The sequence below is a fragment of the Pan troglodytes genome, chromosome 1 (genome assembly GCF_028858775.2).
Source record: "Pan troglodytes isolate AG18354 chromosome 1, NHGRI_mPanTro3-v2.0_pri, whole genome shotgun sequence".
Lineage (NCBI taxonomy): Eukaryota > Metazoa > Chordata > Mammalia > Primates > Hominidae > Pan > Pan troglodytes.
Window position 1 is genome coordinate 111,290,426 of NC_072398.2, and position 143,801 is coordinate 111,434,226.

The window sequence follows — 143,801 nt, forward strand, 5'->3', positions numbered from 1 at the left end:
TGGACTCAAGACAAGAACTTGGGACCTGCTGAATGGCAGGCTGAAAGGGCTATAACAAAAACAGGGCTGAAACATGCCCCTTGCTCACCACATTGCAGGTAAAGAGAAGGAGAGAAGAGCTGCAGCCCTATGGGTAGCCCAGACGTGGGAACTCCCCGAGCCAGAGCTGTGACTCACTCTTTGGGGCCTTGTGGTTCCTGGAATCTCCAAGCTTCTGGGTGCCGCTGTGTTCCCTGGTGGCAGTTGTGGAAGCTGCTTGCTGTGAACCTGATCCAGCTGCAGCCCTGCAGAGAGTCTGCACCCATACTATCACCTGGAGCTGCCTGTCCCCCTGTAGCAGCTGGCATGCCTGATTGTGTGCAGTGCCAGACCCCATGCTTGCTTGCTTACATACTCCTCACCGCTCCATGCCTGGCTCCCCCTTGGCAGGTGTGGGATCCAGGCTGGTATCATGAGCTGAGTGCAGTGTGCCAGGCTGAGTGGGTGGAATGAGTCCAGTGGGTCTGAGCAAAACTTGGGCAAAGGTAACACTGATCACAGAGGTTTCCAGCCAGAAGAGTGACACCCCAAGAACCCTGCAATGGTAGGAGTTGGGTTGGAGCTGGAAATGGAGATAGTTTAGAGATAGAGCCAATAGCGCTTGTAGATTGGATGTGAGGGATATAATAGTGGCCCAGGTAAGACTAAAATGAAAGTGACTTTGAGCACAATGTGAGGCCCATTTTTCCATACTAGGGCTTGCATTCTCAAATTAATCCCCACCAGATTAAAGGATGATGGGAAAATGGGGAACTAATACATATATATCTCTATCTATCTATCTATCTATCTATCTATCTATCTATCTATCTAATTTTGAGATAGAGTCTTGCTCTGTTGCCTAGGCTGGAATGCAGTGGTGCAATCTCAGCTCACTGCAACCTCCACTTCCGGGGTTCAGGTTTATCTTCCCACCTTAGACTCCAGAGTAGCTGGGACTACAGGTGCATGCCACCACACCCACCTAATTAATTTTTTGTAGAGCCAGGGTTTCGCCATGTTGCCCAGGTTGGTCTCAAACTTCTGAGCTCAAGCGATCTCTGCCTGCCTCTGCCTCCAAAGTGCTGGGATTTCAGGCATGCACCACTGCACCCAGCCATCTTCAAATTATGTATGTCTTAAATTAAATTTACATTCTTGGAATTGGGGCTGGGCTGAGCCCAATTTAGCAGGGCAAGGGCTAAGACGTTTGAAATAGCTGGAAATTCTGTAACTCTGCAAGGCAGACAGCTGGAAGAAATTACTTCCTGTTAAAAATTGTAGTTCTCAGTCATCGGGTAAAACCCTTGCCTTATCAGCTCCTGGGATTAATGATTTTTTTTCACACTAGGCCATACCACAGTGCATTTCAACAGTGGATCCCAGAAACACAGATCCCTAATTTACTTTTGGTTAGCTCAATTATGCAAACACGTGTTTAGCTGCTAGAATGACTTTGTCAGCATTTAGGGAGCTTTAATTCAACTACAAGTACTGGAACCAGCAAAGGAACTCCTGACTGTCTGAGATCTGCCCAGAGGCAAAGCTGTTTGTTGTAGCTATTTGTTTTTTGTGTCACTTTTTTCTTTTCCTTTCTGTATGACTGGTACTACAAATGGAGATGTGCATCTGTTACTGTGGATCTGTCAATGGCTTAGGTTTTCTGGACATAATCTTATTTAATGGAGCCAGGTCTTTTTTTCCTAAGTTTTTTCCCTACATGTGAAGCATTTTGTTGTTGTTGTTAAAGTGCTCTAATGTCTTAGTAATAAACTAATAATAAAAATGACAACAGTAACAAATAGTGCTCTTATTGATCATCAAGAGAGTAGGCTCTGAATGGTAATTGGAATACAGCTGGAACAGGGCCGTATGGGGTGGCAGAACTCATCCCTCATAGGCAGCAGCAGCTAAGCCCATTCTATATTCTACACCCTCCCTGACCCTTGATTTCTACTTGGCCTACCTTGCCATGTTGTTCTATGGAAAATCAGGTCACCCCGTACCTAACCTTTCCCTGGCCAATATTTAGCAGCTTACTGAGCCTGTTGTATTGTATCTAATCCTTGCTTAGCCCAGCCATATGCACTGCCATTAGGGAACATCATAAGTCATCATTTAAGGATCATAATATCCACTCTACTTGCCAGAGGACCAAGTCATCCATTCCCTTGTATCTAAGTGGCAGTTGCAAACTCCTGGAATAGATTCCTCATTGTCTTCCTATCAGCTTCAGCATCTCCTGCCTCAAATGTCACCACTCATAGCACATTTTTCTTTAGAACATGCTCATTCTTGTGATTTCTTTTCTGACAGAGATAGATACCCGCTCCCCAGCTGTGTTGCTTGTGGATTTCCCCAATAGGAGTCAGTACTAGACACTTGCCAACAGGCAAGTCACTTAATATATTTGAATTACATTTCCTTCTTAGGTAAATAAGAGTGACATTCCTCTCTCTTTCTTTCTTGGCATTGTGTCTGAGCTGGGAAGACTTTATGTCAGGTTTGCTGGGATGATCCAATGAGACACAACTTGTGAATATCCTTTACAAAATAGAAGACCCTGAATAAAAGCTAGCAATTATTGTAATAACAAAGAAGTGCTTACAGATAAATGTGTCTCTTTTATTCAACAAACCTGTATTGAATATGTGTCAAGTATGATGATCAAAAAGACGCAGTCCCTGCCTTTAAGAAATTTAACGTCTTGGGGTATATACAGATAAAGAAATAGGCACTTACAATACAGAGTGATAAGAACTATGATAATGCTAAATCCCTTATGAGAGTGCACAGAAAACACATATAATGTAGACTAAGAGAGGTCAGGGAAGGCTTCCTGAGAGGTGCAGAGCACGAACAAAGGTGAGCTGAAAGAAAAACTGGAAAATGTGGCTTCTGGGAACTGTAAATTGCTCAGCCTAGCTCTATCTCAGAGTGAAGTCAAGTGGAAAGACTGGAGAGGTAAGTGAAGGCTAAATTATGGAGGGTTTTGAACATGGGAACACTACTGAAAGGTTTTAAGCAGAGAGAGACATGATCAGATGTGACTGAATATCATATGGGGAATGTTTTGGAAGGAGAAAGGTGGAATGAGGGAGATTGGTTAGAAGGCTATTGGGATTAACTAGCAATGAGATTATAATAGCATAATCTAATTCTGGTGGTTTCAAGACAGGTAGATGAATTCAAGAGATATTTGGCAGTAAAAATCAGTAAACTTTGATGTTTAATTAGATGTGGGGAATAGAGTAGAAAACATAGTGGAGGGTAGCACCCTCATTTCTAGTTTGGAGAACCATATGGATGGTGATGCCATTCACTGAGATTGGGATCATGGAAGGAGAAGAGTTGGGGTACGGAAAGATTATAATCTCAGTTTGGATTGTGACTCTTTTTCAGGGACTATGGATTCCAAGTAGAGATATGAATAATATATGGATATTCTGCTATGTATGTTTCAGGATGCTTGGCTGCTCGTAACTCTAGGAAGGGACAGAATTACAGACTGCATGGTTCTTACATGTCCGCGGATGCTGACTGGACATGGAATCAATGTCAGACACAATGGCAGTGAATACACTGGCTAGCCAGTAATTTTTCATGTATGATATGGTGTATTAGTCAGGGTTCTCTAGAGAGACAGAATTAGTAGGATATATATAGGAGTTTATTAAGTATTGACTTACGTGATCACAAGGTCCCACAATAGACTGTAAGCTGAGGAGCAAGGAGAGCCAGTCCGAGTCCCAAAACCAAAGAACTTGGAATCTGACGTTCGAGGGCAGGAAGCATCCAGCATGGGAGAAAGATGTAGGCTGGGAGGCTAGGCCAGTCTCTCCTTTTTATGGTTTTCTGCTCACTTTATGTTTGCTGGCAGCTGATTAGATTGTGTCCACCAGATTAAGGGTGGGTCTGCCTTCCCCAGCCCACTGACTCAAATGTTAATCTCCTTTGCCAACACCCTCACAGATACACCCAGGACCAATATTTTGTATCCTTCAATCCATTCAAGTTAACACTCAGTATTAACGAGCACAAGTTCACCTCTTGTCAACTTGAGCCCATACACATCTCCTGACATCATTCATAATCTGCAAATAAAGACAATAATGTCATAATTGCATCTAACTTAATACAACTATCCTTTTTACAACCAGAAATGCACCAATCCCCAACCCAAATACTATTACATAAAGTTAACAATACTTAAATGCTGATATGAAGTCAATAAATCTTATGTCACACGAAAAAGGAAAAGGAAATAAAATAAAGATATTTTCTTAGCACAAGTGTATACATGCATAAACATGTTTTTAGCAAAAGAAGAAGGAAATACTCATGACAATCACAGTCCCTATTTCTGCAGCTGGTCACGTGGTCATAGCTGGTATTACTGACTACCTTCTACTACCCATTCTGTATTCCCTTTGCCTTCAGCAATCACCTCGGCAGGTCATGGTTTTTTTCCTGGTGGAGAGACCCAAATGTTCATTCCTGAGGGGTCTGGGCCATTTGTAGTCCTGCCTGGATTGAGCTGTTGTAGTTTCCCATTGACCTTAATCACAGGGCATGGTAATACTAACAGACGCCCTAATGGATCTGCTGTATTCCATTCATACTCTTCCTCACCTCTGTTGTGGAGTAGTAGACTGATTTCATCTTGATAGTCCAGGTCAATCACCCCAGCCAGCACCTTTCTTAGCCTCTTAACTAAAAGGTAGGAGGAGTCCAAAGTGTTCAGGTGGCAATCTTTTTTTTTTTTTTTTTTTGATGGAGTCTTGCTGTCACCCAGGCTGGAGTGCAGTGGCGTGATCTCGGCTCACTGCAAGTTCTGCCTCCCGGGTTCACACCATTCTCCTGCCTCAGCCTCCCGAGTAGCTGGGACTACAGGCACCCACCCCACGCCTGGCTAATTTTTTTGTGTTTTTAGTAGAGACAGGGTTTCACCATGTTAGCCGGGATGGTCTCGATCTCCTGACCTCATGATCCGCCCGCCTTAGCCTCCCAAAGTGCTAGGATTACAGGCATGAGCCACCGCACCTGGCCTCAGGTGGCAATCTTAACTTCCCGTTTAATGGAATTGTTGTGTCTCCTGGTGGCAGCGTTCCTCCCTCTGGAACTAAGAGCTCTAGGCCAGCAGAACTAAATGTTGTGGGAACAGGAAGCAAAAATTTTACTATTGGATCACTAGGGGTGATGGTGAGTGGTGCCACTTCCACTAGCAGCCCTTGATTCCTGGACCTGTGAATCCTGGCTATGGGAGAAGAAGTACCATATATTGGACGCTGATTCAGAGCAGACACGGCCTTCTAGAGAACTTTGGCCCAGCCCTGAAGAGTATTGTCACCTAGTTGGCATTGTAACTGTGACTTCAAAAGGCCATTCCACCATTCTATCAACCCAGCTGCTTCAGGATGATGGGGAACATGGTATGAACAGTGAATTCCATGAGCATGAGCCCACTGCTGCACTTCTTTAGCCATAAAGTGAGTGCCTTGGTCAGAGGCAATGCTGTGTGGAATACCATGATGGTGGATAAGGCATTCCATGAGTCCGCGAATGGTAGTCTTGGCAGAAGCATTGTGTGCAGGATAGGCAAACCCATATCCAGAGTAAGTGTCTCTTCCAGTGAGGACAAACCTCTGCCCTTTCCATGATGGAAGAGGTCCAATATAATCAACCTGCCACAAGGTAGCTGGCTGATCACCCCAAGAAATGGTGCCATATTGAGGGCTCAGCGTTGGTCTTTGCTGCTGGCAAATTGGGCACTCAGCAGCGGCCGTAGCCAGGTCAGCCTTGGTGAGTGGAAGTCCGTGCTGCTGAGCCCATGTGTAACCTCCATCCCTGTCACCATGGCCACTTTGTTCATGGGCCCATTGGGCAATGACAGGTGTGTCTGGGGAAAGAGGCTGAGTGGTGTCCACAGAATGGGTCATCCAATCTATTTGATTATTAAAATCCTCCTCTGCTGAGGTCACCCATTGGTGAGCACTCACATGGGATACAAATATCTTCACAGTTTTTGACCACTCAAAGAGGTCCATCCACATATCTGTCCTCCAAATTTCTTTGTCACTGATTTTCCAATTATGCTTCTTCCAAGTCCCTGACCATCCAGCCAAACCATTGGCTACAACCTGTGAATCTGCATATAATCGCACATCTGGCCATTTCTCCTTCCTTGCAATGTGCACAACCAGGTGCACTGATTGAAGTTCTGCCCACTGGGATATTCCCCTTCACCACTGTGCTTCAGGGATGTCCTAGAAAGAGGCCATACTGCTACAGCTGTCCACTTTCGGGTGGTGCCTGCATATCGTGAAGAACCATCTGTGAACCAGGCCCTAATGTTCTCTTCCTCTGTCCACTGATCATAGGGAACTCCCCATGAGGCCATTGGTGCAGGCTAGGGAAGAGAAGGCAGGGTGGCAGGAGTGGAGACCATGGGCATTTGAGCCACTTCCTCATGTAACCTACTTGTGCCTTCAGGACCTGCTTAAACCTGATCATGTATAAAGCACTTCCATTTGATGATGGAATGCTGCTGTGCATGAACCACTTTATGGCTAGATGGGTCAGAAAGCACCCAGTTCATGATAGGAAGTTCAGGTCGCATGGCGACTTGCCCTGTAGTCAAATGTTCAGTTTCCACCAAAGCCCAGTAACAGGCTAAGAGCTGTCTCTCAAAAGGAGAGTAGTTATCTGCAGAAGATGGCAGAGCCTTGCTCCAAAATCCTAGAGGTCTCCGCAGTGATTCACCTATGGGGGTCTGTCAAAGACTCCAAACAGCATCCCTATCTGCCACTGACACCTCAAGCACCATTGGGTCTGCTGGGTCATATGGCCCAAGTGGCAGAGCAGCTTGGACAGCAGCCTGGACCTGTTGCAGAGCCTTCTCCTGTTCTGGACCCCACTCAAAACAGGCAGCCTTTTGGGTCACTTGATAAATGGGCTAGAGTAACACACCCAAATGAGGAATGTGTTGCCTCCAAAATCTAAATAGGCCCACTAGGCGTGGTGCCTCTTTCTTGGTTGTAGGAGTGGCTGAATGCGGCAACTTATCTTTCACCTTAGAAGGAATATCTCTACAGGCCCCACACCACTGGACCCCTAGAAATTTTACTGAGGTAGAAGGTCCCTGAATATTAGTCAGATTTATCTCATCCTCTGGCATGCAAATGTCTCACAAATAAGTCCAGTGTGTTTGCTACTTCTTGCTCACTGGATCCAATCAGCATAATGTCATCAATGTAATGGACCAGTGTGATATCTTGCAGAAGCGAAAAGCAATCAAGGTGTCTCAGAATAAGATTATGACACAAAGCTGGAGAGTTGACATATTCCTGAGGTAGGCCAGTAAAGGTGTATTGCTGGCCTTGCCAGCTGAAGGCAAATTGCTTCTGGCAGGCCTTATGGGCAGGAATGGAGAAAAAGGCATTTGCCAAGTCAATGGCTGTATACCAGGTACCAGGAAATGTGTACACCTGGTACAGCAGCTGCAACTGGAGTCATCACTTGGTTAAGCTTACAATAATCTACTGTCATTCTCCAAGATCCATCTGTCTTCTGCACAAACTGAATGGGAGATCCCTGAATCTGAACAGGGATGTAGCGGGAATCACCACCTGTGTGTCTTTCAAGTCCTTGATGGTGGCACTGATCTCTGCAATCCCTCCAGGGATGCAATATTGTTTTTGATTTACATTTTTCTAGGTAGAGGCAGCTTTAATGGCTTCCATTTGATCTTTCTCACCATAATAGCCCTCACCGTACCAGTCAGGGAGCCAATGTGGGGGTTCTGCCAGCTGCTAAGTATGTCTATGCCAATTATGCATTGTGGCACTGGGGAAATGACCACAGGATGAATCTGGGGACCTACTGGACCCACTGTAAGTTGGACATGAGCTAAAACTCCATTAATTACCTGACCTCCATAAGCCCCTACTTTAACAGGAGGACCACAATGACATTTTTGGTCCCCTGGAATCAACACCAACTCAGAGCCAGTGTCCAGTAGTCCCCGAAATGTCTGATAATTTCTCTTTCCCCATTGCACAGTTATTCTGGTAAAAGGCTGGAGGTCTCCTTGGGGAAGGATGGGAGAGAGAGTTACTGTATAAATTGTCGGTAGTGGGGTCTTTTCTCAAGGGGACCTGGCCTCCCTTTCATTCAAGGGGTTCTGGGTCTGTAGACTGGCTGGAAAGTCTGGAAACTGATTGAGGGGCCATGATTCTCTGTTTTTATAATTCATGTTAGTTTTTTATCCATTTGACCTAGAAGTTTTCTGCTTGTATAAATTAAGTAGGAATGCAGTAGGCTTCCCATCAATTTCACCTATAGGAACACAGTTGTTAAGTATCCAATGCCAGAGCTCTGCATGAGTCAGACTATTCTAATTGCCACTTTGCCTCTGCTGTCCATTACAGTAGCTACACCCACCTTGCCTTTTATGGTTGAGTGCTGCCACTTGGCCCCTGCCACCTCAGGATTGTATTTACATTTTGTAGTTGGGTAACTGCAGTTCCCACCATTCAATCTGACATACAGAGAAGAGCAATTACAGGGCTCTTCAAAGATCCAGGTGCTGCCCTCACAAATCTATTTCACAAGGCATTGGTCAAGGTTGTATCTTCTGGACCCTCCCAGCTGGGATGAGTAGGTCTAAAGTGGCTAATCCACTCCACCATCCCAATGTTACTAAGCCTTGGGATCCCTCCCTGTACATTAAACCAAGAAAGATCAGGCATTTCCAGCTCACTCACGGTGGGCCATCATTTAATCCATATTTCAGCTAACCAAGCAAATAAACTATTAGAACCTTTTTTAACTCCCCGAGGTGCAACATTAAAAGCAGAGTCCCTACTTAGTGGGCCCAAATCAATAAATGCAGCCTGATCAAACTCTATGTTCCTTCCACCATTGTCCCACATCCTTAATATCCATTCTCATGCCTGTTCTCCAGATTTCTGTTTATAGAGATTAGAGAACTTAAGGAGTTCTTTTCAAGTGTAGTGAACCTCCTCATGGGTCACACTATCAACTTCACCTCTAGCGGCCCACTGAGATTTTAGTTATGGGTTTAGAAGGAAACAGGGGTGTTAAGGGTGGCTCCTGAGGAGAATCAACATTATCTTGCCTGGCAACTGCCTCAGGGGAGGCCATCACTGTTGCCTCAGGCAGCACAGGGTTTATCTCCTCAGACAGAGGTGGAAAGGCTGATGGCAGCATGGGTCAGGGAGGGGATGTTGCCACTACTGGGGATGGGGAAGCTGTTCCTTTTGGCAAAAAAGTTTCATCGGAGTTTACAAACTCAGTGTCCCCAGCTTCATCAGGGTCCTCCCACACATGCCCATTCCAAGTTGCAGGGTCCCATTCTTTTCCAATCAACGCCCTCACTTTAACAGTAGACACCTGGTGAGGTTGTGCATGCACCTTATGTTGCAGGTCAGGAACTCATATAATAAGAGCTTGTGTCTGTTTTTCCACAATTTCAGCTCTTTCTCTATAGGATATAAGACTCTCACTAAGGGCAATCTTAGCAGATTTAAGGTTCAGTATCTGCTTCTGAATCCAGGAGACAGAATCCCTGAGTTCATCATTTTCTTTCATCACTTTGCCCACTGAACTTAGAAGAAACCAACTAGCTTCATTATGTTCCTTGGTTCTCCACATATGGTCAAAGGTATTATGTATAGAGTTACTAAACTAGCCTCTCATGAGCAGTGAATCAGGAGTGTCAAATGCATTTATTTTGCATAACTGTCTAAATAGTTCATGCCAAGGACTATCAGTGTTTTCCATACTATTAGAAGTAGAGTCCTTAGCATTTTTGGGTCTAATCATATTAAGCAGCTGACTCCAGAAACCCCAAAATCAATGAAAGAACTCCATCCTTAATATTCTGTTCCTCTAGAACCACTCCCAATACCAAAATCTGTATTAGTCAGGGTTCTCTTACAGGGACAGAACGAATAGGATATATATAAAATTAGTTTATATATATAAATACAAACTAATAGGATATATATGATACATACGATATACACACATATATATGTGGGAGTTTATTAAGTATTAACTTACATGATCACAAGGTCCCACAATAGGCTGTCTGTAAGCTGAGGAGCAAGGAGAGCCAGTCTGAGTCCCAAAACCAAAGAACTTGGAGTCTGATATTTGAAGGCAGGAGGCATCCAGCATGGGAGAAAGACATAGGCTGGGAGCCTAGGCCAGTCTCTCCTTTTCACAGTTTTCTGCCTGCTTTATATTCACTGGCAGCTGATTAGGTTGTGCTCACCAGATTAAGGGTGAATCTGCCTTCCCCAGCCCAGTGACTCAAATGTTAATCTCTTTTGGCAACACCCTCACAGATACACCCAGGACCAATACTTTGTATTCTTCAATCCAATCAAGTTGACACTCAGTATTAACCATGACATGTGGCTCAAACAAATGAGTTATGTCAATCAGATTTTGTTTTTGGAGAGTTTCAACCAACCAAGCCACTGACTACTGCCAGTAACTGATGGACATTGGTATTGGAAGGTCTTACAAACTCAGGGGCTGTGATAGCCATTGGGCCCGTATGTAAGTTGCTGAAAGGGCCATTGTCTTCCTGAAAGACCTGAAAAGAGAAAAGAATGGAACAGACACAGATTGATGAAGAACTGAGAGAATATGTCACTGCCCATGAGAAAGAGACAGAGAAAGAAAAGATGCCTGGTTTATGTTCTCACTTTCAGTTCTAATTTCCTTGAGCCTGGCTGTTCTTGTTTCTTGTGAATTCTCTCTTTCTCTGTGCGTGTGTTTAAATGTTAAATATTTAAATTTTAAACTTTAATCCTTTTTAGTATATGACCAGAAAGCCTGCAATTAGAATAGAAATTGGTACCAGGAGTGGGGTTTCAAGTGACAGAGCCTTAAAATATGGGACAGTTATGGTATCATTGGGAGGAGATATAATCTAAAAATAAATTACAAGATGAGAATTTTGCAGGCTGTGATTTTTGGTGAAAAACTAGTTAAGTGTCACCTGCAATCCCTTGAGACCCAGGACATAACCATACAAAAGGTGGAGCTCTGGGAGGCTTGATGACTGAATGTAAGAATAATGAAGCAGATTATTTATTGCTTAGCATCTTAGATTAAGGCCAGCAGCAAAGAGACACGTTTCTATCCAGAATGCCTGTCTATCAGCAAATAAAAAAAGCAAGGTGATTATGTAATCCTGGGGCAGGAAGCCCATTTTGTCTGTAACTGGAGCTCTCTGATTACTTAGATTCAAATCCAGAAACTAATGGGCCTTGCCAAACTGTGGTCTAGTCCTAATTTTCTGTCTCATTGAGTTTCTGGTGCTAAAGCTGTGATTGACAAAGATGGATATTTAGGCCATTGGAAAAGGATTATCTAGAAGGAGTTGCTGGGGAACATGACACTCCCGCAAGCTTCTCCAAGGCATTTTTTACTCTGCCTTCCCTACAAAACAAGAAGATCCCTTCCCTACAAAACAAGAAGATCCCTTCCCACTGGGAGGCAAGTCTAACAGCCAGGATTGAAGTATGGATAAGGAAAGACAGATTAGGAAAGAAATAGCTAGCACTTTTTGCCTACATCCCTTTTGTACTAAGTGGCATCGGCCATTAAGAGAAGGATAGTCAGATTGAAGAACCTAATCCTGGGTTCTGAGCAACAGAAAATTGATGGGCCTGGTCCTCAGGACTTATTTCAACTATTAAGAATATGCAGGCTTCCAAGGACATTGGCCTTACAGTGTCAGTCAGGGTTCCCTGTAGCTTCAGGATTAAATATTTGCTTAGACAAGTAGCCACTGTAGGGCTCTTATCCTAGAGATCTCTTTCTTTCCTCTTCTAAGTAAATGATTGTTTTCTGCTATCTTCCCATTTTTGTTCCATTGTTGAATATTGGGGTATGGCAGAGGTTAAGTTTACCATTTAGTTCATAGATTGTAGGAAGATGAGATGTCACCTTTGGACAGGGTCTCACAGAACTAGGAGAGGAATGGATATAACCTGAATATTGTGGATTCTGAGGCAGGCAGGCAACCTTTGAGATGGCCTTGAGACACTCACTGCCTCTGAATGAGGAGCAGAATATGACTTCAAGTTATTTCCTAGGGGGAGAGGATGTGTGATTTATAGTTGTAAATGTGATCAATTAGACGAAAGCACCTTTGAAAATGTCCGAATAAGGAAAAGGTTATGTGTGCCAGGCAAGCAATAGAATGAAACTGATGGGCTTTCATTATTTGTCTTATTCAGTGATGCTGGAAGGGACAGCATTATATGCCACATGGACGTGGGATGGACACCTAATCCAGGGCAGCAAATCCTATGACTTACATTGTCAGGGTTGAATGGATAGGCTCATCAAAGCAGACTCTTTCTCCCGAATTTTGAACAAGGAGACATTGGGTCTATTATCACTTGGAGTGAGCTCTTCAGTTGGGTCCTATACACTGGGGGCATGATGAGTAGACAGGAATGAGGTGGGGTGCCAGGGGAGAATGGAGCAGACACCTGGAGACTGGTGACTCCTGAGAGGGAGAGATAGAGTTGTTGCTTCTGTTCTTAATGGGTTTCTCCTGATTTTAGAACCTCTCATATCTGGCAATATTTTACTTCTCTGTTCTTGGATTTCATTGGATTTCTGCTTTCTTACAATAAATCCCAATCTGTGGCAGAAATCTAGCATTCAGGAGACAGATCTAGGTGGAAAGATGTTTTTCAGATCCATCTACATTTTGGCGGAATCACGACCTGGGAGTGGAGGAAATCACCCAAGGAGGTATAGAGGGAAAGAGAAAATATTGTATTCTGATCATTACAAATACTTCATATAGCATAGTATGCCACAAGATATTAAATGTTGGCATATATTATTTACTCTTCTAAACAACTTTGTAAAGTAGCTGTTGTTATTGTCCTAATTTTACAAATGAACAAAGGTGATAAAAATGGGTTCAGTTATAATACTTTGCCTGGGTTGCACAGGTCTTCTGACTGAGTTCACTTTTCAGCTCCTATTAGGAGCAGAAGGGACTCAGAATTTGCAGGGCAGAGCTCTATGCACTGGACCAGAATCTGGACCAGAATTCTCTCCAGAGGTGGGCACCACTTTGTAATCATAAAGACCAGTATTACCTGATATATGTACAGAAGTTGGCAGGAGAGTAAATGAATTAAAGGAAGGATGCTTATCCCAGAGCTCCTTGTTTCCCTTTGTGGGTCTCCTTTTCCCCCACCCCATAACTAGCCCTGCTGCTCTTTAGCCCCTTTGAGGGAAACCACTGACCTGCCCCATCCACGGAGAAGCAAGAGGCCTGTGCTACAGTTATCCCTCCCTATGGACAATTCCTGGTCCTTTGGGGGAGTGTTTAATGCCCCCAAATTTTGCCACTTGGGGGTAGGTAGTGGGGAGGGATGGTAAATGGTACTTTGTGGGAAAAGGATTACATGGGCAAAGGATTCTGGAAATGCTGAGTTAAACAAACAAAAAGAGATTTCCTGATCACAGTTCTTAGACCATTAAATGTATGAACATGCATCTCCTAGAAGGGCATATTATGGGAAGAACTTCCCCAACTTACCTGACCACAGAACAGCTTCCTAATGTGCTAGCATTTTAAGCAGTAACGGGGAAGGGGAAAAAGATTGTGGAGGTGGGAGGCAGGAGGTGGGAGGCATGCAAGAACTTCACCTCAAGGGTTAGCAAACACCTACTCCCTATTCATGTGCAATGGCCTTGAGTGGAGCTCTCAATTGATAAGTGGGGGTTTGTTTGTGTGTGCGAGTGTGTGGTTTGTGTGTTTGTGTGTCCATGCACCCACACACGTAGGCACAAATCTTGGCTATCAACTCAAATGCAGGAACTGGATTGATTTTTATAACTTTGCTCTTAAGGTTTCTCACCCCCTAATATTTGCTCAGGCCTCTTTTGGGACTACATGTTAAATAAGGCATAGGCTGCCTCACAGTGGCTTTATTTGCTTGTTGTGGGTGGTGGTGGGGCCGGGGAGCTCATTAGGATTCTTAAAAGTTTAGGAAGGAGCAAAGGCCAAGTTAGAAGAGGATACCTACCTCCTGACTCCTTGGGGGGCTCTCTTTTTGGCCTGCCCTACCTACTGAGGACTCATTGGAGGAGCCCTCACAGGGAACTTCTCTTAAATTGACACCCTCTGTTTATTTTTGAACCCCTAATTACCCTTTAAACTTGCTGTGGTTTATTTTTAGAGGTTTCTCATCCATCTCATTAACAGCTCGTAAAAGCTCCTGTCTCATATTTCTACCATTTATGCCCTTAATTAAACACAGTGGCTTTTGTTATCTCAGAATACTGGTCTTGTTTAGAATTTAAATAAGATGACTCCAAGCTACCGCCTAACTGCTTTTTAAGCATTCCTTCCCTTTACTTCAATCCTTTTGTCTGCCATGGGTCTGTCTAGAGCCTTGTCCCCAGGGTTCTCTCTGTTCTTTTTTGGTTATTTTTTTTATAATCAAGGGCTGAGAATGCAGAAGAAGGAGGCGTGGGATGCTGACAGCTCTGTTTTGTGTTTCAGTTTTGTTTTGTTTTGCTGATTTTGGGGGTAGGGCACCGTTGGGCTCCTTCCTCCACCTCTACCGGGAGTTAGGAAGAAAGAGGTAGGTTAAGACTTTTTCAAGCTTTGCCATCCAACATGTGAACAGAACAGCAATACTTGATTAAATGCACACCAGGACTCTGATCCCTGATCTGACACCTGCTGATCCTCTTCCCTCATCAGGAAAGCACTGCCTAATTACCTTTTCCTGCTAGCCCAGTTTATATTCAAACCTTCTTAGTGGGACTGACCAAAATATTGAAAGCATCCATCATCAGAGGTGCTCGACACCAGGTACTGCCTCGCAGAGGGAGGAAGGCTGGTGTAGGGGAGAGGGAGCACTTGCGGTCTGGGGACTGTCAGTGGCACAGGCCCGGGTAGCACCTGCACTTTGGCCAGGGCAGGGCAAGCCCAGTCAGTGGTCTGTCCTTTGTGGCCTGGACCCAATCTGCCCTGTGGAACTCACAGTCTCCCTGGCAAGAGAGAAACCTGTCATCTGTGCTGTTGGCTTAGTCAGTGGGCACAGGCTGAGGTGGTGCCCATGCCCTTCACAGGCAAAATGAAGCAAATAACACCAGGTTCATCTAGGCTTGACTCTCAGTTCCTTCCCTTGGCCTTGGGCAAGTTACTTTACTTCTCTTCCTTGTGTTCTCTTCCATGTAATGAGGTGATATTAATATTACCTACCTCAAAAGGTTGATGTCAGAACTCAATTAGATAATGTATGTAAAGAATTTGGCATGGTGACTGGCACATCATAATCACGTAACAGATGACAGCTGCTGTGATTAGTATTAGTATTATTGGAATATAGTGACCATTCTGGTCCTATGTGGCCACTTGAGACCACAGGGGCAGTGGGAGCATTGTGGGTCATTGTGATGATATGGATTTTATCCTGCAAAAGAACCTGTCTACTCATTCACTCACATGTCTGTTTATCCAACAAACACTTATCAAGCACTTAATATGTGTCAGGGACTATGCAAAGTGTGGACAAAGTGGGGCCATCCATGGGCGTCAGCTCTCAGGCAGCCTCTACTCTGATGTGGGAGATCCTACTGTAACATACATTGGAATAAAATATGTGCTAGAAAGAAGATACAAACACTGGGCTTACAAGGACAAACAAGAAGGAGCTCATAGTTATGACCTGAGAGACGCAGAACTCAGGAAAGATAGAGGAGGGATGTTTGAGCAAGAAAGTAAAGGATAAGAAAGATTTCAAGGAGCAAAGGAGGGAGGGAAGAACATTCTAGGATGAGGGAGAGGCATTAGCAAAGTCATGGAAAAGTGAAAGTGCATGGGTATTTGGAAAATGTAGCCTGGGTAGAGAGAGAAAGTGACCATGTAGGGCCCAATGATGGCTGGACTCAAATGCCACAGCAGGGAATTTGAAGGAACTGAGGTCTTAAGAGAGGTGACATTAGACCTTTGTTTCAGAGAGATAGCTAACCGGGGCTGTGTGAAGTAGATTGGCAGTGGGTCCCAACCTTTCATTACCAGGAAATCCCTTTCATCAATTTACCCCCATAGATCTGGCAGTTTGATTTTGGACATTTAACACATTACATTTATCAATAGTCTGTGGTGCTTTATTGGGGTAAATGTATAGTTTCCAGTAGTTCTTTTAAATACTGAAGACCCCTAGATATTTAAGAGTGCCAGGCTGGGAACCAAAGGGCTAGGGAGGTAGAAGAGCAGATGTCTGAAGATCCCTTAGTAAATTCCTGGATGCCCGGGACAGAAGCGAAGTCCTGAACTAAGGCAGGTGTGGTTTCTGAAAGGTGGGGACAGGTATGAGATGTTCTGTGGGTGAAATGGACAGAATTCGGTGAGTGATTGGGGCTGAAGTGAGTGAGGAATAGAAAAATGAATCAAGGTTGGGCATGGTGGCTCATGCCTGTAATCCCAGCACTTTGGGAGGCCAAGGTGGGAGGATCGCTTGAGCAGGGGAGTTCAAGACCAGCCTGGGTAACATAGTGAGACCCCCATCTCAACAAAATTGTTTTAAAAAATTAGCTGGGCACGGTGGTGGACATATGTGGTCCCAACTACTCAGGAGGCTGAGGTGGGAGGATAGCTTGAGCCCAGGAGGTACAGGCTGCAGTGGGCCATGTCCTTTCTACTGCACTCCAGACTGGGCAACAGAGCCAGATCCTGTCTCAAAAAAATAAAAAGAGAAAGAGAAAGAGAAAGGAAAGGAAAGGAAGAAGGAAGGAAGAAAAGATGAGTCAGAGCGTCTGGACCTGGGGATAAGAATATTAACGAGAGGGGACCCGGAGCGGACTGGTGGCCAGAAGGAAGGAGTGTCAGTTGATAGCAGATGCACTGAGTGTGAGCCCACTGCGGTCTTCTACATGGAGTTTTTCAGCAGGAAGTTGGGAGCTTGGGAGAAAGGTCACTGCTGTGGGGCAACTCAAGACATTTTCTCATGGGCAGTGAAACTGAGGCTCACTTAATCTTCCATCCTCAGACCCAATGGCTAGGACTAGTGACCCCTGAGACACCCACCTTTACCCTTACCTTCTGCCCTGATGAGACCCCAATAATCTAGAGTCTATTTCCTAACATTCTCCTGTATCTGTCCTTCAGTGCTTAGGAAAGTGTTGCTGACTATAGGAAAGAAAAGATTGGGTTAGGGAGAGGGGTGTGAAGAGGCGCCCAGGCCAGGGCAGTGCTCCACCACTGCCTCCTGCCCTGCTTCTGCCCAACCTGCAGTTAGCCTGGTTTAAAACAGATGCTCTCAGTCATGATCAACCTGTCTGCTTCTGCTTTTGCTCTGTGGTCATGGGAAGCAGATGTTTCACCCTGCTGTAGTGGGGACTGAATTACAGTAGCATTGGTGTGGGGTGACCTTCAGGGCACCGGGCAAGGCTCGCAGAGGGGGTGCCTTTGCTAACACCCCCTCCTGAGCAAGTCTGGCAGTGTGTTGCTCATGGGGCTGCCAGCCAAATGCCAGAGAGGGAAATAGTCACACCCCCAAACTGTTCATGAACAGACCTAAGTAGACACACAAGTCCCATCACAGAGGAACACAATCCCCCTATGAGCTGTGTTTGGGTCAGGGTCTTCTCAACTTAGGAACAACCATCCCATGCTAGGTAAAGCCAAATCTCTAATTCTGGGCTTAATGTTCCTTGATGCATGTGCCTGGACTTTGTTATGCATCAGAAACACCAGCCAGCTTGTTGAAGTGCAGATTCCTAGGCTCCAATCTAGTGCATCAGAACTTCTGTGGGTAGCAATTTACATTTTTAACAAGCTTTCTAGGTGGCTCAAATGCACAGTAAAGTTTGAGACGCTGATGGAGAGCGTCCTGTTAAATCACACCAAGACTTCTTTCTTGCATTGTCCATCACAGACCACGTTTGTGGGGTTACTATGTTAACTGTTTTCTGAATCTCATGCTGGGTATTCTGAATCTGGGTACTTGACTCTGGTTTTGGCTCGTGTGTCCTCCCCTCTTGGCTGTAGGTGCCTCCTCTCTGACAGGCTCCCCATGATGGGGCACCTGGATGTGCAGGGCAGCGGGAGGGAGCCAGGCGAGAAAGGGCACGAAAGAAATAGGACACCAGCTTCTAATAAGGGAGTGTGCCCAGCACCGGCTCAAGGTATGGGAGGGAAAAGCACTATCCCCTGCAGGGCTCTTCTGGAAGGCTTTTCAGGAGAGGCTGTAGTTAGGCCCCAAGAATAAGTGGGATTAGGTTTCCTGAGACTAGGGAGGGTATCCTGAAGACACAGAGTATAAACAAAGCATGGTGAGAGGAGGGTGTTGCATTTGGCCATAGAAACGGGTGCTGAAGACCCAAGAAGTGTTTTGAACACCAGATTAATGCATTGTCAGTTTCATGTAAGGCAAAGTGCTTGGTAATTTTTAAAGCTCTATGCAAACATTAATCATTCCTTTCTCCTTCTGTGGGCAAAAGGGGAGTTAGTAAAAAATTATGAGTAATAGTGGGATGCCTGGCAAAGGTTTTAGGATGAATAAATTACTAGGGAAGTGGAGAACAGCTTTTTAGGGGTTCAGAAGCAGTTGTCCAGGGGCTGAATCTGATTAGTTTGGCCAACAGTGTTAGCTTTTCAAAAAAAATTTTTAAATTAAAAAATTTTTTTTTCAGACGGAGTTTTGCTCTTGTTGCCCAGGCTGTTGTGCAATGGCACGATCTCGGCTCATTGTAACCTCCACCTCCTGGGTTCAAGTGATTCTCCTGCCTCAGCCTCCCAAGTAGCTGGGACTACAGGCGCCTGCCACCACATCCGGCTATTTTTTTTTATTTTTATTTTTAGTAGAGACGTGATTTCACCATGTTGGTCAGGCTGATCTCGAACTCCTGACCTCAAGTGATCCACCCACCTTGGCCTCCCAAAGTACTGGGATTACAGGCATGAGCCACTGTGCCCAGCCTTTTTTTTTTTTTAATTTGCATTTGAATGTCTTTAAATAGAGCTTTCACCTTCCAGTTCCCACAACCTACAACTCTACGTTTGTTTTACAGCCTCACACATTTACACCTGCTTAGCCCCAGAAGGTATTAGAGTTTTTAATCTCTCAATTGGCATAGAGGAGGGTGAGAAGTTGAAATTCTAGTAGGAGAGATAACAGTAGTGGGAAGTAGTGAGGGCCCAGAGAGAGTGGGGCAGTGAGATAAGAAGAAGGAGACAACACAGAATAAGTAAATGGGACACGCTGGCGGATTGAGGGAGAGAGGGGAGTCAAGGGTTAAACTGATGGGACAATGCTGCTGAAGTCTGCAGAGGCTGAGGAGCAGCTCTGAAGGATATGTAGGGTTTAGGTTGTGGCAGGATATCTCAGGGCCTTGTCTAACGGCAGGTGACAATTTTGGCCTGGTGCTCAGAAGAATAATGGTAGCTGGGGACGCAGATCAGCCCTGGCGTGGAGGCAGTGGGTGAAGTGGAGGTGGAGGTGAGGGGGGGTAAGAGTGTGCTGGGAGAGGGTGGAGGGCTGGAGGAGCCTTCTCACTGTGAGGAGGTGTGCAGAATAGTCAGGATGGCAGCAAAGTTGGATCCCATGCAGGATCCCAGAGTCAGAAAAGGAGAGAACCTCCAGGAGGGAGGGGCTGATTGGCTGCCGGAGGCACTTTGGCAGCCGAGGAGAATATGGGTTGGCAACACGTCCTTTAATAAGCCATTGACTTTGAGCATCGGTGAGCAGGTCAGCAGGGGTGAACGTCGGCATGGTTGGGCTCTGCTCCTTCAGTAGGGGAGCACTGAGGCAGTGGAGCTCCACCTTTGTCTGAGGGGCTGGTATGGACTCCCGGCACAACCTGGCTCTAAACTGGGCAGTGGAAGGGTGGCCTCTGCTCTGACCTGTCACTGTGTCTTCCCTGAACGGCTGTGCTTGGCCAAAGCTGAGCTGTTCATAGTTGTCCCACACTAGCTCACTCTGCGCCTCTCCCCAGATGGCCTAGAAGACCACGGCCCTCTCTGCTCCTCAAGCCAGAAGCTGCTCTCGGGTCAATAAGCTCGGGTTGCTGGAACTTTTCGGACTGCCGAGGTCACTTCTGCTTCTGGGTTGTCTGACCACCGGCCAGTTTTTTGCTTGCTCTTTAGCGGCTCTTCCTCCTTGTAGCTCAGCACCCTGTGAGGTTGAAGAGGCGGCTGCTCAGCTGTGGCTGAAAGTGAGGAAGCTCCCTTTAGGGGGTAAGGGTTGGAGTTTGAGATGAAAAGTGTTTGGTGCCGCTTGGCTTGACATTTTCCCCCAAAGTGAAAATCCAGCTGGCTTGTTCCCCTGGTTTGTCTCTGAAGCAGTATCTGGTATTTATAGAAGACTGAGCCAAGGGCCAATCAGCTCAGAATGGAAATGCCTGAGCCTGGAGTTCTCTGGAGCAACCGTCTCCTGGCTTTCTCTCTCCCTGGAGTTCAGCTAAGGTTTTCTCTCGAAAACTTTCAAGCCCTGAAAAGTTTGAAGAGACACAAACAGGGGAAAGGACCCTAAAGCACACTGACTGTCTTTCTCTTGGCATCGACGTCTTGTGTGTTTTTTTACGGTTGATAGCAAGAAGGTAGCTGAAGAGCTAGGAGAGTGGCCTGGTGTGGGGCGCAAGGAGCAGCTGCAGCATCCAGCTGTCTAGGGTGATGGGCATAGTCTCCTGTTCCTACAGCCTCTAGGACGTCCTGCTTCTGAATTATGTGCCTGTGCTAACCTACTGGGACAGAATTGTTGTTTTTAGCATGTACCTTCCAGCTGCAAGGAAAAGGAAGGGGATATTTGACATTTTAAAAGACAGCTGGAATGAGTGAGATATCAACTGACACATTCATTAAATGTCATCACTTTTGTTTCTCTTCCACATTCAGTGCTTAAGTTATTCTAAATTAATTACCCAGCCACTTGATTTATTCCTTACACCCCCCTCTGTGCTTCCTGCCACCCTCTCCAGGCTTAAGAGCAGCACAAGTTACCCGGTTGTAAAGGCTGAGTAGGGGCCTTCAGAGAAAGAGGAGACTGTCCAGGCAGCTAGGCTGCAGGATGCTCTCACAATGGGGTCAGAAGCCGAGCCTGACCACTGCCATGAAAGTTGTCATCCCCCTGTTTTACAGATGAGGGAAGTGAGGCTCAGAGAGGATAAGTGATCCATCCAGGGCAGACTGGGGAGGCTCAAGGAGCCAGAATTTAACCCAGGTCTTCTGCCTCTAGGCTCTTGAGCTTACCAAATGTATTGGTGTCAAAGAGGCAAATCTATCTTCACATGCTAGGTAGCCACAGGGATTAAATAAACTGAAGAATACAATTTCACACCCCCCTCTGGCCCTTACTTCCTTGTCAGGGAGAGGGAGAGCCAGGTGCAGGAGGACAGCTACAGGTTAGCATCTAGGAAGCAGATGAGGAATCTCTCTGCACAGTAAGTCAGGTATATTTGGATCATTCGGCAAAGAAAGTTCTTAGTAATTTAAGGAAGACAATGTGTGAAGTTTGTCTGGCTCTTTGATTTCACAATCCATTTTAACTGCTGTGTGTCATTGTTGGTAATTTTTCCAGAGAGATGAAAGACCATGGTACAAAGGGCCATAGCCCTTTCAACTGTGATTAGCAAGTCCTCTGTCATCTCAGGGACTCACATTTCCACAAACAGAATTTCTAGCCCCAGGTTTCATTCCTTATTGCTCCAGCCTGAAATGTTCCCACAGGCCTAGCCTAGGTACAGACTGTAAGGTGAAGCCACAGAGAAAAGCAGAAATGCTACATGGCTCACGAAAGCCTGGGGCATCTGCCCACATTGGTGCTCTGTGTATCTCTGGATAATCTCTGATGTGTCACCAAACTTCCCCAAACTGTGTGGAAAAAAGAGCCACCTCAGGGAAAAGAGTCACATATCTCCTCCATTCCTTTCCCCAGTACTAATTTACTGTGAGTTGGTTGCCCTCAGGTGAGATTGCTGCAGGAGGTGATTCACAACTCTGGTACTGAAAGGAAAGAGATGCAAGGAGGCAGGAGAGCTGAGCTAGCCTGTGGGAGTGCCTGAGTTTGCAGGGTTCCTCTGAACCCTCCGTATTGTCTGCCCTCTCCTGTGGCAGCTCATCAGCTCATCACCAAATTTCCCTTTTCGTCAAGTCTCATGGCTCAGGTTTTGTCTGGAGCTGCATATTGTAACAGCGTGATGAGCTCTCCTGCCTTTTTGAAGCTCAACACTGCTTTTCAGTAGAGCTGTGAAGTTATACTGACTTCATTCTTCCTTGCATTGTCCATCATTTACATCATTGTCATTTGGGGTTACTGGCTAGGGTTGGGTTTGATAGGCAGATCCCACAACTCTTTAGCTGCTCCTGGAGGAGTAATTGATATGGGGGATCAAATTAGTATGGATGACTGATGGTTCTCAAAGAGGCCATCATGGGACCCTCTCCTGGAAGGGATGAGGCTGGGGTTTCAGAAGGTACATTTAGGGGTACACCATGAAGGGATATGCATAGTTGTCTGGGTTAGGTAATCCTTCTCTAGGATGTCTTAAATCTCAGATATTTCTCAAGGTTTGCTTTTACCATATTACAGAGTAATTTTCTATTTCTTCGTTTGTCTCCTCTGAATTGTGAGCTCCTTAAAGAGCTATGTTTTATTAGAAGGCAGTTTAGCATCATGCTTAAGCATGTGAGCTCTGGGATTTAATTACCTGGGTTCAGTTTCATGATCTTGGGCAAGCTCTTTACCCTCTTAGGGCTGGAGGGAGAATTAGATGAGATTTTGCATGTAAAGCACTTAGAACAATGCCTGGCATATAGTAACTGCTTAGTATATGTTAGTTATTATTATTATTAAATTTGCATGTCCTCATCTCTAACATGATACCTGATATACATTAGATGCTCAACACATGTGTTTTGAGTGAATAGATGGGTAAATACCCATGTGTATGTAGAAAAAGAGGTGAGCCTGCCATAATGTGAGTAAGCCCAGTTGAAGTTCAACAAATGATGATGGGAAAACTGGATACCCACAAGCAAAAGAATAAATTTGGACCCTTACCTTACAGTATATGGAAAAACTAACTCAAAATGGATCAAAGGCCTAAATGTAAAGAGCTAAACCTATACAACTCTTAGAAGAAAACAGAGGAAATCTTCATGACATTGAATTTGGTGATGATTTACTGGATACAAAGGTGCAAGCAACAGAAGAAAAAAGACAAATTGGACTTCATCAGAATCAAAAGCTTTTGTGCCTCAAAGAACATGGTCAACAGTGTTAAAATGCAGTCCATAGAATAGGAGATAATGTTTTCAAATCACATATCTGATAAAAGATTAATGTCCAGAATATTTAGAGAAACTCCTACAACTCAACAATAGCAACAAAAACAACCCAGTTCGAAATGGGCAAAGGGCTTAAGTCAACATTTTTTCCAAAGAAGACACACAAGTGGCCACTAAGCACATGAAAAGATGGTCAACATCTCTAACCATTAGGAAAATGCAAATCAAAACCGCAATGAGATACTACTTCACACCCATTAGGATGGCTACTATCATAAAAGCAAGGGTTGGTGAAGATGTGGAGATATTGGAATTCTTGTGCAGTGTTGATGGGAATGTAATAAAATAGTGCAGCTGCTATGGAAAACAGTATGGTGATTCCTCAAAAAAATTAAAAACAGAATTACTGTATAGTCCAGCAATTCTATTTCTGGGTATACACCTAAAAGAATTGAAAGCAGGGTCTCAAAGAGATGTTTGCACACCTATAGTGTACAATAATAGTAGCATCATTCATAAAAGCTAAAACATGGAACCCACCCAAATAGCCATTGGTGAGTGAATGGATAAACAACGTGTGGCATATCCATACAATGGAATATTATTCCGCCTTAGAACAGAAGGAAATTCTGACATATACTACGACATCTGTTGAGGACATGATGCTACGTAAAATAAGCCAGCCATGAAAGAAAAAGTCTGTGTATTCCACTCATATGAAGTATTTAGAGGAGTCAAATTCATAAAGACAGAAAGTAGGATGGTGGTGGCCAGGGGCTGGGGGAAGGGAGGAATGGGGTGTTAGTGTTTAATTGGTAGAGAGTTTTAGTTTTGCAAGATGAAAAGACCTTTGTGGATGGATGGCGTTGATGTTAGCACAACAACGTGAATGTACTTAATGCCTTTGAACCATACAATTAAAAATGGTAAATTTTATGTGATGTATATTTTACACAGTTCTTTTCAAAACATCGAGGGCTGAGCTGATGGGAGACAAAAAAAGAGTTGGGGCCCTGCAAACATAGGTGAAAATGGACTTTCGTGAATCGAGTTATATTGAAGCAACTTGGATTTGCTTGTTATGAAGAATCATTTTAGGAAGCCCTTGATTGATCTGTTTTTGTTCATCAGCATTTGCATCAATCAGCCTTGCTTGGGCACCTCTCCATCATGATTCACGTCACTTTCTTTTCCCTTGACCTCTAAATGCTGATGGTTCCTGAAGAACCTCTTTTTAGGCTCCCTCATCTAGTTGTACTCGCTTAGTTGTACTCACTTGGCAGCGTCAGCCTCCTGTCTTCACATCGCTTTGTGGTGTAAGGTTTCTCTATAAACTAACATCTCACACCTGACCTCACTGCCAGGCTGCGTCTTGAACTGCAGCTGTCTGCTAGACATCCCTCTAGCATCTCAAACTCAGTTTGGCCCAAACGGGGCTCATCACTTTTTCTTGCTCTGCTGAATTTCTGGTTCCTGTGGAAGGCATAGAACACTTAGTTTCCAAGGTATAAAAACATCCAACACTTGGGAAACCCCCCTTCCTCTCCCTGTCTTTCAGATGAGCTCAGCTGTCAGTGGTGTTGCATTTTCCCTCTGTGACCATCAAATTTTTTAAAGATAGAGATGGGGTCTTGCTATATTGCCCAGGCTGGTCTCCAACTCCTGGGCTCAGGCAATCCTCCCACCTTGGCTTCTGAAAGTGCTGGGATTACAGGTGTGAACCGCCACATCTGGCTGTGACCACCACATGTTGTACAGGTACTCTGCCTGTGTCTGGGTCAGTCCTACACTCCCTCTTGAGTGGACGGCCACAACTGCCTGCCCATCTCTTCACCTCCAGTCTCTCCACATGGGCTTGCTGCTATGAAACAGCCAAGGGAAAGCTGGGGAGAGGCTGGTCCTGTTCCTTCTACTAAGGAATCAGACCTCTGGATAGGGCTCACCCTGAAGGAGAGCAGGATGTGGCACAGATCATAAAGTCCTAAGTGGCTTCTGGCTGATAAATCCCAGGGAGGAAAGGCTGGTTAAGTGGATGGGATGAGACCGCTAGACTGAGTCTCAAAGTCAGAGGAGCAGGTGCCAAGCCACCAATGGAGGGTGGGGCAGCAGGTCCAGTTCCCAGTGGAGGCAGTTGGCAAGAGCTACACAGGGGCCAGGTCTAGAGTCTGGTGGGTTGGGGCCAGGGCTGGGGACAGCAGGGCTCCATGGGCAGAAGTCCTGCACTCTGCCTGGGCTGACTAGTGCAAGCAGGGTAGCACTTGAACTCAGGGGGTTCACTGTCTCCCCCTAGATTCAGGGTAGTGGCAGCCCTAGGAATTCTGGCTCTGGACCTTCACTTGTGTGGGCCCCTCAGTTTGCAATATGCCTCCTCCCCACAACTTCCACACTTCCAAATCCCACTCAGCCTTAACGCCTAGATCAGAGCCACTTCGCACCTGAAGCTGCCACTCATTCTGCTGAGCTGGGATGTTCTTTGTTGGACCTCCATAGCCTTTTACTTCACCTCCCTAACTGCATTTCCATTTTCTACCTTGAACTATTGTTACTCAGTGCCATTGTACTAGACTAAAAGCTTTCTGTGGGCAAGTCATTTGACAATGAATAGAACACATGGATGCCTGTGTTTGTTAGTGTTTCTGAATCCATCGTTCAGTAGCTGTCAGTCTCCACAGGCCTGTTTACATTCACTGTGGGTCTTCCCAGGTGCTGCTAACTCAGTATTTCCAGTTTTTCTTTCCCTGGGGAACTCGAGCCTTTTTTGTGAGACTCTATCAGTAGTTCTGGCAATGGACTGTGAAGAAAAGTGACGTGTTACTAGAGCATTTAGGCCAGTAGGAGACCCTTCCAAGTGCTCTTCTCCCTTATGGGTGGCAACTAGCAGTGTTTGAGATGTCAGCTGCTCTGTCCTCCTGAGTCCCCCTGAATAAATACGATGAGCAAAGCTCCTAGCTGACCTGTGATAGCTGAGCAAGGCTCCTAGCTGACCTGTGATGGGCGCCTATCATGGATGAGAAATAGGCTTTTGTGGTTTTCAGCTACTGCAATCTGCAGGTTGTAATTGCAGCATAGCCCAGCCCATACTAACAGACACAATGACCCCTTTGGTTTATCAGCTCTAGATCTGACCAGCACATTGCCGCATCCTGCTGGCTGCTGGGTGACCTGATGGGAAGCCACTGGCAAGGGGAGGCTGCCTCTTCAGGCAGTAGAGTGCTGCTCTCAGCAGTTCAGCTCACTGGGCCTCTCATGGTGGAGCACCCTTCATTCAGATGCAGATGTGCAGGAATGGACGGTCCCTTCCACTCCCCTCTCTACGGACTGCTCTCTAAATTAATTAAAAGCTGCAGGCGAGCAGAGAGATATTCTATTACATTAGAATGTTCTTTTTTTTAAAAAAAATTTTGAGGCTGCAATAGTATTTTCCCATGGCTTTGCCAAATTGTGTTTTACGATGGTTAGCAGGATTCTTTACTGGTGGGTGACAGCATTGTACTTCCCAGATGTGTGTGGCCCACTTCCCTAGGGGAGCTTCAGCATCTGCAGGGGCTGCTTGTTGAGCTGAAGAGCTGAGGGAACAGCGGAGCCCTGTGCGCCAAATGATCTCCGAGCCACAAGCCTGACAAAACACAGGTGGATTCCAGCCTGATGAGGTACACAGGTATTCCTTGGACAGAACAAAAAACAAACAAGCCCTTCTGCTCTACCTCTGATAGAAGGGAAGTGGTTATCCATGTGAAGCAAAGATTGAAAAGAAAAGCTTTGAGATGTCCTGTGCGTGTGTTGACTGCTAAACCCCGGGAACATAAAATGACAAGAGAAATGGGCAAGAGACAGAGATTTAATTGAATAAAAACTCCAGGCTGTGACACGGGTGGGAAGACACAAACGAGTAATTAACAACATAATATTTTAAATGACAATGCAATTAATTAACGTCCTGGGTAAGCGCAGAGGGGGAGGAGGGCGTCTTTCAGCCCAGAAACACTGCTAAATAAAGGAGAAGGGAACTTTTCATGTTTTTTAAAAAAACCTATGTGCAAATGGCCCTGGTTATCACAACTTCATCAAAGCTCACAGCAACAACCCGAGAGGTTTCTCCGGCCAGAGAAAGCCAACAAATGGATCAACTTTGTAATTCATTTTTTTCTTCTCTGTGAGGGAAGAGATACTGGGCTAGATAATGAAGTTGGCAGATGTTCAGGTTTCATTCATGATTCAGGCTGAGGACTAGTCTACCTTGAGGGTGCTGGGGATGAGGCTGCAGGAGATAAAAGCCTCCCTGGGGTGGGCTCCCAAGCCTGTAGGAATTGACCCAGACTGCTAGAGCAGCAGCGGTTGCAGTTGGCCAGGGTGGTGTGGGGGCTGGCTAGAATCTGTTCAGGAAATGATTTCTGAAACCACTGGGATGTTCACTCATGGGAGATAGCTGCTTGGATATAAGAGGAATGTCTCAGATGAGCAATACTATTGTGATTCACATTGATCACACTCCCTTCTCCAAGAGGTTAGAATGGGTTATACTGACCTGCCTAAGGGTTTAACGATGACAGCTGGACATGAATTTTGAGTTCACTTCCAGAAGGACCTTCTCACACTAATTTCTGGACTCCTTATGACCCAGGGAACTCAGTTGTCTCCTTTGTAATTGCAAGGCCTTCAGCATCTGTTCACTGATGGAAACGACTATCTTGATGGGGTCAGTCTAGAGTCAGAATCATAATGAAGTCTGTCACCTGCCAGGAATCTTGTCATGACCTTGGGTTTTTTCTCACTCTCAGGAGAACACCCAAATGCAGGACTACCAGACTAGGAAGGCCTGTCAACGACAAGATATCTGGGGAGAAAAGTCATCTTTACACGAGTCCCTAGCCTAAGGCTCAGTACAGGGTGGAGTTTAGGTTTATCTACATTTACTTTTCTAAGCAGAAAATTCCTTTTGCCACAATATCCTGTTAACTCATGCCCAACCTGGTCATTTTTAGGGCTAGAAGATACTATGCAGAGTTCTATCAGCAGAGAAATCTGACAACTTGGTTTAAAATGAGGGATACTTTATTGGTCGCTGCTCCTCTACCATGTAACATATATAAAGAATAAGACACAGGTGTGTGAACAGATTTTCTGTTCTTGATTTTCCACTGTTAAAAGAAGGGGTTCTTCAGCAGACTTGCCTCTTGCAAGTAGTACACACATCTCTGGAAACTGGCACGGTGTCGCCACAAGTCGAAGTAGAAACTCACCTCCATGCGCTTACTGGGGTTATACAAACTGAGATTGAGCAAATCAACCTGGTTTTAGGGGTTGGTGGGAAGACCACTATTAACTCAACAGAAATGTGCTATTACAACACTGAATAGTTCAAACAATTTTTTTTTTCCTAAACTGAGTTTGGCCTAAGGTAAAGATCTAAAGGAAACAAGAAACCCTCACAACCACTGAAACAAACAACACTGAAGTACTTAGTAATTTATAGAACTAAAGTTTAAGATGAATATTGTCAAAGAGCCAAAGGGGCTGAAATAGGCTTACGCTGACTCGGTTTCAATCAAAAACATACTCTTCATAGAAAGATGGACTCAAACTGCTATTTGGATTTCAAAACTCCCCATTTGGAAAAGAACATTTAATCTAGGTTTTTCTTTAATCTGTTTAGGCATTTTAAACAGCAGCTTGATACTTCATGGAATTATAAAGCTATGTATAATGCAGAAATCATTCCAGAACATATGTTTCTCTCTTACTTTACAATCAAGATTATTTCTGAGGACAAAGATCCTGTTTTCAAACAAATGTGATCATTAACTGTGGCGCATCAGAAAACATATGGCGTGTTTAGTTTCGGCTGAATCATTCCTAAAGAAAGTGACTAAGTTCCCATGAGGAATCAAGACGTTTTCAATTCATGGGGAAAGCCAGCGAGGAAGGGGAGCGAGGAACCCTGCACATCAGCTGAAGGCTCACAAGCGCCTCAGAGGTCTTGGGATTTCAACACGGGACTGAGGGTCCCAGCGTGGTTTATGTCCTGCCAGCGAAGAGCTTCAAAGACTAGTAATTCACCTCACAAAGGCTCTTCCATGGATTCACCCCATTCCTGCAGGGCACTGAAAATGCAGCCGCAGTCCCACCACGCCTCCTCCTTTTCCAGGGTTGTGGAGCTTGCTGGAGACACAGCATTTCAGAAACTCAATCCACCTCTTTCCAAAAAACTGTACCTTGTATTTTCTAGAACCAACTTCTGGGCTTTCCACCCTTTGTCTTTTCCTACTCTTTTTTTTTTTCCCTTTTCTTACCAGCAGACCCATAAAAAGTGAAAAACCACAAAAACATCACCTTGGGAGACACAAAAGACTAAGACAGATCTGACCACATGACAAGTGTCTCAGCCTTGACCTACACAGGAGCAGGTAAGACTCTGGAGTGACGGACGGCTGCCGCTGCTGCCACCGCTGCGACTGCACAACACTGTTTAGACGGTTGAACAAGTGCAAAGAGAACATTGCTGAGTCCCATTTGTGTTACTTGGCTGCACATCTCATGGTGTCGGAGGTGGTTTCGGAGATGGGCACGAGCTCTCACTGTCGAAGCTAGCAGCTCGGCCCTGCCACTGCAAAGAGGAGAACAATCTGTTTATTAATTGCTAAAGGAATTTACATTTCAACTTGCAAAACTGAACTGGCCCAATGCACTGAATTCACCTTTCCCAGCTTCTCATAAGCTTTCTTGAATTTTGCTGTCAGCCATGCAAAAACATAAGGGAAACAGCTTAGAGCTTCTAGTTTGGAATACCTGATTTTCAAAAAGACCTACTGCAGAGATAATTAAAGCTTTCTTAACTCTCTCTCTCTGTGTGTGTGTGTGTGTGTGTGAGAATGAGGTGCTCTGACTGGGCCATTTCTGTGTGCTTCAGCCATTTTTCACACTGAAAATCATATTATGTTAGCAGCGAAAGAGGCAGTGTGCAGAATATGTCCTTACTGCCAAGAACCCATGGTCATGCATTATTAGCAATTTGTCTGGGAGCTGACAGTACAGCTAAAAATCTGATACTGCTTTAGCTTTGAGCTGTCTCCTTTGTTTTTCATTCTTCCTATGGGCATTTGCACCTGACTTGTGGAGAGGTAGAGGTGTGAGCAGACCCTTCTGGGCTTCTGCAACCCCTTTCTCCTCCCCAGTTCTCCTAGGTCACAGACTGCCTCCTATCAGCCTGACTCTAACCCTTCTGTGAAAGGGGTGATGTAATGAGGCGTAATGGAGTGAAGGACAGGGCTGAGGCTGGGTGGACTTGAGCCATTCAATCCTTCTTTAACCAGTCATCGCTGCAGCAGTCATAACCACAGCAATATTTACTGAGCAAAGATCTGACCCCATGAATACTCTTGACCTGCCTGGGGGCTTTATGTTAATAACTTCAAAGTGAGTCAGTGTCCACTGCTCACCCATCCTTGGAGTGGGCTGAAGAGACCCAGTACTGTCCTGGGTGTCTGCAGGACAGAGCTCCAGAGTTAAGAGGTAGGTAGGTGGTCAAGATGGCCTTCCTGACCTGGAAGTGCAGCCCCTTCTGCTTCTCATGAGCGTTGAGGGTCTCCACTATGGAGTGAGGGGGCTGAGTAGAAGCTGCTACTATGCATCATGCATACATGGAAGTTTGGGGTCGGGGGAGGATGTGGTTCTCCCTCAATACAGCCATTCCTAGAAGGGCCGAGCCACCTGAGGAATAGATCACTTTCTACCCAGCATCACCTACGGAGTAGATGGGAAACCCACGAAGTTCAGGAAGGACCCAGACCTACTAAACTACCTTAATGCTTTCAATTCTAAGGAAAGCTTCTGTTACCCTTCTCTGGGCTCGGTTCTTCATGGGCTTCTTAGGACTCCCTGTTCAGGCCAGCTGAAGATCTTTACGACTAACCAAAGGCCAGACAATCAGGTACCGATGACCACCATTATGTGACCTAGACCTAAGCAATCTTAGCATGTCAGCACTGGAGGCAGGCTTGGAAGCTGATCCAGTCTAACCTTCTTGTTCTTGCAAATAAGAAAACAAAGACAGAGAAGTCAAGACACAGCTAGCTAGGGGCAGAGCCAGGACCCGAAACCAGGTCTCCTAACACCCAACCAAGTGTTCTTTCCACTCCATCCTGCTGCTATCTCAGCATCTGGCCACACTAGGGGAAGAAGGAGACAAAAGGTAATAAGCAACCTAACGTCTTTGGGTCCACACCAGGTACTTACTCCTAACTCCAGGTGGCAGTCTCTCTGCTTGCAGCATCCACGTGAATGAAATCACAACCGAGGGTTTCCCTGGTGAAATATTTTAGATAAATAAATGCCTGGTTGTTGAGGCCACTGTGGCTTCTGACTCAAGTGTTTCTTAACCAGAAGGTGACAACACATGATTACTAATGCTCTTATTTAACAGACCTTCATTTTAGGAGTTCTACTTTTCTGTTACAACCTTTACTGTTGGTGAAAGGTACATTATAATCACTGGCTTCTTCCCTGAGTAAGCATGCCACTTAAACAACCTGACTGATAGGCCAGGTCAGAGGAGAAAACATAAAAGGACTACACAGAGTGTCTTTCTTCCTTTATGTAACAGCCCAAAGAGTAGTAGCAGGGAGCATAACTGTTTATCTAGAACAAATTAAGAAGGAACACTGGCTCCCCTGCTAGTCTGAGTTTTCCTACGAAGATAAACAAAGGGAGGAGATGGGGTTTGTGGACAATGGAAAGGCGAATGATTCCAGGAGGCTTACAGTGGCTCTGAAATGGCAGCATACCTGTCCCCAGCACACAGGGAGATTATTGTTTCAGAATGCCTGTGTTCCAGTAAGGTCTTTTGTTGCTCTGAAATGGGTCACGTTCCAACAGAGATTTAACATCTCTGGCAGATGATCTGAACCCGGCCCCCGTAATAAAATGCCTTGGAGAAGAGCGCTGGTCAACTCTGTGTGTGGTAACAACGATGACACATGGCTCTGGGCTGAGAGGGAAGGGGGCTGGTGCTGCAGCTGGGAAAGGCCACTTGTGATGGCTCAATGAATTTTTATTTATGAAAGAATCCCAGCAGGGAAAGACACATTTTCAGTTAATTTGTTCCCCTCAGCCTTATTTTGAGCCCCAAACAAGTGAGCAAGTATAATGCCCTCTGTTTTCATTAATAAAAAAGAAATGATCACAGCACTTGAAAATCCCTTAAGAAAGGTGCAAGATAAATACAGAGGGCTTTGCAGATATGATGCCATTTATCTTCCCAGGAGCTGGAGGAGATTTCTTTATGATTATACAAATGGGAGATACAAGTTTCAGGAGCAAAGTTCTTGCTCAATATCCAGAACGGGAACGAAAAGAAGGCAGGATGTGAGCTCTGAGGATGAGCGGGAGGATTGCTTCCAAGCACAATGCATCGCGTGGACACAAGGTGCTTACTTAATGTCAGCCCTGTGGGGGTTTACATGCATTTTAATAAAGATATTTAAACTGTGGGCGCTAAATGTGTCAGTGACAATTTTAAATAAACGTGAACTATGGAAATCCCAGGTTGCTGAGACGAGTGTCATTTTTAGCTTCTTGATATAGAGAATGATCAGCTGAGCAGAAAATGGCAGGATCGTGCGTGGGGGAGGGGGCATTCCTGGGAGCTTGGCCTGCAAGGTCAGGAAAAAAGTAAACCCAAAGGATATCAATTTATTCTCTTTTTGTTTTCCATATACTGTTACTTTCCCATTACTGTCTCATCAAATATTCATTTTCAAGGGCTTGATTCTATTTTATCTTTCTTTTGTAGTCTGAACCAGTGAGTTAGAGTTCTCAAAGAAACAGGGACTTGGAATCAATTATTTGGCTTAATTAGGTTATATTCATCATGAAGGAGAGTGATTCTGGGGCCAAGTCCTGGCCCATCTGTGGTACTCAACACCCCACCCCCAGCTGTAGCCGCTGCTCTGTCACTTTCCATTTTCCACAGGCAGGCCCAGCCTGGTAACAGGGATGGGTTATTGCGGATTGAAGACTAGAAAGGCAGTCACAGCACAAGATGGGGGCTCACGGGCCCAGCCATTGTTTAGGGTCAGAGTTTCCTAGAAAAGCAAAGATGGGAAGGGCTTATCCCCTCATTTTACCAAGGAATCCAAAGACCAGAGTGGGGCAGTGAGTTTTCTTTTCTTTTCTTTTTTTTTTTTGAGATGGAGTCTCGCTCTGTTGTCCAGGCTGGAGTGCAGTGGTGCGATCTCAGCTCACTGCAAGCTCCGCCTCCCGGGTTCACGCCATTCTCCTGCCTCAGCCTCCCGAGTAGCTGGGACTACAGGTGCCCGCTACCACACCTGGCTAATTTTTTGTATTTTTAGTAGAGACGGGGTTTCACCGTGTTAGCCAGGATGGTCTCAATCTCCTGACCTCATGATCCATCCACCTCGGCCTCCCAAAGTGCTGGGATTACAGGCATGAGCCACTGTGCCCGGCTGGGCAGTGAGTTTTCTAAGGCCCTACAGCCGACCAGAGGCCTCTTAGCTCTCATTCCATGCCCTCCCCCTAAGCCACCCTAAACAGTTTAGTATACTTGTTCTATTCTTAAATATCTCCAAAGGATGATAAGCGGGGGAGGAGGGGTGGTGGGGTGGATGGGGCTGTCATGACCTCTCCCTGGGTTGAACCAACACAACCTTCAGTGAGGTGCTGGATGCTGTCTGCAGGTTGTCTAGCATTCTGCCCAGCAGTGCCTCCTGTATTGTGGGCTCCTCACCCACACTCTGCAGAAAGGTCTTTCTGGAAAAGAGGGGCAGGGGCTCCCCTGGGGGAGCTGAGAGATGAGGGACTGGCCTCACTCATTAAAGCTCCACAGCTATGGGACAATCAAGGCACCCACAAGACAGAAATATGAAGCCTCAACTGCCAGAAACTTTGCTTCTTTTTATCTCTTGATGCCGCCCCAAAGGTCACAGGGCAGGAGCTGCACAGAGCACATGCTGCCTGTCGGGGGAGGTGACTCAATTAGCCTGTCCCCCATCCCCCAACAACGGAGGCCCTTATCACCTATGTTTCCATGGGTCCAATCCCCTTGGCTCTCAGGCTCTCCTGAGACACCTCAGCCTGCCAGAAACAGGTGGAAATGGGCTTGTCCTCCATGAGAGGGCAGGGAGCCGGCAGGTTCTATGGGTTTGCAGACCTGACTTCTCTGCATCATAGAGTGTGGCGAGGGGATGACTCTGTTTTGAAGGTGACTCCAATTTTAAGCCGAGGGGCCATGCAGTGAAAGGGATAAAGCTTTATTTTGTATTAGTAGAATTTCCAATTTATACAGCTCTCTAGACTTGTTAGGTTTGAAGCCTGTTAAGATGACAGAATATTCACGCAGCTTTCTAGGATACAGACCGAGGTATGAGATATTGTGAGTGAGGTTTAAGCCTTGTTTGGTCACCCACACTTCCAGTCCATTTGAGAAAAAGCAGGCCTGGGGACCACCAGGGTGATAGAATACAGGATCCTAAGTCGGTGGGATTCAGTGGAGGGTGGAGAAGTTTGCAGATATTACTCAAAGGGATATTTTCTTTGCAGTTGAGGGAGAAGTGACAGGGTCAAGATTATACAGCAAGTCAGGAGGGGCCAAGATTGCAGCCCAAGTCTTGGGACTCCCAGCCCAGTGCTGTCTCCATTACGTCTCTGTTAGAACCCAACGCAACCCAGCTCCACAGCTTTAGCCAGAAAGCGTGACACCTTGAGGCCATGCTCCCTTCCCCAACAAGGGCAAGAACCAACATTCATAAGAGGAGGAATCTGCTCTTTGGCATCTCTATCCAAGCAGTGAAAACTGCCAAGTGACTGCCTTGCTTGAGCCTCAGGGAACTTACTGTTCTGACAGGGGTAGAATGTCTTGCCAAGCTCTGATCTCACCCCCTTGGGGCTTTCTCCTAAAGGACAGACTTGGCCAAGGGCTTTGTGAAAGCATTTCAGACCTGGCACAGTGGTCTGCTGGGAAGTCTTCTTCACAGTTCTTGCTTTCCATTAAGAACTCAGTGTTGCTTTCAAAATGCCCAACACCAGGGGCTTTGTGTTGGCAGCCTCCACCTTCTTCCTCCATTTCCTTTTGGCCTATTACACACTGGGTAAGAAGCATGTGGCCCTCATGCCCACCTTTCCACAAAAGGCCGAGGGTGTCACTGCAGCTGACTGCCATTCTCCAGCCCACACTGCCATGCAGCAAACATGCCAAGGGCCAGGTGACCTCACCCACCTCTTTGAAGGATTTCTTTACCTCCACCAAGGAGTGCCAGTGTGCGATGGGCTTCCGGGGGTATGCCAGCATCTCGTTCCAGTGGTCCCTGCCCAGGCCTTCAGCAGTGATCCCCACACGACAGACTCCTATGATCTCATTGTGGCCCACTCTGAGGGAGAAACAAAAGTCCCAGCACTGGCTACCAGACATGCCCTCAGAAAAGGAGGTCCAGTGTGGGGGGTGGTAGGACTCTGCCCAATGGGTCTAACTCAGAACTCTGAGCTCTGAAAACAGATGCTTGGCAGGGCTTCTGGGTGTCAGTGGCGGTGAAGCCTTTGCCTAGTCCCCTTCAGTGGACACTGGACACAGGCAGATGAGCAAAGGTTATAAACTTGTTTGGAATCTCAAGAAGTGGTGGGCAGATAGCCTGAGTATGGGAGGTGAGACAGTCTAAGTCTCTTCACTTATTTGACCCCGCCAACACATTACAACCTCACTGAGACATCAGTATTTGCAAATAAATCGACAGTCTCTGAGCACCATTTCTCCAAAACCCCAGTGGCTGGAATGTGATTTATTCACTCGGTAAGAACATCAATTATCTCTTAAGTATGTTCGTCAATACTATGCCTGAGAACTTGGGCTGAAAGTCCTGTATTGAGGCTTTATTGCATGGTTTCTTTCTCCTTTAGCTAAAGTGACAAGTGGAGAGAAGAAGTTATGGGGACCAGAGTAGTTGAAAAATGTTTTTGAGCCAGCCTAGATGGAAGAGCAGGATGTGTGGAAGAGATGAAAAATATCTGAGGAAGGGGAGATCCGATTGGATGGATATGCTGGGTCCAGATTAGGGAAGGCCGTCAGAGTCCAAGGGAAAAGCCTGGATCACAGGAGCCATTGATGGTTCTTGAGAAGGGCAGGTCCAGGAAGAAAGCTGTCATTTAGGAAGATGTGTCCTTAGTATGTTGACCGAATTGGGGCAGGAATTGATGGAGGCAGGGGTCAGCTAGGAGGCTGCACAGCCATCCCAGGGTGACAGTAGTAGCAACAGCAGAAATAGAGAGGATAGAGGGGCATTTCAAAGGCCAGATAATAGGACTTGGTGCCAGATGGAAGAATGGGAATAGCAAGGGGTGAATTCAGGGAAACTGATGGACAGAGCTGCCCCTGACGGAGATAGGCCAGTTGGGAAAAGAACTTTGAACCTTTGCTAAGGGAGAATCTATGCTCTTCCTCAAACTCCTGCACCCTTCTTGGGTACAGATAGATTTGAGGCCTGAACCCTAAAGCTGAGCCCTGAATCACAAGGTCTAAGGTCAAGGAGCCCTGTGCTGGTGCTGGAGTGGGAGTGAGGGGTGGAATTACGTCCCTCTAGGACGCCTACCTACCGATCATAGTCCATGACTGAGATGAGCAGGCTGACTTGATCCATGTTTTCTGGGGGAATGTCAAAGATGATGGCCTCATTGTAGACAGGATTGAGAGTGTTTTTCTTTATGGTTGTTTTCTTCTTCTTCAGCCTCCGCCCATCACAGAGCAAGGACACTTTCACATAGGGATCTGTGCCAATGGGGACAGAGAAAAGGGAATGGGGTATGTTAAACAGATGTCTGCAAACATCATTTGCAGCAAAGGGACCGAAGCCCTAGACCTACTGCTGCTCATCAGATGGTATCAGTGGGTTGTTAAAATAATTAAACCACCTTGTATTTATGTAGCACACCTGTCTCTGAGGACACTCTGTGCTTAATAAATGCAGAGTCTTTAGCTACCTCAGTATTCTTGGGAGAGCGCCTAATGGACTTTTACTAATGGGGAAGCTGGCCCCATATCAGACATGACACCTGCCGATAGGTATGCAGTTCACAGCCCTAAATCTTAGCTCGTCAATCGCTGGCTGACTCAAAAAGGTGATGAGGCTGAACAATGACACTATTTCTTTTACCTGTGTGGAGTACTATTCTTTGAGTGGCTTTTTTGTTTTACCAGAATTATAAACCAAAGGATAAAGGTTTTGGGGTGGGGTAAAAATAGGACTCAACAATGGCCAGGGAGACACAATGTGTCAGAGTGAAATGAACAGCAACAATCACAATGCTGTTCATGTCCTCCCCACCTGACAACATAATTTTGGGTCCCATTGTCTCAATAATCCCATTTCCATTTGGCATCTAGAAGGCGTGAAGTGGCCCTGCTCTCTGCTTCCCTAGAAGCCATTTCCTGCCCACTTCTGGGCAGTGGAGAATGAGGGAGCTGTGGCCCGGGGAGACTCAGGGCAGCTGGTTGACATTTCCTTTCTCAGTGGGATCTTGGATTCTCTCCATCCTGCAAAGAGATGCTTTTATTGAACTTCCATGAGCCTCCCATCCTTTTGTTTTCTTTAGTTTTCTGAATGGGTATTTCATGGTCATCTTTCTACCCTGAAATTTTCTACTCACCCAAGTGAAGTGAAACCTAGTGTATCTCATAGCACAGGTGTCTCGGTCACCATCATAATTGTTATTTATGCTGCACAGCTCAAGAAATGGGAGGGCGGCTCACAGGTAATAATAGCTTTCGAGACGCTGATGTGCTGAGACACCTTGTTGCCCAGAAGCCAGGGCTCCTGTGAATCTGTCAGGAGGTGCCAGCCAAGCAGCTGCTCCCCAGCTCTGTGATTCATAGGCATATGGTTCTATCTCCTGGACATCGAGCACCCACTAGGGCCCTGTACTCCCTGGCATCATTCAGATGGCAGATGAGGCACACATCCCTGGTGGAAATTAGGGAGAACTGTGACACCTGATCAGAAACTCCAAGCCTGAAAGGCATTTTTGTAGACACCTAAATGAGCTGCCGACTAATCCATGTGGCAGCAGTAGCTATGCCTTAACCATGGGGACATGAGGTTGGGTTTATGGAGAGACCATGAGGTGTTTAATCAACCTGCTGTCTCTAACTACACATTTGAAAGGACCCTCTCTTAGGGATTTTCAGTAAAAAGGAAGTAAGAGTTTTGAGAACCGGCATGAGGCTCTGGTTTCCACAGATTCCATTCTCTATGGATATGCCCCAGGACATTATTCAGGTTCAGGTAGACAGATGGGCAGAGCTAGCCCCAATACCTGTCTTTAACACAGCAGCTTGCAAAATCCATAAGGATGTACCTTTCCTTGCAAAGTGGCTGCAGACTTGAGGTTGCTCAGGTGCTGCCTCATTCCCCTGCTCTACCTATTTCCATACACTCCCACATCAGGGCAGATTTCCATATCATGAGGCTTGGAAAAATAGAGGCAGAGCCACTTGTCCCATGGGCCACTGAGCAAATGTCTTAGCAACCTTCCCCAGCTCTGTTCATCCCTACAAGGCATATCCATTTTTTTTTAAGAGACAAGGTCTTGCTGTTTTGCCCAGTCTGGTCTTGAACTTCTGGGCCCAAGTGATTCTTCCACCTCACCCTCCCGAGTAGCTGGGATTACAGGCATGAGCCACTGTGTCTGGCTGATATGAAATTTATAAAATTCAGTGCACATATTTCCCTTGCAGGAACCAACACTTTCACCAGCATCCATGAAGCCAAGCAGACTGATGACCGTTCCCTAGGCTTTTCTGGGGCAAAAGTCTGCGGTTTCTAGTGGAATGCTGGCTCCAGATGATCTTGGAGGTCCTTTCCTCTCTAACAGCCTATGATGCTCTACGCAGCTGAGGGAGGGGACACAAAGACCAGCAGTGTATTTCAGCCTCATTGTCATGGCAGCAATCAAAATCCAGCATTTAGAATGCGCTCACCACCCCTTTGTAGCATACTGGTCCTTATTATTATTTTGTGCTATTTTTAGTGTCATGGTTCTAGCAGATAGGCTTAGAGAATTGATTCAGGGCTAGTTTAGATCACTGAGAATAGGAAGATCCTGGGTTTTAGACATCAATGCCACACAATTCAAGAATAGGCAATTAATAAGCTCCATTCAATCCCTAGCTTAGTCCAACATCAAATAAGTCTGGGCTGAGGGAAACCTCAAACTCATCCTCAAGAACAGGAGATCTAGTTCGAGAGGCTCCTAGCCAGTACACCCCTACTGCTTCACCCTTAGGCCAGGTTCCTCATGCTGTAAATTCAACCATCCATTCATTCGATATCTATTTATTGAATGCTTACTGTGTTTTATCCACTGTTCCAGATACTTGCTTACATCAATGAACAAAATAGACAGAAACTTGTAATGAAAAGAAGACCCCTGGATCTTCGGAATCAAGCCAAGGTTTAATAACAGGTTCCAAACCCAGGTCAAAAAGAGGGGCAATTGTGAAAAGGAGGTTAGAACTTAGCATGAACAAAATCTCACACCCCAAACCCTCTGATTGAGAGCAGCTTTTGTGATGACCTCAGCAGCTTCACCATAGGCTTTCTCTCCAGCACATCAATTTAATTACACTAGAGAAGATAGTGTGGGGACTTAGGCAGCAAAATCCTATTTCCCTCATCAGCCTTGAGAGTCTTCAGTGAATTTTCTTCCCTGTTATGCACTTATTTTGGTATTAAAATGAAATCTACATTGGCTGTATTTTAGGGGAAGCTGACTTGCTGCTGCCTAAGCTTTTCCTAGGCCAGAAGAGGTCCGTTAATCTCTTCCCCACATCCTGATGTGTGTGGGTAGCTCTGAGGGACTCAGAGCTGCAACAAACACATGTTACTCTAGGGTTTCCTGACCACCTTGTCCTGAAACTTCAGTTTTCAAGGCCTGATACCTCCTCTTCTTCCAGCTGCACCAGGTTACACCTGAGCCCAGGTGTTTTCGGCTGGGCCATCACCTCTTTCCAGCAATTGATTATACCCAAGACTCAAGCTACTCCTCTGTTATTTCCAAACTCAAATACCTTCTTCCACAACTTAGGGGGTTTCCAGCAAATAAATAAAGAATACAAAGCAAATATGAGGAAAAATCTTTAATATATTCCCAGCTAAGTTCAGAAGCACCTCCTGAGTGGTTTTACGTTGGTAATCTGAATCATCGAGAGTCTCTTGAGCAGGAGGACAGGGGATCTAGGGAAACAAACTGAGCTTTTTTCCACATTTGCAATTCTGAGTGCAGCCCAGACCAAGAGGCTTCACCCCATTTCACTCCTCAGAGCAGTCTGAGCTGATGAGGGAAGGAGGCTCCCAAGACTCAAGCTACTCCTCTGTTATTTCCAAACTCAAATACCTCCTTCCACAACTTGCAGAATTGTGGGGAAAGACTCAAACCTCTGACACTACGTCCATCCTGCAGGTCTCTGTGCAGCTGCCCCCAAACAAGCATTTCCTCTGTCGCTAGAATAAGACTATATTTCTATGTTCCTGCTGTACCTAGCAGCTCTCTTGGTGCTGAGGCTGAGGCCAGGAGACCTGCAGCAAAGCCTCAAATACAAATGCATTTTGCTTTTCAGTGGATTTGTTTCCTTGGCTCAGTGCACAGAATTGCTGCCATAAGCCTGCATAGACCGGCAAACATTTACACACTCAAACTTGACATAACCCTTCTGGAAGTCCTGGGGCCTCACATAAATAAGAAAACTTATCCTTAATTTTCAAATCCTATATATTTACTTCTTGTTATCTCCATCTTCTAAGAGAAAGAATGACAGCAACAGATGATATCTACTGAGTGCTTATATGTGTAAGGCACCATTCTGAACATTTACATGAATTAACTCATTTCTCCTGAAAGCAACCCATGTAAGATATTATTACTCCCACTTTTCAGACTAGAAAACCAAATCTTTACACAGCAAAGAAGTGGCAGAACTGGAATTCGAATCCAGGCAGTTTGTGTCCAGAGCTGGTGCTTCTATTCTAAGAATGCTGACAATTCTTTCTCCTTCTCCCCGAACAGCCTTCCAAATCCTAATGTCTGGGCTGCTGGCAGGCCACTTGGGTTAAGAGAGGTACCTGAATAGCCTGTGATGTCCATCGCCTTGAGGTTCCGACACTTAATCACTGTGAGGGTGAGCCTGCCTGCTGTGGGCAGGTAGCAAAGGGAGAACATGATCTCTCCCAAGTCCACGCTTTCCTGCAAAGAAGCACACGAGAGGGCAGATGAGGGGCTTGCAGACCATGGGCCTCATGTCCTGTGCAGCATCTGCTGGGGCGCTCTGGGGTCAGGAGGAGGCTCCTGGAGACACAGTGCTGTGTTTTTAAGACTAAGGGACTGGCCTCCATGCTGCAAGTAACAGGGTATAAAAGGCAATGGAAACAATATTGCCTCTTCAGTACAATTTGTCCCTTCCAATATTCCCTCTCAATGTCAACCACATTCTGACCCTGGTCCTTGCTGTTCTGCTTTTGGCCTGACTTGATCTCCATGTGCCCCTTGGCTGCAGCCTCAAACCACCAGCCCCTTTGTGGCCTCTTCCTGTTCTCCTCCAGCCCACCTTTCTCAGTCACTGACCCCCTTGACTTCCTGCCCATCCAGGCATGTGGTCATGACAGCGTCCTGGACAAGACACATGCTCTAGACTTCAGCTGTCCCCTCTCCCAGCAGGTCCATGATTCTTTTCTGCTTCTGCCCCTCAGTGCAGTTGTTCTTTGTCAATCACAGCCAACCAAGGAGACAAACACTTTCCATCCCATCTGATGGCAAGTGTTTGATGCCAGGCCTCAGGTCCACTTTCTCTTTTCTCCTTAAATGTGGTCATCCTTTAAAAATAAACCCAGCACAGAGCACATGCTCTGCTGCCTCTCCTGACCCCAGAATTGTCATGGCCAGGGATTCCTGGGAGTTTCTGAGAGAACAGGAAAACCTCAAAGACAGTAAGCACACCCATCTGTGGCATTAAACAGTGCCTTGCCAGGTTGCTTCCTCCATTTGATGAAGGAGGGCGCTGTCACGGTGAAGCCTCCTCCCACAGGTTTGAGGAGGGACTCCAAGATATGGAGACATTTCCTCCCATAGGGCTTCCAGAGTCAGGTTTGAGGAGGAAGAGGTCAGCGTTGAGGGTGATTTCAGATAAGGCCCTCCATCCAGCCATCCATTCAGTAATTCAGTCAGTTAACAACTATTTATTGAGCACCTGTTATGTGCTAAGTGTTGATCTGAGTGCTAAGGATATAGGAGAGAACAAAACAGACAAAAATCCCTGTTTTCATGGAACTTAAAAAATAAATTTCAACTTAAAAAAAATTCCACCTTTTATTTTAGGTTCAGATTCAGAGGGTACATATAGAGGTTTGTAACATGGGTATGTTGCATGATGCTGAGGTTTGGGGTACAGATGATCCTGCCACCCAGGTAGTGAGCATAGCACCCAACAGTTAGCTTTTCAAACCTTGCCCCCTCCCTCCCTCCCGACTCTAGTAGTCCCCAGCGTCTATTGTTGCCATCTTTACGAGTGGAGCTTACATTTTATTAGGGCAAAGGACAATAAAGGAGGTAAGTATATAAGTTAGATAGTCAAAAGTATCAAGGAGAACAAAAGGCAGAGAAGTGGAATATAAAATGACCAGCAGGAGGCTACAGTTGTTGAATGTTTAGCTAGAGAAGACCTCTCTAAGGAGATAATGACTTCTGGGAGACAGAAGAGTAGAGGGTGACACCAGGGTTTTTGTCCATTCTCCTTGCAAAGAGCCACCCTCTCCTGGAGACTCCTACAGCCCTGTTCCCCCCTGGAGAATAAGCCAAGGCCCTGTTTCCCCCTACCTCCAGAGCCTGCGCTCACCGCACTCTCCTCTAGGCAGCCCTGACACCCCCACTCTCTTTTCCTAGCCCTAGATTTGTCTTTTCGTCCAGGCCCCCGAAAAAAGTCACCCAAATCAAATTCTAGGAACAGCAGAAGGTGAATACCCCCAGCTTCCCAGGAAGGGCCTGGCTGGGGCCAGGGCTGGGCACACTGTGGAGACAGCCACCCCTCCTGCACACAGAACCCCGTGGCCTCCACAGAGCCAGCCATCCCACACCAGCTCCTGTGAAGCACCTCCATGAAGATCACTTCCAGCTGTGAGGCTCTCAGCAACTCGGCAAGGCAGGCTTGTTGGCATTTTCCCCTCCATTTCACGGACGAATAACTTGCTCAGGTTTACAAGCCTTGCCAGCTGCTTGGACTCGTGACTCTCGAGAGAGTGGTCCTTGCACTCCGCTTTTGGGCAATGCCCTTCCAGCTCACCTAGGAAGCTGCTCAAGAGAACCCTCACCCTTCTGCACCTTGGCTTACACTCCATCCACTTGTTCATTTGTGTTTCCATTCGTATTTACAGAGTGCCTGCCAGAGGCACCATGCTTTGCGGAGAGTATGCAGTCCCCACCCTCGACATGCAGATGGTCTAGTGGGGCGTAACCAGTTAAAAGAAGGTGCTGGAGTCCCCATCTCACTCAGGTGCATCTCCTGGCTCCCTAGTCCCCTAGTCAAGAGAGAGACACATAGCAAGTGCCCTGTGCCCTGGCATGGGTCCTGCGGCAAGGGGCAGATCAGCATCACATCTGGCTAAATATTCCATGTCTCACAGAGGCACTGAGGTATAAAGAGAAGCCCCTTTATTTCCCTTAATAACCCTTCAAGCCCCAAGTTACTGAAACTCTTTAGATTCAGTGAGCACAGTACTAGGAACCAACCCATTGCACATGGACTGTGTGCCAGGCCTCTGCTAAGTACTTTGCTAGATTATCTCGGTGAGTCTTACCTCAGCCCTGCGAGGTAGGTGCTCTCTCTCTCATCATCCCTATTGCACACAGGAGAAAATTAGTGTTTGCTGAAGTTAAATAACTGGCCCAAGGCTGTGTGACTAGTGAGTGCTTTGGTGCCAGATTTTCATATATCCTTGCCACTGCTCAAACCCCTTCAGTGGTTCCCCTTGTTTGGCTTCTGGGATCAAGGCTCATCTTCTTAGCTTGCACTTGGGGCTTTCAGCAACTGGGCCCTGTCCTACCTCCTCACCTGCTGCTCTCTCCCTTCTCTGTGCCAACCCTCTGCTCCACATGGCTGGTATATTGTTGGTCCTTTTTGTCAAAATGCCTCCCCTTCTCCTCTTTGCTTGGATACTCCTATACCTACATCATGCCCCCACACCACACCCCCATGGACCCTTGCCCAGGGTCCAGCCCACAGTAAGCATCTCTCCCCAACACCCCTGCAGGGCTTCCTGTCCTCGAACAGCTCACAGGAGTCACCAAGTCCCCTTTGCCCTGCAGCTGTGCCCCCCAGCATCTAGTGACGAGAGCCCCTTTTGGGACAGGGTCCTTGCCTTGCACCTGCTTGTGCTTCAGCATGCCCAGCAGGACACAAAAGCAGCTACAGAAATGCTTGCAGAAAGGGGTGCTCACATTTTAGTAAAAGAACTCTGGAAGGAGTGGTTCTTCACGCAGTGTTATGATCAAGTTAGGGCCCTGGGAAGAACTCTGGAAGCTCCTGTGGCCCCTCTGAGAGGGAGCATACAAAAGGCCGCTGTCACCATTTCCCCACCACCAAGTCCTACAGATGCGGAGTTGCCTGCGCTTTCACAGGCTGTCTCTTTTGGGGGAGGGAGTCTGAGTTGATTTGTTATGGACCTGGGAGGCTTGCCTGGGGATATGAGGGGTCCCTCGGGGTAAACAGCATTGCCCCAGGCTCTATGAACTGCTGTCAGGATGGCTCCCTCCAGGGGAGCAGTGACCCGCAGACCTCCCTGGTTTTTGCAGGACCCCTGCTCTTTCTCATAGGACCGTGGCAGCTGGCGACATGCAGGTGCTGAGTCTGCAGTGTGGTGTGGCCCGTGCACCCAAAAGTGAACTGCACCCTCCATCCATGGGCGCAGCCAGGTGAAAGGACTGGCTCAAGATCCCACTATGACCTGGAGGCAGGGAGGAAACCAGGGCCAGAAGACAAAAGCCTGGCTCCAGGCTTCGCACGGGGGAGTGGCTGGCCCTCACTGTGCCTGGTGGCAAGTCAGCAGTTCTTGGTTCACTGTTCCCCTGCACACACAAGCAGCGGAGGACTGGATTATTTAATAAAGGAAAATAAACAGGTTAATTTTGAGTAAATAAGAGATGAGAGCTAAACAAACAGAGAGGGTCAGCATCTCCTGGTAGTCACTCTCTCTCTCTGGAAAGCCAGGCCCCAGCTCGGCCCTCACCAGGTCCTCTCTCTGCGCTACCCTCTCTCAGGAGGTTTCAGTCAGATCCCACATGGCTTACCAGCCTTTTATCCTCATTAGAGGTGTTTGAGACTTTGGACTTCAATAAAACAAGGGGTGACCAGGGGCTTCAGAACAGCTAGCACATTATTGCTTTCATCTTCACCTGCTGTCAGGAGAGGCTGCCTTAGGGCCCCTGACTGGTAATGAGCTCTCTGGTGCAGGAGAGGTCACTGCTGTCCAGAAAGCAGCAGAAACCAGCGTAGCCCTCTAGACTTCTAACCTAGGAGCTGATAGGGTAGATCTGAGCTCAGTAGCAGCTGGCTGAAAGTCTTGGCTAGTGCTTGCAGGAGGTGGACCTGCTGGCAGGGGAGGGGAAGCCAGGATGTTGGCTTCTGGAGAAATCTGTCCTTTAGTGCAACTTGTCCACCTGATGTTGCTGCCCATATTAGTAGCATTCTCCTTGGCTGCAGTGCACAGGGCATCTGGAGAGTAAGATTCTTAAAGGCTCACCTATCTATAGCACAACACTGTGCTCCCTGGCTTCCCAGAGGCCCATCTGCAACAACTGATTAAAGCACTTCTCTCTGCTTGATGCAGTCACATAGTCCTGGGCATAGAAAAAGAGAACCTATTTGTGGGCTGCCCATGAAAGAGCAGTGAACCATGAATCAGGAGACCTGGACTTTAGACCCTCTACCCCCAATTAGCTGTGAGACCTTGAGCAAATCATTTCCCATCTCTGGTCCTTGGGCTATAAAATGAAGGGGTTGTTCTAGATGAGATGCTCTATCCTCAAGGTCCCTGTCAGCCATGAGAACCCAAGATTCCAACTGGAAAATCTATCAGCCATCACCAACTGAGACGACCCAAGGATGCTTAAGTGGTGTCTATCGCCTGCCTCAGGGAATCTAGCAATTTCGTTTTGAAATCCAAATGCTCCCATTTTTTAAGTTCCCATTGCCCCTCAAATGTTTTGTTCTTCTCCAAGGCCAGTCATGTTTCCTCCTGAATAAGCAGCGAGTGGCGTCAGTGCCTCTGAGTCCATCTTGGGAATGTAGGCTAAGCAAAGCAAGAACAATGCTTCCCCATTTCTTACAGAACACTTCTAGTCTCTTAGTCATTAAGTGGCTTGTCTGAATCTCTCATCATCAGCAGAGAAGCATCCGCTATACTTTCAGGAAAGCCATAGGAGACCTAAAAAGATCTCAGAAGCACTGGGCAGGAAGTGCTGTTAAGTTCCCCAGGGGTTGTGGGAGGGTAGGGGGGCTGGAAGAGAGATGAGGTAGAAGCCAATTGGACTCCAATGGCTAAAGAAACATTCACTGAGCAACCCCGCATTGTAGGCCTGGGGCTCTGTATTGGGGGTACAGAGATGAGTCAGATGTGGAAGCCAGATACCTGGAGCTGAGCCAGCCCCTATGATATCTCCTCCCATAGCAACACAGGCCTCCTCTTCGTAGCACACACTACAACTCTAACTTTTATGTTGATCTGGGGACTACATGATGAATGCCTGTGTTTCTCATCAGATTGTATGCTCTTTGAAGGCACGAATGGGGTCTGGTTTTATTCATCCTTATACCTCTCATGTGTAGCCCAGTGCCTGATGTGTAGTAAGTGCTCAGCAAATACTGGCTAATGAACAAATGGTTGAGAATGTGGATTTGGGGTCAGGCAGATCCAGCTTCCAGCTCTTAAGACTATGAAAGCTTAAGTACTCCTAAGAGAGTAGTATGGCTTACTTAACCTTTCATAATCTTGGCTTCCTAACCTGTACAGTGGGATGAATATAGGACCCACCTCTTAGGGTTGCCGCAGAGATTAAATGAGGTAATTTGTGCAAAGTGCTTACTTAGCACAGTGGCTGGCACAGAGTAGGTGCTTAGTAAGTATTGGCAACTATTATAATTATTACTACTGTTATAAAGAGCTCACGGTCTTGGAACAGGGGCAGGGAAAGGCATGTCAGTAGGTAGTACTGTTTGGTTTGGTCGGTGCAGTAATAGAGGTGTGGACAAGATGTGGGCATGCAGAGCAAGGAAGAAGGAACTCAGCCCCAGATTTCAAGCTAAGCTTCCCAAAGAGGGTGATATTTGATAGGATCTAGAAAGGTGAGTAAAAGTAGATTTCTAGCAGAAAAAAGTAAGCAAGGGCTTTTGCTTTTTTTCTCTGGAGAGGGATCAACAGTGCCTAAAGACACAGAAGGGCCAGGGAGTGTTCGGGGCACATGAGAGGTTCCCTGTGGCTGACAGCATGGTGATGACAGGGGCGGAGACCTCCCAGATGAGGCTAGAAACAGGGCCCCAGGCAAGGGCCAGCCTTGCCTGCCTCGTAGCCCATACTTGGGAGTTTGTCCTTGATTCTGCAGACAATGGGAGACTGGCTCTACCCCTGCCCTTCCTTCTTTACTTCCTACTCAGTCCACTCTGTCACCTTCAACCCAGACACCCACACCAGAGACCATTTTCATGTGTGTCATTCACTTGTCACACACCCACTAAATGTTGGAGGATCTGGAGAGATAGTAATGATAAGACAAAGTCCCAGCCCTCCAGGAACTTGTATTCTAAGGGAGGAAGACAAAAGTACACTAAGCAAGATGGTACCCAAGGGCAGAGAGGGAGCCAGGGACCTGACCAAGGGTAGTGAGTGGGTGTGCGGCCGCTTTACTCATAGTGGTCCTGAAAGATGGGGAGGAGCAGCCAAGAATGGAAGGAGAGCTCTCAGCAGAGAGGCTAGCAAAGAGTGCTGTGGGTCTGGCTGGGGGAAGCAGATGGTGGCTGTGATACCAGAGTAAGCAAAGGGTAAGAGGGAGGTTAGGGGAGGACTTGGAAGTGCTTGGATTTTGCTTCCCGTGAAAAGCAGAGCCCTTTGAGGACTTGCAGCAGTTTGGGACTTCAGCAGCTTGTAAAGAATGGGTGGCAGGGGCCGGGAGAAAGTGAGCATGAGTTCAGATGCTACGGCCTCCACAGCTACTCAGTTCCCAAGCTGCACAGCTTCTCCCTTCTAGTGTCCCCAAACTCTGAGGCCCTCTCCTCCCATCCTCGCTGCACTACCTCAGCTCTGGCCTGCACCATCTCTGCCAGATCCCTGCAGTTTTCTAACTCCCCCTGTGACCCCCTCCAATCCATCCTCCTTGCTGTAACCAGGTGGTTGGTCTCCTGCTCAGAATTCTTCAGTGGCTTCTCATTTCACACTTGTTTTGTAGTTGGAAAGCCTCTTCTTCAAATGAAGTATCATCCAAAAGCCCAATCATATACAGCAGCTGAAGAGTGGCTCAGAAACAGGGCACCCAGAGTACCTTCAACCCCTTGGGCTCCCTCCTTGGAACTTTTAGGAGTCGGCATGAAAAATCACTAATCCACAGAATCACATGGCATTCAAGCTTCTTCACCGGGTGGCCCTCGCCTTTCTAGCCAGCCTCACCTTCCACTGTTCTGCCCCAGGTGCCGTACACTCCAGCCATAATAACCATAACATTGAGTGTTTACTATGTGCTGTCCTGCCCTAAGTGCTTATATGTATGATGTCATATAATCTTCACAAAAGCCTTGCGAGATGGCTACTACTATTATCACCACTTTTTACCTGGGGACACTGAAGTACGGAGAGGTTATGCAAGTGGCCCAAGGGCACACAGCTACTAAATGGCACAGGCAGGATGTGGACGGAAGCTTGAGAGCCCCCACTTTCAGCCATGACACCATCCTGCCTCTTGATGACACCTCCTCACTAAATGCTCCAAGATCTTTCCCACCTTCATGACTTCATCTTGTTCTTTCGACCACCTGAAATAACCTCTCCATCCCTCTGACCATCCTGGACAACTCTGATCTTTCCAGGCCAGCTGTCCTGTCACCCCCTCTTGGGTCACCTCCTCTGACTCCCTTGGTCTGGCCTGGGGTTGTGCTCCCATTGCCCTTGGGTGGTAAAGGCCAAGGGAGAAATCTTACAACTGCCCCAAGGCAAAGTCAGGACTTCCGAGGGGAACCCGGCAGGATGTGCTAAACTGCCGGGTGAGGGGCTGCAGGAGGAGAGTGGAGACTGACGCTCTGCCCGCCCCACGTTCCCACAGCTGGCTCAGCTCTCGCCTGGGAGAGAGGAGCTGTGGGAGTGGGCACTCCTTCCTAGGGTGCCGAGAGGGGGCCCCTGCTGTGAACACCGGCCTGGGTGACGTGAGTTGATTCCCTGCTCCGCCTCAGGCCCGGGCTCCTAGGGCTTCAGCAAGAATGCTGGGGGTGTCTGGGGTGGAAGGGTGGGATGTGTCTGTTGTGACGCTCGGGGCTTCCTGCTGGGTGCTGGGGCAGGTTCTGTTTGTTCTGAGTTCCATGCCTGCTTTTACTCTCAAGTGCTTCTCTGCCCCAAGGGCCTTGCAGCATTATGAATAAATGATCAACCAGAATTGAGGCTCCTTATACGAACTCAGTATACTCCAGCTTCACCCTGCAGTGTGGACACAGAGCTAAGGACTGCCCCATGGAGAAGCGGGCACCCCCAAGCCGGTGTGGAGCAGCGGTGCACGGAGGACGTGGGTGAGACCCTTGAGTCTGGGTTTGTCCTAGGGACCCATTGAGACTAAAGCACATCAGCGGGAAGCAAATGTTTCAGCATCTGAGCATCTTCAGAGAAACAGATGGTCTTATTTAGGAAACTTTTTCTCAGCCTCCCCTTCGTGAACCTGCCCTTGAAAAGAGGCTTAGTATTTCACATGCACCATTACTTTTGGGCAAATATCCGTGAGTCAGAACACACTGGGAGGTGCAGATCTCTTCCTAATGACTTTTTAAAATGAGGGTGGAGAAGAAGAGGGGCTGCGAGGGTGGAAAGGAGCTTGAGAGGAGTGGGGTTTGGAGAAGTTTTAGAAGAGATGGCAGTAATGCCTGGTCAAGCCAGGAAGTCTGTGCCGTAGGGTGCTTGTGCCTGAGAGCCCAGAGCCGAGGACCTCACTTCAGATCTGGTCCTTCCACTGTCATCTTCATTAACCACAGGGGTGGTGGGGGTCGTAAAGGGTACATTAATGAAGTTAATGATGAAAATCCATCTTAATTTCTTGTCACAAGTTGTCTTGCCGAGTGGCTGTCAAATAGCTGCCAGTTTCTCCTTGGGAGAGGGCAGACATCTCCGTGGTGAGAGATCTGCTCTCTGCCCCTCGCAGGGCTGTGGGGGCTGGGACTCTCAGCAGGAGGGAAGATACCTTGGTCCTGGTTTCCTGATGAGTCTCCTGGGGCAGCTGAGGAATGTTTCTTGCAAACAAGTGCCCTGAGGGGGATGCCAAATAGGCAGGGCTTTGGTCTCAGCCAAAGGCACATGCCTGCACTGCGTGACAGTGGCTTTAGCTTTGTCATCTCTTTGGGGACAGTCACCCTGAAGATTAAGATCTTTCCCCACCTCCTGCTCCCCACACTCCAGAATCTCTGGGTCTTGCCATGGCAAGGTGCTCCATAGAGAAGCTCTTTCCAGCCTTTCACAGAGTTGACTGCCCTGCTCTTGACAACTCCACTTCCTTCCGGTTCTTCTCCCACCTCTCTGGCTGCCTCTTTCAGCTCTCCTGTGCCAGCCTCTTCTCCCATCCCTGCCTCTAAACAGTGAAGTTTGTCAAGCTTTTCCTCTCCTCACTCAGCCATAATGTTAATATCCATCTCCCCACTCATGGCTCCTGAGTTTACAGCCCCTCCGCAGACATCTCTTCTAGACTCCAGACTCATATATCCAAAATGACATGGCCATGTGGCTGGAAATCTAAAACTTCTCAGAGGCTCAAAGTTGCCCTTTTCTGTTTACATTCTCCTCTAATTTTCCCCAACCTGGCCCAGCCATCCACCCAGTTGCTCAAGCCAGAAATGAGACATCTTTGTGGACATCTGCCTTCCTCTTTTGGATTTAGATCATCATCAAGCCCTGATAATTCTAACTCCAAATTCCATCTCAAGTCCACCCACCTCTCTCCATCTCCAGTGCCACACGGAGGCCAAAGCCTACCCCCCTGCCAGCATACAGCCGCCTCCTATCTGCCTTCCCTGCTTCCCTTGCTCTCCCGCCCCATTCTCCACACAGCAGCCAGAGTGCTCTTCCCCAGATGGAAAATGGATTGTACCACTCCTTGTTTAAAACCTCCAATGGCATCCCCTTTCACTAGGAATAAAAACAAAAGCACTTATGAAAATCTACAGGGCCCTCCACGAACGGGGCTGACTCTTCAGCCTCCCCCGTGCCAGGGCTCTCCTCACAGGCTTCCTCAAATGCCCCAGGCTCTTCCTGCCCCATGACTTTGCACTTTCTCTTCCTCTGATTGACCATTCTTTCCCCAGCTCTTCACATGGCAGAGACCCACTCATCTCAGGCCACTTCCTCCAGCGCCTCCTTCTGCTGCCAACTGTGTTCCCGAAGGACAGATCTGGGTCTGTTTTGCCAGGGCCAGGACAAGGGTGAGGCAAAGCAGGTGCCCAGGTACAAAAGTGAAGGAAGTGCTCACTGTCAGGTTCATGCATGTATCCAAGAGTGAGTGTCCCCTTCCATTCTGCCCCCTGGGTACTTCACTCGCCTCACCCTAATCTCAACCCCATATTTTACTCACCACTGTATTCTCAGTACTGAGCACAGTGCCTGGTGTATAACAGATGCTGACTAGTATTTGCTGAATTAATGAGCAACTCAGCTTTGTGGGGGCTCACCTGGTTAAGGTGGCAAAATGAATGGGTGACAAGAGTAGGCCCTTGCTTAACCTCAGCCTCTGGTCTCCCCAGGAGGGTTGCTGTGGTTATTGAGATGGTGTCAGGGTGGAGCCTCATAGGTGTTCTTCAGTGGGTGGGCTGAATATTCCCTGCATTAGAAGCTTGGGAGGTGGAGACTTGATTCCTGAGCTGCGCCCAAGATCTACTGAGTCATCATCTCTGGAGGAGGGGCCTGGATGTTTGCATTATTGACAGGCTTCCCAGATGAGTGTTACATAGCCTCAGTTCTTGATATAAGGCGAGAGATTCTGAGGTTGCCCCAGGTCAGACCTATTAGAATCTCTGTGACATGGAACATGTCCTAATGCAACTGAAGTCATTAAATATCAGAGCTGCCAAGCAAAAGTTAAGGCATAAAAGTCCTCTTCTCTTTTTTTAGGCACAAGCAAGGGTTCTGAAGGATTGAAGCCATGTGGGCTGCTGGACTGGTCCTGGCCCTCACCACTTACTTCCCTTTGCCTTTTTCCTGTGCACCACATGGCACACTGGGTAGCTATATTTTAGAAAGAAGCTGCCTTATCCAAATTTACAGGGTTTAAGAAAATTAGGTATTAAGCAAAGACAGTGTTTCAAAGATATCTGACACCACTCTGTAAATATTCCTTATTGCCATAGATCTCCAAGGATGTGTTCCTGACCAATAAGATCAGCATCACTTGGAACTAATCAGAAACACAAATTCTTGGGCCCTACCCTCACCAGAAGGCAGGGCCAATAATCTGTGTTTAACAAGCCCCAGGGAAGTCTCAGGAACTGACAACCATTGCTTTTGTCTAGTTGGAAGAACCAATTGAACACGAATACTCTGGACAGGATTTTGAAGTTTCTTCCACTTCTTTGAATCTATTTATTTTGGTGATTAAAGCCAAAGTCAAGAGAGGAGGAGACTAACAGTTATGGAGCATCTACTAGTTTGTAGGCACTATGTTGGGTACTTAACACTTTTTTTTTTTTTTTTTTTGAGTGTCTCACTCTGTCGCCCAGGCTGAACTGCAGTGGTGCGATCTCGGCTCACTGCAACCTCGGCTTCCTGGATTCAAGCAATTCTCCTGCCTCAGCCTCCCGAGTAGCTGGGATTACAGGTGCATGCCACCATGCCGGGCTAATTTTTGTATTTTTGGTGGAGACGGGGTTTTATCATGTTGGCCAGGCTGGTCTCAAACTCCCGACTTCATGATCTGCCTGCCTCGGCCTCCCAAAGTGCTGGGATTACAGGCATGAGCCACTGCACCCAGCTCTTAACACATATTACATTCATTTTACTCATACTCTATGCCTGGGAGGAGCGCATAATTATCTCTACATTGTACTGAAACTCATAGAGGTTAAATAACTTGCCTAGGGTCTCATGTGCTAAGCTTGGCTTTGGACTCAGGTTTGTTGACTCTGAAGGTGTTGCTCTTCTCCTCCATCCCACCCAGCCTCCTCTGGGACTGTCCATGCTCCACCCCACTCCACCCCACCTTCTGTCCCTGGTTATTGAGGGTTAGGGCTGCCGAGGACCGTGTAGGTTTTGAAGGTGAAATTTCTTGGTGTTCTGGAAGCAAGAAGCATGAGAGAGGAAGCTCTGAGACTTAGAATATTTACCTCCCTTCTGCCTGCCCCCACCTGCCTCTCTTGAAAGAAGATGAATGGATGGTGTCACCCTGCGTTACAGACTATGAGAGGATACATCCTGCTCACTTAAACCTGCTAGTGCAGCACCCTGGCCTCAGCCCGTCATTTCTCACGAAAGTCACCTGTTAAGTCATTCTCTCACCAAGTGCCAAACTGCTGCAGCAGACACTGCCTCAGGGGAAGGAGGGAGGGGGAGAAGCTAGGCCAGCAGGGGCAGAACCCCTGGGCCAAAATTCTTGTCCCCAACGTGGCAGTTCAGTGGAAGAACCCCGGGCCCTTTCTGCACAGATCTTTGTACCTGAGGTCTCTGGGGAGCAGCCACCAGGACTGGGAGGAGGAAACCCATATATGAAAAAGTTTTGAGCCAGTGAAGTGTTTCCCCTGTCTCCTGTAAAGGTGTAGTTATATTCCTCACTGTTATTTCCTTGCTTCCTTAGGTCTTGAGGAGGGGTGAGGAGATGGTCTGTGATCTCTACAGGCTTCTTGGGAGAGTTGAAGGTGTCAGATCTCAAAATTCATTCCCTTGGTGCGGGATATTTAAGGATCAGAGCAAAGCAACTCCCATCACATGCCACTAGGAAGCAAGAGGCCCCAAGTGATCAGCCAACTTATCCAGTCCCAGCTTCCCAGCAAGACCACATTCAGCTTAACAATCAATGCCTCTTTTCCAGTGTTCCACCCCCGCCCAGAACTCAGGAAGTCCTCCCAAATGGCTGACCCAGTTCCTGGGGCATCTATGCCTTCCCTCCTAGTTCCCACCTACTATTACATCATAATTTAGATGTTATGCCTTCTAAGACTGTATCAGTTTTGACTCCACCTTCTCTTCACCAAAACCAAGAACCTTCCCTTGGCCTCATAATGTTTTAGGCATTTTGGTGGCCTTCATCTGGACCCACGACTAATCATCAACGAAGAACTCCTGATTCATGATTCCAGAAGGGAAGAACCATGAGTCTGCTACAGGAGTTTTAGTATAAACAGTTCCAAGGAGCGATGCATGGAGTTGGGCACAGAACCTGGGGTTCGAATCCCTGCCCTGCTGCTTTCCAGCTGTGTGACTGTAAAACTCACTGAACGTCTCTGACCCTTTCTGATGATGGGCAGTATTGTCATGCTTGAGGTGGCTACCTGTGAGGCAGGTGCCTTTCGCCCTGATTTACAGGCATAAGAGGAAACCACGGGGAGAGCATGGCCAGCTGCTAGTAGGAAAACCGAGACGTGCATATAGCAAGAATACAATCTGTTTGTAAGCCTTTCATTCTCCTGCCACATGGAGGCAGGTGGTGGCACTAAGCCCACTGGGTGTGCAGTCCCCACTGCCTGCCTGGTGGGCTGAGGGGCCAGGTGTGCCCCATGGATGTCTAAGTCAGCAAAAGTTGGAGGAAGAGGCAGCTGCCTTGGAGTTGTTCCTGGGTAGAGGGTGGGAATGACACATCTTCTAGCCTGGATTTCAGAGGCCCCAGCTCCTGCCTGCAGGGCCCCATGGAAGCTGAGCTGATTTGCTGGCTCTTTCTTCCCTCCCAGCCCTGGGCTTCCCTACCCAGCAGCGCCTTCAATCAGTAGGACTGGGGAGGGCATCCTGTGTCTTCTCAGGCTCCAGTTCAGATGTTCCCAGTAAGAGAACTTAAGGGAAAAATTAAGCTGACTCTCAGAGGCCTGGGTTCAAATCCCGATTCTGCTGCGAATCAGTAGAATGATATGGGGCAAGTCACTGTGCCTCCCTGAGCTGTGCATCCTCAGCCGTAAAATGAGAGCATTGTACCAGATGACCTCGCCTCCTCATTAGTAGAATAGGGTGAACCGTGAAACCCAATGAGTGTATGCACTGAAGACACCTCTCAGGGATCTAGTGCAGAGCAAACTCTTCAGACACTTTCGGGCCCCTTCCTGTTCCATCCTGCTGTGGAGCTGCCTCTGGCCGCTAGTGGGTTGGCTTCAGCCATCTCCAAACTGCATCCTGACAATGCCTCACTGGAAGGAGAAGCAAGCGGTGTGGGAGAGGGGGACAGGAAGGTGGGAGCATGGGGCCAGGATCCCAGAGATTCCCCAGGAAATACAGAGCTCTTTGCTGGGAGGTTGCTATAAACCAGGCCCCAGGCCTCCCTTCCCCCTGCTCACCCAGGAGCACGATGATGAAGCGCCAAATTAGCTCCATTATTGTAACTCCTCCAAAAATTACAGGCCGCATGTTCTGCCAGAGCCAGCTAATGTCTCTCATTGGTAAGCAGGTGACACTAATAGTTATTTCCTCCCTTCCAGGCACCAAGTGCAGAGTGGGAGAAACAGAGTGAGGCTCAGGCTGGGAGGAGGGAGGCCCAGGGAGAAGCCGAGGCACTGGACGGCCCTGGTGCCAGGGGTAGCCTGAGTGCCACAGCAGAAGTTTGCAGATCCTCCCTTTGGCTTAGAGAAACTGCCTCTTTGCACTGTATGAACCTGGAGACCTCCCTGCTCAGGAATGGCGCTGCCTGGCATCTGGGGAGGCCACAGCCCGCAGGCCATGCCAGGCCCTCCGGCGGGGTGTCCCTGGGGCTCCTGCTGCTGCTGCAGAGGGGCCTGCTGCTCCCCGGCTGTCCCCACGGCTCAGGTTCCTTCTCCCAGGCGATGCCCAGCTTTCTCTGGCTTCCCACACAGCAGTCAGCATTTCCTCTCTCACCTCTTCCATCCTCCCCCACCCCCATCTGCCTCTCCTCTCACACCAGACAGAGCCATCTCCTGTCGGTGTCAGCTGAGGCAACACTTCCTCAAGGGGGCAGGGTCCCAAACGGGAGTGGAAATAGCCCATTCCCAGGCATACCCAGGCCCCTTTCTTCCAGGTCCAGCAGTGGGAAATCACAGATTCCTGGACCTGGGGTGGCTCCTATGTCTCTGTGATCACTGCCCTCCGTGCACACCATTGTTCTGCAGGGCATCCAGCAACTCAGTCCCAGCCCAGTCCTTCCTAGAGATAAAGGTGGGAATCGGGTCGGCCTGATGTCTCTCTTTAAAGAATTCCCAGCCAAGCCCCTTCTGCAGTTAGTAGTTGAAGTGTAAAGCCCTCTCTGGTGATCACTGTGAGAACTCAAGGGTCCCAAGAGATTACAGGCCCCTGTTCATTTCACATATCAGAAAACAGAGGCTTGGAAGGGCTGTGTGCCCCTGGTGATTCTACTTGGAGTTTTCCAGCTCCCAGGCTAAGCTGGAATCCCTTTCTCTTACTTTCCAATTCCATCCCACAAGTATAAATTGAGTACCTACTGGATGCAAGGCCGGGGTTCAGGGCTCCAGGGCACATGGAGAGTCCCAAATTCCAGGAACTACCTACCTCTAACACTGGATGACGATAAGGAAGAACTTTAAAGATACTACACATAGCTGGCATTCATTGAGCACTTGCTGTGTGCCGATGGGCACTTGGCTGAGATTTGTGTGAATTCTGTTCTTTAATCCTCACAACAACCTTATGGAAAAGGGTTATTTTTACCCACACTTTACAGATGAGAGAACAAGCATGGAGATATTACGTTAAAGAGTGGGGAGATATGGCTTGAATCCAGGCAGCCAGACCCCAGGGTCTACCTCAGCCACCATGCCAAGCCAGCTTGGTTTTCTGAAAGGTTGTCCCTGAGAATTGTTCACCCAATGCTTCTGGAGCTCTGACTGAGCAGGGTTTGATGGGGCTTTACACATTCTCTCAGTAACTTGTTTTTAAAAACCTCTCTCAGGCCGGGCACAGTGGCTTACTCCTGTAATCCCAGCACTTTGGGAGGCGGAGGCGGGCAGATCACGAGGTCAGGAGATCGAGACCATCCTGGCTAGCACAGTGGAACGCTGTCTCTACTAAAAATACAAAAAATTAGCCAGGCATGGTGGCAGGCACCTGTAGTCCCAGCTACTTGGGAGGCTGAGGCAGGAGAACGGCGTGAACCTGGGAGGAGGAACTTGCAGCGAGCCGAGATCGCGCCACTGCACTCCAGCCTGGGCGACAGAGAGAGACTCTGTCTCAAAAAAAAAAAAAAAAAAAAATCTCTTTTAAAGATTCTCATGTATTTGTCAAAACAAATTTGTGAGCTAGGTTTTATAATTACCCCCACTTTGCAGTTGAAAAACCGAGGGCATAGAGGTGTTGATGAGGTCTCAGAATTCAAAGACCACACTATGATCTCTCCTTGTGATGGTGTTCACTATGTGATGCCCTCGGTAGAAAATTTCCTCTTGTCCTAGAACCAGGAATAGCTTTGTGTTTCCTAAGCTTCTGGTTTGTCTTTACTTAATGGACACTGAATTCTGTGACTATCTTTCCCTTATTGTGTTATCTGCCAGAATGCTTCAAGTCAATCGTGTGGCAGGTTTGGAGGGCAGGGCATGCACATTGTGTAGGGGACTCGCTGGACTCCAGAATTTCACATTCTTTCACTTATTTTTTTGCTACTCTTTAATGATGTTTTAAACTTATTTTTAATCTTGTCACATGTCCTATGAGTTAGCTAAATCTTTTCTGGAGCAACACAAAGTGACAAGCAAAATAAATAAACGTTTTTATTACTTGCTGTGCAACCTCAGATAATTTCACTTAGTCTCTCTTAGCTTAATTTTCTCTATCTACAGAATTAGGATAATTCCTCCTACCTGCTGAGGATTAAATGAGACAATGTGTGCAAAAAGGCTCTGTAAATTCAATAGTGCTATATAAAGTCAAGGTGACTTGTTACCAATATTGTTGTTATTAGTAACAAGATGGGGTCCCTGCCCCTGGGGCACCTGCACTCAGGGATTGGTAAAGAGGGTGTGGCTGGCTAGGACCCCCTCCTACGTCACTGGAAAGACACCCAGGGTTGTGTGGCTTGAAGGAGCTGCTGATGCTGCCCTGGCTGGAGAACAGAGCTGCATCAAACCTCATGCTGTCCGTGCCTAGAGGCAGGGCCTTCATTGAAGCTGTCCCTACCGCCCTGCCCACTGGGCAGCTAACTGGCCAGAGAGGGACAGGCGATGTCTCCATAGCCACCAAGGCCCCCAGGGGGAGGTTGGCAGTCCCTGTGAGGTTGTAGGACTCTCCAGAGAGTCTTCTAGGATCTCAACCTCATTATCTGAGAAGACCACGGCCCCTCCTACTCCTAGCATCTCAGAATGCTCAGGGACTTGCTGATACGAGATGGGCAGTGGCCTTGGTCTTTGGTGAGAAGGCTGGCTTGGGGCCTGCCAGATCTTCAGGCCTGTCCTCACTATCCCTCCTTGGAGCCTTGGCCCTGCACACCTCGCACTCTCCTCCCTCCTGTTCTTCACTCCACATCTTCCCTTCTTTCCAGCATTCCTCCAAAATGCCTTAATCCTGAACATTTGCAGGCCCAACCCAGCCAGTGCATCAACCCCTCACAGCCTCCATGGTAGTCCTCTCCCTTCACTGCATTCACATTGTTTTCTAAGCAACAGGAGGACCCTGGGGCTCATCGAAATGGGAGTTGCAGTATTCTTGGGAGAATGGGCTTATAGTGAAACGTATTTTTTGTGGCTTTCTGTATTTTCTAAATTATCTAAAATAAGAGTATAATACTTTACCTTGAGGCAAAGAAGGGTAAAATATATTAGTTATATAGTGTGTAAGGAAAATGATATCAGTTTTGGTTCTCTGCTCTATCATTTTAAAACTGTGTGACTTCAAGGAATTGCCTCAGTTTCCCCATCTATAAAATGGAAATACTGATATCTTCCTATATTGAGGTTAAATGAGAACATGTCTTTGGAAATTTATTTATAAACACATTAGTTATTGTTGTTGTTAGATTCAAGAGCAAGAAACCATGGCAAGAACCTAGGAAGGCCCTTGTCTCATTGAAATTGTATTGCACCCTAGTCACAGCCCTGTGGTAGAGATTCTTGTCCACATTTGGCTAAGGGGGAAAGCGAGAGGTGAAGTGGTTTGACAGGCCACACAGTGGAGCCACCTTCAAGCCCCAGCCTCCTGACTCCAACTCTTGCTTACCTGCAGGCTCTTGGGGCCTGGAACCAAGTCTGCCGTTGGATCCATGCCCCTTGCAGGGTCTCATGGATCCTGACTGACAGCGCAGAGCTGACTGCGTGGCCTTGAAGGTGCCGCACCATTATCAGGGCCTCAGCTTCCCTGTGAGTGAAATCTTTGTTCTCCCTTCTCAACACATGAGAGATGCAACCTGACATGGAAGTGGTTTGGGTTTTATTATAATCACACTTAAGGTTATTCCTAAGCGCATCATCTTCAGGCTGCAAGGTCTCCTCGAAATTCTTTTCCAAACAGAATTTCTTAGTGGAACCAAAAAATGTCCCTCTCTTGGGGACTGGAGTCCTCCAGGGGGAGGAGGGTTGACAGAAAGCCAATCAAACAAGATGGAACAGGAATGAGCACTTTGCTGCTTCCCTGGCGTGTGATGGACACAGCATGTACATTTGTGTGTGTGTGTGTGTGTGTGTGCGCGCGCGTGCGCGCACATGAGCATATGCACACACACACGTGGGGCTGCCTGGGGTCTGGCCAGACTCAGGGTGGGTGGCAGAGGGCTCTGCTGAGATTCTACTTCCCTGTCTCTTGCAGGAGGCAGAGAGGAGCGCAGCCAGAGTTTCTCTGGTAAAAATTCTCCAAATAGGGTTGGGGGAATACTTTCCTAGGGAACACCCACTCCCTAAAAAGAGCTGGATGGCTGCCTGCACTTGGATAGGATTCACTAAAAACGCCCTTTCAGCAGGAGTTGGAGTTACAAAGGCCTTCACTGCCAGCCTTTCCCCCTGGCCTCTTTTTCTCCACAAACCTACCAAAAAGGCCCAGCAGCACCAAGAAAGGTTCGTTCTCAAAATTTTCCCCATCAAAGTCACCTTGAGCCCTAATCCCCTACTTTCAAAATGCCTGTCCGGGCCCTGCCCGCCCAGCACAGCTTGTCAGCGTTAGAATCCTGACTCACACCTCCTTTTCTCCAGGGCCCGCGAGGCACTCTGAGCTTGGCTGTTCCGCGTGCCCTCCTTCCTGCCTTTTTGCTTCCAGCTGACTTTCAGCTAGTTCCTCTGACGTATTGATCCTGCGAGGGGCTGGGCAGGGCTCCCGGCAGTGTCTCACAGGGCCCTGCAGGAGTGACTCAGCTGGAGATGGCTCTGACAATGTGGAGGAGGCATTTTCAAGCAGGTGCCTCAAGTCACAAAGCTAGCCCTGTCCCCAACTTCTCAAGAAGGGAAATGCTTATCATGTTGTCATGACACACCACCAGAGCTGTTTTTTTCTCTCTGGAAGTTGGACTGTTCCTAGCACATGGTCCAATGTGTCACTACAGAGATGTGAGTCAACCAAAGGCTCGAGGAGGGATGGACTCACCCTGGGAAAGAGCCCCAGGCCAGTGCTGTTCCCATGCATGTGGGTGCAGGGGTGGCACAAGAGGCTGTCCTCTCCCCTCTCCTTCTACAAAGCAGTGACCTCTTTTATTCAAACAAAGTGCAAAGCCTTTTGGGGGCAGCAGAGAGGAGCCCTGGAGAAGGCTGGCAGGTGGCCAGGGTGGCTGAAGCTGGACCCTCTGTCTCTCCCCCTGGACATTCTCCGTCTTTCCTTTTGGGTTTTCTTTCTGGTTCTAGGTGCTCCTTCATGTTCTGTCCCTGCATTCTCTTTAAAGCTCCAACTCAAGTGTAGACCCAACCCTGCTCCTGGTTCCCATCACATCCCTGAAAGAGCCTGGTAATATAAAAAAGAACTTCTTCAAATACTAAGGGTGAGCAAAAGGAAATAACCACAGACAAAGCAAACAACACTGCCTCAGGGTCTCCAGCCCCAGGTGGCCAGGACACTTGCACAGGCCCCTCCCCAGCTCTTTCCCTGGCAGCTCTCTGCCTGTCCCTGTGGAGTGGCATCCTCTGTTTTATGGACATTTACCTCTAACACTCTGTCTCTTTTCTGGCTGAGACCCCATCCAATTCTTCCACCTGGCTGGGGCCTCCTTCTCATTTTGAATGGAAGGCCTCATTTTGAATGGAAGGACTGGTTCATTCTCAGGAGACTTGCAGAACTGGGAGGGTTGAGATAGAAGTGGCTTCCCCCTTCCTATCTCAGGTGGCAACTCCACCCAAGCCCTAAGGAGGGGCCTCTCTCTGCATATATAGGAAAATGGCTTTACAAGCCCCACAGAAATGCCAATGGCCATAGCAATTCTTAGGAAACAGAGAAAGCAAATGCCATTTGAAACCACAAAAACCTTCTATGGAGGGTGGAGCCTGGTAAAGGCAATATAACAATCTTAGGGTCCCCACTGCTCCTGGAAATGATGGCCAGTTATTCAGTTAGAAATCTTGTTGGGTTTTAAATGTGAGAAGATGGGGCCGGAACTGAGCTACACCTGGGGATGGGGCTGGGGCTGGACAGAAGTCAGGCAATTTAAAGAGGGACGTGTGGTGGTTGTTTGGATTTGAGGCCTAGAACTTGTGGGGAAGGGAGAGGGAAGACGATAGAATGATGGGAGTGGTGGGGAGCTGGGGGCAGGTGCCCACCAGCAGTCTGCTGTGCCACTGGGAAGTGGCACTTTCCATCACAACAGACCTTCAGTTAAGTGCTGCTCCTCACTTTGTGTTGCTTGGAGTGTGGTGGAGCTAGGCCCGTGTTCCATGACTGGGTCAATGAAGGAAGAGCCATCAGAGACCAAGAGGAGGATGACATTTCAGAAGAGGTGGAACGTTGGTGGCAGAAGGGACTATGATCATATATGCTCTCCCCAACCCAGGAAGAGGCACGACGCATGGAGAGAGCCCCTGTTAGCCAGTTCCTGAGTGGCAACATGGGGGAGGGCTCGGAGCACATGCAACCGGCTGGCCCAGGTGGACTGCCGCTCACTGGCCTGGTGACCTTGAGCAGATTGCCTGAGTTGCTTCATCTGGAAACTGGGGATAACACCAGTACCTACCCTGCAAGGCAGGGGTGAGGAATGAATAAACAATGCACTTACAGCCTGGCACACAGGAGGCCAAGAAGCTCTGGTGGACACCCTGCTTAACGTGCAGTTGGAATTCCGCACATAAATTGTCATCTGAGGCCTGTTTTTGCACCCATTCCTGATCTCACCTCTGTTCCCTCCCACCTCAAGTGCATCAGACACAGGTTTTGTGAAGAAAACATAAAATAGCTCCTAGGGAAACCCGACCCATGGTCGAGGATGTTGGTGAACTCCAAGTTGTGTCAAATCCAGACGATCAGCAGGGTAGGACTCTAAAATGACAGTCTTTTGAAGCAATTATTGGTGTTTTTCAGGCCATCAAGATGGAGGGCAATGCCAGCCTGTGCTGGCCAGACATGGATGAACATCTTGCTGTGGCTCATCCTGTCCCAGGGGCTGTCTCTCTACTCTAATTCCCTCATCCCAAGGCCAAGTGGACTTCATGGAAAGCTCTCTACTCAGATTTCAGTGCAGCCCTAGAGAGGCCCTCAAGGTCTCAGGGACTTTATCCAGAAAGGAAGATATTAAATATTCATGGAGAATGAGTAGGTGTCAATTCAGACATGAGAGGAAAATGTGGCTACAGTGGATGGCTGATGAGGATGAATGAGGGCCAGATGGGCTCAGGGTTGGCAGTGGCGTGGGGGCTGGAGGGAGGGGGAGGATGGCTGCTGTAGAGACCAAATTTTTCTGTATTGCTGCGGACACTAAAACACCATAAACATATGCTAGCAACTGGACAAGGCTGACCTATACTCTACAGCTCACCTTGTCTCCTTCCTCCTCTAAGATAGAAATATTTATGTACCATGGGGAGATTTTGGGTGGGGGTTAATTGGCTCAGGATCAAAACACTTTGATAAATGGCCTCTTTTTTCCTTGGTTTTCCTGCTGATGTTGCTTGTTGGTTTGCCTATTTCTGGTCTTAGATCTTCCTTGCATGGAAAAGACTAACTTTTGGGAGAGGGGAGGGGGTCTTTGCTCTGTGCCCTTTGACATTTAATGCCTTTAACTCCAAATTCTGTCTTTCACCTCTTCCCTACAGTATAGAGAGGCTCACAGGCACAGGATGAAGGCAGTGAGTGGGCAGGGACCTGGGAAGGAAAGAGTGAAAACAAGGCAAGAGAATTTCCTATAAAAACCCAGAGACTAGGAAGGCAGTAGGAAGGGCATGGGCTGGGTCTCATGAGACCTGATTTGGAGCCCAGATTTGCATTGACTCCCAACCACCTCAAGCAAGGTGTGAGACTTCTTTGGTCTGAAATTGCTCATCTATGGCAGGAGGAGGTTGAGCCAGGTCATCTCCGAGGCTCTTTCTAGCTCTGACCACCCCCAAGTCCATGAAAATATGGAGTCATAACACCATGGTCCGCGGGAAAATGTGAAGTCCCTCAGGGACTGCTCCAATTCTCCCAAGTTGGTTGCTATTCTGGTCATAGTTACACCGCATGACCCTAGTCTCTCTGAATTGCTGCTGATCTAGAAAACTGCATTCCCTTCCTCCTGGATGAATCCTGGAGTTCAAAAGTCTGTGACAGTGCCCAGAGGGGATGTTTGGCTGTTGCTTTCCTTGCGACCAAATAGTCTCTCTCCAGGAGAAAATGTCACTGTGTGTTATTAGGTGGTGGAAGCACTAAGCAAGTGCATATGCTCTGGGAGCAAGGTGGGGGGAAGCAATGGGAAGTACATCTGTGTTGGAGAAATCGCTTTTTGTTGATGCATGAGCTTGTTGCCTAATGATTTCCTATTCATCCTCTTGTAAGGGAAAGATTAGATATTTATTCCATCCAAAGGCACAGCATACTAATGAGGGGCACATTTGGCCGGGGGCAGGTTCGGCTTGCCCACCAGCTCTGTGCTGAAGCAGGCTGCGAGCAGAGGGAGGGAGGGAAGACAGGGCTGCGGTCTGGTTGCCAGTGAGAGCCGTACCCTACAGGAAGCTGGCCTGAGTGGGCAATGGGGCTGTCTGGAGGCTAGGGAACTCATCAAGAGTGAAAGTGGAACTGTCTCCACTGTCTGGGCCTCTGGCAGCTTTGTAAGGCCATTTCTTCTGAAGCAGCAGAGAAGGATCTTTTGTGAAAGGCCAAGTTTAGAAACAACTTAAATAAGAACACCCAAGGCCAGCAGAGCTGAGTAGCTCTGCTTACTGCAGGTCAGAGCCCTGTCTGGACCATTAGCTTTGTTTTCCAGCATCACATGGGAAACCTTTAGCCCCCTGGAGCCAAGAACAGCTACAGGTCCTAATTTTGGCTCAAGTGAGAGTGTGTGGAAGGGTCACCTCTGCAGCAGGAACAGTTTGTGGACTTGGAATCCTCACCTGTGGTGGAAGGGGCCTGCTGCTGCTCAGCTGTGGGAGTGTGTGACTTGACTCCTGGATTGACCATGGAGGCCCTAGTGAAGGCTGCCCGTGGGATGGAGGGTGGAACCCACACCTCTCCTCTTTCCTTTCTGGGTTCTTGGTGGATTTTCAGCAATCCTTCTCTAGAGGAGCCTTGGCCCCTTGGGCAGTCCCAGAAAAGTCAAGGTCCTGTTGGCTTTAGAACCTGGGGCTGGACACAGTGAGGCACATTCTCAGGATCTGAGCTTTGAGCATGGAGGGACCCCTCCCTGCACCCTCCAACCCCCAATTTCCTCCTAGTCACTATAGGACATGAGGTCTGAGGTTAGGGCTGCTGTTACTATTCTGGAGCAGGAAAAGCTGCTCCTTGCTTGATGTTCCCATCTGACCAAGAAATCCTTCCAGGGAGGCAACCAAGCTCTTCACCTCCTCCCCTCTTTGGTGAGAGGTACAAAGGAGAGGTCCCACCCATCTCTGCATTGGCAGGAGTGGAAGGAATAAACTGTGAGTAGGATGCACTGGACATTTCCAGCGATTGGCCCAAGGGAGGGGGTGCCAGAGAATAACAAGGATGATGAGACCAGGCCCAGGGGAGCATGGGGGCAAATGAACTTCCAGCAAAGACAACCGGGGAGCTGCACAGCTCCCGTTGAGCAGCAAACACACAAGGGAGCCTTGCAGCCCTACCAAGGACCCGGTGGCTTCTGACTCAGGTGGGTGGGGGCCAGGCAGCTGGGAGGGCCACTGCTGGGCTCACTTGGACTGCTCAAAGAGGGCCACAGGACTGGCCATCTTCATGCATTATTCAGAGTGCTCCGGCTGCAGGGTTTGGCCTGGGGAGCAGTCTTCATGGGTTTGGGCAGGCCACCCAGGCCCCCAGACTCAGGCACACCTTTACACCCACTGGGGCTTCCGTGTAACCCTGATTTGCCCTGCTGGCCTCTTTCAGAAAACTCTCCCTCTCTGCTTCCATCCTGGCTTGGACCTGCATGCGGGAGTCCAGACACTTGGGAATTTAAGGCAGAATTCTAGGGATACTGAGCCTTTCTGCAAATTTCTGATGGAAAGGGTGGTCTTGGCCTGAATTGCTCTGAGTTGCTCTCAGTCAGGGCTGCTCACTCTACCTCCCTGTCCCAGCCCCAACTTTTCCCTAAGCTATGGCCCATGTATGGAACCAGCCTCTTGGCATACTGCCAAACCAACCTTCCTAGACCTTTAAAAACCCATTTCAAGAGTTGCACCCTCCAGAAAATTCCCCCAGAATAACACGGCCCGTGTCCCCGTTTCACAGTTGATCTTCCCCACTCGGGTTCCACCAAAGCGGCCCTTGTCAAGGCCGATGATAAGCTCCTTGATGCTGAACAAACTGGCCAGTTCTCAGTCTGCATCTTACTTGATTGGTCATATTATCTAATACAGCTGAGCCTTACCCCCATCCTTCTGGAAACACTTCCTTTGTTTCCTGAGACACTGTACCCTCCTGGCTTTCCTCTTTTCCCTGCTGTTAGTCTCCTTTGCTGGGTTTTCTTCATAGCCCCACATAAATTGTTAGAGTACCTCATGGTTAAATCCTGTTCCTTTCCTCTTTTCTATCTAAACTTATTCCACTGGGATCTCAATTAGTTTCATGCCTCTTGACACCATTTATATGCTGACATCTCCAAAATCTGTTTCTTTAGCCAAGACCTCACTCCTGGACTCCAGACTTTATATCCAGCTTCCTATGTAGCATCGCCACTTGGATGTCCAAAAGGTATCTCAAATATGACATGTCCAAATCTGAGCTCCTAATCTTCCTCCCCATATGGGTTCTTCCTCCAAGATTTCCCAACTCAGCATCCCAAGTTGCTCGGACTGAAAATCTTGATTCTTCTCTTTCTCTACACCTTAGACCCTCCACCCAGTCTGTCATCAAATACTGCTGGCTGTGCTTTCAAAATATATTCAGAGACTAGCCACATCTTACATATCTACCACCATACTTGTTCAACCTATTTTCATCTCTTTTTTAAGACAATCACATCCCCACTGACTTCCCTGCCTTTCCTCTGACTGTGTACAGTAGTCTAGTCCCCGCTCATCAGCTGCAGTGATCCTTTTAAACTTTTGGTTGTGGAACCATATTAACCTCTCCTGCCTCTTACCTCTCCCACTTCATCTTTCACTCTTTCCCCTCCCCAGCCCTGTTTCTGCTTCTGCCACACTCACTGGTCCTCTTGCTGTTCTTTGTTTTTCTCTTTCTTTCTTTCTTTTCTTTCTTTCTTTTTTTCTTTCTTTTCTTTCTTTCTTTCTTTCTTTCTTTATTTCTTTCTTTCTTTCTCTTTCTCTTTCTTTCTTTCTTTCTTTTTCTTTCTTTCTTGACAGAGTCTTGCTCTGTTGGCCAGTCTGATGGATCACAGTGCAGTGGTGTAATCATGGCTCACTGCAGCCTTGATCTCCCAGGCTCAAGTGATTGTCCCACCTCAGCCTCTGAGTTGCTGGGATTACAGGCATGCACCACCACACCTGGCTTTTTTTTTTTTTTTTTTTTTTTTTAATTTTTTGTAGAGATGAGGTCTCCTTGTTTTGCCAGGGGCTGGTCTCAAAATCCTGGCCTCACATAATCCTCCTGCCTCGGCCTCCCGAAGTGCTAGGAGTACAGGAGTGAGCCACTGTGCCTGGCCTCATTCCTGTTCTTTGATCATGCCAGATGCCATCCCACTGCAGGGTCTTTTCTCTCTGCCTGGACCTCTCTTCCTGCAAATATCTGCAGGGTTCTCTCCCATATTTCAGGTCTACTCAAAGGGCACCCTCTCAGGGAGGTCTCCCCTGCCCACCCTGTTTTGCCCTGCTGTCCTCCCTTCAACCCACCCTCCCCAACCCAACTTTCCTATCACATTTCCCTGCTTCATCTTCTCCATGCCATTTATGACTCTCAGACATACTATTTATCTTAGTCATTTGCCTTCCTCCACTAGAGCATAAGCTCCACAAGAGCAGGGACTTTGTTGACTGCTGCATCCTCAGCATCTAGGACCATGCTTGGCACTTAGCAGATGCTCAAACAGGTCATTGCTGAATGAATAATTCCCGAGTGATTCCTCCTTTGTCTTCCTCTTTTTCCTTTCTCTTGATCTCCTCCTGCTAGGTGCTCTTTGCTGCCTGACCCTCTTTCTCCTTCATCCTGGCTGTGGGCGTTCCCCAAAGCTCGGTTCTTGTTCCTGAATTCTCCTTCTGCCATCTGTATCCCTCATCCCACCCACTCACTCTCCTCGCTTCAATACTCACCTCTATCTCCCCTTTTTTCTTTTAATGTAATGTAAATAATTGTGTTCCTTTCATTAGCTTTTTACTTGCTCTGAAACCTCTGTTCAACTGTGAGTTCCTTGAAAGCAAGGACTATGTTTGCCCCTTCAATACCCAGTTAGTTGTTCTAGGACCCAAGTATGTTCTTTGAGGGCTCGTTGAAGACCTGCTTAGTGGATGAAGATTCAATATGCTTACCTCTTACTCCTGCCCAGGACAGACCTAGAAACCTGAGATCCAAGATGGACACTTTGAAGGCATTGCATCAAACTGCCAGTCAATGAGGCTTTGGGAGGCTTCACCCCCAGGTGATTTAATGAGTCACAGTGGATCAATTAGCTGATTCTTTGGCTCTACTTGAAAAAGCCTTTTGTGGCCACTCTGGGATCTCATTCGACTTGAGTGTGTGGGCGTTAGAAGAGGATGCAACTGAAATTTTTTTCAGGCAAGCAAGCAATTTCATTTCAGGAGGCCTGCCTTCCCCCAACATGCTGGGCCAGTGAGGGACCTGCATGTCGCCAAGACAGCAGAACTGGTTTCCTGCCTCCCCCATCAGACTGCGAGGTCTTGAGGGCAGGACTGGAGTTGAAGTCATATTCCCAGCCTGGTGCCTGGTACATAGTAATTACTCTGCAAGTAGTTATTATACAAAGAAAAGAAACCCAATCTTATGTGAGAGAAAATCTCTCTAGATCCTTCCCCAAGTCCAAAGAGAACAGAGGAACATACTCGCCCTCCTCTGACTTCTTCTTTTATCATGCTCTGTCCTTCACTGTCATCAACATAGCCTGGCCTAAAACTTTTCTTTTCTAGAAGCAGCTTTTCTAGAGCAATCTCATCTGACTCTGATTTCTTTTCTTCATGTCTCCTAACACTTCTGCACATCTCTTGCAGTGCAGCAGCTTGCATAATTGTGTTGTAAGCATCCTGAACTGGTCTGTCCCCAGGTGTGTGCCTTGTGTATGAGGGGCTTGGGGACTTGGGGGCACAGGGCATCCCCTACAGTCCTTGTCAGCCTGGGCACCCTGATATGGAGGGCTCTTGCTTTACCTTCCTTTCCATAGCCCAGCCCATGGCTCTGCATTCAACAAGTGCCCAATGATGCACTGACCGGCACATAGTCAGCATTCAATGAATAGCTATTAAACTAAAAAGAAACAATGTCAAACCCACTGCACACAGAAAGGAAATGGGGGAAAGGGTAAAGGAATCCAATGTCAGCACCAAACCCACTCCCAGAAATGACCAGATTTTGAGACGAGTGAGAGAACCTAACAAGTCCACAAAGAAAAAACAGAACAAAACACTCTTCTGGATCCCCTGATGAGCTGCACAATTTCAGTGTTTATTTTCTGTCCCAAGAAACAATGTAACCATGCTTCCCTCTGGCAGTGCAAGGATCATGAGTTCAAATCTTGGCTTTATTATTTCTGTTTGGGTGACAATGGGTAAGTCACCTAACCTCAAACCTTCGCTTGTTTATTTACATATAGGGGATGACCATAAGTGTTGTGGTGAGGATGAAACATGGCAAAGCAGGTTGTGCCCTTGGTAGCTAGCAGGAGCTCAATAAGTAATGACCGGTGCATCCCAGTAAATGGGGATCAGAAAGGAGATGGAAGGGAGGGAGCTGAGTGCCAGCATAGGAATGTGGCTCATGGGAAAAAGAGGAGGAAGGGTTGTTGATGGGGCCTCCCCTGTGGCAGAAACCTCCTAGAGGACATTCCCCATGGGCTTGAAGAGAGGCCTGACTCTTTGATATTTGAGGAAAGATTGGGGATGTCTGGAAATTCTGCCCAGTGGCTTATCACTGTGGGGTTTCGGCCTCTGCTATGGAGACCACACTCCCGGAGAATGGGTAGCTCTGTTCTGTAAAAGCATGAGAGCCAAGAACTTCTCCATGGGAGAAGCTGAGAATTACAGGATTCTAGAGATGGTTTAATACTGAGGAAAATGCAGCCCAGAGATGGAAAGTCACTTTTTCAAGGTCACACAGAAAACACATGGCATAGCCAAGACAAGAAATAAAAAATGAATAATAATATCCAACAACCAGTCAGAACAGATGACCTGGACTGAAGGGGAAGGTCAGGCCTGGGAGTGGTACAGAAGTGACACATGGGCTAAGCCAGCAGGAAGGGCACCAGAGGAATAGGGCTCAGCAAGCTGCTCTGTGACAGTGCTGTCCTGGGTGGCTGTGTACTCTGTTTCATTTACTACATGTAATAACAATAGGACTAGAAGCCATTATTAATCCCCATCTTGCTGATGTCAAACCTGAGGCACAGTTTAGATAATGTCCCAAGGTTTTAAAGCTAGAAAGTAAGGAAGCTAGAATGCAATTCAGGTTGGGTTGACAATAAAGCCTGCGCTCCTTCTGCACAACTTTGCTCATTTCCAGGCCAGAGGCTATTCTACCATTTAAGGCCTCCCTTCCTCCCTGCATACCCTCAGTCCAGGCTCTCTGGAAGTATACGGAACACTTCATCACCCCAAAAACACACACACACACAAATGCACGCCCACGCACATACACATGCATGCACACACACACTCTATCCTAGTCCAAAAACAACACACATGCACACACACACACGCATACTTGAAACTAGTAGGGACCTGGTAAGCCAGGAAGATGGCCGAATCCATTAGCATTACCAAGCACAGCACATATTTATGGCCCCAATTACAGCCTTCATCTCCTGCCACAGTGAAGGAGAGGGAATAGCGACAGGAATAGTTGTGTGCGGTGGGGTCTGAGTCCTCTGTAGCAATAACTACAAGATTAGGGATGTTAGCAAACCCAGGTGACGGCAGCTCTATTATAATGATAAATCTACAGCTTTATTTAGAAATAATGAGACTGGGGGCAGAAGACGCTAGGAGGGAAGAGCATGGTGATCTTAGCCAATTGAAGCTCTGGTTGGAGAGACAGTGGCAAACCTCTGGGAATGCCCAGGAGACTATCAGGGGCTCTTGGGCAAGCCAGGCAGAAGGAGAGATGGGGGAAACAGCAGGGCAGTGCTTCCCAGGGCTGGAATGGGTGCAGTGAACTCCCAAAATTTCCATCCTAGGCCTGAGTTTCTTAATTCCATGCAATGCGCGAGGCCTCCGACTGCCCTGCAGGCCCGGTTTGCTCTGGCTCTCCAGCCAGTGGGGCATATTAGCTGCTGTGCTGCCCAGACTTCCCTCTGGAACAATCTGGGCTGGGGAGGTGAGTGTCCCTTGAGGCTTAAGATTTGCAATTAACAAAGAGCTAGACTCCTCGGATGTGTACCTCCCCTCCACTAGCCTTGAGCTCAGGGTTCTGTGGCTGTGAGAAAACAATGCAAATGTTTCAGGCTTTGGTACTTCAAGTCAAGCACCAGGGTGGGGGTGGGAACAAGGGACCTGCCTGGTGCCACCTGCCAGGGCCGAATCCGACTCTCCTGCACAAACTCAAGGAGCAACACAGGCAGCATTCACATCACTTTGGTGAGCACAGAGCAGCCTCCAGGTCCCCTTTCTCACGGTGCCTTTCCTTCTGCTCAGCATGCGGGTCACAGGCTCTCTGCTTTGGTCCAGACTACCTGATCTGGCTGGTTACCCCAGACACAAACCATCCCATTCACCTCTGAACGCATGCACAGGCTGGGTCTCTCCCCACCAAGCCTGGCTCTAAGCCATTTTCTAAATACTACTTGAGCTGCTTCTCCTCCAAGAAGCCTTCCCAGGTTAACCCCATTCAATTCCAACTGCTTCTTTAATAGTCTTTTCCTTGGGTACCCATATATAGTTTTAATTGAATTAAGTAAGCCACTGGTCATTTAACAAGAAAGTACTGGGTTCTTACACTCAGCCCTGAGGGAAAATACAAGAGAAAGTCAAATGTGGGTCACAAGCCATTCCTGAGCCATTGGGAGGACTTTACAAGATAGAACATGACTCCAGATATAACTCGGGGATACAGAGAACACATGGGAGAGGCAGCTGCTGTGAGACCAGGAGGCCACATGAAGGATGACAGCAGGTAGGCTCTGAAAGGTGGATTGGTTTGCACCAGGCAGAGAGGTGGGAACAGATCTGCCTGACATGGAGAACCTTGTTGGCAAAGGCAAGAGGCAGAAATGTCAGGTGTTTTTCAGAAGCTGCCAGATTCCTGAGCTCAGGTCCAAAGGGCAGCTCTGGGAATGGAATCAGACACATGGGAGAGATGGGAGCTGGCTGTTGGCTGCGCTCATCTCATCAGTACTGTCCCCCATTGTGCTGGTATGGGAATTCATATACGCTTAGTGCTCTGTCATTCCTGGTGACTGTGATGACTTGGGTCTCCTTGGCCCCCAAATAATTAAAATTTGACAGCACCACATACAGGTACAAGCATCAGCCTTCTCGCACCTCTTCCCCCTCTTTTGCTTGAGTCCTTACCTGGCAGGGTGATGAGCCTGCTCCTGAGAACTCTACCTGCTGGTGGGGCTGTGGGTTGGAGGGTGGCAGGGGACTCACTTGAGAAGGAACATCCAGCTCAGACAGACGGTAAGACAGGCTGTCTGAGCATGGGTGGGGCTCTGCAGCTTGGGAAACTCCTGCACCTGGACTCCCTCTGCAACTGGCTGGAATGCTCCCCCTTCCTCTTGTCCTGTCGAGTTATTTATAACTGTCCTTCCCCACCTGATTTAGTTCTCCTCATCAAGGAGACCTTCACCAGCTATCCTAACTCTAAGGATCCTGCAACCATACACAGAGGATCATATTTGCTGCTTTGCACTACCAGCTACTGCATGGACTTTTCCTGTCTCTGTAATTACATGACAAGTTTCTGTGGGTCAAAGAAGCTGTTTTCTACCCCAGCCCCACCCTCAACCCCATGCCTGGCACAGTGTTCTTAGGAGGAGGAGATGGAGGAGGGCTATAATGATACTAGTTGAGGATGATGAGGATGATGGTGATTTGTCCTATGCTCTTTGGTTGATCTGCCCTTTTCAGAAGCCAGGTGGGGGAAGTGGGGATGGGACAAGGGCAGGACAGCCACGGGGTTCTTGGATATGGAAAGGTGCATCCAGGTGAGGAGTGTGCTTGGGCACAGACTGCCTGCCCCAGGCATGAGGCTTCCATTCATGCCTGGAGCCAAAGACACCAGATGGTGGGCTCTGGCAAGGAGCAAAGGAGGCTCCTAGAAGGGCTGGGCTGAGCTCTGCTTCCTGCAGCCCCTGGCCCTCACCCCTCTCCCTGGGTGGCAACCTCACTGTGAGGAGGACTGAGCTGCTTTTCTCTACCTGTCCAGTTACCATAATGAAGCCACAGCCTAAGGAGACCACAGGGAAGAGCTGCACCAAATGTAAACTTCAGAGTGATTTATGGAGTGGAGCGCTCGGGCCTGGGGCTGCCACAGAGCTGCTGTTCCAATCCGCCCTGTCTGCCCGCCCCGTCTGCCTGCTGGCCAGCCGGCTACTTATGTTCTTCTTAGGGATGAGATTTCAGGAAAGCAAAGGTGGGGGAGGTACTGAGCCATTGGGCTGGACTGGTCAAAGTCAGCACAAGCTATGAGAATGGGGTGTCCCCCAGACCCTTCCTGGGGCGTAAGCAGAGCCCACTAAGCTTTCTCTCTTTGAACAAAACAAGTTTTATGCCCTTTGCACACCAGAGCAGGGCTGATTTTCCCAGCCCCTCTCTTCACAGGCTCAACACAGAGATATTGAGTATTGACTATCCAAGCGGGAGTCTGCAGACAGAGTGGGGTTGCCCCTCCTCAGGGATATAGTGGAGGAAATATCCAGGTTGCCGCTCAACCTGTTAGCACTCAAGAGAGCAGATGCAAGGCCACTGGAGCTTGGAGGAATGCCCCCACTGAGCTCTCAGTTGCCTGGGGGTGCTTAGAGAGAGGACACTAGCTATACCTGCAGGATACAGCTACACAGCTTCCTCAACCCAGGGGACTAGAGCGAAGGGCTATGCCAGACCGAAGGGCTCCAGATGTGTCCTCTCCAGTTCTCTGTGCCAAACCTGTGCTCCCTTCTCTTAAAAGCCAACTTGAGCCCCAGCTCCTTGAAACCTTCCCTGATTAATTCCAGCTGGCTGCAAACAGCCCAGCACCCACCTCCTGTGTAGGTGTTAGTCAGGTCTCCTTTTGGGCTGGCCTCCCCCATCTCCCGTACCTGACTGGGAAAACAATGCCCAAGCAAAGGGACTCTGCTGTGTGTCGTCATTCGTGCTGTTCATTACATATGTCCAGCTCTCCTTCTGGGCACTCGGTAGGATTACTTTGCCCCTTCTCCCTTGATATTAGGAGTTACCACATGTCTTGTTCTAATGGGAGTGGAAGTGACATGTGTCACTTCTGCGTGGAAGTTTTAATAAACAGTGCGTGATTTGCCACTTCCTCTTCCTCCTGATGTTTAACTGTGGGGGCCCGTGTCTAAATGCAGCCTGTGTTGGCTTGGGTCCCCAGGTAACAAGGTGGAGTAGAGTCCCCAGTCCAGCTGCAAAGCACATGAAACATGAACAAGGCATAAACTTTGGTTGTCTAAAGCCACAAAATCCTCGGACTGTTTGCTGCTGCAGCATAGCCTAGTTCAGTCTGATTGATATGGCCTGTTTCAATTGCCTATGCCAAGTTTCTAATGCACATCAGTACTCTCAGTAGAAAGAACCACCCCAGAACATGCAACCAGAAGCCACAGATAAAAATTCCCTTCCCTTCCTAGCTACATGGGGACTCTGCTCTCTGCCATCCCAACCTGGGGCAGAGTGCAAGGGTAGACTGGGCCACTGGGCAGTTTCCAGAGTCCCTCTTCACATCCCAAATGGCAAAGGCCCATTTGTCTCTAGGAAGTGAGGGTTTGGGGACATGTCCCACCCAACCCAGAACCACAAATCCTCAAGAAGCCAAGGAACAGGGCTGTACTTACACTTGTGGCATATTGGATATCCTTCCAGATGGAGGTTTCCCGAGACAGGTCAGAGGCCTCAAAGAGGTTGTCCAGGATGACCTCGCCAATCATGTCATGGCGGGAGAAGCGGTCAAAGTCGAAGACACTGAGATGCAGCTTGCGGTCAGCCAGCTGCTCATAGGGCACAGGGAAGTGGAAGTTCTCATCAAAGGTGGGGTTCAGGGTCTTGCGGTGCACCCGGGTCTGCAGCTTGCATTTGCGGTCAGGCAGGAGGTAGATCTTGACATAAGGGTCAGAGCTTCCACAAAAGTCCTTGGCAGGGAGGTCAAAAGCCTTCAGGATACGCACAATCAGGGTCTCGGTCTCGTAATCATAGCGTAGGCTGAAGTTGATCTTCCCGCAGCTCTTGGTGGCCTCAGACTTGGCATCCTCCCCATCCACTGACTTCTGCTTGTAGAGCTCAGGCTTGATGCGGCCAATGCTGGTGGGCTGCTCTGCTGCTGGTGGAAGCTCATTGCCATAGTCTACACTGGAGACATGCATCTGCCTTGGCAGGTGGCGCTTGAAGGACGTGTGCCTGGTAGAGGGCAGGAGGGGGCAGAGGGAGTGTGGTCAGGGCTCAGGGGAAGGGGGATGAAGGCAAACACGAGCCTGGAGGCCCTGGCTCATCTTATCCCTTGTTGAGCCCCCTTTTCCTTCCTCTTCTTGACCCCACTTTTGCTCTGCACACACTTTGTGTGCAAGGTTGTGGTGAGCATTACATGTCTTAATATATGTAAAGTAGTTGGAATGGTGCCTGATATATAGTAAGCTCAAGAAACTTTAGCCATTGTTATCATAATCACTTTTTCCTGCTTTTCTGTTACCTGCTTTCTAGGTTTACTTCCTAGTAGACATGACTCTGGTTTCCTTATTAAATCATGAGATTCCTTAAGAGAAGGACCATCCCTTCTTATCCTCAATGTGGCACCCACTTCATCACCATCATCACCATCACCATTTGTTAAGCATTTGCTATACGGCAGGCAGCAGAGTGGTAAAAGCATGGGCTTTGGAGTTAGCCTGCATAGGTTAATTTTGGCTCTGTCACTTTCTAGCTGAGATCTTGGGAAAGTTATTTAACCTCTCTGTGCCATAAAAACGAGGATAATAAAAGTAACAGCTGCATAGGATTGCTGTGAAATGAATTGATTACATATGAAGTGCTTAGAATAGAGCCAAGCATAATCATAAGCAATATATGTGTTAGCTCTCCTTATCGATCACATTGATTCTTCCATTGGCTCCTCACAACTGCCATATGAAAGTCATCAGCCTTATTTTACAGCTGGAAAAAGTGAGTCTAAGGGAAGGTGAGGAACTTGCCCAAGGCCATATGACAGACTGTCAGTGTGACTCCCCAGCATGTTCATTCCTGGCCTCCAGTCTGAAGACCAGGCCTCGTTCTCTTTGGTTGGTCCCCTGAGGGCCTGGAGAGCCATTGCAGGGACCTAGGAGTCCATCAGAGCCCTAAGTTTTGAGTAAATACAATGCCTTAGGCATGCTTGCACCACATCTTTTAAAAGTGCTTCTGAACTTAGGGTAGGTTTTTGTCGTTATGTTTTTCTTGTTGCTATTTTCAGTTAAAGGATGCTGTATGTATTTACAGTTGTTGTCATGCAGGGAACTCTGAAAGGCTTTAAAGGAATCCTGATTCTCAAACTATTAAGATTCCCTTGCCTTATCTGCCATGTACTGCAGACTGTAGCTATCAGGCTTTACTGACATATCCCTAAACACACCATGAACTCTTACATCTCTAGGCCTTTACTGTTCTCTTCCTTCTGCCTGAAGCCTTTCCTTCCAAACATCCAACACTCCCCTATTCCACTATTCCAGTCCCCTCACACCCACACACACCCCAAGTGCACACCACATATACAGCAACCCGCCTCAAAGGTTTCCCTTTCATGAAGTCTTTCCTGGTGCCCACCTCCTCATTGATCACCCATCATGGCTCACATCATCTGACATATTTCTCAATCAAAGGATATGTGTTATTATTTCTGGTCTGTGATCCCCGCAGGCTGGAATCCCATAGATGTATTAAGGGAGTGTGGAGGTGTGGGGGTCAGGGAAGGGAGTGGTCCACTCCTCACCTGGTGGATGACGCTGGCTCTGTAGTTTGCCGCTGCAGCCGTGTGTGACGCATGATGTGCTCCTTGACCGACATCTGCACCTCAGCTGGGATATCTGGGGACGTGTGGCTGATCTTCACGGCCGCCTCCAGGAAGCCCAGGGTGCTGGGGTCCTTCAGCTTGTCCGCCATGTTGCCTCTGAAGCTGGGGCTCTGGAGGGCTTCCAAGGGGGGATTAGCAGAAGAGGGACTGGAGGCCTCCTTGTTCCTCCAGGGCATCCAGCACAGCTTCCAAAAGAGAAAGAGAAAAACTGCCACCAGGGCCACGCCACACACAATAACTACAACTGCGAGGAGGCTGACAGAGGTGCCTGCCCTCGGCATGAGCCAGGCAGGGAGGGACAGACAGACAGAGGCGGGGAGAAGCGGGTGAGGGTGTTGGAGGAGGGGGCACACGGAAGGGACAAAGACGGAAGAAGAGAGAAGAATGGTCATGAGAAAGCTGCCAGGTCAGAGGGAGAGGTGGTTTCAGGGTTGACTCTTGATTGTCCACTTGGTGGAGTATCTACAGCCTTGTGTTCACCTCAATCTGATTCTTCCAGCATCATCCTCTCTCCCGCCCCCACCCCTATCCCCCCAGCCAGCTTGGGGAGCACCTGGGCTGTCGTCTCTACTGGCTATTGGCACGTGCACAGGGAAAGGAAAATAATTTAAATAGCAGCCTAAGCAAATGTGCAAATTTGTGAAGGATTCATGTTGAGATGCTGTTTGAATTTCTATTAAAGCTGCTACTATGGCCAGACTTAGAGTCATTTTTGTCTACAGCCCACTTCCTTAACAGGGTGTGATACCTTGGGGGGCAGAGGCTGGCTAACTCATCCTCTTTTCTTCTTTATCCCATCCCCACTGAGCCCAAGACAGGAACTCAATAAACATTGAGTTGACTTCAAGTGAATGAGATTGAGCATAATCTCTTTAAGGGCAAGGATTATGTTCTTCTGTACTCCCAGAACTCTGTGCATAGTAGGCTCAATAAATACTTCTATTAAGTTGGAATCTGATCTACACAGTGCACTTCAAAGCTAAATACAGGCACACTTCATTTTGCTATGCTTCACTTTATTGTGCTTCACAGATCCTGTATTTTTTACAAATTGAAGATTTGTGGCCACCCTGCCTTGAACAAGTCTTTCTGTGCCAGTTTTCCAACAGCATGTGCACATTTTGTGTCTGTCTGTCACGTTTTGTTAATTCTCACATTATTTCAAACTTTTAAATTACTATTATGGTTGTTATGGTGATCTATGATCTGTGATCAGTGATCTTGGATATTCCTATCGTCATTGTTTTGAGGCGTCCTGAGCTGCATCCATGTAAGATGGCCAACCTAATTGATAAATGTTGTGTGTGTTCTGGCTGCTCCCTTGGCTGGCCATTCCTCTCCTTAGGCCTCTCTATTTGCTGAGGCACAACAATATTGAAATTAGGCCAATTAATAACCTTGCTTTGACTTCTAAGTGTTCAGGTCAAAGAAAGTGTCACATGACTCTCATTTTAAATCAAAAGCTAGAAATAATGAAGCTTAGTGAGGATGGCATATCAAAAGCCAAGACAGGCCAAAAGCGAGGCATTTTGTGCCTCACAGCCAAGTTGTGAATGCAAAGAAAAAGATCTTAAAGGAAATCAGAAGTGTTACTCCAGCAAACACACAAATGATAAGAAAGCAAAACAGTCTTATTGCTGATGTGGAGAGAGCTTTAGTGGTCTGGACAGAAGATCAAACCAGCCCCAACATTCTCTTAAGCCAAAGCCTAATCCAGAGCAAGACAGTACCTTTCTTTCATTCTATGAAGACTTAAAGAGGAGAGGAAGCTGCAGAAGAAACGTTTGAATCTAGCAGAGGTTGGTTCTTGAGGTTTAAGGAAAGAAGTCCTCTCCATCATGCAAAAGTTCAAAGATGAAGCAGCAAGTGCTGATGTAGAAACTGCAGTAAGTGATTCAGAAGATCTAACTAAGATAATTGATGAAGGTGACTATACTAAACAACAGATTTTCAGAGTAGAAGAAATAGCCTTATATTGGAAGAAGATGCCATCTAGGGCTTTCATAGCTAGAAAGGGGAAGTCAATGCCTGGCTTCAAAATTTCAAAGGACAGGCTGACTCTCTTTTTAGGGGCTAACACAGCTGATGACTTTAAGATGAACCCAATGCTTATTTACCATTCCAAAAATCCTACGGCCCTTAAGAATTATGCTCAATCTACTCTGCCTATGCTCTAAAAATGGAAAAACAAAACCTGGATAATAGCATATCTGTTTAAGAATGGTTTACTGAATATTTTAAGCCCACGGTTGAGACTTACTGCTCAGAAGAAATGATTCCTTTCAAAATATTACTGCTCATTGACTATGCACCTAGTCACCCAAAGGCTCTGATGCAGATGTACAAGGAGATAAATGTTGTTTTCACGCCAGCTAAAACAACGTCCATTCTGCAGCCCATGGATCAAGGAGTAATTTCAAATTTCAAATCTTAGGCTTTAGCTGTCATAGACAGTGATTCCTCTGATGGATCTGGGCAAAGTAAATTGAAAACTGTCTGAATAGGATTCACCATTCTTGATGCCATTAAGAACATTCATAATTCAGGGGAAAAGGTCAAAATATCAACATTAACTGAAATTTAAAAGAAGTTGATTCCAAACATCGTGAATGGCTTTGAGGGGTTCAAGACCTCAGTGAAGGAAATAACTGCAGATGTGGTGGAAATAGCAAGAGAACCAGAATTAGAAGCGGAGCCTGAAGAATGGATGAGGAGTTGCTTCTTGTGGATGAGTAAATAAATTGTGGATGAGTAAATATTTTATCTTCTTGAGATAAAATATACTCCAGGTAAAGATGCTGTGAACATTGCTGAAATGACCACAAAGGACTTAGAATATTACATAACCTTAGTTGATAAAGCAGTGGCAGGGGCTGAGAGGATTGACTCCAATTTTGAAAGAAATTCTACTATGGATAAAATGCTATCAGACAGCGGTGCATGCTACAGAGATATCTTTAGTGAAAGGAAAAGTCCATTGACGCAGCAAACTCACCGTTGTCTTAAGAAATTGCCACAGCCACTCCAGCCACCAGCAACCACCAAACTGATCAGTCAGCAGCCATCAACATCGAAGCAAGACCCTCCACCAGCAAAAAGAGATTAAGACTCACTGAAGGCTCATTTTTAGCAATTTAGCATTTTTTAGCAATCAAACTTTTAAAATTAAGGTGTATATATTGTTTTTGGGTGTAATTCTATTGCACACTTAATAGGCTACAGTATATTTTACACTGTATATGTGTATATATATAGGTATATATATTACAATGTATACTTTTTGTAAGGCTTTAGCTGCCATGGATAGTGATTCCTCTGATGGATCTGGGCAAAGTAAATTGAAAACCATATGAATAGGATTCATCATTCTTGATGCCATTATATTTACAGTATATTACAGTATATTTTATACTGTGTGTATATGTATATATTCACATATATGTATATATACATATATGTATATACTGTATACACTTAATAGACTACAGTATATTTTATACTATATATATTTTATTTAATTCTATTGTGCTATTCTAATAATTCTATTTCTTTTTATAAAATATACTTTAGTCTATTAAGTGTACAATAGAATTACACAAAGTTATATATATGTTTACATGTGTACATATATAAATTACATATACTTATATGTATAAATGTTTTAGATACATATATGTATATATAGTATAAAAGTAGTATAGTACAAAAGTTACGTGTGTATATATACATATATAGTATAAAAGTAGCATAGTTTAAAAGTTATATATATCTATATATACATACATACATATGTATATGTGTATAAGTTATATATATATATATAACTTATATATATAACTTATGTGCGTGTGTGTGTGTGTGTGTATATATATATATAACTTTTATATGCACGGGAAACCAAAAAATTTGTGTGACTTGCTTTATTTTGATATGTGCTTTATTGCAGTAGTCTGTAACTGAACCTACAATATCTCCAAGGTATTCGTGTACAAATGATTCCTAGAGCTGTCCTCCTCCATTCCTGTGGCTATTCAAGAGCTTTGCTGTAAAACTGGTATTTTAAATGTTGTGATTGGTTTGGAGGTGGGCTCTCACTCCCCCACCCCCAGCCCACCCCTGACCCCAGGGATGCACATTATCCCAAGAAAGGGGTATGCCCCTATGAGGGATGCCCCTCTTTGTGAGAAATTATTAAGCAGACCTCCCATCCCACTTCCCTCTCCAAATTTGGGAATGAACCTTTGAGCCCAAGGCCTCTTCTTGCTCGGAGTAGAGAAGTTAGAAGGCTCTGAACCAAGGGCATACTTTGCAGGGTTTGCAAAAAGGTTACTGTGGACAAACTAGCAGAAGAGTTTTGTTTGGCTTGCTTAATGATTGAAACGTTAAGAAATTCCATCATCATCGTCACCCCAGACTTCTGAATTCACTGGAAAAGACCAATGACTTGGTAATTGAACATGGGCTCCCACATGGTGGGAACTGGTGACTCTCTTTGTAAGGATATGTCCTCACCAGCTCAACCCTCCACTTCCTGTTCCCTGTCTGGCCCCTGAAAGCTTGTAAGTTTGAAGCCTCTGTATTAGCCTGTCCAAATGCCTTAAAAATCTTACTATTTAAGGTAAGAAATGACCCCACAAGTAGTGAGGCCAGGCTGTGCCTTTAAAGATGGCAGCAGTGGTCCACAGAAGGGACTTGCTTGGAGTCACAGGTTGGTCAGACACAGAACCTGGACTAGGGTCCAGATGTCCACCACCCAGGCTGGCACTCTTTCCTCTGCCCTGACCTGTCTGTCTCTGGTTAAACTGTAGGCTACTATGACACGTGTTTTTCCTCTTTGTCTGATTCAGGGCCTCACATAGAAACTGGCACATGGAATGAATGAGTGACTGAAAGAATGATGTATGAGAAGGCTGTAATTAGCTCTCATTTCAATTAAGTTCAAGCAACATTTACTGAGTACTTGCCATGTGCCAAGTTCTGAGCGAGGCTTGAATGCCCAGGCCCCTGCTAAGGGGATCCAGGTACTCCCACAGCACATAGGCTCCAGGGAAAGAGATCCCACATCAGGGGCCAAGAAGGAGTTGAGGATATCAGCCACTCTCTCTGGGAAGCCAGCACTGCCTTTTGATTCCTTTGCTGCAAGTTACTTGCCTAGATCAGTTATCACCTCCGAGAATAGGTAATAATAGCAGAGAATCCTCAAGTCCTGAGCCACCTACCACCACCCCCTTCCCAAGCCTTCCCAAGGCCTGGCTCCCTGCACAGGGACATTAGAGCCTTTCCCTGGCCAAAGGAGCTGGAGGTAGTCCTTCACCTGGAGACTGCCAGACACCGGGAAAGCTCATTCTAAGTCAACTTCTATACTAAAGGTCTCCAATGTGGTGGTGTCTCCAGTGGGGTGAAGCTCGGGGCAGGTGGACACAAGAGAAAAAAACCAAGCCATTTTAATATTTATAATCTTTAAAAGAAATCAAATTTTTAATATGCAGTTGATAGGAATAATAGCATGTTATTAGATTTAGGCAATTTATTCAACATTACTATGTCTAAGGTTCAAAGAGCTTTATATCTATTCACTCATTTAATCCTCTCCAATGAAAAAGGTATGATTATTATCCTCATTTTGCAGATGTGGAAACTGAGGCACAGAAGGTTAAATAGATTTCCCAGGTCACACAACTAGTGAGTGGTGAAACTGGGCTACAACCCAGCCAGTCTGGTTCTGAAGTATCACCTCTGTGGAACATGTATGTAACTTGGGAACAAAAAAACATATATTGGAGGTACTAAGTTGTTTTTTTTTTTTGTTTTTTTTTTTACCTGTTATGAGTTCATGATCTAAATAATTTGGAGACTCTTTCTTCAGGTCTTTATCCTAGTGGGCTCACCAGGAAAGTCACCACAGCTATATGTGTCCTTATTCTACATATCTGGCCATCTCTAGCCCTTCACATCTGTTCTCTGTTACAGCTGTTCTGGATGCATTCTCTGCAATATGAGTCACCTCAAAACAAAAGGTGTTTCTAGGGCTTTGCTTTCCTTTGATCATACATCTTACTTGTTCTGGTAATAATTAGAATTTTAATGAGAAGGGGAGTAGGGGGAATCTAGAGAGCATAGAGTGCATTTAAATGTTCAGCCTGACAAATAATTGAATTCGTAAATGAAAAGAGAGGTAGGAGAAGGGGGTGGGGCAGGACAATGAGGTTTTCCTCGGTGTGGTTGCTATTTAGATTGCCTCTCCATGTGACCCCCAGCTGCTGTTCCCTCAGAGCTGTGATTAGGGGAGGCAGAGGGCATGGTTTTTTGGAATCAGCACCCAGCACTCAATACTGGTTATATGAGACCAGGAGGCCCGTCCTATGCCTGAAGAATCTTATTGCAGGACTAGAGGAGCCTGGGCTTTTGACATCTCACTGGCAGGCAGTGCAAGGAGAATTAGGTCTCAAACACTGAGTGGGTTTGTCTTCACAGGAGATGCAAGGTTGGTGAGCAAGGCTAGTAAGACCAGAAGCAGGCAGCAGGGAGGAGGTGACTGTAGAAGATTCAGCTCATTTAAAATCACTGTATGTGGCCTTGAACTCAGACATCCCTCATCTCCTAGTTTAAGTTACATTGAGATTAGAAAGGGCTGTAGGCTTCTGTACAGCCTAAGGGCTGCATAAAGGCCCAGATAACCTAAGCTGTGTGCCTTCCCACTCTGGGCTTGCTGGGGCCAACCCACTGGGACATGTCCCCTAGGAAATCACAGGTGCACAAATAGCCTTCAAAACCCTTTTCCCATTCACATCTTGTTTGAACTTTGACCCCTTGAGGCAGCTAGAACTTTGATGGGCAACTCTGCCAGTTTCTGAGTCCTGATCCAGTGCTCTTCCAATTTACACCACACGTTCACTTCAGGAAAAGCTAGAAGTAAGCCTCCAGTAAGGGAGAGAGGGCTCAACCCAGCACTGAAAAAGAGAAAGTACTTCCTAGGTATTTGGATGCTTCTTCCCTGTCTTCTTCTTTACCTCCTCTTCAGCTTAGAGAGAAGAAGCATTGCCCTGAAGTCAGACTGGCCTCACTAACAGTCTACCTCTACTAGTTTTAAACTGTGACCTTGGCAAACTATGTAACACTTCTCAGCCTCAGTTTCCTCATCTATAAATTGGGGGTAATAATAGTATCTACCTTATAGGGTCATTGTGAGGTTTAAATGAGACCAAAACTGTTGAGGATAGTGCCTCAGATGTAATAAGCAATATAATAAATATTACCTATTTTTATTAGAATTAGTTATGCCCAGCCCAATTTGAAACAGTCCTTAGTTTTGAAATTTGTTTAATGGGCAGAACACCTGAAAACCATTGAACATTAATCAACAGAGATAGCTTTAACCTTGTCTTTACAAACCAAGAACAATCTTACTAGCAGAAATAATATAATGGTTTTGGACATAGCCAGGTCCGTCTGTATCTTGAGACGTAACACAAACTATGGTTCAGATCACACATCTCCAGGCTTTTCCTGCTAATACTCATTTGCTTGCTGCCTCCTCAGTTGTTTTGTTGTTACCATCACCAGCCAGCTGGTGAACAGGAATGAATTCCAAAGAAGTAAGAAGAAGATCATGGAAGAAAAACCTATAATTGAGAACATCCTATGTTCTTGAAAAATTTCTTGAAATTTGGGGAAAAGAAGCCTATTGCTCAATATTCATTGTGAAATGTTTTCATTCAGGCATCAGAGGAGCTCTAGTATTTCATGGGCACCTGATTTGGTAAACCATAGTAGCCAACTCTCCAGCAGTCTCATGGGAGAGAAAACAGCTATGGAACTAGGCTTTGGGATCACACCCCAGTGACATAGCCTTGTACAGGGGCACATGGCTTCTAGCCCTGGCTGTGAAACTGAACTCACAGGTGCTCAGACACAGGATGGACATCTCAGGTGGGCGGCAGTGCCAGAATGACCGACAGCACAGCATGTATCATCTTCATTGCTTTCTAATTGCGTGACCTTGAGCAAGTTATTTAACCTGTCCAAATCTTAGTTTTCTCTTTTATTTAGTCAGGATTCGAATTATTCCTACTTTGCAGAATCATTGTGAATATTAAATAAGCTAAGACTTTGAGCACAGGCCCTGGTACACAGTGAATGTCCCCAAAATGTAAGCTGCTGTTATTCTTCATGTTTTGTTTTTTGGTGGAGGATAACAGTTGACTGTGTATACAGAACAGACACAAAGCTAAGCTAAGTCTTTGAGGCAGGGAAGGGAGACTCCAGATCAGAGGACAAAGAATCTGAGGGACGTCAGGCCCCTCTTCTCTCCTGGGAAGTTGAGATCCCCTTCAAGGCCATCAGGGTAGGATCTGCTTGTCACCTTAAATGAGACTGTCTGGTTGGGGTGATGGCCCATGGTCTCCCTCCTCTTCCAGAAAATGCTGGGTTATTAATTAGCAGCTCAGGGCTTTCTTATCTTCCACCACTGACACTTCTTTCTCCAAAGACAGCCCTAGTGCCCCCTCCCCTCTTCTCCACCCATAGTGTTAGAATTCATCAGCAATTCTTATTGCTTGCTATTGTTCCCATTTTTCTAATGGGCTCCCACGTCAGAAAAATCCATTTTGTAACAGTAACAGGCGTTCTTACTAACAGATTGTAATTGAAGAGATAAACTGGGAAGAGGAAGCAAAAAGAAAGAACCATTTTCCCTACTCACCCCAAAGCCAGAGAAAGCTGGCTTCAGGGCCTGGAATTGGTTGTGGACCCTCAGAAATGGTCAGTGCTCAGGCTGGGGAGAGCAGGAGCTGCCTCGGCCAAGGAGCTCTCGTGCAGACACAGACAGAGACATAGACAAAGCACAGCCCACAGGCCAGGGAGCAAGTGACGCAGAGGCCCAGGAGCTTGGAAGAAGAGCGTTTAGCCTGGGAAGAGAAGAGATTCTGGGCAGAACCACTCATAAAATACTAATATCATTTATTTATTTATTTATTTATTAATACATAGTGAGCATTATGCCCTTTACATTATCTAATTTAACCTTTCTAGCCTCCCTAAGAAATTGGTATACACCCTTAAAGATAAAGAAACTAAGCATAGAGATGTTAACCAGGTAACTTGTTCAAGGGTACAGTGCATTAAGGAGAAGAGCTGGGATTTGAACCTAGGACTTGCTGATGCCCAAATCTGGGCTCTTGAATCAGGTATCTGGGAGGACTACAGATTGAGCTGTGGAGTCCCAGGCTGGACAGAGAAGTTGGAGTGGGGGCAGGCATTTCTTAGTTGTACTCAGGAGAGGATGGGAGGGATACTCCCGCTTTTTGGCCTGACCCTATGAACCTGGACAGAGGCCCAGAGACTCAGATTATGACCAGCCTGGTGACCACCTGCCCCATCTTCTTCCCTGGAAAGCTGACACTTCAGGTTGCCCACCAGCCACCAGGCAAGTAACCAGTGGCCTCTGGAAAAGGTGTACCTGAGGAATATCTGAGAGAGAGAGAGAGAGAGATTGTGTGTGTGTGTGTGTGTGTGTGTGTGTTGGGAGAACAGAGCTATTCTGTACTGAGGCTCAGACGTGGCCCATTAATAATAAGCTCTGCCAGGGCTTGTAAGTTTATTAGGAGAACCGGTGTAATTAAAATTCAGGGCTGGGGGGAGGGGAGCAGAGGGCTTTTGCTTCCTTTCCTTCTTTCAGAGATCCAGCCTGAGCTACCAATGGGGATAATTAGCAGAGTCCAAACAGAGAAGGAATTAATGCTCCTGAAAAAGCTGTGATGAGGAGAGACAATGCCAAGCTAATTACGGCCGCACCAAGCTTTATGACTGGGCGCTCACTTCCACCATCATTAGGGGATTCAGAGCTAAATCGGAGACTAATGTGGAGTGTTACAGCTAACAGAACATTGGCACTAATTTAACAATTATTAATATTATTAGTTTGGTGGATGGTAACTGTACCTTTCTGCCTGAGGGGTCAGGGCATGTGGCCCTTCTGAATGTGGGATCAAGGCTGGAGTGATGGAGGTGGAGGGCAGACAGCCAGAAATTCTTTTCCCTCTATGCTTCTCTCCCTGTTTGTACCTGCAACTAGTGAGAGGAGGGGTCTGCCTGGGTCCTCGGGGAGCAAGAAAGAGTTCAGTGCTCCTAGAAGAAAGAAAGGAGGGATGAGGTTGTGTCATTATACTTGGAGGGTCCAGATCTGGATGCCCCTGTTTATTTCTACTTTCAGAGACTCCTCTGATTTCAGTTCCTAAGTGTGACTCAGTCCTTAGAGGCTTCTTTTCCTAAGCAAGAATAGAAAGGGTGCCACCCAGTTTAGTCGGGACTTTGTCTTAGCATGCTTTCCCCACTCCAGACAACCCTATACAGACCATAAAGAAACCTGGTTTGATCCAGATGCCTCAATGCCACTCCTCACTATTTGCAGCCACATGTTATACCCCTAACTCTGTGGACAGGGAAGATAAACTTCAGACAGTTAGAAGAGAACATGTCTTTTGTACAGAGCTTAGAGGGATGACACATACTGAAACCACCATCCCTACTTGACGTTCTCATCAAAGTCAGAGGGAGAAGAAAACTTCTAGAACTATAAATCTAAGGGCTCTACAACTCCTAGATACTGGACCCTGCTTCTAGAACTCTAAAGCTCAAAACACACTAGTCAGAATATCATCTCCTTGGGTTCTAAAGGATTGTGCATTGTACCTTTCCTCAAAAAGGGCAAAATCTGCAGAATTCCATCCTTCCAGTGAGAAGGACAAACATCACATAAATTTCATGGCCACAAGTAAACTGGAGTTAACCACTCCCGGCTGCCAGCCTAAGAAAAACAGGGAAGCTTGAGGTCTCCTGTCAGGTTTCTGCATTTGCTGGAGCACTTCTGGACCTCTGCTTGCTACCTTAAGTCCAGAACCCATGCTGACCATACCTAAACCTCTGCAGCTTGGCTTATGGAAAAAGTTCATTCATTTCTACAAGGCAAATGACACAATGAAAGGTGGAGAACTGCTTATTAGTGTTCACTTGGGGTGTATTAAGGAGAATAGCAGGACTATGGCTTCAGAGTTTTTAAAGAAAAAGGGGAAACTTGCTTTTAGTTTGGACAGTTTGTGTACAGGTGTTTCCAAGTCAGGGTCTGATTAACTGAGACTTCCTGTGCAATTCCTAGCACAGACTCTAGCCTATAGAGGAGTCTTAGCAAATGACAGTGGAGTCTGAATCTCAATCTCAGGGTGTTACTAGAAATCTGTAAGCTAGAGACTTAGAACAGGAAGAAGTCAAGGGAAAACATAAAATGGTAAACAGAGCTGGGCCTGCTCTAGCCACTTGCATTTTTCATAAAACTGCAACAAATGAAAAGCTCTAGCATTGTGCTGGTTGGAGAATCTGGACCCAGAGAGCAGGCTGGGAGGCGGAACAGCTGGAGCCTGGTCCTGAACTCCATGGCATCTCCCCAGACCCTCTGGTCACCTAAATTCTCAAAATCCCAAGGCCACTCTCAACCACTATCTTTCTCTTGCTATGATCAAAGGGTCTGCTCCTGCCTCCCCATATCCCTTTCAGCCTCCCAGCTTGGACCCTGGGCTTCCTGGGACTTGTGACTCAGCAGCCAAAGTTAAAGTTTTCCTGAGCTAACAACTAGAACTCATCTTCTGATGCAGCCTGCAGGGAAGGCATAGTAATTCATCTGGGCCTGCCGACTCTCACCCCTCAGGCTTTTCTCACCCTCAACCTGGCCATCCAGGCACCTGTCATTCCAGATTATGGGTATCTCTGTGGAGTCAGAACACCTGTGCCTCCCCCTACCAAGATGTGCTGCACACATACAGCCCTGCTCCACTTCCAGCAACTTCCACCGTCACCCCCAGCATTTCTGCCCTGAACAGACAGGAGAGTCAGCTTCCATCCCAGATGGAACTCCACAGGTATGTTCTCACCCTCTAGGCTCTGAGGGTCAGGATCAGCATTAAGGCTCCACTGGAGATGGATCATTGGTGGAAAAGATGGAAGGGAGCTGGGGAGTAGGGAGAGGCAGGAAGAGACTCCCTGATAGGGAAAATTCTGTGTCTGGTGTGTATGCGCGGTGTAGGAGGGGATGGCACCAGAGAACCAGAGTCTTATAATAATAACTTGTTAGGCTAATGTGTTCTGCGAATCTCCAAGGCAGGGAATCAACTTCCCCAACCTCCATCTCTGTACCACCCTCTAAAAGTTCTTTATGTCTAACCTCAGTCCCTTCTGCTGCAGTGATCAAACCATTGACTAAACACTGCCACAACTAGGGACAGCAGCGCCTCCTACGACCCTCACAGGGCTCAGGTGGGCTCCACTCACCCCAAGGCTGGATACAGCCCCCTCACACACACAAGCCTCCCCCTGGCCCACCGCCCCCTCCCCCGAACTGCTCCTCACGGGTATCTACCTCTATATACGACCTTTAACCTCAAGTGAAAGAAAACAGGACCCTGGGACCTGCAGCCGCTGGGGAGTTTACCCCACCTGTACCTGCTCCCAGAACCGCCGGTCCCTGGCTTCTCGTCCCTGGAGCAGCGCGTAGGGACCAAATTCCCGCCTCTGGCAGCCCCTTTCTCCCCTTCCCGCGCCAGCGGTGCAGAGCCACTGAGCAACTCCCGAGTGCTCCTAGGCCCAGCGCTACTGGGGTCGGGGTGGGGGAATAAGGAGGGATGGAGCCTGCAGAGCCTCCTGGAACCCCGGCGTCCTGGTCCTTGCAGGATCTCCCCACCCCCACTCCGCATTATCTCCAGGCCTCTCACTCCCCCAGCCCCTCCCCCACGGAGGGGACGCGACCCATTACTCCCTCCCGCCCCGGACCCTCCAGATATCGGGACAAAGAAGCCCCGCGGCAGCCGGCGAGCGTGGCTGCCGGGCACTGGTGCAGCAGGTAAATACCCTGGGCCGGCCGCCACGTCGCCGACCCTCCCGCAGCTCCCGCCGCCAGGGCGCGACACGCCATTCCCCCTGCCGCGACTCCCCGGAGACGCCGCAGCTGCGCGCCAGGGTCCAGCCCGGCGGGGATCGGGCTCGGGACTCACCCGCTCCGGCGAGCTCGACTCAGCTCGGGCTCCCGCCTCGGCTAGGCAGCCGCCTGGGGCTGCGTCCCGCGCAGGGTCAGCGCGGATCGGGCAGGAGGCGCCCTCTTGGCAAAGTCGGCTAGAGGCGCCAGCTCAGTCGCGCACCGGCCCCGAGTCCGAGTCCGAGAGGGACGGAGGGAGCGAGTTATAGGGGCGAGAGGGGTGGGGGAAGGACGCCGCAACACCCTCATACCCTCCCCCACCCCGCCCCCTGTCCCCCGCCCCCCAGCGGAGACGCGGAAAACCACTCGCAGCCGGAGAGACACCCGGACACAAAGACCTCGTGCCAGCCGCAGACCCAAGTTTCTCCCGGAGAGACTGGGGGTCCGCCCGCGTTCACCGCGAGAACACACAAACGGACGGACAGACCGACGCACGGACCCGGGGACCTCGACACTCGCTAGGAGGCAAGCTCTATTCCTCAGCCGGGCGCCCCTCGTCTCCCGCTCTCTCCATGGACCCCTATCCTGGCAAATCGCCCGCAGAGCGAGCTTGGAGATGCGAGGGAAACTGAAGCCCCGAGGGTGCCCCGTCCTGGGAGCCTGGCTGTCTGCGGGGTCCCCCGCATTCCGCAGTAGTAATACAGGAGGGCCGGGGGCTTCTACCCCCACCCCCGCTCCCCTTCGGGTCTCTCCTGGCTGTGCAAGCGATGGGCCAGAGGGCTGGACGAGGCTGGCTCCCAATCCAGAATCCCGAGCTGGGGAGTTCTCTCTAGGTTCTGGGGCTCCTGGGACCGGGGCTTTGGGGAAGGGAGACCGCAGGACGGATGTCCAGGAAGGGAGGGGGCCCTGGGTCTCCCGTTACCTGCGCCTGCCGCGCTGGGACTCCGCTCTGGGGGCTGCAGCTCGAAGCTCCGACAAGTCTCCACGTCCAGCCCGAGAGGGGGCGGCCGGGCCCGGCACAGCGAGGCGAGGACCGCGAGCGCCTCCTGGCACCGAGGCCCGCCGGCCCCCCACACTCCGCTCATGCCCTAGACACCCAGGCTTGCCGAGCAGCAGCTCGAACCCGCGCCCCGGCCGCACTGGGGCGGGGCACGACGGCCCCAAGAAGACCCTCCCTGCAGCGGCCCCCTGCGGCTCCGCTCTGCTTTTAATCACTTCCCCGCAGGGTCCCCGCCCCTCACGTGGCATCCCGCGGCAGCTGGCAAGTCTGGCGCCTCGCGGCCGCCCCCTCTACACTCAGGGACTGGCCTGAGTCCGGGGGGTGGGGGTTTCGAGGCGGGAAGCCGGGCTGTCCCGAATCTCGGAGGGTGCAAGGCCAGGAAAGAGTCCGGGTTCCCACTCCGCATTCACTGCCTGGTGTGACCTTGGGCGTCTCTGAGCCTCAATTTTCGTCTCCGTAAAGGAGGTGTAATGATTTTAAGTACTTCACGGACTCCCTGGGGATACAAAGATCGTGTTTGTGAAAACACTGGGTAAACTGCCACATGCCACACGAATGACAGAGAAATAGATAACCCCGTAACAGAAAGAGCGACGGTCAGGCAGGGTCTGGGAGGACCTTGGCCGAGGTTCCTGACGGGAGCAGTTAGACTGGCCCCCGAGTCCCAGCTTCGGAGGTAGAAGACCCCAAGACAGGCGGGCGATGCGAACTGCAAGACTTTCCGAGCTCCGCAATCCTGCGGTCCGCGGTACCCGCATGTTGCTATGGCGACGGGAGGCAGCGGCCGTCTCTCTCCATGGCAACGGGAGGGAAAAGTTTCTGGCGAACAGGAATGGGGGGTCATTTCAAGAGGGCGCAGGGCGCTCAGTTCCGCCGACCCACCTCCTTGCTTCGGTGAAACAGCACCAGAGATCATGTATCTTTCTGCTAAGCATAACAAGAAAGACAGAAAGCTCAACGGGAGGATTGAGGCTAGACTTAAAGTAGAGATCCCCTCAGAAACTGTGGAGTGAGGCCCAGGAACAGATTGGCTGAGAGGCTTCGAGCTGCCTCACTCAGCGCTGGAAGTCTGTGAGCCATGGTCAGGGAGGCCGGGGGACCAGCGCCCTGCAGGGGCCTATCTCGGGAGTCTCTTGATCTACACCTGTCGGCGGTGGGGCCCCTTCTGAGTGGGGCTCGCCTGAAGCCCCAGACTCAGGTCCATTTGCTCTCCCGGAGCTGGGAAGGAAGCTTTAGCTGCAGCCCCTGGAAGCTGCTGGGTTGGTGTATGCCCGAGTGGCTGGCGAGGGAGAAAGGTCTTGCCTCTTAATTAACACGCTTATTGGAAGTGACTCGGACAATGACTCACGTTCCGGAGGGAGGAGATTCGGAGCCTTAGCTCCTGGCGGTCTCCACTGCGCGCCATCTGTGCCAACCGGCCCTTGGACTTGCGATCCCCTAGCAGCTAGTGCCTGGGGCACCAAGGGCTAAAGCAAGGCCTGTGAGGACCCTGGCCCAGCCAGGCGGCTTTTCCACCGTGAGGCGCTCCCTGGCTCTGTCCACGGTGCTGAAGACCCAGTTGGTGCTACCATCGCGTGAGCATAAGTTTAGGGGACGAGGGAGAGGCAATTGTTGAAGGTTCGCAGCTTCCACCCTGACCCCTGTGCCTGTGATAGCAGAAGGCTAGGAACTCAGGCAGGGACCAAGCAGACACGACGCAGGCGATACTGTGCAATCCGGGCTACCTTCCTGCTGGAGGTGTTTGGTTGCTGTTCCAAGAACAAGTGGGGCTCTGGCATCCCTATTCGCCTTCCTGGTGCTTCTGAAAACCCACCTGAGGAGCCTAGAGGCCCCATTAACTTCTTTTCCATCACCCGATGCACATCTCAGCACCCAGAAGAGCCTCTGGCTACACGCTTATTAGCAGTTTCCCAAGTGGCAGGTTTGTGTTTATGTAAAATACAAATGGAGAACTGCTCTTTGCCCGTGTTTATGGCAACTCTGTCACTCCCCTGCTATTTCTCCCTCCCCCTCGCGAGTTCCTGGGGGAAATTCACAGAACAAAGCGCCTTGTTTTGCCTTTGCATAGAATGAAAAAACACAGGACCATTCCAAGGGCCCAGACCTGTGATGCAGGGAAATCAATATTTTGCTTACATCGAGTGGGGGAATTTGCATCTAAACTGAAGGCAAAGGAGCTTGTTTGGAGCAGAGCAGGTGGCAGGAGCCGAGAATTAACAGATAATTTCTCATTGTTCCCGGATTCAGCCTCCACACTCGGCAGGCGCTTCTGCAGCGTCTCTGGCGCCCCGGCAGCAGCTCCGGACCTGGCATTTCTCAATCTAGCAGTGTGAAGGAGCTGCTGCCCTGATAGGGCTGCAGAAACAGGTTAGGGCCCCTGGGTCAGTCAATAGCTATTGAAGTTGGATTGTAGGAGTTAGGGTGTGTGAGAGAGACAGAGAGAAAGAAACAGAGACAGAAATAGAGGCAAGAGACAGATACAAATGAGAGAGACAGAGGATGAGACAGAGATACAGAGAGACAGTTATAGGAAATAGAGAACAGAGAAACAGACAGGGAGACAGATGTACAGGTAAAGAAACACACATTCAGAAGGAGACATTAAGATAAAGCCTCACCCTAGTTGTCCTCTTTAGCCCGCTACCTCCCCCAGCCCCCAGATCAATTGCTGATACCACTGTGGTCACATAACCAGCCACAAAGCAGAAAAATTCTTCATGTAATGATGGAAACTTTTTGTCTCTCAAACCCCTTTGCCCTGCAAACCCAACCCCCAAACACACCTTTGCTTCTTCCCATATGAAGAGATAAAATTCAGAGTCCCAGGGTCCCACCAAGAGCTGGGAGGGAGGATCCAGGGTCCCACTCAAACCCAGAGAGGGAAAGAGGTGGAAAGAAGTGGAATTGTTGCCCTTCAATTCTATCTCTCAGAGAAATCCCATTCTGAGTTTGGGTTTAGGGGTGGGGAGGAGAGAAGCAGGAGCAGAGACAGTTAAGCATGGAGTGGTGGCAAATAAGTACATTGGACAGGGCCTGGGAGGGCTGGGATTCAGGGCTGGTGCACCAAAGCAGCCATGAGGCTGTCACATCCCCTATCTGGGGCTCAGTGTGCCTATGTGAAGTTGGATTAGGAGCTCTTTGAGGCTCCTTCCAGCAACAACACTCTAGGATTTTACATGAGGGAGAAAAGAGGAGGCTGGGGCAAAGGGAGGAGGGAGGCAGCCTTTCCTGGCTCTGAAGCTGAGGGTGGTTTTACAGAGGCCAACTCACTTTCAGCTCCCCCTCCCCCATCGTTCTCATTGTGCCTACAGCCATGCATGGAGCATCCCGAGTCTGGGCACCTCCAGACCAGACTTCTCAGATGCAGGAAGAGGAGCTGGGGTGGAATGGGAGGCAGAATGAGAGGAGGTTTGAGACAGAAACAAGAGGCCTCCCACTCCTATGCCCTCCTCTCTTCGGAAATAGCCAATGCACTCATCTCCTGCCCCCAACTTAAGTCTCTGCCCTTGGGCAGGCTCCCACTCTGCTCTGAGCAGCAATGTCTTGTTGAGTTATGTTGCAAATAAAATAAATTAAAACCAAATAATAATTTCTTTAAAAAAATTGAACCTTGGTAGGAAATTGCTAATGCTGTAGGCGGGAAGAATGAGCTCCTTTGACATGAGCCGATGTGTCATATTGTCTTTCCATCTCAATGCAATTTCTAAATAGGGAGCCCTTTCCCCATTCCCTCCTCCCTCCAAGTCCCCAGCAGAAATGTAAAGGGAGCAGTCTGACGATTGTAGCTGGATTGTCTGACATGCAGGGAGAGACACAGAGGAATAGACACACAAGCACACCTACAGCTTTGCCACGTGGATAGAAGCTAAGGAGGCTCTGACCCAACCCTGAGGGCCCCTGGTCTCTTCTCCCCACCTCCCCCATCCTCTGCTTACTGAGGCATGTAGCTGCCTTCTGCAGAAGTGTTAATTTACTCAAAAAAACAAACATCAGTTGAACCTAGTCTACTGCCAATGGAGAATCAAGTTGAGGTCCTGTATTTGAGGATATAACTTCATATCATTATTTGGAATAAACTGTACTATGGATTCCCTATGGGGTTTCAGCCAGAACAGCTTTATCAGTATTTCCTGCAGATGACACTCTCTCCCCCAGCCCCCATACCAAGATAGCAAATCTAGCCAAAGCTGGGTGACTTCTGCAAATCATGATGTCCCAAGCCATCATCAGAGTTTTCAGGGATTCCTCCTTACCTGAGAAGATGCAGAAGACGTTGCAGAGCTCAAGGTCAATGCCTAGGTGCTTTTTGAAAGCGTCCATTCTTGCTTTTATTCCAAGAAATATGCTTGGCAGTTCAAACATCCTGAACCAGGGTATATTTGCCTCTCTCCCATTCCTCCCCTATTTCAGCAGTCTCATCTCTGTTCTGTGCTCTCTGCTCAAGCACACAATATTCCACATCAGACTTGGGAAGACTGGACAATGTTTTCTGCATCCAGCCTGGCTTTGTGGACAAAAGCAGGCTGGAGTTCGGGGAAGCAGAGACAGGTTGAAGGTCAGAAGGCAGTATCATCCTTCAAACAACTTTAGAGCTAGGCCTAACCATGGTGGGTCGAGGTCTGTCTTCATTACTGAGAAGTGAAGATGATGTCAGAGTGGAAGGGCTAGGAAGGGAGCCAAAGAGTCCTCTTCTCACTGACCTTGTACAGAAGAAACAGCACGGCTTTGGAGTTGGACCGATCTGCGTTCAAATCCTGGGTCTGTTATTTACCAACTGGATTGCTTTAGGTGCTATACTTTAGCTCTCTGAACTTCAGCTTCCTCATTTGTAAAACGGGACATATAGGGCCTGCTTCACAGTGTACAAGGCAAGGATTACATGAGTTGGGTTAAATGGTGAAGGTACTGTGACTGATCCATGGCAAGTGTTAAATGATGGTTCCTGTCCCCTTTCTTCCTTTTTTCAGAATGTAGAGGAAAATTTAGCAGGTACACTATTCAGAGGTTAACCTGTATTCTTCCATGGGGCAAGTCTCTGCAAATTGTCCAGAAGGAATTTATCTCATTTAATTCTTACAAAAATACTGAGAGGCACAATGGGTGGATCCTAATCGTCCATCTAGTAGATGAGGAGATTAAGTGACTGGTTCCTAGTCCACAAGGGAGGAGATGGCAGAGAACTGGAATTCAGGCCTTCAGACAGCAGATCAGTGCTCCTTCCTTCTTCACCATGCTGCAGAAAGATGGTGGGGATGTGAATATTTTTTCTTATTTTCTTACAAAAGGTTACAATATTTTAAAATTGTCTTTACAATAAATAAAAATTTAGAAATAAATTACAATGCAGTGAAAGATTTTTTCCTGTGCCTCTTTGCAATGCTCTTGGCTCTTTGACCTTAGCCATTTCAGTTGCCTCTTGGACCCAGTTACTGGTCTAGAGGAAAGATGGTGTCATTGATAAAATACGGGGTTGGGGCCAGACAGCTTCATGGCTCCATACGTGCTTGGTTGCTTCACTCTTGACAGAGGTAGGACTCCTCAGAGAGCAGCTTGGGGTGTCTCTGTGCCTGGACTGTGTCCTGTGGTCAGAGCCCTGCTTCTAGGAAAGGGCCAAGCCAAGATTCTTGTAAGACCAGGACTCCAAAGATTGGAGCTCTCCCCAAGGAGCCTGGAGAGAGTTTGCAATCTTAGGTCTCTGGCTGTTCCACTAATGAAAGGAAACCAGATAAAATGCCAAAACTGATTAAAACAACAAACCTGAAAAGGCCCTGTCAAAACTAGGAAGTCTTAATTCTTGATTTCAACAGAATTCAGGTAGGAAGAATCAACAGAGCATGCTTTGGGTCAGTGGACTGAAGCCCCCTACAGAACTGAGGTGTTGGAGTCCCTGGAGAGAACAAATCTGTTTACCAAATTCCAGCTTCCATCCATTTGGTAGAATAAAAATCCTTTTCTATCCCAGCCCCCAAGCCTTATATACATTTCTGCTGTTTGCTAGAGCCATAGTAATGGTTTTAATGAGTCAGCCCCCAACCTTTATTAATACTTCTCTACCTTTGTAAAGCATGGCACAGTTTACACAACAGTCTTACGTATGTTATCTCATTTCATACAACAACCCCAAGATTGGACAGTATCATTCTCATTTCACTGGTGAGGTCCCAGAGAGGCTAGAAATAACTGGCTCAGCATTCACAGCTAGCGAGTGGCTGAGCCAGAGCTCAAGTCTGTCTTTTCATGCCACTGGTTCACTCATTCAACATTTATTGAGGTCCTACTAAGACCCAGTCTGGGCCAGGCACATGGGATGCAATCCTGTGCTGTTTCCTGTATACAATGGCCTTCAGCCACACCACGTACAGAGCCCTGAGCATATGGGCTCTGTCCTGAGGGAGTGCACACCATCAGTTGTGTAAAGAGGCTGTGTGTGAAATTGACTGAAAATGAGTTCTTTGACCTCCTTGATGCGCAGTTGCACAACCCACATGAACTGTGAAATTCTCTTCTGACATGATTCTCCCTGGATTTCCCTCCCTTTCTGTTTCTTTTACTTTCTCCTTTGCCTCCTGTCAACCCTCTGCTTTCTCCAGGGTTCAGCTCTCAGCTTTTCTTTCTCCTATCTCAGTGCTCTCTGAATGGTCTTATCCATTTATAGGGCTTCAGATACCAAACAATGCCAACATTAATAGTAATGGTAAACATTTACTGAGCACTTACTCTTTTCCAGGATCCATGCTGCTTGCTTAATATGGGTTGCATAATTTGATCCTCACAACAATCCTATTATTGCCTTCAATTTGCAGGTACCAAATGATAGAGCCAGAATTTAAACCCATGCAGTCTCACTCCAGCGCCCACCCTAAGGATTTCCAATTCTACATCTCTGACTCATCTATCTCTCCTTGCTTCTCCATGTGCATTTATAAATTCCTGTTCTGAACAACTTGACCCTAGACCTTCTGAATCCAATACATATAAGACAGAAATTATATTTTCCTTCACAAACCTGCTCCACCTCTCTCCTTAAAGAAGGCTACAACCAAACCAAATTAGTGGCTCAAACTAAAAATCTCAGAGGCTTCTTTGATGCTTCCCTCTCCCTTATTCATCTGCATTCATCCATGACTGAATTCTGTTGTTTCTATTTCTCAAGTGTTTTGAACCCTTGTCCCCCTTGTTGTATGTAATGAGATAACGCACGTAAGGATACCCTCATCCTTGGAATCACTGTCCTTGCCCTAGCTCCAGCACCCAATAGCGCTCTTCCAGATCATGGCAGTTATGTTATGGGATAATATGAATATGTCACCCTCTCCATTAAAATCCTTCATAGAATTCTTGGGGCCTTTGAGATGAAGTTGAAACCCTCCAGTATGGCAAACAAAGCCCTTCCAGATCTGGCCTTTGTCCACCTATGTAGCCTTCTCTCTAGACACTCCTGGGTATCCTCTGCGGGCCACCTATGCGGTGGTCACAGAGTGGTAATCCCTGTCCCTTGTCCTCACTCTCCACCCCACCTTCTGCACTTTTGCTCATTTTGTTCCTGCAGTTCCTCTTCTCTTCCATTCTAGAGTCTAGAACTTTGTGACTGCTTGTCCCTCTGCCCCAAACACCTTCCCTCTTTTCCTCATCACCCAGCTTGTTCCTACTGGATGCAGTGGCACACGCAGGTTAAGACTGTAGGCTTTGAACATTATACTGAATGGGCAAAAGCTGGAAGCATTCCCGTTGAGAACCAGAACAAGACAAGGATGCCCATACACATCACTCTTATTCAACATAGTACTGGAAGTCCTAGCCAGAACAATCAGGCAAGAGAGTGAAATAAAAGGCATCAAAATAAAAAGATGGGAAGTCAAACTATCTCTCTTCACAGACAATATGATACGATACCTAGAAAACCTCATAGTCTCTGCCCAAAGGCGCCTATATCTGATAAACAATTTTAGCAAAGTTTCAGGATACAAGATCAATGTACAAAAATTAGTAGCATTTCTATACACAAATAACATCTAACCAGAGAGTCAAATCAGGAATGCAATCACATTCACAATAGCCATAAAAATAGTAAAATACCTAGGAATAGAGCTAACCAGGGAGGTGAAAGATCTTTACAAGGAGAATTACAAAATACTGCACAAAGAAATCAGAGTTGACACAAACAAATGGAAAAACATTTCATGCACCTGGATAGGAAGAATTAATATTGTTAAAATGGTCACACTGCCTAAAGCCATTTACAGATTCAATGCTATTCCTATCAAACTACTAATGACATTTCTCACAGAATTAAAAATATATATAAAATTCATTTGGAACCAAAAAAAGAGCCTGAATAGCCAGAGCAATCATAAGCAAAGAGTACGAAGCTGGAGGCATCACACTGCCCAACGAAGCTATACTACAAGGCCACAGTAATTAAAACAGCATGGTACTGGTACAAAAACAGACACAAAGACCAACGGATCAGGTTAGAGAACCCAGAAATAAAGCTGCACACCTACAACCATCTGATCTTTGACAAAGCCAAGATAAACAAGCAATGGGGAAAGGACTCCCTATTCAATAAATGGTACTGGGATAACTGGCTAGCTTTATGCAGAAGATTGAAACTGGACCCTTCTCTTTCACCATATATAAAAATCAACTCAAGGTAGATTAAAGACTTAAATGCAAAACCTAAAACTGTAAAGACCCAAAAGAAAGTCTAGGCAATACCCATTCTAGACATTGGCCCTGGCAAACACTTCATAACAAATGCTCCAAAAGCAATTGCAACAAAAACAAAAATTGGCAACTGGGACCCTAATTAAACTAAAGAGTTTCTGCACAGTAAAAGAAACTATCAATAGAATAAACAGAAAACCTACAGAGTGGGAGAAAATATTTGCAAATTATGCATCTGACAAAGGTCTAGTATCCAGAATTCATAAGGAATTCAAATAAATCAACGAGCAAAAAACGACCTCATTAAAAAATGGGCAAAGAATATGAACAGACCCTTCTCAAAAGACATACAGGTGGCCAACAAGCATATGAAAAAAGCACTCAATATTACTAATCATTAGGGAAATGCAAATAAAAACCACAATGAGATACCATCTCACGCGAGTCAGAATAACAATCATTAAAAAGTCAAAAATTAACAGATGCTGGTGAGGTTGCAGAGAAAAGGGAACATTTATACACTGCTGGTAGGAACATAAATTACTTTAGCCACTGTGGAAAACAGTCTGGAGATTTCTCGAAGAACTTAAAATAGAACTGCCATTTGACCCAGCAATTCCATTACTGGGTATATACCCAAAGAAATATAAATTGTTCTACCATAAAGACACATGCATGTGTATGCACTATTCACAAAGCGAAGACATGGAATCAACCTAGATTCCCATCAGCAGTGGACTGGATAAAGAAAATATGGAACATATATACCATGGAATACTACACAGCTATACAAAATGAGATCATGGCCTTTGTAGCAACATGGATGGAACTGGAGGCCATAATCCTAAGCGAATTAACACAGGAAGAGAAAACCAAATACCACGTGTTCTCACTTATAAGTGGAAACTGAACATTGAATACACATGGACACAAAGAAGGGAACAATAGACACGGGGGTCTATTTGAGAGTAAAGAGTGGGAGGAGGGTGACAAGTGAAAAACAACACATCGGGTATTATGCTGATTAACTGGGTGATAAAATCATCTGTACACTAAACCCCTGAGGCACTCAATTTACCCATGCAATAAACCAGTGTATGTACCCCTTGAACCTAAGACAAAAGTTGGAGGAAAAAAAAATGTGTAGGCTTTGCAGCTAGATTGCTTGGTTCAAATTTTGGATCTGCCATCCAATTGAATGAATGACATAGTAGCTGTGTGACCTTGGGCAAGTTACTAAACCTTTCTGTGCCTCTGTTTTCTTGTCCATAAAATGGAGATGATAATAGTAGTACCTCTCTCATTAGTTTACTGGGTGGTTTAAATGAGTTGATATGAACGAAGCACTCAGAATATCCCGTTCTCTGACTTCCAGAGCTGACTCAGATATTCCCTTTCTTGACATCCCATGGCACCCAATGGTTTTTTTTGTCACAGAGTTTAACAAACCATACTGTTGACTATTACTAGGCCATGAGCTGCTGAGCTGCATCTATCTCTCATTGATCTTTATACCCTCAGCGCCTCACACCTGATCCACACACAGCAAATGTCTATCACTTTGAAGAAGGCTGAATGTGTGAGTGTAATGCGATGCAAAGTGAGTGTGTGAGTGCAGGAGGAATCCCAGAGGACAGTTCCACGGGCCAAGTCAGGGAAGGCTTCTTGGAAGAGCAGAGTTGTGAGTAGAGTAGTTCGTCGGGAACTGGAAGGAATGGGGGAGCACATTCATTCTAGGCTGCAGGATACCTGTGACACAGGGAGCTCAGGCAAAAATAAGCATTTCACAGGAAGGAGTGAGCAAAGGACAAGGGGCAAGAGAGGACCCTGGACCTTCAGGAATCCCAGTTCACTGCTCTGATGCTCATCTTACTCAGCTGGGTTGTTATCAAGAGCTGGGCTTGTTCCAGCCTCAGAGGCCAAGGCAGAGGGAGGCCCAACCCCAGCCCTCAAGGAGATTCCAGTGAAGCCACAGGAAGCCAGGAAGCACCCAGTCAATATTCCTCTGCAAGCTCTCCAGAGTTGGGGTCATGAAAAGTTTCTTTTTTAGAATAAATTGCTTACCAAAAGTGTTGATTGAGGAGAAAAACATATTCATAAATTTTTTTTTAAAGAAATTGCTGATTTTTCTCATGTCAAGCCATCGCTGTAAAGCACGCATGTGTCTTCTGGGGCAGCTGACTGTTTTCCGGGATAAATTTCTGATAATAATACCAAGTCATTACTGCACAATTAGTGCTGCTAATGAGGTAGGCAAAGTTTGCTTCCCACTCCTTCCCCACCCTTTCTACCTCTCTCTGCTCTTTTCTCCCCAGTTCACACACATTCTTCTCACACCCCTCCCTCCCAACCACAGAGCTGGTAGTGGGAGACGGGAGGGCCCCAGGTGAGGCTGTCAGACATTGGATTTCGACTCTCAAGCCTCCCAAATTAGCAAAGTGCCCAGGTAACTGGGAGAGGGCAGAGAACCAAGGGGTGCCAATGAAGAGGAGGGAGAGGCTGGCCTTGACCTGGGCACCAGGAAGTTAACAAGGGGCTGGGAGCAGTGGCTCCTGCCTGTAATCCCAGTGCTTTAAGAGGCTAAGGCAGGAGGATCACCTGAGGTCAGGAGTTCAAGGTTGCAATGAGCTATGATCTCACCACTGTACTCTAGCCTGAGTGACAGAGCAAGACCTGTCTCTAAAAAAATAAGAAGAAAGAAAGAAAGTTAAATAAGGGCGGCGGCAGTAGCCAGGGGAGGTGGGGGTGGCAACTTACCCTTCAGGGTATGCAGCAGTGATCTGTCACCCTAGAGCCTTTGTCTAATGCCCTGGTAATAGTGGAATTTTCTCCAGCAGTGGGGAGACAGCCCAGTGCCAGGGCTAGGTAACAGAGCTGTGGGTGGGCGATGCTGTGTTTGTTTAGGCTGCTGGTGGGAACAGCAGCTAAGCTTGATGGGAACATATTTTGTTTCATTCTGAGTAATTATTTTCCCTACACACACACTCTTAGACACACATACATAGACCACATTCAGACACACACCCCCAGGGGGATTTTTCAGCCTTGCTCCTGGAAGCACCTGACAGGTTCTCTGACAGGCTCTCCTCCTCCCAGGTGGCTGTTGAGCTTTTCGGACACCTCAGCAGCCTTTGTAAGATGGAGAGTTTAAAAACTGCCAAGAAAATTATGTAGGGGAGGCCGGGAGCTCACTGAGGCCTCTGTTCCTGAGTAGGCATCTCCATGGTGGGCTGTAGAGTTGCCCACTGACCTGGTGAGCAGAAGTCAGCTGTGGCTGATGGAGCCCAACCTCCCCAGCCTGGGGAAGAGGGTGGGCAGAAGAGGCCCATGAGGGAAGGAGGACAAGGATGGAGGGGCAATAGTGAAGCCTGTGGCTTCAGGAGGAGGGCTCAGGGGCAGGAGGTTGCTGAAGTGGGGCTTGGATGCAGAGGATGCTTGCAAGGAGAACAGGCGTGGGCATGACTGCAGGGTCACAGCTCCATGGCTCAGGGAAGCCACGGACAGCACAGAGCATGAATGCCTCAGCCCCAGTAGGGATTGGATTGGATTGGATGGCCTGGCTTGCCTCTCATCCAATTCTTTATGATTCTTGCGCATGAAAATTGACAAAAACCAATCACTTTCCTCACAGCTGTGCTAACCTAGGGTTGGGGGCAGTAGGGAGGATGGCAAAGGCTTTTCATTATTCATTGGATTAAACTGTTAGAGCCAAACAGCACAGCAAATGGAAGTCCATTGTTTTCTCTGAAAGCCATTCTAATTGTTAACTGAGCTGGTGAGTGAGGTGCCCTGGGAGGCTCACAGTGGCTTCACTCTGCCTTCGGGTTTGTGAGCGGAACTTCGACAATGCTTTCCTCTGTCACCCTCATGCAGACAAGAAAGTACCTCGGTGACCTCCCTCAATTCTGAAGAGCCTCTCATTCCCACACAGGCTAGGCCCAGAGATACCAACATTGAGCCTTGCCTTGTTTTGAGCATCTCCTTTAGGAGAGGGTCCCATCTTCCTAATCTGGGTTAGATGCCCCCTGAGCCCTCCATTTCTGCTGTTGTCACTGCCCTCAGATTTTACGGTAATTGCTAATTTACTTCTCCATCTCCTAGACAGATATGTCAGGGACTAGACCACAAGTTCTGTTTTATTCACTTTGGTATTCCCAGCCCTTGCTATATTGTCTGTTACCTAGTAGGTGCTCAAGATAGTTTAACTGGGTGAATTAGCTGAGATAGGAGTTTCAAAGTTTGGGAGTTGGGGAATCATTTTTAGGTAGATCAATTCCTGCTTGCAAAGGAGAGGAGGGAAAAACCACTAAGTGTCTCAAAGCAAAGAGGAGGTTTGCTGACCACAGAGGAGGAGAGGGGCATGTCTTCCTTCTCACCTGGAGTTCCTAAAACCTGGGCCGCAGGGTGAGAACAACTGCTGTAAAGATCTACCAGGTAAAGCTTCAAGATCTTCCCATAGAGCTCAATCTCCTGCACCAGGAGCCACCCTCCTGGGAGGCCTTGCTCTCCTTTCTCTGACCTCTTGCTCTCCTTTCTCTGACCTCTGCGGTGCTGGTACTCGGCGCCTCCAGAGAACCTCCAGCAGGTGCTGCCTGATTGACTCCATGCTCTGGAAATCCTCTTCCTTGAACCAGTGGCCTCACTCCCTCCCGTTCGCCGGGGAGCAGCTGACTACTCCTGCTGCCTCCTCCATGTTCTTCTAGGGCATTGCTACCTCTCTTGCTGCTCCCACCCAAGTGAAGACAAAATCCTCTTCTTCATTTCTCCTCGGATGCCATGGCAGGCTGGCAATTGAAAACGAACCTTAAGAATGACTGAGGAAGGAATTACCTTTCATATAAATAGTTTTTGGATATCCAAGAATCGTCACACTCTAGACAGAAAGAGCAGGTGCCACATCACAGGCATCTTGCTTGGGTCCTGGCCCTGTCGGGTGGGGGCTGGAGCTAGTTCTCAGAGGTCCCCAATTGAGCAGCAGGAACGAGGCATCCTGACATTTACCACAAGCTCTGCAGCAGCAGCCAAGAGGTCACTTGTGCAATACCAGAGAAACAAAAGCTAAAGGCCACCCGCACCAGAGACAGGAGCTGAGACTCTACCTGCAAATCCAGAATGTCAGGGACAGCTAGGGGTGGGGCCAACACAAAGCTGGTCAGGTCCCAGGGCAACCACCATAGACACTTGAGGATGTTCAGAGCTTACCTTTGGGGGATGTTTCTGGTGTGCTCTGTGGCTGAGTGGCTTGAGCAAGAATAAAGGATTTTGGGGCAAGGCAGAGAGCTTCCCTTCTTTCTAGCCACAGCTAGTCTTTAAACTTAAGAGAAGACCACAGTCAACTGTCACTCAGAAAGTTGGATGACCCTCGTTTTTAGCCCAACACAATTCCAATTGGCAAGACACAGAGGAAGTTAAGAGTATGGGTCTTGGAGTTAGAAAAAGGTGGACGTAAATCGTGTCTGTGTAATTTATTCTCTCTCTCTGTATACAGTACTTCCAAACCTCCATTTCATCAACTGTAGAATGGGGATAATACCAGCACCTGTTAGAATTGCCAGGAGAATTGAATGTGATAGTACTTGTAAAAGGCCTAGCATACAGTAAATGCTCAATAACTGATAGCTCTGTGATTATTATTTGAACTTGATAAGTCCTTACTGAGTGGCCTCTAATCTAAAAGTATGACCTTGATAAAATCCCCCATTAAGGGTCACCAACTGAACCACAAGAGAACAGAAATTGCCCTCAGCTCCAGAGAGCAGTCTGCCTCTAGGTAAGGTAAAGAGGTGTTGCTGTGCCCTAGAAACCTTCAGATGGTCCCCTTCACTTCGAAGCTGAGGTGGGCCCTAGTGGGCGAGGAGGGGCTGATGGTTAAACTGAGCCCTTGGGACATAAATTATGAATCAGTGACCTTTGCTAGTTTAATTACTCCCACTGCTGGGTGGTCTGTGCTCTGGCACTAGCCCCGGTAGGGGGCAAATTCTGCTCGCAGCCAGCAAAGCCCAGGGCCTGGTGCTTTTGCTTTCATCGCCCCTGGTTTGTGTGGTTATTTCTGTGGCAGGAAAATTTTCTCACTGTGATGAAGGTCATGCTCTAGTCTAGGGGCAGGCCTGCTCTGGGCTCCCCTAATCCCTTTGACTTTGCAAAACACCTTATTATTCTTCAAAGCTTGTTGACATCATCCATCTTTTTTTTTTAAAAGCTGAATCTGACTGTATTAATAAAGCTGTCACACTAGTAGGTCTGTGGGTTCTAATCGAACTGATACATAGAAACAATCACATTCAGACAAAAAGAACACAGGGCACTCCATGGGGGGGTGACGCTCTGGGGCCTGAGAGGCTGCTGTTTGTTTACAGCTTCAAGATGGGAGAGACCAAGAGGATGACTTTTTTTTTAATAAAATATTTTCAAATATACACAGAATAATAAAATGAAATCCCATACAACTGTCACTTAGATTCAAAAATTGTCAACATTATCCCTATCTTGTTTCATGTCTTTCTCACCTCTTTATTTTCCTGAAGTATTTTAAAACAAATTCCAGACATTATATCGTTTCACTTGTCTATTCTTCTGCACATACTTCTGATAAAAACTTTAAATGAGTGTGACTCTAAATATACGTGGCCTTACCTATATACAAGTACTCATCACCCCTGACAAAACCAGCAAAACAATAATTCTCTAATATTACCCTGTCCACACTGAAATTGTGCTGTTATTTGAGAATGTCTTTTTATAGTTGATGCATTTTTTTATTAGGATCCAAAGTGGTTGGTTTTTAATAGCAGCTTCTAATTTCCGCTCTCCAAAGTTGGTAACCAAATGGGATAACCTAGACAGCAGCCAGGCACGGGCAGTCATTAGAATGGGGATGGGGACAGGAGGGAAAAACCTACATTTTCCCAAGACAGGGCCTGGGCCCCAGAAAATTCTGTTTTAAGCTCAGGCTTCTTGGAGGTGTGGCTTGGAGCCTTGGGTACAGAGATATCTCTCTGGGATATTATAACAGCCATCCTATGGGATAGGCCTCTCATGATCACTACCAAGCTGGCTTGGGGCTCTGCCAATGCCTTTCTGCTGCCCCTGTCTCAGTAGCCGTGGCTATCTGTTCATCACGGATTGACTAAACGCTTATTAGGCACCTGTTCTGCACTGAGAGTTGGGGGAGCCAGCAAGGAACAGACAGGTCAGATGCTACAAGTTTCCTGTCTGGTACCGTGATAGTCCAGAGACAGTGTCTTAAGCCCATGTCAAGTGTGTGCAAAGAGCTGCAGAAGCCAGAGGAGGAACCCATGAATATGCTGAGAATCAAGGAAGGTTCAGAAAAGGTGACATTTTGAAATGATTCTGGGGGTGTTGAGGTTGCTGAGGGGGCCAATGAGTCACATCTCCCGATTCTAAAGCAGAAGCAGACATGGAAATAAAAATGAGATAAAATATCTGCTGAACTGGGGAAAACAACTTAGATCCAAGGCCCAAAAGAGCTCCCTGCTCCTCATCAGTCAGGGGTGATTTTAAATTAAAAGCCATGGGAGAAGGGATGGGGATGAAGCCAAAACAATGAAAGTTTATTTATTTATTCATTTATTTATTTATTTTGAGACAGAGTCTCGCTCTGTCACCCAGACTGGAGTGCAGTGGTGCAATTTCGGTTCACTGCAACCTCTGCCTCCCAGGTTCAAGCGATTCTCCTGCCTCAGCCTCCCGAGTAGCTGGGATTACAGGTGCATGCCACCACACCCAGCTAATTTTTATATTTTTAGTAGAGACAGGGTTTCACCATGTTGGCCAGGCTGGTCTCAAACTCCTGACCTCAGGTGATCTGCCTGCTTCGGTCTCCCAAAGTGCTGAGATTACAGGTGTGAAACCAACGTGCCTGGCCCACAAGAACTTTAAAAAAATACCACACCATTTGTAAAATGTTATGTGAACAGGTCAAACCTTCACTAGTGTGGACACTGGAGAGTGTTACGAAGTAAGCCAGGAGAATCTGTGGGTCTGTTCAGGAAGGCCTCATGTATGTAGAGAAGAAGGCTTCCTGTTCAGCCTGTGGCCTCCAAGTCCTTGCTCAAGGTGTTCTCCTGGCCTGGGGACCCTGCTCAAATCTCTTCAGCCAAATCATGTCCCTCACATGCTCTTCTTCAGGAAGTCTTCTCTTTCATTACCTCTTGTTCTCCAATGTCAACCTTTGCAGACCTGCTCATCCACACCACTCTCAAAGTCTACCCCCTGACAACACACTTGATCTCCTGGCATTGAGCCCCTAGCCTTTCATACAGACCCTTTCACATGACATAAATTCTTGTTGCTAATGTTAAGTCATCTCTTGTGAACTTCTAGATGGCTGTCCCTGCCCTGGGGTTTCTTTTGTATCCCCACAGTGCTTTGCAAAGGTGTTTACCCTTGGTCAGAGCCTGTCTCATTAATTAATTCATTCAACTAATAACTAAATCACCAACTAAGCACAGGAGATATAGCACTGAGCAAAAACAGGCTCCCTGTCTTCATGAAGCTTATAAACCAATGAGAGAGGTGGATAATGAACAAAAAAACAAGCTTATAATATGATGTCAGTGTATTAGTTCATTCTCACACTGCTATAAAGATACTACCCAGGAATGGGTAATTGATAAACAAAGGAGGTTTAATTGACTCATACTTCCACATGGCTTTAGAGGCCTCAGTAAACTTACAATCATGGCAGAAGGGGAAGCAGGCACCTTCTTCACAAGGTGGTGAGAGAGCATGAGTGTGTGAAGAAGGAACTGTCAAACACTTGTAAAACCATGAGATTTTGAGAGAACTCACTCACTATCACAAGAACAGCATGGGGGAAATCGCCCCCAAGATCTAATCACCTCCCTCCCTCAACACATGGGGATTACAGTTTCCCCCCTTGACACATAGGGACTACAATTCAAGATGAGATTTGGGTGGGGACACAGAGCCAAACCATATCAATCAGGTAGCAATAACTGTCAACAACAACAAAAACATAAGCAAAGGAAAGAGAGAGTAACAGGTGATGCCTTTATTGGTATCCAATGATACCAATGGTACCAATGGTATCATTGGTATCATTGATACCAATGGTAACATTCCCTGAGACAGAGTCAGGGCAAAATTTTTGGCCTTTGACCAGAATAAAGTGAAGGAGTGATACATTTGAATACCTAGAGGAAGTGAATTCTAGATAGAGAGAAGAGCAAATGCAAAGGCTATGAGATGAGAATGTGCTTGAAATGTTCAAGGAGCATCTGGATGACCAATGTGGCTTGAGCCAAGTGAGAGAAGGGAAAGGGGTAGAAGGCAAAGTCGGAGAGGTTATGTAGGCTGTGTTGTCCAGTGTGGGAGTTGCCACATGTGACTATTTAAATTTAAATTAATTAGAATGGGTTACAATTTGAAATTTAATTTCTCAGTTGGTGTAGCCTCATTTCAAGTGCTCATAGCCACACATGGCCAGTGGCTACCATATTGGACAGCACAGATATTGGATGCCACTGCAGAAAGCTCTATTGGACAGAGTTGGTATAGAGCCTTGTAGACCTCAGTGAGGACTTAGGATTTTATTCTCTAAGAGAGATGGAAAACTCTGGGAGGGGTCTGATTTACATTTTAAAGGATCATTCTGGCTGTGTGGAGAATACTTTTTAGGGGGACAAGGGTGGAAGTGAAGAGACCAACTAGGAGACTGCTACAATAATCCAAGACAGATGGTAGTGGCCAGGATCAGATGGTGGTGGTAGAGGTGGTGAGATTTCGTGGATTTGAGGGTATATTTTAAAGACAGAACTGAAAAGAATTTGCCAATAGGTTAGATGTGGGGTGTATGTGAGACAAAGGAATCAACAATGACTCACAGGTTTTTGATCTGAGAAAGTGGATGAATTGTGTGGCACCAATCACTGAGCTAGAGATTGCTGGGGAAGAGAGGTTTTGGTGGGAGTGAAGGTGGCATGGAAATCATGCATTCAGTTTGTATGTGTCAAGTGTGAGATGTCTATTAGACATCCATGCAGAGATACAAGTTATATTCAACTTTGGAATTCAGGGAAGAGGTCAGGGCTGAAGCCAAAAATCTGGGAGGTGATCTTTAAATCTGTAAGACTGAATGAGCTCATCCAGGGTGTTATGGTCTGAATGTTTATGTCTCCTCCCACGACGCACCAAATTCATACGTTGAAATCCTAACCCCAAGCTGATGAGGTAGGGCCTTTGAGAGGCAATGAGGTCATAAGGGCTTCACTTTCATGAATGGAATTAGTGCCCTTATAGAAAAGGTTCCAGAGAGCTAGACCTTTTTATCATATTAGGTTGTAGCAAGAAGGTGCCATCTATGAAAAATCAGCCCTCATCCAGCACTGAATCTGCCAGCCCATGATCTTGGACTTCCCAGCCTCTAGAACTATGAGAAGCAAATTATTGTTGTTTATAAGCGATCTAGTTAATGATGTTCTGTTATAGTAGCCCAAAAGGACTAAGACACACACACACACACACACACGCACACACACAGAGAGAGAGAGAGAAGAGAGAAGAAAAGGTCTACAAACAGAGTCTGGCACCGGCACAATTTAAATGCTGGAGAAGAGGATCCACAAAATAACTATGAAGGAGCAGTCCATTAGGTGGGAGAGCAGGAGAGTTTGGCGCCCGGCAGCCAAGTAGAATGATTGTTTCAAGAAGGACCAGTCATACCCAAAGCAGCTAAGAGGTTTAGTAACAGGGAACCTGAGAGTTAACCACTGAATATGACAACATAGAGATCATGGGGGAACCTTGATGATGACTCTATCCACGGAGAGATTGGGAGAAAAATGTGACTAGAGAGCATGCAAGAGAGAGCAGTAGGTGAGGTTGTAGAGATAGCAAGCATAAAGTCAAGTTTTTCAAGGAGTTTTGCTATAAAGGGGCAACTCTCAGTGCTGCCAGGCAGTTACTGGAGACAATTGTGGGGTCTAGGGATAACTTTGTTTTTAATATGGCAGATGATACAGCATGTTTGTATGCTGATAAGGATGATCCAACAGGAAGGGCAAAGTAATGAGGCAAAAGAAAGAGGAGTTAGTTCAGGATCGATGGCCTTGAATAGGAGAAGGGAGAAATCCATTGCCCAGGTGAAGGTTTGGGTGTTTGATGGAGACATGGACACTTTGTTCCTTGCAACAAGAGGAAGGCAGCCTGTGTGGATTCAGTGTATCAGCAGGTTGATGGTTATGGCAGTGGGAGTTTCTATTTTCTCAGTGGAATAATATGCTAGACAATCAGCTGAGAGTGAGGAGAGCATCACAGGTATGGGGGTTTAAGGAGAGAGGAGAAAGTAAGCGATAGTCCTCTTGGAGAGCAGGAGAGTGAATTAACTGAGTGAATGTAGGAGCATTGCCCGACAGCACCAAGGGCTCACTTGCGGTCTGTGGTCATGAATTTAAAGTGAGACAAATCAATGTGGGTGTGTATTTTTTTCCAGACATGATTGTAGGTGAAGAGCAGGCAGAGAGTTAGATTTAATCAGGATTGGAATTTTGCCAAGAATGAGACAGGGGCAACAGAGTTGATGATAATGATGCAGGGCAGTGATTATATTGATGGATGTGGGAGCGTATGCTGGGTAAAGAGGGAGGTGGGCATGAGCAGAGGAATGCAGAGTGAATGGGTAACAGTGAGTGGCTTGGAGGTGCTGATTGTGGGCATAATGACACCGTAGGCAAAGCTGAATGGAAGCCAGCAGCTAAGGAGGAGGAGGACAGTACTGGACAGTGAGCAGGCCAAGGGACTGAAAGGCCAGGGATGTTTAGATGGCTATAGAAGTTACCAAGATCCATGACAGGTAAACCAGGTGATGAAATAATCAGCAAGTGGGAGTGTCCGGGAGGATTGTAGATAATTGCAAAAAGGGAGGACACCCGGTGTCTAATCTGATAGCCTGTGCTTCAAAGCAGTTGAACAATTCTTGCAGGACAGGAGGACAAAAATAGGCTGAGAGTGGCAAAGAGGCATGAGAGCACTGACCCTAGCTCCAGGTCCAAGGAAAGGTAAGTAGTGTGTGATTCCTGGTGCTGGGAGTGAGTTATGAACTGGACAGACAAGGACCCTGATTTTACAGAGATCACATTTCAATTAAGGAAGTAAATAAATAAGTACACAAGATAGTATCAGATAATGAAAAGTGTTATGAAGAAAATGAAAAAGGGATGTTCTTGATGGTATCTGGCCATGAGAGTGGGGATGGGCTGCTTTCGTTCAGGTGGTCTGAACAAGATGGGCGTGGGAGTCAGAAGTCCCAGGCGGAGGGAAAAGGAAGTATAAAGCCAAGTTCAAAAGCAAGAATAGGATTCCTCTAGGCTTAAGGGACAGCGCTCCAGTCTGAAAGAGAAATTTCCTCAACAAAGCCTCCAAGAAACTAGGATCTGAACCAGACTTGTTAGTCAACAATGCCTAAGCAGGTATGGGAAGTGAAAGTAACATTCTAGATGAACCCCTTTGTGTGGCTCAGAAAAGTTACAGTATTCCCAATACCTGCTTTCTATAAAGTGCTACGATACTTTTTGCCCTTAACCAAATTATTCTTCCTTTGTCTCAAATTGAAGAACATTTTTATTCTGTTTGCAATGTTGGCTGAACATTAAAATTGCATCATTGGTTTCCTCTCTCACTTGTTCTCATTTTTTATTTTATTGTTATTCAGTGCAAAACAAAAAGCTGTGATGGAAAAAGACAATAGAGGGATGGCTGGAGGAAGCTTGTCAAAATAACCTCCTGTTTAGTAGTTTTGCTTCTGTTCATGCCTGACTTTCATATGCATAAAAGGGCCAGAAATTTATCACAAATGGCAGAAAATTGCATTCCATTAATTTCAGAGCCTTTGACTCCGACAGCTCAATCTTCAAGAGTGGTTGCTTCTGGGATATTCAAGAAAACAAAGAATAAAAGCTATTTTGCGTTATCTGTTTTATATTTTAGAAGAGTATATTTCACTACATTATCCAGAGGGATTTTGCTCAGAATCTCATTAGTGTGTTTTGAGTCCGCTTGCCTACAGAAGCCCTTCCTTGATTTCAACTTGGAGACAAAAGGGTAGAAACTATGGGTGAGGTTGGTGAAAGGGGATCTCTTACAGGACCAAATTAATAAATGTGAACTGCCTTTCAAAATGAACTGAATTACTTGGAAAGCAGAAACTGAAATGAAAACTCAAAACCTTAGAATTTTTACCCACACTGTATCCCTGATGTCTGTTCATTCAGCCTTTGCTTGAATTTCCCTAGTGACAAGGAACTCACTACTTCCTAAGACACACAATTCCATTTTAAAGCAGTCTAGCTGGAAGAAATTTCTTTCTCTGTAAGAGTAGAAATTGACTTCTGGAAACGTTCATCTATTGATCCCAGTTCTACCCTCCAGAGACTCCTGCACACAATTCTTAATGTATCACAAGACAACGTTCCTGTCTGCCTTGGGCTCAACATCCCTGATTGCTTCTTTGGAATTGTTGCATTCAGATGTCTCTTTTCCAGCCAAATCGCCTTCTAAAATCCAAAATGCTCGTACTTCAAGGCTGTTACTCAAATTCAGACATACTTTTATCTCACTGTGTTTAGGAAACATTGAGCAGAGTGACACATGATCTGCAGAGGCTAAGGGATTGGGAGTGACTATCTACCACCCAGTCTCTCCAGCAGATGGTTGATGCTGCCCTGCAAAACAAGAATTCACTCCCATTCCTTTTCTTCCACCAGGGCCAAGGCCCAAACATTACACAAGCATATGAATTTCTTATGCTTTGGGGATCATGAATCATTTTGAAAAGCTGATAAAAGCTATGGGTGCCCTCTTTAGAAATATGAACAAACACATAAAATATTGTATTTGACTTCATCAAATTTAGACATCCCACCCTGAATCCCATTCATGAACTGCACTGCCCTTCCACAGGGTGCAAAGGATCCAAACTAAGAATCCCTGCTATAAGCAAAGCCTACACAGCCCAGCACTATGTCCTCCATGGTATTTCAAAGGGTTTTCAATTGAGGGCTTAAAAAGACTCACTCAATTCACCCCTCCTTTCAATCAAATATACCAAGTATGTGTTATACTTCTCACACACCAAGGGTATGGCACTGAACAAGACACAGTCTCCATTCTCAGGGAGCTCATGGCCTAGGGCAGACAGCAGGAGCAACTATGCTTACACAAACACTCTTACAATGACAGTGCTATAATAGGGATAAGGACACGGCATGTGCGGGAGTGAGACACCTAACTCAGCCTTGGCGGTTTCTGGGAGGACTTTTCAGAGGAGGTTGCTAAGCCCTGAAAAAGTTCCATATTAGATTTTAAAAATATTTTAAAATACCAGATGTGGTACTAATTCAATAGGCTAAGTTGGGTGCATTCTCAGCACAGTACAACTCCTCACAGCAAAGGCTTCCTTGTTCATCTGCTGCAGAGGCTGCCATCTGTAGCCTCACTGTAGATACTCCAAGAACCCACCTCTCCTTGCCCATCCTGCTATCTCCTCCCTGGGACATATGGCGGTGATTTCCCACAGCTGTTGATCCTTCTAAACTGTACTGGCCCCCAGGCAGGTAAAATTGGGACACAGCTTCTGCTGCTAATGAAGAGATGATGTTCCTGTAATGAAAACAGGACATGGTGCTGGGAGCCCACTAAGGATGAATAATTACACCCTAATTAAACACTGCCTTTTGTTTTCCATTCATTTATTCAGTATTAGATGTGAATGAGGTTTGCATCATGCAAAAGTCAGCTCAGACACATTCCTACGGAGTCACCAAGAAATCATTTCTCTCATTGTGCTTATTATACCACTTGGTGCTCTTTTAAAAAATCAAGATGTATATATAACCTTGGTAGGTGGAAAATGTTCTCTGTAACTCTGGATTCTCTTCAGATGCATGATCAGCACTGGGAATTTTTCTGAATGAGCCTTGCTTTCAGGTTCTTATTTTCCAGGTTCTCCTCGGCATAATCCTTCCATGTGATAATGACCAGCTTTGTTTACTCTTCATGCTCACTACAGCCACGATGGGAAGGATGAGAAAAGACCTCCTTAGCTCAGTTCTTGGCATAAGGTTAGCAGGGGATGTTGACATTTCCTAGCACAGAATAGGGCTGACCTGCTGACCTGGGAGAGTTGGGCAAATGTTCAAACCCTTGTAGATTATTTCTTCATAGTTTGGCTTTATTATCTGGTTAGAGCTTAGCAATTTCTCTGAATATTAGAAATCTTCAGATTTTAATGCATTTCAAAGCCTGGACGAGATTTTTCTGGGCCAAACAGGCTTACCCAGGCAGCTTCCTCTGGCATGGAGAATCAAGGGCTGTCTGTGCTTGGCAACAATCATGACCCCAAATGGGCAGAAGACAGCACGATTGGTGGAGAAAGGGGACCTGGTGAGAATCAGGAGTCGTGGTTATTAATACTGTTTGCCAAGATGGCAACTCCTGTTCTCCTTGTGTTTGGGCCCATATATTTAGTTTGGGCCAATAACTTGTAAACAAACAAACAAAAAAAGTGAAACTTTCAGACCGGAGCATTTAATTGCTGGTGTGAGAGCATCGAGCGGGTGGCAGCTCCACGAGCATCTTACCATGGGCCCCAGGGTGACTACGATGAGCAGACCTGCTCCCCAATGTGTGTTTATTTATTTATAAACCACATACATGAACTGCCATAATTAACTCATTCTTCAAGGTCCTTTGGGTGACATTCATCTCTAAGAAAAATAAACTCACATTTCAAAAGGTGTTTCTGATAATTTCTAATTTTTTTTTGGCCAGTGTCTTGTCAGATTTGATTGGATCGTCATTTTTTTACTGCATAATGTAACAGATGCTGAGCTCATATTGGGGTAGAAATGTCAGTTCTACCTCTTTCCTATCGTTCACTCAGGCTTATTATTATTGGTGTTAAGCTCAAACAACAGGGATTCTTTTAAGCCATTTTTCCATTTTATGAAGAGTAGTTTAGTTACAGCTAAATTACATAATCTCTAACTCAATAAAAATTAAAAATTATGGGAATACGAAAAAATGCATTGATAGAAAAGAGCACCATGTTAACCCTTCTGGGTGTAGGTCTCCCACTTCTGCCTCTGTGTCCCTCTAGATCATACATGGTTTGGAACCATCCGACACATAGAACAAGCAGGGACTCAGGTGTCAGGTCATATATTAAATATTGGTAAGTACAATTTCTTTCTTATTTTTTGTAATTATAAAAATATAAACATTGAATTTTATTGATTCAAAGACATTCTTTTTTTTATGTTTTAATACCTCTGAAATTAGAATGCATTTTACAACCGTAGCATGCCATAGTTTAATTGGGAGCTTTTAAACATTTTTCCTAATGTACATTAAAAAATGGTAATTAGTGGCATTTTTGGTAGATAAAATATGGTGAATAAAATTTTTAGAATCTTCTCGTCTTGATCCAAATGAATTGTTTTATGATCACTTTTAGAGACCAGTGCTCTAGAGCCTTGCTGCTCCAAGCAAGTGTGGTATTTGGACCAGCATCATGGGCATCACCTTGGAGTTTGTGATTACCAGACCCCGCCCCAGACCTCCTGAATCAGATCTGCCTTTTAACAAGATCTCCAGGTAGTTCACATGCCCATTAAGTCTGAAAAGCCCTGTGTTAGAGATACTGAAATTTGGAATATGTCCAGTGGCAGCTTACATTATATTTGGTGCTGGCAGACATATTTCAGAGGTGAATGGCTTATCCATCTGGCTAATGTTTACTCTTTTAGGACTCAGCTCTGGGGCCACCTCATCAGTAGTGTGCTGATAAATTTTTAACAACTGGCTCTCTGGGAAAGGAAAAAAAAAACCCTGATTTGTCACATTTGTCAATTTCCATGCCATAAATCTTCCTCCCATGGCTGATTTCAAACCACAAATGGTTATTTTAGGTAGCATTCCTGGAAATTTGACAACCAGTTCTCTAGAGCCAGTATGTCCATCACTGCGTGCCCTCCAGAAAGTCCTTCCTCATCCCTCTTCCTCTCCCTTTCCCAATATTGGGGAAGAGCCACAGCACCTGTGCATATCTTCTTTAAGGCAGAACCACATTGTGCTACTTATTCAATATCTGTGGTAGGCAGAATAGCCCCTACCCCCACCAAAGATGTCCCCATCCTAATCCCCAGAATGTGTAAACATGCTATACTACATTACTGATCAGCTGATCTTCAGATCAGAGATTATCCTGTATTATCTGGGTGGTTCAAATGTAATCACCGGGGTCCTTATAAATCAAAAATAAAGGTGGGAGAGTCAGAGTGATGCAATGTGATAAAGGCTCCATCAGAGTAGATGGAAGGGGCCATGAGCCAAGAATGCAGTAGCCTCTAGAAGCTGAAAAAGGCAAGAAAATGGATTCTCCCATAGAGACTTCAGAAGGGAATGCAGACCTGCTAACACCTTGATTTTAATGAGGGTGAATTAGTGACACCCATTCTGAACTGCTGAGCTCCAGAACTATAACATAATAAATTTGTGATGTTTTAAGTCACTACATTTGTGGCAATTTGTCACTTTATCTCTGGAAAACTAATATAGTCTGTCTCTTCCTATAGGTCAGTGGTTCTTAATCTTGGCTACAGATTGAGAATCTGTTCTTAATTGGAATCATTAGGATTATTTTTAAATTAAAGATTCTTGGATCCTTCCAGGAGAGACTCTGATTTCATCGCGGCCTAGGCACTGAGATTGTTTGAAGCATGGGCCGAAATAGCCTGGGGCTCCTGATTCCATTTGAGAACAATACTATAAAACCTTGCAATAGTATCATCTAAGAGCTTGTTAGAAATGCAGAATTTCAGGCCATAACTCAGATCTGCACAACACAAATCTGCATTTTAAAAAGATCCCTGGGTGATTTGTATGCACACTAAATTTGGGGAGCAATATGCTAGCTCCTGAGCATTTTGAGGACAAAGGCTCGGTTTCCTTATCTGGAATCCCCAGCACCCCACACAGTGCCTGGCACAGAAGACTTATCTTCAAGTAAGGCCACATTGCAAGGTAGTAGGGCTTAAAGTTTCCAGAGTAGGCACTAAGGAAATATTAAGTAAACTGACTTCTGAACAAACCAGAACTCTTGAATGCTAGAGGGCTACAGAAACAATCTGATGGCTTCAGAAAGGTCCAAGATGACAGTTTCAAACTTTTTTTTAATGTAGGGGAGTTTTTTTTCCTTTTAAGTTGTATTTTCTTTGAATGTATAAGACACATAATAGTGGCACCAATAGTTTTCCTCTGCTCAGCCTCTCCCCTGACCCCTGGGCCCCTCGGTTCATATATCCTTGAACTCAGAGAACACAGCAGGACACACTTCCTGGAAGAGAGGATAGAGAAGGCCTAGAAAACAGGATGCTGGCTACTGGAGGTCTGGAGCAAGAGCAGGTCAGGGAGCAGAGGGATCCACAGTAAGGGTCACTCCTTGGGGTTGGTGGTATAGACGAAAAGCGGTACAAGTTCACGGGAGTCAAGGTGTCAGACCTAACCAGACCAAAGAGGCCCAGTGCCAAGTCGGCTTGGGTCGAAGTCCAGAGGTGACGACTGGGCAGGGAGAAGAAGGCATTCACAGATTCCACACATCCAGGCAGGGCTCAGACCAGGCAAAAGGGAGCAGGCATGCACCCACCTGCCACCATCCATTGGTCATTTCCATCCATGTGTGACTGTAGTCCAGATTCAAAGTCCAGGAAAAAGGAGTCCAGTTGACCTAACTTAAGGTTCTTGGCCCCTTTGGCTGGGGGAGGGCAGGTCACCTTCATTTATAACCCTGTCAAAAATGTTTCCAATAGGAAAGAGGTGGTGTCCTCAGAGGAATTGAAAGTGCTGATGGGAATGGGCAGTTGAGAAACAGCACCTGACCATTATGAGCAAGTAGGGTTATGCTCATTTATCAGAAAAGAAACTGAGGCTCAGGCTGACCCGAAAACTTTCCCCGTGTTTGCATAGATAGTAAGTGCCGGCCCTGGGGTTTGAACCCAGGGTGGTCGGAAGCTGGTATCCTTTGAAGGACAACACATCGTCTGGCAAGAGTCCAGTGCCTGTGACAGAGGCACATAGACAGAGAAAGCCCAGGAGCAGCACTGTTGAGAGGCCAGCTCAGGAGTCCCTGTGCTCTCTCTTCCCAGGACAGGAATGGGGCTGAGCCTACAGATGGGGGAGGGGAGAGGGCAGCAGGCAGGAGCCAGGCAAGTCAGCACAAGACAAGGAGGACAGTCCTTACCACCAGACAACCTTGCTGATCCTGACCTGAGGCTACCGCCCCTCTACTCATTTTAAGTCCTTGTATTAGTTTGCTAAGGCTGCAGTAACAAAGTACCACACAAACTTGGTGGCTTAAACAACTGAAATTGATTGTTTCATAGTTCTGAAGGCTAGATGTCCGAAATTGAGGTGTTGGGAGATTCCTTCTGGGGCCTGTGAGGAGTGATCTGTTTCAGACCTCTCTCTTTGGCTTGTAGATGGCCATCTTCTCCCTGTGTGCCTTCACATCAACTTTCCTCTATGTGTGTCTGGGTCCAAATTTTCTCTTTTTATAAAGACAGATCATATTTGATTAAGGCTCACAATAATGATCTCAGTTAGCTTTATTAGTTTTATAAAAGCCTTGTCTGCAAGTATGGCCACATTCTAAGGTACTAGGGCTTGGAATTTCAACACATGAATTTTGGGGAGATACAGTTCAATCCATAACAGCTCCCTTCTTGGTGCCAAGGGAAAATGACCGGATGCTGTGTGCTCCTTCCTGACTCAGGGTAGGACTTCACATGGGGCATGTTATTCCCAGAAGCTTTGGAGCATCTACTGTGCACTTGGTACTGAAACCAGCCCTCGCAGGGTTCATAGGGTTGTGAGGGAGAAAAATTTATAAAAGGAGTATTTTATAAAACATTAGGCGCCATGGTAGATATGGTATGGCATAGTGGTTAAGAGCTCAGAATCTATGACAAGATTGGTCGGTTTGAATTCTGGCCCTGCTACGTACAAGCTGTGTGACCTTGGACAAGTTGCCTAGCTTCTGTGTGCCTTTGTCTTCTCATCTATAAAATAGGCATAATAATAGCAACTACCTCATTGTTTGTTATGAGGATTCAATGAGTAAACATCTCTTTTTTTTTTCAGAAAGAATAATAGATTTATTAAAGGCTTTAATTACACAGAAGGCTACAGCTCTTTTAATGCAGGCTAGGTTTGTTTATTTATTTGTTTATTTTTGGAATAATTTTTTTTTATTATACTTTAAGTTCTAGGGTACATGTACACAACTTGCAGGTTTGTTACATATGTATACATGAGCCATGTTGGTGTGCTGCACCCATTAACTCATCATTTACATTAGGTATATCTCCTAATGCTATCCCTCCCCTCTCCCGCCACCCCACAACAGGCCCCAGTATGTGATGTCCCCCTTCCTGTGTCCAGGTGTTCTCATTGTTCAATTCCCACCTATGAGTGAGAACATGTGATGTTTGGTTTTTTGTCCCTTGAGATAGTTTGCTGAGAATGATGGTTTCCAGCTTCATCGATGTCCCTACAAAGGACATGAACTCATCATTTTTTATGGCTGCATAGTATTCCATGGTGTATATGTGCCACATTTTCTTAATCCAGTCTATCATTGTTGGACATTTGGGTTGGTTCCAGGTCTTTGCTATTGTGAATAGTGCCACAATAAACATATGTGTGCATGTGTCTTTATAGTAGCATGATTTGTAATCCTTTGGGTATATACCCAGTAATGGGATGGCTGGGTCAAATGGTATTTCTAGTTCTAGATCTGTGAGGAATCGCCACACTGTCTTCCACAATGGTTGAACCAGTTTACAGTCCCACCAACAGTGTAAAAGTGTTCCTATTTCTCCACGTCCTCTCCAGCACCTGTTGTTTCCTGACTTTTTAATGATGGCCATTCTAACTGGTGTGAGATAGTATCTCATTGTGGTTTTGATTTGCATTTCTCTGATGGCCAGTGATGATGAGCATTTTTTCATGTGTCTTTTGGCTGCATAAATGTCTTCTTTTGAGAAGTGTCTGTTCATATCCTTCACCCACTTGTTGATGGGGTTGTTTGATTTTTTTCTTGTAAATTTGTTTGAGTTCTTTGTAGATTCTGGATATTAGCCCTTTGTCAGATGAGTAGATTGCAAAAATGTTCTCCCATTCTGTAGGTTGCCTGTTCACTCTGATGGTAGTTTCTTTTGCTGTGCAGAACCTCTTTAGTTTAATTAGATTCCATTTGTCAATTTTGGCTTTTGTTGCCATTGCTTTTGGTGTTTTAGACATGAAGTCCTTGCCCATGCCTATGTCCTGAACGGTATTGCCTAGGTTTTCTTCTAGGGTTTTTATGGTTTTAGGTCTAACATTTAAGTCTTTAATCCATCTTGAATTAATTTTTGTATAAGGTGTAAGGAAGGGATCCAGTTTCAGCTTTTTACATATGGCTAGCCAGTTTTCCCAGCACCATTTGTTAAATAGGGAATCCTTTCCCCATTTCTTGTTTTTGTCAGGTTTGTCAAAGGTCAGATAGCTGTAGATGTGTGGTATTATTTCTGAGGGCTCTGTTCTGTTCCATTGGTCTATATCTCTGTTTTGGTACCAGTACCATGCTGTTTTGGTTACTGTAGCCTTGTAGTATAGTTTGAAGTCAGGTAGTGTGATGCCTCTGGCTTTGTTCTTTTGGCTTAGGATTGACTTGGCAATGGGGGCTCTTTTTTGGTTCCATATGAACTTTAAAGTAGTTTTTTCCAATTCTGTGAAGAAAGTCATTGGTAGCTTGATGGGGATGGCATTGAATCTATAAATTACCTTGGGCACTCTGGCCATTTTCATGATATTGATTCTTCCTTTCCATGAGCATGGAATGTTCTTCCATTTCTTTGTATCCTCTTTTATTTTGTTGAGCAGTGGTTTGTAGTTCTCCTTCAAGAGGTCCTTTACATCCCTTGTAAGTTGGATTCCTAGGTATTTTATTCTCTTTGAAGCAATTGTGAATGGGAGTTCACTCATGATTTGGCTCTCTGTTTGTCTATTATTGGTGTATAAGAATGCTTGCGATTTTTGCACATTGATTTTGTGTTCTGAGACTTTGCTGAAGTTGCTTGTCAGCTTAAGGAGATTTTGGGCTGAGACGATGGGGTTTTCTAGATATACAATCATGTCATCTGCAAACAGGGACAATTTGACTTCCTCTTTTCCTAATTGAATACCCTTTACTTCTTTTTTCCTGCCTGATCGCCCTGGCCAGAACTTCCAACACTATGTTGAATAGGAGTCGTGAGAGAGGGCATCCCTGTCTTGTGCCAGTTTTCAAAGGGAATGCTTCCAGTTTTTGCCCATTCAGTATGATATTGGCTGTGGGTTTGTCATAAATAGCTCTTATTATTTTGAGATACGTCCCATCAATACCTAATCTATTGAGAGTTTTTAGCATGAAGGGCTGTTGAATTTTGTCAAAGGCCTTTTCTGCATCTATTGAGATGATCATGTGGTTTTTGCTGTTGGTTCTGTTTATATGCTGGATTACATTTATTGATTTGCTTATGTTGAACCAGCCTTGCATCCCAGGGATGAAGCCCACTTGATCATGGTGGATAAGCTTTTTGATGTCCTGCTGGATTTGGTTTGCCAATATTTTATTGAGGATTTTTGCATTGATGTTCATCAGGGATATTGGTCTAAAATTCTCTTTTTTGGTTGTGTCTCTGCCAGACTTTGGTATCAGGATGATGCTGGCCTCATAAAATGAGTTAGGGAGGATTCCCTCTCTTTCTATTGATTGGAATAGTTTCAGAAGGAATGGTGCCAGCTCCTCCTTGTACCTCTGGTAGAATTCAGCTGTGAATCAGTCTGGTCCTGGACTTCTTTTGGTTGGTAAGCTATTAATTATTGCCTCAATTTCAGAGCCTGTTATTGGTCTATTCAGAGATTCAACTCCTTCCTGGTTTAGTCTTGGGAGAGTGTATGTGTTGAGGAATTTATCCATTTCTTCTAGATTTTCTAGTTTATTTGCATAGAGGTGTTTATAGTATTCTCTGATGGTAGTTTGTATTTCTGTGGAATCAGTGGTGATACCCCTTTATCATTTTTTATTGCGTCTATTTGATTCTTCTCTCTTTTCTTCTTTATTAGTCTTGCTAGCAGTCTATCAATTTTGTTGATCTTCTCAAAAAACCAGCTCCTGGATTCATTAATTTTTTGAAGGGTTTTTTGTGTCTCTATTTCTTTCAGTTCTGCTCTGATCTTAGTTATTTCTTGCCTTCTGCTAGCTTTTGAATGTGCTTGCTCTTGCTTCTCTAGTTCTTTTAATTGTAATGTTAGGGTGTCAATTTTAGATCTTTCCTGCTTTCTCTTGTGGGCATTTAGTGCTATAAATTTCCCTCTACACACTGTTTTAAATGTGTCCCAGAGATTCTGGTGTGTTGTGTCTTTGTTCTCATTGGTTTCAAAGAACATCTTTATTTCTGCCTACATTTCATTATGTACCCAGTAGTCATTCAGGAGCAGGTTGTTCAGTTTCCATGTAGTTGAGCGGTTTTGAGTTTCTTAATCCTGAGTTCTAGTTTGATTGCACTGTGGTCTGAGAGACAGTTTGTTATAATTTCTGTTCTTTTACATTTGCTGAGGAGTGCTTTACTTCCAACTATGTGGTCAATTTTGGAATAAGTGTGGTGTCATGCTGAGAAGAATGTATATTCTGTTGATTTGGGGTGGAGAGTTCTGTAGATGTCTATTAGGTCTGCTTGGTGCAGAGCTGAGTTCAATTCCTGGATATCCTTGTTAACTTTCTGTCTCGTTGATCTGTTGAATGTTGACAGTGGGGTGTTAAAGTCTCCCATTATTATTGTGTTGGAGTCTAAGTCTCTTTGTAGGTCTCTAAGGACTTGCTTTATGAATCTGGGTGCTCCTGTATTGGGTGCATATATATTTAAGATAGTTCTTCTTGTTGAATTGATCCCTTTACCATTATGTAATGGCCTTCTTTGTCTCTTTTGATCTTTGTTGGTTTAAAGTCTGTTTTATCAGAGACTAGGATTGCAACCCCTGCCTTTTTTTGTTTTCCATTTGCTTGGTAGATCTTCCCCCATCCCTTTATTTTGAGCCTATGTGTGTCTCTGCACTTGAGATGGGTTTCCTGAATACAGCACACTGATGGGTCTTGACTCTTTATCCAATTTGCCAGTCTGTGTCTTTTAATTGGAGCATTTAGTCCATTTACATTTAAGGTTAATATTGTTATGTGTGAATTTGATCCTGTCATTATGATGTTAGCTGGTTATTTTGCTTGTTAGTTGATGCAGTTTCTTCCTAGCCTCGATGGTCTTTACAATTTGGCATGTTTTTGCAGTGGCTGGTACCGGTTGTTCCTTTCCATGTTTAGTGCTTCCTTCAGGAGCTCTTTTAGGGCAGGCCTGGTGGTGACAAAATCTCTCAGCATTTGCTTGTCTGTAAAGGATTTTATTTCTCCTTCACTTATGAAGCTTAGTTTGGCTGGATATGAAATTCTGGTTTGAAAATTCTTTTCTTAAAGAATGTTGAATATTGGCCCCCACTCTCTTCTGGCTTGTAGAGTTTCTGCCGAGAGATCAGCTTTTAGTCTGATGGGCTTCCCTTTGTGGGTAACCCGACCTTTCTCTCTGGCTGCCCTTAACAGTTTTTCCTTCATTTCAACTTTGGTGAATCTGACAATTATGTGTCTTGGAGTTGCTTTTCTCGAGGAGTATCTTTGTGGCATTCTCTGTATTTCCTGAATTTGAATGTTGGCCTGCCTTGCTAGGTTGGGGAAGTTCTGCTGGATAATATCCTGCAGAGTGTTTTCCAACTTGGTTCCATTCTCCCCATCACTTTCAGGTACACCAATCAGATGTAGATTTGGTCTTTTCACATAGTCCCATATTTCTTGGAGGCTTTGTTTGTTTCTTTTTATTCTTTTTTGCTCTAATCTTCTCTTCTTGCTTCATTTCATTGATTTGATCTTCCATCACTGATACCCTTTCTTCCAGTTGATCGAATCAGGTACTGAAGCTTGTGCATTCATCACGGAGTTCTTGTGCCATGGTTTTCAGCTGCATCAGGTCCTTTAAGGACTTCTCTGCATTGGCTATTCTAGTTAGCCATTCGTCTAATCTTTTTTCAAGGTTTTTAACTTCTTTGCGTTGGGTTCCAACTTCCTCCTTTAGCTCTGAGAAGTTTGATCATCTGAAGCCTTCTTCTCTCAGCTCTTCAAAGTCATTCTCCTTCCAGCTTTGTCCCATTGCTGGTGAGGAGCTGCGTTCCTTTGGAGGAGGAGAGGTGCTCTGATTTTTAGAATTTTCATTTTTTTCTGCTCTGTTTTTTCCCCATCTTTGTGGTTTTATCTACCTTTGGTCTTTGATGATGGTGATGTACAGTTGGGGTTTTGGTGTGGATGTCCTTTCTGTGTGTTAGTTTTCCTTCTAACATTCAGGATCCTCAGGTACCCGGCCCTGTGAGGTGTCAGTCTGCCCCTATTTGGGGGTGCCTCCCACTTAAGCTACTCGGGGTCAGGGACCCACTTGAGGTGGCAGTCTGTCTGTTCTCAGATCTCAAGCTCCGTGCTGGGAGAACCACTACTCTCTTCCAAGCTCAGCAGGAAATGCAGAAATCACCCGTCTTCTGCGTCGCTCACGCTGGGAGCTGTAGACCCGAGCTGTTCCTATTCGGCCATCTTGGAACCGCCCCCCTCAATGAGGAAACATTTCTAAAAGTGCTTAGCAAGTGTTATGCAGTGCAAGTGTTTGTTAAATAAAACCATTAAAAGTGAACTCAGTGTGCTAAGGAAACACCAAAGAGAGGTACCTAACCCAGACTTCCAAGGCTTAGGGGACCAGCAGGGAAGCTTCCTGGAGTTTGTGAAGTTTTAACCTGATGGAGGCTGCTGAGGACAGAAGGGCGAGTTCTCCAGGGGGCATTTGTGACATGTTATTAGAAAAGGTGTGGGGGTAAGTGGATGGGGGCTTTGGCTCCTCTGAAATGTGTCCCCAACTCTCCCTCCAGACACAGCAGGGGCAGGCTGGGCCAGGTCAGCCATATAGTTGGTTCTTGGAGGAGGAAATGTCAACAAAAATGTACAACTTACAGGCTTGAGCCACCACATCACTTGAACCCAGGAGGAGGAGGTTGCAGTGAGCCAAGATCACGCCACTGCATTCCAGCCTGGGCAACAGAGTGAGACGGCATCTCAAAAAAAAAAAAAAAAGTACAACTTAATTAAGCCCCGTGTGAAGTCTTTTTACTGCTTGGAAGTAGGGTGGCCCTGTCTCCTGTTAAATGTACAAGTCACTTCTGCAAGACGTGAATCCAAATCCAACTCTCTGCCGTTATCAGGTGCATATCTGAGTCGCCCCTACTTATGAGTCTCTGTACATCCAAGGGATTAAAAAAAAATAAGCTAAGACTGATTAAAAATTCAACATTTCTTTAACCTCATCCCAACACCACTTCCATCACCAAAATTGTTTTTAATAATTTCACAGGTCTTCTGTAGTCATCCAGCCATTTCTAGATAAACTGCAGTTTAAAAAATTGTCCACGTCCCAAGGACCCACCCTGAGGTCATAGATAATTAAAGGCAACCTGATTCCTACAAACTGCAACTAGAGCCATCTTTGATGTGGGTCTTGCAAGCAAGTGCTAATGAACTCCTTTGCTGACAGGTGGAGGGAGGGCTGCAGATAGGAGTCAAAGGCACTGTCTGCAAAATATGGGGAGCAGAAGGGGCACCTGCTTTTTAAAAGGCTTCTCTCTGAGGTCTGCAATCAGAAACCAAAACTGGTGACTTACATATGACCAAGGCACTCCCCAATCTCTTGGTCCAATCACAAGGCCATTGTTGCCTCTCTCTTCCCAAGTGCTTTGAGGAATATCGATCTCATATTTAGATCTCTCATTATTTCAGTTTCTTAGTTTGGAATATGTTTCTTTATTGTGCCATGAGTGACAATGGGGAGTAGGTTAATAAGGACAGTGGCCCCCACTGGGCCGCCACCCATTATTTATGAGGAGTTGACATACTGAGAAAGGCCCCCAGCCTGGCTTATGTTCTCTAGAGATATCACAGATGCTACAGGCCTTAACCAGGCCCATGTGCAGTGAACAGAAAAATTTGTTTCTCACTGTGAGTCATTATCAGTGAACACTCGCCTACATCGATACATTGGAACTGCCAAAGAGCTGCCCATTAAGTGGCTTAGATTGGGAGGTAACCACACTTCTGGAGTAAGATGAGGCTGGAGGGGCAGGAATGGAGAAGAGAAGTATTTGTGGGAATCAAATTTGCCAACCCCCTGGAATCCACAAACATGCTGCTGGAATTGCTATCTCTTTGCCATCCATACTAGAGAAGAGCGGACGATGTACCAGTGAGTGATGTGGAATTGCATTAAAGTAATGATGCATAAGTGTTTGGGCCTAGCAGCCCTTCTCCCCTGAAAAATAAGCTTCTCAAAGGCCAGGGGTGTGTCTTATCTATTCCGAAGCCGGCCTCCACCTGACACCCTGCCCTACCTGTGTTCTCACTAAAGTGGATTCAGGACTGGGGAGAATCTTCTGTGATGGAAGGTGGGGGGTGGGCAGAGAGGATCCCAGCTTCACTGAAGGCTGCTGCGGAAAGGTGAGAGGTGGTCAAGATTGCAGTGGCTGGGAGTAATGTTGTCACTTCTGTTTATTGAGCGCTTACTGAGAAGAAAGCACTGTGTTAAGCACAGACCCCTGGGAATGCAGTTCTTCCTTTCCAGAATCCAGCCATGTGGGTTGTTTCTCCTCAGAGAGGAAAGGGGGAAAGCAATGGCCAAATGTCCTGCTGCAGGCCACAGGAGAGCTGTGGATGCCTACACATTAATTTTGTTCCAAAACACATACAATAGTATGTTTTAATTTAACCTTCATAGGAACTCTAAGGGGTAGGATCTATTCTTTCCAATTTACATGAGGAAACTGAAACTGAGAGAAGTCAAGAGATTTGATCAACAGATTGTGAATGGTAGAGCTTGGATCCAAACCCAGATTTGCCTGTCTCCAAAGCTGGTGCACTCAAGTTTCTCCCACTAAATATTCACTTAAGGGAGGTCTAAACACAAATAAAGTATCAGGTCACTGGCAAGACACATTTACAGGTGCACTGAAAAGTCAGACTTTGGGGCACGTGCCATTCCCTTTTCTGGTCAAAGAAGCTGATCATTATTCAAGTGTGTGAGAGCCAGGCTATTATATCTGTTCTATTCAAAAAGTAAATCACTCCCCAAATTGGATGCTTTAAGTATTATTAGTAACCAATTATTTGCAACACCACTCACCACTACTTGTGACATATGCCCCAATGGTTCTCCAAGAAAGTGGTAGATAAGAAGTGGTTTCCTGGACCCCCACCTCACCAGTTCTGATCTAGTTGGTCTGAAATTGACCTTAGAAACCTGAGTTCTAAACAGTTTCCCAGAGGATTCTGAAGCCAACTGGTCCATAGGTCCTGCTCTGAGGAACCCTGCCTAGAGTATGCTATGTCTTCTCCATGAGGTTGTGGGGTAGGGAGGGAAGGCCTCTAAGACTTGAGTCAGTAGTCCTGGGTTCTGATCTCAGCCTGGATGCTACCGAGCTGTGTGGCTTTTATACTGGTCTCCCTGGGCTTCAGTGTCCTCCCATATCACTGGACTGGATCATCTCTGAGGCTCCCTGCAGCTCTAAGAGTGGTTGCTTTTTGAGGCAGGGCCCTGGTCCTGCCCATCAGGAGTGGAGCTGTGTCCCTTCTTGAAGATATAGAGGAGAGGAGGGAACTGGAGGAGAGGTGAGGAGGGAGTAGGGTTAATAGACAGAAGGGGTCCTGCCAGCCAGTAAGTGAGGCCCCATGGACAGGCTGCACGCAAGATGCTCCACAGCAGGCCAGTCCTCTGGACCTGGATTCCTGGAAACTCATTGCAGCCCAGCGCCAGGAAGAGCTGACTCGCTGGGCTCTATCCCTCTGCAGATAGATTTCAGGTGAAAAGATTCTAGACTACAACAGGTGCTGGGAAGAAATTCTAGTGGTGGTGGGGGAAGCACTCAGGGGAGAGTCAGAAACCCTGGATTCTCCTTGCCCTGGTGCTGTGTGTGCCATGCCCTTCCTGAGTTTTTCTACTTTTGGGTTTCAGGGCAACACCACAAAAGTGGCTCCAGGATAGACCCATACCCAAAGCCTCATCAAATCATAGTCTTGTGGGTCCATGATTTGATGATTCCAAGACACCATTGCCACCCTGCACTACCCTATGTCTCATAGAGCCTGTCATAGTTGCCAAGCTGTTGAAGACAGCCCCACATTGCTCTACATGTCAAAGGTGAATGAAGAGTGATGGAGGGAGGAAGCTGTCACAAACCTCAATTCTATACAAATAAGACGTCTCAGCTCACAACTGCCACTTGTACCTCTGCACATGCTCAAGATTAATGTGCTGTTACTACTCAACACCCTGTTTCTAATACCGCAGCTGAAATCACTTTGCTCCTGGAGCAACATTAGGAGGGGGCAAAGCACAGCACCAGCTGTGCCTGTGAAAATGGTTTCATGTTGGAAGCAAGATCCTCTTCCTACTGCCACTCATCTGAGCTGCAAAGAAACTGAGGAGACAGAGACAGTGTGGGTGGAGAGAGAGCGGGAAGAGGACAAGAGCAGCCATTTCACTTTGGTTTGGCGTTCTCGCCTTTCTCAGCCTCCCTAGCCAGCTGTGGAGGGGTTGGAGGAGACAGTGGGAGCTGTTCTGTGAGAGCTGCCCACATCTGCCCCAGCCTCGTCTGTCAGCCTTGCAGCCCTGGGAGCAAGAGCCATGACGAAGCAGAGGATCATGCCTGTCCATTCAGCATGGACTCACCAAGTCCTCATAGGGAGGAAAAAGGCCCATGATAAGTGTAAGGGATACTAAAATAAATAAGATCCCCATCCCTACCCATTGCCGGCCTTGAACCATGTCTTAGTCCAATTCCTGCCACTAGGAGCAGCTGCATGGTCCACCTGGAGGAAGCCGAGCCGGGTGGAATCCTCCTTGGATGAAGAGGAGCAGTGCAGGCCAGCGGGCAAGGTGATGGCAAGGCTCTAATTCTATGATGTCGGAGATATCTCTCTCTGCTCCCCCAATTTTTCTGGTTCAGATCCTTAGAAACCCTCACCTAAATGTCTCAGTGGCCTTCCACAGCAGTGAAATCATGTTTTAACACAAGATAAAAGTCGATGGGTCAGTGTCTCAGGGTCTTGCATTCACTCCAAGACCTATTTTTATTCTGTTTAATCAGTCTTATGAGGCAGCCTTGTTAACACACTATTATTGTTTTTTTTAATTTTTGTGGATACATAGTATGTATATATATTTATGGGATACATGAGACATTTTGGTACAGGCATGCAATGTATCATAATCACATCATGGAAAATTGGGTATCCATCCCCCCAAGCATTTATTCTTGGTGTTATAAACAATCCAATTATATCCTTTTAGTTATTTTCAATTAAATTATTATTGACTATTGTCACCCTGTTGTGCTATCAAATATTAGGTCTTATTCATTCTTTTTAACATTTTTTAACCCATTAACCATCGTCACCTCCCCACCAGCCCCCACTACCCTTCCCAGCCTCTGAGAACCATCCGTCTACTCTCTAGCTCCATGAGTTCAATTGTTTTGATTTTTAGATCCCACAAATAAGTGAGAAAATGCGATGTTTTCTTTCTGTGCCTGGATTATTTCACTTAACATAATGACCTCCAGTTCCATCCATGTTGTTGCAAATGACAGGATCCCTTTTTTATGGCTGACTAGTACTCCATTGTGTATAAGTATCACATTTTCTTCATTCATCTGTCGATGGACACTTAGGTTCCTTCTAAGTCTTGGCTATTGTGAACAAAGCTGCAACAAACAGGGGTGCAGATATCTCCTCAATATACTGATTTGCTTTCTTATAGGTATATATCCAGGATTGGGACTGCTGGATCATATAGTAGCTCAATTTTCATTTTTCTGAGTAACCTCCAAACTGTTCTCCATGGTGGTTGTACTAACTTACATTTCCACCAACCATGTACGAAGGTTTCCTTTTCTCCGCATCCTTGCCAGCATTTGTAATTGCCTGATTTTTGGTTAAAAGTCATGTAAACTGAGTGAGATGATATTCATTGTAGTTTCGATTTGCATTTCTCTGATGATCAGTGATGTTGAGCACCTTTTCATATGCCTGTTTGCCATACGTATGTCTTCTTTTGAGAAATGTCTATTCCAGTCTTTTGCCCATTTTTTAATTGGATAATTAGAAGTTTTTCCTGCAGAGTTGTTTCAGCTCCATATATATTCTGGTTATTAATCCCTTATTAGATGGTGTATTAGCCCATTTTCACCCTGCTATAAAGGACTTCCCTGAGACTGGGTAATTTATAAAGGAAAGAGGCTTAATTGACTCACAGTTCCAGATGGCTGAGGAGGCTGCAGGAAACTTACAATCATGGTAGAAGGGGAAGCAGGCACATCTTACATGGTGGCAGGTGAGAAACAGCAAGCAAGAGCAGGGAAAACCACCTTATAAAACCATCACATCTCGTAAGAACTCACTCACTATCACGAGAACAGCACGGGGGAACCCCTGCCCCATGATCAAATCACCTCCCTCCCTCAACACATGGGAATTACAATTCAAGATGAGATTTGGGTGGGGACACAGAGCTAAATCATATCAGATGGGTAGTTTGCAAATATTTTCTCTCATTCTGTGGGTTGTTCTCTCTTCATTTTGTTGAGTGCTTCCTTTGCTGTGCAGAAGCTTTTTAACTTGATGTGATCCCATCTGTCCATTTTTGCTTTGGTTGCCTGCCCTTATTGGGTAGTACTCAAGAAATTTGTGCCCATATCAATGTCTTGGAGAGTTTCCCCAGTGTTTTCCTGTAGTAGTTTCATAGTTTGAGGTCTTAGATTTAAGTCTTTAACCCATTTTGATTTTATTTTTGTATATGGTGAGAGATAGGAATCTAATTTCATTCTTCTGCATGTGGATATCCAGTTTTCCCAGCACTATTTATTGAAGAGACTGTCATTTCCACAGTGTATATTCTTGGTACCTTTGTCGAAAATAAGTTTACTGTAAGTGTGTGGATTTGTTTCCAGGTTCTCTTTTCTGTTCTATTGGTCTATGTGTCTGTTTTTATGCCAGTAGCATGCTGTTTTGGTTACTATAGCTCTGTAGCATAATTTGAAGTCAGGTAAAGTGATTCCTCCAGTTTTGTTCTTTTTGCTCAGGCTAGCTTCAGCTATTCGGGGTCTTTTGTGGTCCAATGTTAATTTTAGGATTTTTTTTTCTATTTCTGTGAAGAATGTCATTGGGATTTTAATAGAGATTGCATTGAATTTGTAGATTGCACTGAGTGTTGTGGACATTTTAACAATATTGATTCTTCCAGTCCATGGACATGGACTATCTTTCCGTTTTTTTGTGTGTCCTCTTCAAGTTTCTTTCATGAGTGTTTTATAGTTTTTATTATAGAGATCTTTCACTTCTTTGGTCAATTCCCAGTTATTTAGTTTTATTTGTGGCTATTGTAAATGGGATTACTTTTTTGATTTAACAGACTACTTTAAATTGTGGAAAGGCAGCACACTGAGGAGCTCTGCTGGGAAAAGATGCTGCTCCCCTCCTCCCTCATCCTTCCTCCAAATAATTGTTTCCCAGCTTCCAGGTTCTGTGCCCCATTCACACTCCTCAGCCCTGCCAAATAAATGTCTCTGAAGCCCACTTTGACGGGCCACACCAATGTTCACAGACCCCTCAGATTCAGGCTGACTGATAACAGTGCTTGCAAGGACACCTGTAACTACAACTGTTGACTATCTGCTACATTCCAAAACTGTTCTGGATGCTTCCTATACGTAACCTTGTATAACTTTCACACAATCCTATTAAGTAGGTATTATTACTAATCCCATTTTGTAGATAGGAAAACTGAACTTCAGAGAAGCTAAGCCAGATTTGAACCCTCAGCCCATGCCCTCATCACTACACTCCAGCATCTTTCTCTCCTTCCAAGTGTCATCTAGGTAATGTCACACAGTGGTCCACACTGAGAGGCAAAGGCCAGAGCTAGGAACCATTAACAGCCATCTTCTAATGCAGAATTTCCCAAGCTATGTTCTGTAGAACAAATCCTTGAGATGCTGGGCAGAGAAGTAGTTCCCAGGTCATATACACACAAGACAGGCTTTATTTTCTGTCTGTCTCCTGGAGGTTTACAATGTGCAGCAGCTCTGATAATGACTAGGCAATTTATTGAGATTATATTTTGCATTTTGTTCTCACTGTAGTTTTTGTTCCCCAATATTTTCTCTCTGAGAAAGTTTCCTGTCTTTTTTTGGTGCCCTCTTGATTGAGAGATTTGTTTTGTAGGATCTACGTAGTCACTTTTTGACACACCCTTCCTGTCTTTGATTGGGAGAAATTCTGCTCGATCCTCCCAGAGGGGGAGGAAATGGGCAAGTGCTTTTGCCTGGTAGAGAGTGGGGTTGGAAGGCAAAAGCAGACAGAGGAGTTAGAAATTCTCCAAGATGAAAAGGGAGAAGAAGTTGGGGGGTTCTGGGAGAAGTTGGCACCAGAAAGGGCCCCTGTGGAGCTGTCAGGACCGGATGGGGCATGTGAAGAAGCTGGGCACCAGGTACTGAGTCTCTGGCCTCAGCAAAGCTCCCCAAACCCAACCCTGGCACAAGCTCAGCAGAACCATTCCCCGTCACACAGTCACGCAGGCCTGGACCAAGAGACCATTGTTGATGCCACTCTATCCTGAGCCCAGAGGGTCCCACTCTGTGTCATACCTCAGTACATTGTCATATCCCTGGAGGGGGAGGGCAGGATCAGAGGAACCCTCAGTGACAGCTGAGGATAGATTTTCCATTAGTCCAGTGGGTTGGAGGTTCAGGTTCAGTCAATTTGACTTTAAGAAAATAAGGCAATATGACAGTTCTTGCACATTCAAGTTTGAATTTCAATTCTTACCCACTAAATTTGATAATTCGTGATTTGTTAACTTTTTAAACACATGAAACCTGTATTAGCAATTATTGGAATTTTGGTCACTAGATCACCTTTTGGGAATTCTAACTTTAGAACATTGGCCTCCATGTGACTTAACCTCCCAGGAATAATGGGGCCAACTAGACCAGGTAAGCAAGACAAGAAGCAAGAGGGGTAGAGAGCAGGAGGGGAGAGTAGGAGAGGGAGAAAGAATGAAAAGGGGAAAGAAAAGAAGTGAGGGAGAAACCAAGAAGAAGAGAAAAAAAGCCAGGGAAGTGAGAGGAGCAGAAGAAGATTGAGCCAGAGAACCATGGGAGAAAGGGACAGAGAAGAGAGGAGAGGCAGAGATTGGAGGAGGGGGAGGGGAAGGAGAATCCACCATGCATCAGGTGGGGACTTGGCCATGCACTCAGAACACCCAGGAGAAGGACAGGGCAGCACTCTGCCTGGCCTGTGAGTAAAGCACACCTAGGGGTTGCAGTTCCATATGGGTGTTCTGTGAGAGGGAGGAGAAGGCTGGATGTGAGGCTGAGAAGAGTCCCAGCTTGTTTTGAGGGTGCATTCCTTTCAGAGAGGCACCCCGGTGTGATGACTGACATTCCACTGCTGAATAGAGGAGCTCCCCAGCTAGAGTAGAGTAGCCACAGCTAGAGGTTCAGCCAGGGCTTGAGTCCTAGAGCGTGTCATACAGGTGGTGCCTGGATTTCCGCCTGTCCAAGGGGCAAAGCTGACAATGGGTGCCTTCTGTGAGCCCTCTCCATCTCTGCCCTTCTCCTTCTTTGGAATCTTTCCTCTCACCTCCCTTCCAGGCATCTTCAGGGAAGATGTCTAAGAAACCTATTCTTATTAAGTGTCTTAATCTTTTATCCTTCCCCAAAAGTATAGGAAGGTGGGGAAAGAGCAAGGAAACAATCTCCAATTGTGAGATTTTCATAGGCTGTGCCTAGACAATGGGAGAGATGCTTAGGAAGGAAGGAGGGAAGGAAGGAAGGAAGGAAGGAAGGAAGGAAGGAAGGAAGGAAGGGGATTAAGTATTTTGGCCAGATTTTCTCTGGTTTTTCTTAGGGTGAGACAGATGACTAAGCTAAAAATACAAAGTCTGACCATGAAGCTGAATGGTGAAGTGAACTGGAAATCAGGAGACTAGATACAGACCTGCCTTGGCTAGTTGGCTGCAAGACCTGGAGTAGGTTATTCACCCAATGCTCCTTTTGTCCACAAGGGGGTGAAACTGAAGGGTTCAATCTAGACATTTCCTCTTGTAGGGTACCTCCCAACTCTAATATTCAATAGTTCCATAAGTAGAGTTTAATGTAAAAATCAAGTAACACTTGCAAGTAAATTAACCCTGTATATTCAAAGAGCTATACTTAGTGGTACTTTGCCCTCCAGAACAAGTGTTTCTGGGATCAAATGCACATTGATGGAGCAAGGGGAGATCAGGAAAGAGTCTGTGGCTCTGCCTTTCCCTCTCTCCCAGCCCAACACCCAGAAGGAGAAGCTTTCTGGCTTCTACCAACTTTAGCGTGGATGCCTGAGGCCCAGCCTTCCCCAACTTTGTCTTAGGGAAGGGAGATGTAACACCGTGACTCAACCTTAAATCCCTTTACTGGCATTATTCCCCCAACAACCTTGAGGGAGTATGCTAGTCAAGACTTTAGGTGACAAATGTCAGGAGCTGAAACTAGTTTAAAAAAAGGGAGGGGGGATTTATTAGCTCAGAAAGCTGGGACATCCAGAAAGGTATCTGCTTTCAGACATCGCAAGAACCGGGAAATCAAATGACTTCATTAGGGCTCTCTCTTTCTGTGTTAACCTCTGCTTATTTCTGCTTGGCTCCCTTCTTTGGACAGCCTGTTTCACATAGTAGGTTAGATAGCTAACCACACCCCCAGACTCCTATGCTCCCATTTTAGCAGCTCTAGTAGAAAAGAATCTGTCTTTCTTGATAGCCCCACCAGTAAGAACTGACTGACCCATTTGGGTCATATGCTCCTTCTTGAATCAGCCTTGGTGGTTGGGGGATGAAATACTCTGATTGGATGTACCTGGGTCACATGCCACCCTTGTCACTGGGAGAATAAAGTGGATGTCAGCTCCATTTGAACCCCATGGAATGGGTTACCTACAGGAAAAGTTGTAGAGAAGGGATTCCACTAGATGAAACATCAGATTTCCTCAAATAGAATGTCTTCAAGCCCATTATACAGATGAAAAAATGGAGGATCAGACTGGTTATATAACTCACCAAGGTTTACAAAACTAGGAAATCACAGAGCTTGGACTTGAAGCCACATTTGTCCAACACAAAAGTGCGTGTTTTAACCACAGCACTCTGCTAGCTCAACTGTCTCAGCATCCTCAAGAGCCCCATGACTCCAACTTTGAATACTTGGGCTTGTCATTTACGGTTCTCAAAATAACTGAAGTTGCAGGCAGCCTAACAATGCATTCGAGACCCCTGGCTCCTCAAAGGAGCTTGCCGATCTGCTCTGTTTCTCTTCTTCTGCCTTTCCCTAGTTGGAAGGAAGGAGCTAGGGAACCATAATCACGCCTCTCATTGCCTCTTCCAAGGCTAGATACACAGGTATGTGGAATAGGCTGAATGCCACCATTTAAGACAAATGTTCTCAACCACGATGTGCTCACAATGGCATGGTGAATAATTTGTGAGGTGTGTTGCAAGTAACTTGTTTTGTTAATAGTTAAAATACTGGAGTTTGCAAATGATTTATCTTTTTATAAAAATAAGCAAGAGAAAATTCAAGGCTATCCCTATAACAACACACACTGTGTTCACTTGTATTCTTTTTTATACTTTTTTGAGTGGGAGAGAGAGGTAAAGTTAAAGCAAGCAGGCATTTGTCATTACCCTGGGCACAGCCATGGAAGATTTTCTTTCTTGTGTTCCCACATGGAAAAAGGGCTGAGTATTATTGATTTAAGGGAAGACTTCTGTTCACAAATACCTCCTCAATACCTACTTCCAATTCCACCAAGTAAAAAATACACTGGTTTTAAAAGCTAATGCTGGGTAGGCAGCGTGTTCAACAGTCACTCACATATTGTTGTGAATTATAGGATACCCTTGTTCAAGAATAAGATATTCTAGAAACCTCAAATGAATGGAGACATTTCTGAATACTTTCAGATAATAAAAACTTCTGAAGGACTAAAAACAAAGTCAAACTTTAAAGTGAAGCTTTAAATAGAGCTGAAAGCTTTTTGAGTTAATAGATAATTTTATGCAAAATAACTTTCATACTAGCAAGTAGATTCCTAAGTGAGTGACACAGTAGGCAGTTGATTTTTTTTTTCCATTGTGGCAAAGTGGAGCTTTATCCTCAGTTCTTTTTACCTTCTGGATATTTTAATTGCACACCAAAATTCACTGCAGCATATTTACAATAGCCAAGAGGTAGAAGCAACCCAAATGTCATGGATGGGAGAATAAAGAAATGTGGTACGTGTATACAATGAAATACTACTCAATCTTGAAAAGGAAGGAAATTCTGACACACGCTCCAGTGTGAATGAACCTTGAGGACATTATACCAAGTGAAATAATCCAGCTATAGAAAGAAAAATACTATATGATTCAACTTATATGAGGTATTTCAAGTAGTCAAACTCTTAGGAACAGAAAGTAGAATGGTGGTTGCTACAGGGTGGGACCGAGGGTGGTGAGGAAAGAGGAATTACTAGCATCATTCCATGATTGTAGAGTTTCAGTTTTGCAAGATGAAAAATCTCTACAGATTCATTGCACAACAGTACACTTAAAATTGTTAAGATTGGAAATTTTATGTTATGCATTTTTTACCACAAATTTCAAAAATGGAAAAAAAACAGAAAGGAAAGAAAAAAAAAAGAAAGGACCAGAAAACTTGAGCTGAGTTATTGTCATTTAAGATGAAAGAAAAAAAAGGGAGGGAACACAGAGGCAGTAATTAGTCCCAGAACCTAATTCTAGGAATGTCCGGAAGTCAAAAGTTACTTGGTGGAATTTAAAGTGGTACTGAGGAGGTATTTGTGGGCAGAAGCCCTCCCTTAAATCAATAATGCTCAAGCCTTTTTCCAGGTTGGACACACCAGAAAAAAAATCTCCCATGGCTATACCCAGTGTAATGACAAATGCCTGCTTTCTTAAACTTCACCTGTCTCTCTGCCCCACTCAAAACCCCTCTCACATAGAATAAATGGCAAAAGAAAAGTCTACATGGAGTAATTTCTTTCAAAAAAGGAACAGCAGAAGTAGGAAGAGGGGAGAGGAAGAGAAGAGGGAGTGAGCAGCAGCTGAAATTACAGTCATAAAAATGCTTATTTTCAATTATACACAAAAAAGAAAATAATGCAAAGATTTCATAGCCAACATTGTACTGAGTATAAAAATTGTGCCACAGTAGTCACAAAAGCTCTTCATGTTGCTGGCAGAGACAGAGAGCTTATGGCTTATTCAAACAAAATCTCACCAATCTCAATGGTGAGGGTTTTGGGTTTAATCAGATTGCTTTCCCCACACCTACCATAAGAAAATGGAAGGAAGATGAGATATAATTTGGAGGTATGGAATCTTATGAAGATAAACAGGCTAAAGCCAGGGGTCTTGGGTAGTCAAAGGGAAGTTCATGGAGATGAGAGTAAAAGAGATTGTTACTGGCAGACTAGAGGAAGTATGGGCAAGGCAGTGAAGACAAATTTTACCACTAGAAAAAAAAATGCTGCAATTTGGTTCTGCCTTCTCCCTTCTTAGAATCAAAATAGCTTTTACTTAAATGTGATTAGTCCTTGCCTTCCTCCCACCCCAACTGCCATGGGCACTAGAGGGGTGAGACAAAGCAAAAATGAACCTGCATGGGGAGCTGGTTCAGTAGCAGCAATGGGGCTCCCAGGGATTGTCCAAGGTAAGCTGCAAGATACAAGGAGGAATGTGCTGGATTATTGATGCCGTGAGGTACACAAAAAGACAACTTGGTGGAAACTCTGTCACACAGATTGCTACAAGAAAGCTAGCCTGGCTAGCAGCCACGCATAGTGTCACTTTAATGTGCAGCCCTTCTGGCCTGGGAGAAGGCTGCCAGAGGCGGCATTCCCTAAGGGAGGCTGTGAGATTTGCCCTGCCCACTCTGGACACTGGGATCCTGTCAGCAGTAGTTAGGTGGGACTCTTTTCCCAGTCAGATTCCATTTATGAAAATACTGAGAATTGTTCTTTAATTTAGACTTTAATAAAGATAAGACAAAGGTTAATTGAGAATGGCTGAGTCTCACATTATGTAATGAGGACTGCCTAAAATCTACTGTACTGTTAACTTGGAAAATTGCTGCTGAATTCTGATATTGACCTCCACGCCTTCCTAACTAAAGAATTGATGGGTGTGTTGATTTTATGTTACCCAAGTCTAGCTGACCTGTATCTTCCATTCTTTCTAATTCTTGGCTCATATTGGTCTGGGTTCGTATGGATTTTTTTTGTATCAAGGATCTTGTTACTAATTGCAGAGAATTCTCAATCTCTACAACTGTAATTTATCAAAGTTCAGATTTTTAAATAACAAAGGCCACATCAATTGCTGTCTAGGGAGGTTGCCTCGTCCAAAGTGCTCTGCAAAATGCCTGCTGTCAGTTACTTATAACCCAAAAATGGCTCCTTTCTCTACTTGGAATGTGCTGATCTCCTCCATCATCAGCATCTGCTTGCCTCTGCTCAATTGCCTCTGCTGGTGGGCTGGGCTGGAAACTGGCTCCTTTTGGTAGCGAGAATTACTTCAGGAGTGAATCTCATCTTCTCGCTTTGGAAATCTAGAAATACATCCTAGAACTTCTGGCACAACCCCATTCAACATACACCTTTGGCCCTGGCTGGTTTTAGAGCTTTACTCTATAGGTATTTTATGTTTACAGTTGATGACTAGAAAGAACTTGACTAGAAGACCACTATGTAAGGACACGAGTTTATACACTGTGCAAAGGTGCCCAGCCAAGGAGGCAAGTGGGGCTGAATTCCAGTCCTGCAGGAAGGAATGCCTTTTCTTTGCACAAAGGCAACAGCTCCCACCAACCCATGTGCTGGTGAAGCTGTGTCCACACAAGGAGTATCCTTTTTGAATTTACACACTCCATAGGCTGGCAGCAGCCTTCTCTGAAATAGATGCTGTGGGATGGGGAAATTGGTTTTTAAAGAGCTCAAAGAAAAGTTTACCAGGATCATTCATGGAGGAAAAGTCAGCATGACCATCCCCAAAGTGGAAGCCAACAGTGATCAATCAAAAGACCAAAGAGGGCCAGGCGTGATGGTTCACGCCTGTAATCCCAGCACTTTGGGAGACGGAGGCAGATGGATCATTTGAGGTCAGGAGTTCAAGACCAGCCTGACCAACATGGTGAAACCCTGTCTCCCCTAAAATACAAAAATTTGCCAGGCATGGTGACGGGCACCTGTAATCTCAACTTATTGGGAAGCTGAGGCAGGAGAATCGCTTGAACCCAGGAGGTGGAGGTTGCAGTGAGCCGAGATCGTACCACAACACTCCAGCATGGGTGACAGAGCAAGACTCCCTCTAAAAAAAAAAGACCAAAGAGAGGCTAGGCACAGTGGCTCACACCTGTAATCCCAGCACTTTGGGAGGCTGAGGCAGAAGGATTGCTTGAGTGCAGGAATTCAAGACCAGCCTGGGTGACATGGTGAGACCCTATCTCTACAAAAAATTTTAAAAAAACTAGCCAGGTGTGGTGCTGAGTGCCTGTGGTCCCAGCTACTTGGGAAGCTAAGGTGTGAGGATCACTTGAACCCAGGAGGCAGAGGTTGCAGTGAGTTGAGATCATGCCACTGCATTCCAGCCTGGGCAACAGAGTGAAACTGTCTCAAACAACAACAACAACAAACCCCAAAGACCAAAGATTAAGAATCTAAAGCTTTACTCCCTAGCTCCATTGGAAGATGCTTCGCTTTTCTTTTCTTCTCTCCCCCTGCATTATTTCTCAAAGAGAAAGAGCTGATTTTTCCATGTGAAATAGGGAGGAAGAGGGCTTAGATGATACAGCACATACCACAGAACACAGGAGCCAGTTCAAAGATGCATGAGCTGCCATAATACCACAAACACACCACTTATCCCATGGAGTAACTCCAAGGACTGATCACATTCAGCCACAGTGAGGGTAGCCAGGGGGCTAAATGCACTAGCCCAACATGCATCAAAAGGGCAACTTTGTTCATTGTGGCAGCACCTGCCCTCAGATATTGCTTCTTCCGGCTTCCCTTTCATTCTCTCATCTCTTGCGCTTTCTTTCTTGCTGCTCATATTCTATGTTCTGGAATTCTCGCTGCCTCCCAGACACTGTGGTTCACTTTGATTGATGCTCTTTGTTCTCTGTGTAAGTAGAGAACTGCTGAACAGAATAATATAGTCTTCAGCCAACTCTATCCTTCCTTTTGTTCCTACCTTGCCTGCTCAGGCACAGCAGTCGATGTGGGAACAAATGTTTCTGAGCACCTACTATGTGATGCATGATTCTAGGCACTGGGAACACAGTGGTGATCAAAACAGTCAAAAATCCCTGCTGGAGGGGATGAGGTGAGGGAGGGATAGACAATAAACAAAATAAGTAAATTGGCCGGGTGCAATGGCTCACATCTATAATCCCAGCACTTTGGGAGGCAGAGGCAGGCAGATTGCTTGAGCCCAGATGTTTGAGGCCCACCTGGGCAACAAGATGAAACTTCATCTCTACAAAAAATATAAAAATCAGCTGGCTCAAACAAATTAACAAGAAAAAAAATCCCTTCAAAAAATGAGCTAAGGACATGAATAGACAATTCTCAAAAGAAGATACACAAATGGCCAACAAACATGAAAAAATGCCCATCATCACTAATGATCAGGGAAATGAAAGTCAAAACCACAATGCGATATCACCTTACATCTGCAAGAATGGCCATAATAAAAAAAAATAGATGTTGGTGCGGATGTGGTGAAAAGGGAACACTATTACACTGCTGGTGGGAATGTCAACTAGTACAACCACTATGGAAAACAGCGTGAAGTTTCCTTAAAGAACTAAAAGTAGAACTATCATTTCATCCAGCATCTGCTACTGGGTATCTAACTAGCGGAAAAGAAGTCATTATACAAAAAAGATACTTGCACTCGCATGTTTATAGCAGCACAATTCGCAATTGCAAAAATATGAAACCAGCCCAAACACCCTTCAATCAATGAGTGGATAAGAAATTGTGGTATGGCCTGGTGCGGTGGCTCACACCTGTAATCCCAGCACTTTGGGAGGCCAAGGCGGGCAGATCATGAGGTCAGGAGTTCGAGACCAGCCTGGCCAACATGGTGAAACCCCATCTCTACTAAAAATACAAAAATTACCTGGGTGTAGTGGCACACGCCTGTAATCCCAGCTACTCAGGAGGCTGAGGCAGGAGAATCGTTTGAACCTGGGAGGCAGAGGTTGCAGTGAGCCGAGATCACGCCATTGCACTCCAGCCTGGGCGACAGGGTGAGACTCCGTCTCAAAAAAAAAAAAAAAAAAAAATTGTGGTGTGTGTGTGTGTGTGTGTATATATATATAGTATTCCACGGTGTGTGTGTATGTGTGTATATATATATAAATATATATGTAATTATATATATTATATATAATTACATAAATATATATGTAATTATATAATTATATAATATATAATATATATAATTATATATTTACATATATAATTATATATAATAAAGGAATGAGATAATGGCATAAAAGGAATAAAAAGGAATGAGATAATGGCATTGGCAGCAATCTGGATGGAATTGGAGACCATTATTCTCAGTGAAGTAACTCAGGAATGGAAAACCAAACGTCGTATGTTCTCACTCATAAGTGGGAGCTAAGCTATGAGGATGCAGAGGTATAAGAATGATACAATGGACTTTAGGGACTTGGGGGAAAGGGTAAGAAGGAGGTGAGGGATAAAAGACTACAAATTGGGTACAGTGTACACTGCTTGGATAATGGGTGCACCAAAATCTCACAAATCACAGCTAAAGAACTTAATCATGTAACCAAACACCATCTGTTCCCCAAAGATCTATGAAAATAAATAAAAATAATAAAAATAGAAATAAAAATAAAAAAGTTAAAATGCTATATATGTTAAAAAAAAAAAAAATAGCATGGTGGCACGTGCCTATAGTCCCAGTTATTCCAGAGGCTGGGGTTGGAGCCTTGAGCCCAGGAGGTAGAGGCTGCAGTGAGCTGTGATCATGCTACTGCACTCCAGCCTGGGTGACAGAGCAAGACCTTGACTCAAAAACAAAAAAGTAAATAAGATATATGGTATACTAGATGGTGACAAGTGTTAAAGAGAAAAATAAAGCAGGAGAGTGTGGAGGGTGTGGTGGTGAACATCCTGTGGTCTCAGCTACTTGGAAGGCTCAGGAGTATGTAAAAAATACGTTTATATTTCTCTTCAGTAAATATCTGGAATTGAGATTCCTGGGTCCAATCATAAGTGTATGCTCAACAAACGTT

General features: G+C 46.3%; 2 protein-coding genes and 1 pseudogene across 9 annotated transcripts; 1 reads left to right on the forward strand and 2 right to left on the reverse strand.

Moving 5' to 3' along the window:
- Positions 1-4,366: 4,366 nt before the first annotated feature.
- LOC134809774 (uncharacterized) lies at positions 4,367-19,817 on the reverse strand (annotated as a pseudogene).
- A 7,332-nt stretch (positions 19,818-27,149) lies between these two features.
- Positions 27,150-91,724, reverse strand: SYT6 (synaptotagmin 6). 8 transcript variants are annotated; one of them, XR_010152610.1, is made up of 9 exons: positions 90,609-90,823; positions 80,567-80,654; positions 77,491-77,756; positions 75,371-75,929; positions 41,446-41,566; positions 36,926-37,097; positions 35,559-35,709; positions 31,562-31,630; positions 27,156-29,933 (listed from the first exon to the last, which is right to left on the reverse strand). XR_010152610.1 is itself a non-coding variant. In XM_054686171.2 (8 exons), exons 3-8 carry the CDS (start codon positions 77,745-77,747, stop codon positions 29,862-29,864), a joined length of 1,332 nt encoding a protein of 443 aa, XP_054542146.1. In that variant the 5' UTR covers positions 77,748-77,756; positions 80,567-80,654; positions 90,609-90,824; the 3' UTR covers positions 27,156-29,861. The 8 variants fall into 8 exon arrangements, 4 of the variants coding, with proteins under 4 accessions (XP_054542148.1, XP_016780714.1, XP_009427009.1 ...); XR_001708675.4 differs by lacking the exons at positions 80,567-80,654; positions 90,609-90,823 and adding an exon at positions 91,452-91,658; XR_674453.5 differs by lacking the exon at positions 80,567-80,654 and having other exon boundaries at positions 90,609-90,867.
- Positions 90,212-93,490, forward strand: LOC104002257 (ESX-1 secretion-associated protein EspK-like). The gene is made up of 2 exons (XM_009428763.4): positions 90,212-90,457; positions 90,877-93,490. The coding sequence occupies exons 1-2, from the start codon at positions 90,240-90,242 to the stop codon at positions 91,049-91,051; spliced, it is 393 nt and encodes a 130-aa protein (XP_009427038.3). The 5' UTR covers positions 90,212-90,239; the 3' UTR covers positions 91,052-93,490.
- The last annotated feature ends 50,311 nt before the right edge of the window (positions 93,491-143,801 follow it).

Coding starts and splice junctions, on each gene's coding strand:
- LOC104002257 (XM_009428763.4), top strand. CDS start 90,240: ATGGAGCCTGCAGAGCCTCCTGGAACCCCGGCGTCCTGGTCCTTGCAG. Junction 90,458..90,876: donor GCCGGGCACTGGTGCAGCAG/GTAAATACCCTG, acceptor CCCGCCCCCCAG/CGGAGACGCGGAAAACCACT.
- SYT6 (XM_054686173.2), bottom strand. CDS start 91,614: ATGAGCGGAGTGTGGGGGGCCGGCGGGCCTCGGTGCCAGGAGGCGCTC. Junction 75,930..77,490: donor GAGCCAGCGTCATCCACCAG/GTGAGGAGTGGA, acceptor GCCCTCTACCAG/GCACACGTCCTTCAAGCGCC. Junction 41,567..75,370: donor ATATCCAATATGCCACAAGT/GTAAGTACAGCC, acceptor GCTTCTTTGCAG/GAAAGCGTGGACTTGGGAGA.